This window comes from Antedon mediterranea, chromosome 6 (genome assembly GCF_964355755.1).
Source record: "Antedon mediterranea chromosome 6, ecAntMedi1.1, whole genome shotgun sequence".
Taxonomy (NCBI): Eukaryota; Metazoa; Echinodermata; class Crinoidea; order Comatulida; family Antedonidae; genus Antedon; species Antedon mediterranea.
Window position 1 is genome coordinate 31,226,331 of NC_092675.1, and position 144,179 is coordinate 31,370,509.

General features: G+C 32.7%; 7 protein-coding genes across 16 annotated transcripts in view; 4 read left to right on the plus strand and 3 right to left on the minus strand.

The window, feature by feature from the left end:
- Window positions 1-7,900: 7,900 nt before the first annotated feature.
- Window positions 7,901-18,648, plus strand: LOC140051177 (long-chain-fatty-acid--CoA ligase 1-like). Of its 2 annotated transcripts, XM_072096313.1 has the most exons (20): window positions 7,901-8,045; window positions 8,720-8,883; window positions 9,121-9,250; window positions 10,648-10,715; window positions 11,244-11,345; window positions 12,100-12,199; window positions 12,657-12,865; window positions 13,293-13,344; window positions 13,672-13,745; window positions 13,974-14,051; window positions 14,228-14,362; window positions 14,645-14,730; window positions 14,851-14,905; window positions 14,995-15,090; window positions 15,425-15,586; window positions 15,762-15,878; window positions 16,166-16,309; window positions 16,474-16,575; window positions 16,818-16,889; window positions 17,091-18,648. In XM_072096313.1, exons 1-20 carry the CDS (start codon window positions 7,997-7,999, stop codon window positions 17,256-17,258), a joined length of 2,163 nt encoding a protein of 720 aa, XP_071952414.1. In that variant the 5' UTR covers window positions 7,901-7,996; the 3' UTR covers window positions 17,259-18,648. The 2 variants fall into 2 exon arrangements, with proteins under 2 accessions (XP_071952414.1, XP_071952415.1); XM_072096314.1 differs by lacking the exons at window positions 7,901-8,045; window positions 8,720-8,883; window positions 9,121-9,250 and adding an exon at window positions 9,350-9,372.
- A 280-nt stretch (window positions 18,649-18,928) lies between these two features.
- On the plus strand, window positions 18,929-38,849 carry LOC140051276 (uncharacterized). 3 transcript variants are annotated; one of them, XM_072096432.1, is made up of 17 exons: window positions 18,929-19,014; window positions 22,843-23,086; window positions 24,865-25,092; window positions 25,484-25,597; window positions 25,983-26,062; window positions 26,750-26,852; window positions 26,961-27,018; window positions 27,358-27,452; window positions 30,288-30,437; window positions 31,097-31,250; window positions 31,544-33,280; window positions 33,613-33,723; window positions 34,133-34,301; window positions 34,515-35,154; window positions 35,358-35,421; window positions 35,706-35,758; window positions 36,697-38,849. In XM_072096432.1, the coding sequence occupies exons 2-17, from the start codon at window positions 22,928-22,930 to the stop codon at window positions 36,895-36,897; spliced, it is 4,116 nt and encodes a 1,371-aa protein (XP_071952533.1). In that variant the 5' UTR covers window positions 18,929-19,014; window positions 22,843-22,927; the 3' UTR covers window positions 36,898-38,849. The 3 variants fall into 3 exon arrangements, with proteins under 3 accessions (XP_071952533.1, XP_071952535.1, XP_071952534.1); XM_072096433.1 differs by lacking the exon at window positions 18,929-19,014 and adding an exon at window positions 22,319-22,558; XM_072096434.1 differs by lacking the exon at window positions 35,706-35,758 and having other exon boundaries at window positions 36,697-36,816.
- A 2,064-nt stretch (window positions 38,850-40,913) lies between these two features.
- LOC140051314 (protein FAM241B-like) lies at window positions 40,914-43,698 on the minus strand. The gene is made up of 3 exons (XM_072096485.1): window positions 43,631-43,698; window positions 43,105-43,205; window positions 40,914-42,588 (listed from the first exon to the last, which is right to left on the minus strand). The coding sequence occupies exons 2-3, from the start codon at window positions 43,186-43,188 to the stop codon at window positions 42,211-42,213; spliced, it is 462 nt and encodes a 153-aa protein (XP_071952586.1). The 5' UTR covers window positions 43,189-43,205; window positions 43,631-43,698; the 3' UTR covers window positions 40,914-42,210.
- Window positions 43,699-45,023: 1,325 nt separating this feature from the next.
- Window positions 45,024-85,493, plus strand: LOC140052404 (disks large homolog 5-like). 2 transcript variants are annotated; one of them, XM_072098014.1, is made up of 21 exons: window positions 45,024-45,697; window positions 59,517-59,582; window positions 72,424-73,939; window positions 74,203-74,332; window positions 75,428-75,558; window positions 75,932-76,037; window positions 76,127-76,300; window positions 76,471-78,127; window positions 78,466-78,592; window positions 78,851-79,007; window positions 79,499-79,601; window positions 79,859-80,030; window positions 80,440-80,626; window positions 80,870-80,972; window positions 81,130-81,346; window positions 81,457-81,650; window positions 81,783-81,824; window positions 81,930-82,159; window positions 82,455-82,564; window positions 82,950-83,059; window positions 83,319-85,493. In XM_072098014.1, the coding sequence occupies exons 1-21, from the start codon at window positions 45,397-45,399 to the stop codon at window positions 83,423-83,425; spliced, it is 5,940 nt and encodes a 1,979-aa protein (XP_071954115.1). In that variant the 5' UTR covers window positions 45,024-45,396; the 3' UTR covers window positions 83,426-85,493. The 2 variants fall into 2 exon arrangements, with proteins under 2 accessions (XP_071954115.1, XP_071954116.1); XM_072098015.1 differs by lacking the exons at window positions 45,024-45,697; window positions 59,517-59,582 and adding an exon at window positions 68,825-69,243.
- A 100-nt stretch (window positions 85,494-85,593) lies between these two features.
- LOC140052148 (uncharacterized) lies at window positions 85,594-91,711 on the plus strand. Its single transcript, XM_072097580.1, has 4 exons — window positions 85,594-85,760; window positions 86,165-86,398; window positions 86,625-86,850; window positions 90,213-91,711. The coding sequence occupies exons 1-4, from the start codon at window positions 85,609-85,611 to the stop codon at window positions 90,294-90,296; spliced, it is 696 nt and encodes a 231-aa protein (XP_071953681.1). The 5' UTR covers window positions 85,594-85,608; the 3' UTR covers window positions 90,297-91,711.
- Window positions 91,712-102,185: 10,474 nt separating this feature from the next.
- LOC140052622 (AP-3 complex subunit delta-1-like) lies at window positions 102,186-133,904 on the minus strand. 4 transcript variants are annotated; one of them, XM_072098278.1, is made up of 30 exons: window positions 133,599-133,904; window positions 128,764-128,859; window positions 128,103-128,264; window positions 127,613-127,720; window positions 127,218-127,325; window positions 125,521-125,586; window positions 124,392-124,595; window positions 123,441-123,514; window positions 122,418-122,467; window positions 120,909-120,937; window positions 118,459-118,507; window positions 117,876-118,021; window positions 116,316-116,464; window positions 115,984-116,110; window positions 115,556-115,738; window positions 113,796-113,957; window positions 113,126-113,364; window positions 112,637-112,863; window positions 110,391-110,548; window positions 109,938-110,017; window positions 108,742-108,901; window positions 108,172-108,354; window positions 107,876-107,983; window positions 107,317-107,463; window positions 107,144-107,191; window positions 106,789-106,926; window positions 106,245-106,385; window positions 104,876-104,961; window positions 104,156-104,363; window positions 102,186-103,958 (listed from the first exon to the last, which is right to left on the minus strand). In XM_072098278.1, exons 1-30 carry the CDS (start codon window positions 133,692-133,694, stop codon window positions 103,863-103,865), a joined length of 3,828 nt encoding a protein of 1,275 aa, XP_071954379.1. In that variant the 5' UTR covers window positions 133,695-133,904; the 3' UTR covers window positions 102,186-103,862. The 4 variants fall into 4 exon arrangements, with proteins under 4 accessions (XP_071954379.1, XP_071954378.1, XP_071954380.1 ...); XM_072098277.1 differs by having other exon boundaries at window positions 120,909-120,958; XM_072098279.1 differs by lacking the exon at window positions 127,613-127,720 and having other exon boundaries at window positions 120,909-120,958; window positions 133,599-133,903.
- A 549-nt stretch (window positions 133,905-134,453) lies between these two features.
- The window catches only part of LOC140051839 (tetratricopeptide repeat protein 39B-like), a 15,901-nt gene continuing 6,175 nt past the window's right edge, over window positions 134,454-144,179 (minus strand). For all 3 annotated transcript variants that reach the window (XM_072097161.1, XM_072097162.1, XM_072097163.1), the window contains 13 exons: window positions 143,671-143,775; window positions 142,974-143,194; window positions 140,749-140,881; window positions 140,289-140,388; window positions 139,979-140,044; window positions 139,561-139,669; window positions 138,886-139,013; window positions 138,189-138,350; window positions 137,647-137,853; window positions 137,260-137,371; window positions 136,830-136,947; window positions 136,566-136,682; window positions 134,454-136,309 (listed from right to left, as the gene is read on the minus strand). In XM_072097161.1, the coding sequence (XP_071953262.1) occupies window positions 136,003-136,309; window positions 136,566-136,682; window positions 136,830-136,947; window positions 137,260-137,371; window positions 137,647-137,853; window positions 138,189-138,350; window positions 138,886-139,013; window positions 139,561-139,669; window positions 139,979-140,044; window positions 140,289-140,388; window positions 140,749-140,881; window positions 142,974-143,194; window positions 143,671-143,775 (1,885 nt within the window). In that variant the 3' untranslated portion in view covers window positions 134,454-136,002. The remainder of the gene's footprint in view (window positions 136,310-136,565; window positions 136,683-136,829; window positions 136,948-137,259; window positions 137,372-137,646; window positions 137,854-138,188; window positions 138,351-138,885; window positions 139,014-139,560; window positions 139,670-139,978; window positions 140,045-140,288; window positions 140,389-140,748; window positions 140,882-142,973; window positions 143,195-143,670; window positions 143,776-144,179) is intronic.

Consider the following 144,179-nt stretch of genomic DNA (forward strand, 5'->3'; position numbering starts at 1 on the left):
AGAACCGAAAATGAAATAATAAAATGTTAGATAGTCGAAGAGTGACGTGAACAATTATTCATTTTACATTTTCTGAGCATGGTGGGATACTTCCATGGTCTAAGTTACATTCATATATACAACCTAGCAATGGTTTGACAGTAACCGCGTGACGTTTGTATGATAGTGTTTAGCGATAGTGATAGTGTGACAGCGGATGATGAGGCGATACAAAAATACGTACATGAGTTTCATCAGAATTAGTAGTTCTTTATAGTATTATAAGGATTACTGTGACGTAGGTGATTCGTCATTGACGGTGATTGTGAAGATGATTAACTTCAACTTTATTTATCAACAGTGGCCCAGATCAACTGGTTGGGCATTGTGCATAGCGCATACAATCATGCATTTTAACAATCTTATATTTCATATATGTATTTGATATAATAACGTAACAAACAAAAAGAGAATTGACTGCTAAAGTAAACACGATTACTATAAAACTTCAAGAGTCGGCAGTCCCATGCATGATCTTGACTAAAATAAATGTATAACCATCAACACTATTTTTACTCGGGGTACCCGAGTCTAGGACTTATTCATTTTCTCCTCTTCTTCCATCTGGACACTATTGAGTAAAAAGTGCGATTTTTAAAGTACTACTCCTCCCTTATTAGTTGTAGTATTGAGCTGGGATTTGGCATGAATATACTACAGGGACATGTCCTAAAATCTATAGAGCCGGATTTTTAAATTTCAAACCGGATGCAGCCATATGACGTCTCGAAGATGGTACCATATAGCCGTATTTGGTAGGTTATTGATGTGTATGTGACGTCACATCCCGTCTTATGACGTCATTACAGCTTCATTTGCTGTAGTTATATGCGGCTTCTTGGCGTAATGGTTATCACGTTTGCTTAACACGCAGAAGGTACCTGGTTCGAGCCCGGGCGAAACCTTTTTTTTTTCATTTTATGGTGAAAAGTACTGTAGGCCTATACGCAATATGATAATTATACACAGTATATCTTATTTTTATTATTTTTTTAAATAACTATTTTGTGTAATCGGTAATTATCACTTTTACACATGTTTCTTCTGCTTTGTGCTTATTAGGTTATATGCATGATATGCATATAACCTCTTGATTCTGTCAGAATCTTTATTTATTTATTTATTAGGTTATATGCATGATATGCATATAACCTCTTGATTCTGTCAGAATCTTTATTAGGTTATATGCATGATATGCATATAACCTCTTGATTCTGTCAGAATCTTTATTTATTTATTTATTTATTTATTTATTTATTTATTTATTTATTTATTTATTCTTTCCTTAGCACTATTTGTCCGTCAATTATCTTGGCATCGGTTTTATCTATCTAAGTCAATTTTTCAGAGTATATTCCTTATGGCCAGGAATCGATGTGGTTATGTTTTCACGGTGCGCAATCAAAAATTACGCGGTCTACGCGCGATTTAACGAAATCACGTTTGTAATCATATCTTCACAAACATGAATCACTTTTAAACAAAATTTGGTACTCATAAATTTCAGGTCATATTTCATCATATGGCAATACAATTACGTGCGTAGCGCATATAACGCATGCGTACGCGCGCTTAAAATGTTGAAAATTGTCAGAATTTATTTTCGATGAAATTAGAGTACGTTTCAGGCAATTTTAAGCGTTTAAAAAATTGCCATGAGTGCGCAGATTTTTGCACGCGCACTGCGCGTCAAACGTTAATGCGCACTGTTTGTGTCTGATTACTGTTGTATAACCTTTCTTTAATAATATCATCATATTTTATTCACTTTTCAACGCGAAACAGCGTTATACGAGCACGTCAAAAGTGACGGGCTACGCACGTGTAAGTTAACAAAATGGTGAAAATATGCTAAATTTTAAAATTAATATATATCGTTAGAATGCTCGGGAACACCTATTTTTTATTTAATTTTCTTGAAGTGTATGTATCATATGTATGATTTATTATGAAATTAGAAGAACAAAAGTTGATTAAGTCATCATTAATGGCATATTAAATTCAACAAAATTAATTTCGACAATCAAACAAATTATAACATTTTCTTAGGCCAAAATAACAAACTTAACGTTAACTTTCTTCCTTAAGAAGTTCATATATTAAAGTTAAAAGTATATAGTTTGACAGTGCATCATTTTTTTAAATTTTTAAAGATGTCATCATAGTAAAACATTATAATTCATTGCGGTATGTAATAATCTATCTGCACCAAAGTGGTTACTGCATAGTAAATACACGGAGGAATTTTTCTCCAACTTTTAGTCAGTTGTGCATGGCTCGATGGTCTGTGCTCGTGTCAATGGCATTCAAGGTACCGAGTTTCCTTGGGAAACGAAATAAGATTTTTTTTTTATTATCCGTATTGTTCAAATTTATTTCTTAGTGTATAGATTATACACATGATTTATAATGAAATCTAGATAAAAAGTTACTTTATGTCTTTTTTATTATGTAACAACAAATGCGGTTTATGACATTATACGCAGAGGGATCTTTGATCGGATTGTGATACCGGCTATGGTGTTCGCGTTAGCAAGGTCCTATCATATATTATAAATAATTAAAGATTCTGAGAAAATCAATCAATCAATATATCTTTTAAAAATCAATTATCTTTATTTAAATCAATGCATATAACCTATAATTCGTCATAGTGACGAATTAAATCTAGTTTATTTATTTATTTATTTATTTATTCTTTCCTTAGCACTATTTGTCCGTCAATTATCTTGGCATCGGTTTTATCTATCTAAGTCAATTTTTCAGAGTATATTCCTTATGGCCAGGAATCGATGTGGTTATGTTTTCACGGTGCGCAATCAAAAATTACGCGGTCTACGCGCGATTTTACGAAATCACGTTTGTAATCATATCTTCACAGACATGAATCACTTTTAAACAAAATTTGGTACTCATAAATTTCAGGTCATATTTCATCATATGGCAATACAATTACGTGCGTAGCGCATATAACGCATGCGTACGCGCGCTTAAAATGTTGAAAATTGTCAGAATTTATTTTCGATGAAATTAGAGTACGTTTCAGGCAATTTTAAGCGTTTAAAAAATTGCCATGAGTGCGCAGATTTTTGCACGCGCACTGCGCGTCAAACGTTAATGCGCACTGTTTGTGTCTGATTACTGTTGTATAACCTTTCTTTAATAATATCATCATATTTTATTCACTTTTCAACGCGAAACAGCGTTATACGAGCACGTCAAAAGTGACGGGCTACGCACGTGTAAGTTAACAAAATGGTGAAAATATGCTAAATTTTAAAATTAATATATATCGTTAGAATGCTCGGGAACACCTATTTTTTATTTAATTTTCTTGAAGTGTATGTATCATATGTATGATTTATTATGAAATTAGAAGAACAAAAGTTGATTAAGTCATCATTAATGGCATATTAAATTCAACAAAATTAATTTCGACAATCAAACAAATTATAACATTTTCTTAGGCCAAAATAACAAACTTAACGTTAACTTTCTTCCTTAAGAAGTTCATATATTAAAGTTAAAAGTATATAGTTTGACAGTGCATCATTTTTTTAAATTTTTAAAGATGTCATCATAGTAAAACATTATAATTCATTGCGGTATGTAATAATCTATCTGCACCAAAGTGGTTACTGCATAGTAAATACACGGAGGAATTTTTCTCCAAGTTTTAGTCAGTTGTGTATGGCTCGATGGTCTGTGCTCGTGTCAATGGCATTCAAGGTACCGAGTTCGAGTCTCACCTTGGGAAACGAAATAAGATTTTTTTTTTATTATCCGTATTGTTCAAATTTATTTCTTAGTGTATAGATTATACACATGATTTATAATGAAATCTAGATAAAAAGTTACTTTATGTCTTTTTTATTATGTAACAACAAATGCGGTTTATGACATTATACGCAGAGGGATCTTTGATCGGATTGTGATACCGGCTATGGTGTTCGCGTTAGCAAGGTCCTATCATATATTATAAATAATTAAAGATTCTGAGAAAATCAATCAATCAATATATCTTTTAAAAATCAATTATCTTTATTTAAATCAATGCATATAACCTATAATTCGTCATAGTGACGAATTAAATCTAGTTTATTTATTTATTCTTTCCTTAGCACTATTTGTCCGTCAATTATCTTGATATCAGTTTCATCTAACTAAGTCAATTTTTCAGAGTATATTCCTTATGGCCAGGAATCGATGTGGTTATGTTTTCACGGTGCGCAATCAAACATTACGCGGTCTACGCGCGATTTAACGAAATCACGTTTGTAATCATATCTTCACAAGCATGAATCACTTTTAAACAAAATTTGGTACTCATAAATTTCAGGTCATATTTCATCATATGGCAATACAATTACGTGCGTAGCGCATATAACGCATGCGTACGCGCGCTTAAAATGTTCAAAATTGTCAGAATTTATTTTCGATGAAATTATAGTACGTTTCAGCCAATTTTAGGCGTTTAAAAATTGCCATAAGTGCGCAGATTTTTGCACGCGCACTGCGCGTCAAACGTTATTGCGCACTGTTTTTGTCCGATTACTGTTGTATAACCTTTCTTTAACAATATCATCATATTGTATTAACTTTTCAACGCCAAACAGCGTTATACGAGTACGTCAAAAGTGACAGGCTACGCACGTGTAAGTTAACAAAATGGTGAAAATATGCTAAATTTTAAAATTAATATATATCGTTAGAATGCTCGGGAACACCGATTTTTTATTTCATTTTCTTGAAGTGTATGTATCATATGTATGATTTATTATCAAATAAAGATAACAAAAGTTGATTAAGTCATCATTAATGGCATATTAAATTTACAAAAATTAATTTCGACAATCAAACAAATTATACAATTTTCTTAGGCCGAAATAACAAACTTAACATTAACTTTCTTCCTTAAGAAGTTCATATATTAAAGTTAAAAGTATATAGTTTGACAGTGCATCATTTTTAAAAATCTTTAAAGATGTCATCATAGTAAAACATTATAATTCATTACGGTATGTAATAATCTATCTGCACCAAAGTGGTTACTGCATAGTAAATACACGGAGGAATATTTCCATATTTTTTAGTCAGTTGTGTATGGCTCGGTGGTCTTTGCTCGTGTCTATAGCATTTAAGGTACCGAGTTCGAGTCTCACCTTGGGAAACGAAACAAAATAAGATTTTTTTTTATTATCCGTATTGTTTGTTCAATTGTATTTCGTAGTGTATAGATTACACAAAATGTGGTTTATGACATTATATACGCAGAAGGATCTTTGATCGGATTATGATACCGGCTATTGTATTTGCGTTAGCAAGATCCTATCATATATTATAAATAACTAAAGATTCTGAGAAAATCAATCAATCAAAATATCTTAAATCAATCAATTATCTTTATTTAAATCAATGCATATAACCTATAATTCGTCATAGTGACGAATTAAATCTAGTTACCATATTTATTCTGTAATGTAAATGGATTAAAACACTTTGTGTAACCCAAATTTTTAGTGCAAGAGGTTTCGTAGTGTAGTGGTTGTCAAGTCTGCTTAACAACACGCAGACTGTATACGTAATATGATATAGAGTATATCTCGTTTTATTACTCGGGGTACCCGAGTCTAGGACTCTCTCATCTTTTCCTCTTCTTCTACCATCCAGACACTATTGAGCAAAAAGTGCGATTTATAAAGTACTACTCCTCCCTTATTCGTTGTAGTATTGAGCTCGGATTTAGCATGAATATACTACAGGGACATGTCCTCAAAGCTATAGAGCCGGATTTTTTAATTTCAAACCGGATGCAGCCATATCACGTCTCGAAGATGGTACCATATAGCCGTATTTGGTAGCGCGGTTATTGATGTGTATGTGACGTTACATCCGGTCTTATGAGTACGTCATTACAGCTTCTTTCTCTGTACCCCGAGTATTGCACATTCGTGCTTGTTATATCATATGTACATTATCATATGTACAGTATTAAAACAATTAAGTAGTTTATGTTTAAGCTTGGTTCCCACTAGGACGCAACGCAAGGACCTAGACGCAACGCAAACGAGTTGACCAATGACAAGCGACAGACCAATAAATCCAGCTCTATACGGTATTAAACAGTTTGGAATGCCGTGCGTTGTTATGCAAATGAGTTTGTGCAGGTGTATTATGGGGAAGATGGTATGTCAGTCATTCGCGGTCAACACGCCGAACTGTTAAATTTTGATTTTGTTAATCTTTACATTAGAAGATTGTTCAAATCATGTAAATAAAACATTTTTCGGGCGGGAACCTAGCAGCTCCTCTTAGTTTGCAAAAGTAATCTCGAAAAGAACTCTATGTTGAAAAGAAGCCCACCCAAGAGTACTAAAAAATAAAAAATAAAGGAGCACATGGGCTTCTTTTAGAGGTTTTATGGAAGTCTATTTAATGGAAAAATGAATGCCATACAACTTTGTTTCTGATTTAAAAAAAAAAGTCCATTGACATTTACATCCCTCAAAATATTTCTCTTTCAAAATAAAAGAAAAACAATATTCATTGTTTTCCATTAAAAAAAAATTCCGTAGAGATTCGAACCCATGAATCTAGAACACTGGAGAGCACTCTAACCTGAGCATTACCCGTTACGCCACAACATGGTACATGACTGAACAACTGATAATAGTCTATTTATACGTGTATTACGTAATTCATCATTACGTCATAAATATCATATTAACCTTATTAAAACCAAAATGACCAGTTAGCTCAGTCGCATGAGCGTCGTGTTGACAACACGTATGTCGTGGGTTCGATTCACACGCTGGTCGGTGGAAAAGAGTTAAAGGCATGCGGCCACTGTGTTTGGGGTTCACAGAATTATACGTCCCCCTTTCCACCACGCATCATGAGGCGACAACATCAATGCATCTGGTGATGTGCTGGAAACGACCCCAAAAGGCTGTGGCAGGGCCTTAGTGCTGAGGCAGGGAGAGCACATTTAACATCTTTTTTTTTTATTTCATTTTTTTTTCAACATGTATGCGATCTCGTAAATTTTACGTTTGGTGCCCTCATTTTTAAAAGAAATCGAATTTTTATTTCATCGCAGGTACGAAACGGTTTGGTATGCCGTGCGTTGTTATGCAATGGTTGTGCAGGTGTAGTGAGAAAGATGGTATTGTTAGTCATTTGCGGTCAACACGTCACACTGTTCAATTTTGATTTTTTTAATCAATATTACTACATTGGTAGCGAAATGTCCGATTCATGCAAGATATTCTATTGTAATAGTGTTATGAATAAACGGTTGTGGTAGGTCTACAGGGGCGGATCCAGGATTTTGTGAAAGAGGGGGTAAAAAAAAAGTTCAATGCGAACGTACGTCCAGTGGAAGCCTAAAAAAAAGCGCAAAAATTCAATGCTTATTATAGTTCAATATTTATTTACATCAATATGTTAAAAATAGGCAATTCAATCAGTCTTTATTTACAGACACGTATCGCTCCAAGTTGATCGTTGTAACAGTATGTCTTTTTTTCTCGGGCGATCGATAATTACAACTGAATGAAAAAAACAGGAAATTTCGGGTGGGGGACTAAAGTTATAACTACGTTGCGTTACGTCGTTGTGTTGCGTCTATGTGTGATAGAGAGCGAATTCACCGATACCATCTCTATGCCGATACTGTTTACAGTAAGCGGACAAAAAAAAAATATTGTTACACTGAAAAAATACAAAGAAAAAAAACACCCGCCCTCATTGGAATGTTGTTTTGTTAAATAGTTCTTCGGATGAGTGAGTTTAAGGCTTTATCTAAAGTTATATGGTTTTACAATTTATCATTGTTAACCGATTGCTAGCTTATTGTCATTCAAAATAGTATTTGATGCCTGCTACGTTGCAGAAGGGAAGGTTAAGGATGCTCGTTGTTGTCTGAATGCAATTAGCACATTAATAATATTCCACCATGTTCGGGCTTGGTGCAGTTTTTGTGGTATTTATAACTTTTGCTCAAGGTAGGCCATGATTTACATTTATTATTTAATGAAGCATTATATGACAATATTATGATATGATCGATTAAGGATAACATAAACATTGGTATGCCAAGTATCTGCTCAAGCAAATATGGGCGGATCCATACTGGTGGAGCGCCGCAGATCCTGGATTAGACCAGGGAGTTGTTCACTTCCCGTCAGACTGTAAGGGTTTGGCTCATCCCGGTAGTAGTAATCATTCCTTAAGATCTGTCTACAATGTCAAACAGCCCATAGGCCTATATTGACATAATGATGCCATATCATGGAGCTATAGCTCCATTGTCATATCATAATGATGCCATATCATGGAGCTATAGCTCCATTGTCATATCATGCTCCATTGTCATATCACTACCACATTTTTGCAGCACACGTTCTTTTTATCAAACTAGTTTGATAGTGTAGACAGAGATTTAGAAACTACATTTTTTCAGATTCTTCGAGGAGGAAGGAGGAGGAATCATGGCATTTGAAATAATTGTATTATCGCCTGCAATGTGCGCACGGAAAATACATTTTATACAGTTTTGTAGACATTGCATTAGTAAATGTTGTACAATACAGAACCTAAAATAAAACTCTAAAAATAAAATAAAATGTAGACTCTTTATTCATTCTTCGATAAGTAAATTATAATTTTATAATTCTAGCCTTGCCAATTGACAATGAAGTTGGTTTTGATGAGAACACATTCAACTATAATAAGCTGGTATTATTTGGAGCAGCAACCATTGCTATTGGTACCACGATTTATGTTGTTTTGAAACGTTTTACTTCCCCTGGCAGTCTTCGTAGGCAATCCATCGTACTTCCCGTAAGTCGGCCTAAATAACAGTGCCATAAAACTTGATTCCACATGATGTTATGTATTAGTATTTAGAACTTTGCAGCTTATGTTATTTGTAATTTTGTTGTAAAATGAATGCACCACTGATGTAAAGGTGATTCCTATGAATAAATAAATACTTCAATCTTTATTGTATATCCTAACTCCGTCGTAATCGTTAAATATTTCTAAAATAGTTTCTTTGATTTTTCACGGTAAATTTAGGGCGAAGAACGCATTCACATATCATATTTTACTAAAGTCAAAGATGATGGTACCCCAGACCTAATGCAATACATATATGAAGATACCAAGACAATGTATGCGGCAATGGTGCGTGGAAGCCGCGAAACGGGTAAGTAACGCCGAGTAGTGACGAGCAGATGCGGCAATGGTGCGTGGAAGCCGCGAAACGGGTAAGTAACGCCGAGTAGTGACGAGCAGATGCGGCAATGGTGCGTGGAAGCCGCGAAACGGGTAAGTAACGCCGAGTGACGAGCAGAATATTGTGTCCACAATTCACTCTCTGTTAAATTACCGTATTCTCCGCTACCGTCCGGAAACGAAACTACGGAATACAAATTCTGTCCAGCAGCGGGTCCATAAACTATTCCTAAAATATGTGTTAAAACTTCAACAGTCCAGACTCTTCCCAGCTCAGTTGTAATTTCTTGTAACAATTTAATAAGGCCATACACTCTAGTAAACCAACTCCTTCATGCCCTACTTTTGTATTATGTAAAAATAAATCTTCTCATGGGATATCTAATACTATTGTGACGAGTACTATTGTTGAAGTGGAGCATATTTCAAAACATCAACAATTTTATTATATTGTACCAATATAGTGTAACTGTTCGGAGCAGTCAAGGGCTAAGTTTGTAAGTTACAATAACATAGCGAACAATAAGACAAGGGCTAAGTTTGTAAGTTACAATAACATATAGCGAACAACAAGACAACAGTAAAGTCAAATATTGCACATAGAAAATAAACACTAAAACCCTCGTTTTATACAAATATAACTTAAATCATTATAAATTTGAAGAAGGAAGTTTAAGCTTGCGGATTATAATTGCAAATACTATGAATTTTAAACTTTGAAACAGTTATTTCTTTCAATGGTCTGCTACAAGTAGGTGACGATCACAAGGGATTCTGACATTGTATTGTGGAATCTTTAGTAAATTGTGTAAATTTGTTTTAAACATCACTCAAGGGCGAGCTCAAGAGTCTGTAAAGAGATTTAGATTTAAATACTCATACAATAACAATGCCTAAACTTAATACAATTTGGCGTATGGGGTTCAAAGAAGCAGAAAGGAGACGTTTTATGGTTGGTTTAGTATTGTTTTAGAAATTGAAGAACTACTTATTTCTATTATGACTAGATAGAAAGGAGCTTAGTTTCCCTTTTTACTAATTACAATAATAAATCATTTGAATTGGTTTTATTATATATGTTTAATGAACTGTCTAAGGTTAAGGTGATTGTATTCAACGTTTATAGCCTACAATGTAAAATCATTCAACTACTGAAATGTCGCTTCTATGAAGTTTTGCGTGTTCTGGTTGGACATACACTTTAACTTATTTAAGTGTTGAGATCCAATCGAAAAATAACCCCAACTTTTTCTCAATGATAGGCCTGGTAGGCCTATATAAATGTAAGGTCGATAAGGTCGTACAAAATAACATACATTAAGATTACTAAAAGCAACTTAACACTAAAAATCATTTTACATTTTGCAGAAACTGGTGAATGTCTGGGCTGGCGTCCAGGACCAGATCAACACTATCAATGGCTATCCTATCAAGAAGTAAGTTTCTACCAAGGCTATCACATTCCTATTTATGAATGATCATTTTATCTAAATATATATCTAGTATACTATAGTATAATTCATTTTTTACCGCACAATGTCTGTTTAAAGTCTGCTACTTTATTGCTGTTTTATTGTTAAATGCGCCATTCACACTAGAGACGCAACACAACGACGTAACGCAACGTAAGGGATTTGACCAATCACAAGCGATGAATTATTTGATATGTTGCTCACTTGCTGTTGCGTCTACGTCCTTGGGTTGCGTCCTAGTGCGAAGCAAGCTTTATCGTGTTCCACTGTTGAAAGTAAAGAATTTAAGATGAATTTTACTTTTTGCAAAAAGCCTCGAATTCAATAGTAATAGTAAATATCAGATTTGTAAACTTCTGAATATTTGCAGGTTGGCTGGGTTTCGTGCTTCTTTCAGATATTCTTGGTTTCAAATCTTATTATTGTACCAGAATATACATCGGTATTCTTCCAATTATAAACCCAATTATTTGTGAATACTAATGACTGTAGGTAATGGATCGTGCATGCAGTATTGGCTCAGCTTTGGTTGAAAAAGGATTTTCTCCTGGACAAAACACTTATATTGGACTTTACTCCAATAACAGACCAGAGGTAAACATTTTTTTCTAATATTATATGACAGATTCTGCACGATAATGAGTTTTAAGTTTTATGAACACAATTCAATGCCAAAGCAATAGAATGTTTCACTAAATGTTTCATGCAAATAAATAAAAGTGAAGTTAAATTAACAAAATTACAAATCATGAATTTCCAAATATAAAATGTAGCAATACAATATAGTTCTAAGTTTAATTTGATTATTCAATTACAAAGTTTGAACATGGAGGTAAAACATAATCTTAATATTTTTTACCTTCATGGTTTGAACATGGAGGTAAAAAATAATTTTAATATTTTTTAACTCCATGGTTTGAACATGGAGGTAAAAAATAATTTTAATATTTTTTACCTCCATGGTTTGAACATGGAGGTAAAAAATAATTTTAATATTTTTTACTTCCATGGTTTGAACATGGAGCTATACTTGTATAGATGCATGGTTTGAAGTAGTTCTTATTGTTTCTGTTAATCTGTTCAGTAGGAAGTTATTGTGATATTTAAACCCACGAGAACCCCCAAACGGAAGTTATCGCCTACGTTCCACTACAGTATAATAAAAAAAATTAATGACAATGTCAGACATGTTCAGTTAGAATGTTATTAATTAAATCCTAACGAAATTCTAACTAGAAGGATATCATGATGAATGTATAAACCAAAATAGCAATCTGACCAAAATGTGTTGGCTGTGATATAAAGTAATATAGGAAACTCAATAGGCAGCCTATTTGTTTTATTTTAGTGGGTGATTGCTGAGCAGGCATGCTTTAGGTTCAACATGGTAACTGTTCCACTTTACGATACTTTGGGCACCGACGCTTGTGCTCATATTATTAATGAAGGTAGGTTGTCCTAAAGCTTGGTTCCCACTTGAACAACGCAGCAATTGGGGACCAAGCGCAAAGCAAGTAAAGCTTGTTTCCCACTATGATGCAGCACAAGGACGTAAGCCACAACACAAGCAAATTAAATTGACCAATCAAAAGCAATGGATTATTCGAACTGTCGCTTGTGATTGGTCAATTGGTTTCCATAGGCGTAAGGGCGTAAACGCAACGAATTTGACCAATCACAAACGATGGATTATCCTAACTGTCGTTTTTTATTGGTGAGATCACTTGCGTTGCGCTTACACGTCCTTGCACTGCGTCTCTCTTAGAACAATCGCCGACTACCTGATAGTCTTCATCGCTACCAACAACATCGCCACCATATTCTCCATTTAAGCCCTTTCTAATAAAGTTCTTGTTTTCCATTATCTTTGCATTGAACCCTTATTTTAATTCATGTATTAATTAGCCGAGATCCCTTTGGTGTTTTTGGACACTATCGACAAAATACAAAAACTTCTTGAGAAATCGGATGAAATGTCAACGTTGAAAGTGTTTGTATTAATGGTTGGAGAAGTGAGTGAAGAAATAAAAGGAGCTTGCAGCAGTAAAGGAATAGAAGTGTTGACATTTGAGGAAATGCTCAAACTTGGTCTGGAAAACAAGAAAGAAGAACAGGTAATTTTAATTAATTAATTTTATTTTAAAATAGCTGCCATAACACAATGAAATAAGCATGTCGATGTGGCAGTCTATAAAAGTAAAACAAGGGGAAGCTAAATTTTCAATGGTAATTAATAATTAGTTAATAACAAATAATATAACCATAATATTAAAGTGCTACGCTATGTACTACTCGTAAAATAACGATTGATTTTAATTCCTCAACTTGGTGTTCTCGTTTACACAGTATCAGTGTGTATTACTTCCTGTAAATTCAAGATATGTCTTTATTTTGTATATTTAAATAGATAAAACAAAGGAAATCAGAATGTTGATGTACACATTGCAATATCATTTTGATAACATATTTAGAAATATCTCTTGTAATAGACTTACAATATACATTACTAGCTGTATGTTATTTATTTATGTTCATTTTAAGTTGCCGTCTCCTGAAGATGTCTTTACAGTGTGTTACACAAGTGGTACAACAGGTACGAACAAAATGCTACACGATGTCGCAATTAAAATGAACAAATAGAAACTTACCAAAGTTAAAAGATTTTAGTGTAAATTCAACTTGCTGAGTTTGGATAAATTATAACGTTTTTATTGAAGTATCATGCAAATCTTATATTTAAAAAGCACAGAAGGGCCGCAATTTATTTGAATATTTTGAACATAGTGATACAGAAAATATCGGAAAAGTATTTGCAATATCACTATGTATATTTTGTTGTATATTAACACAAACAAAATATACAATTCACCAATAAGGAGATAAATTAAAATTGTATTTAGTAAACAATTTGTTGTTTTAGGTTTGCCAAAAGGTGTCATTCTTACACATGCTAACATGGTTGCTGATATTGCGTCTGTGTTTAGGCACACTAAGGTAGGCCTAATACTATACCGTATTATTATTATATAAAATTTGTGATGTTATAATTAGAAAATATTTTGTATTATTTAATATAGGTCTATTTGTATTTAGTTTTTCTATAATCTAACACGAAGACTTAACGTAGGCTACATGATTGCCTGTTTCTTTTATACGGCGACAAAAAAAATAATAATATAGACAAAACTCCTATAAGTAAATACAAATGTATGTTTATTTCAGGAATGTTTTGACGTGGATTCTAACTACAGGCATATATCATACCTTCCTCTTGCCCATGTATTTGAGAGAGCAATGCAGGTAAGATCTACCAAAGCAATGCTGTAGGCCTACAATTGCTTTGGTTAACATTTACCACCATGCTAGAAATAACATGTTTGTACTGATATCGACTAATCTACAGAACAATGATTATCTTACAACAATCATTAACAAAGTATATGCATTGATGATGTTTTTCTGATATCGTTTGTTAGGGCATCGTTTTCATGCATGGAGCTAAAGTTGGATTCTTCCAGGGTGATCCGAAACTACTAACTGATGACATCCAGGCATTGAAACCAAATAGTTTCCCAGCAGTGCCCCGTGTACTTAATCGAATTTATGATCGGGTATGTAAGCTCTGTCTACACTATCAAACTTTATGTGACAATAAAATGTGATGTACTCAAATATGGTAGCGATATGCCCAAATATGGTAGCGATGTGACATCATCATGTCCATATATGGGCACACCACACATCTTTGTTACATAAAGTTTGATAGTGTAGACAGTGATTAAGAGATTTTACAGATAAGGTAATGATATCAGGCTGGCCGCATCTTGGAATCATATTAAACTTCAAAATAAATTTCAATATAATTATATTAATATGTGTATGTTTATTTGTAGGTAATAGGCCAAGTTAGTTCTTCAGGATGGCTGAAAAGAACTTTGTTCAACATGGCACTGAATTCAAAAAGGAAAGCAATGGAAAGGTAATACATGACAAAGGTGATAATAATAATATTTTTCAATTAAAATTTGAATTTGTTGAGATAAAACAAACATGTTGCTGTAACTAATACTGATATAATCATCTACAATTTCCATTCCAGAGGAGAAATTCGCTTTGACACAATATGGGATAAAATCGTCTTCAAAAAGATTCAGGTAACTATTTCCACATTTTAAACATGTTTTTGAGATTCGATTGCGGCGGCATACACTTGCTTTAACAACGATCATTTTCTCTACGGTAGACTATGCTTGGAGGTGAACTTCTAATGATGATTACAGGAGCCGCTCCACTGTCTGCTGAGACCATGCTCTTCTTCAGATCGGCAATTGGATGTTGGGTATGTCACAATAAAAAATACCAATTACACTCTTCCCTGATACTGTGTGAGTGATATGATAAAACCAACTAGAAGGTCGTGCAGGAGTGTGTAATTTGTGAATGGATAAGAAGAGAGAGGAGAGATAGATTGCAGGTGAATGACGTTAGGAAAATTCAGATATATCATTCACCTGAGATAGATAGTGGACGATAGTTTTGTATCTGAATTATACACGCAGGGTGTTTCCGAGAGTGTTTGGCAACGGGGCGGTAGTAAGCGGGTTAGAGGTCTTCACATGAAAACTGATTTTCATCACCTTACAATGAATGTTGACCGATTATTTTTTATACAGGTATTTGAGGGTTATGGTCAAACGGAGTGTTCGGCTGGATGTACCTTCACATATCCTGGAGATATGACATGTGGTCACGTTGGTACTGTCTTACCTGGATGTATGATCAAGTTAGTAGATGTGGAAGAAATGGGATATCTTTCCAGTGAAGACAAGGGAGAGGTATAATTAATATTAGATTGATCGTGTGTTGGTTGTTTAAAAAATATCGTACTGAATTTATGAGTTTTGATCCGGAAAGCGTATGTTCTGTACTTTCAGATATATGGTTGAACTAATCCATATAAATGCTCAAATTTGTATTGTAAAAACATTTGTATAACTTGTGTTTTGATAGGTTTGTGTAAAAGGACCAATTGTTAGTAAAGGTTACCTGAAGAATGAAGCGAAAACTAAAGAAACAATCGACGCAGACGGATGGCTCCATACTGGTGATATTGGAGAATGGTTATCGGTAAAGTACTTCTAAACACTACCGTATCGCTGATATGACTACGCTTTAGAAGAGAATGTGTCTTTTTTGTTGTCGATCTGATAGATCGAATGTACTAAAATGGAAACTTACAGCAATGTTTCGCAAACAATCAGTTTGCTTTGTCAAGAGACTGTTTGTTACAGTCTGGTGACGTATTAACCTTACTTTCGATCTATTGTATCAACAAAAAAAGAAAACTCTATAATAATTTAGTATCCAAATGAAATTATTTAAAGATAGTAAACTTTTTGTTGTCATCAATTTAGACTGGACAGCTGAAGATTGTTGATCGTAAGAAACACATCTTCAAGTTATCACAGGGAGAATATGTTGCACCGGAAAAGATTGAGAATGTGTATATCAAGTCGATATACGTAGCTCAGGCATTCGTCTTTGGGTATAGCCTTAAGGTACAGTTGTCTCGTAAATATGCATATCACGACAAGTATATTAGTTTATCTTCTGCTTATTAGAGGGAAACAAGAGAAGTCATACTCTTGTAGGCCTATATCATCAAACATTACAGAGTTGTATGTTCACTGTATTATACTGTACTTGTGTCTCTTTTGTTCAGTCATGTGTTGTAGGGATTGTCATTCCTGATGAAGAAGAGTTGATGAAGTACGCAAAATCTAAATCTTTAGACATAACATTCCAAGAACTATGCAAAAACAAGGTTAGTAAATTTAGTTTACATTCTCGAAACTCTGAAAAAAGCGGCTGATGATTTTAATTGTCAGTCAGTGTGTTTTCAAACATTTAAAAAACCCAAGAATTTGTTTTCAATTTTACGATATTTGTATGCCTGGTTATATTCATACAGTTGAGTAAACTTCTCAGATATCGGTAAAATCATCGTTTGTTTTCGTCGCTATCTGACTCTCAATGTTATAATAAGAAAAACAATGTATTTTACAGGAAATCTGTGAAATGATATTTCAAGATATGAACAATGTGGCGAAAAATGGAGATCTGAAGGGCTTTGAACAGGTAACACAATCATGTCCAATATCTAATCAAACTGCTTATTAGTATATACACAGATAAAAGCATATTGTATACGTTATTGTCATTGTACCAGCCGTTTCTCTGTGCGACTATTGTAAATGCAGACCTGCTTCAAATTCTATTCTAGTTTGAACATTACGTTGTATTTCTAATTAAACAAATTGTTATATTTATATTTCATAGGTGAAGAAGATTCATGTTTCAAGCGAGTTATTCAGCGTTGAAAATAACTTGTTGACGCCAACATTTAAAGCACGTCGAAAGCAAATTGAAAATGCCTACAAAACTGAAATAGATGCTATGTATGAGCAGATAGAAGCTGTTTCACCTTCACCATCATGCACTGCTTAGAAAACAGTGCTGCATTTTTATTTAAAACATTCCGAAAGTATATTATACGTACTCAATAACCATATTATTACGGTAATTACTAAATGTTACCCACCGCTTCTATCAAGTTGCAAATGCAACAACCTTGAAAACGTACCGGTAGTGTACGTAGTCATAATTTATACGTAATTTATACGTAATATGGGTTACCATATATTATATACTGTTTTATAAAGGGAATTTTATTTTTGTTTATAATTAATAATACCGATTATTTTAACTTTTATAACTATTTGCGTCAAGAAGTATTTGCAATATCCCTATTTGCTTATTAGATAACATTGACAAAACAGCCCACCATAATATAATGTATCTGTTTGAAAAGTCATTTCATATGTGTTATTTTATACAAAGACTAATAAGCTATTTTTACAATTCTTAATGTTTTTATAAATTATGAGTGTGTGAACACTAAAACGAAATTTGGGGAAATGAGGTTCTTTAACAATTGTAGGTTTAGTTTATGATTATCTATAGTTTATGATATATAATATTCCTTTTACCATATTTAAACATTTTATTAAATAATGTTTTTTATGCCAAATATCTACTGTACGCTTTATTTACTATTTATAATATATTTTTTCGCCTGCAGTCAAGTCAAAATAAACATTTATTTCTTTCATTTTAAAATTAATTCATTTTAAATTTTGACGAGATTCTGTTTTTGAGAAAAAATATTATAATAAATCATAATGTATAAAATGGTGATTAAATTATATAAAATAAAATATAAAAAAGGAAAAAACCCAAGAAGTATAAATCAATTGGACAAAATCCAATAGGAAAATTTTATTTTAGAAAGCCATATAATATAATAACAATAACACAACGTAACAATAAGCAAACACAAAACAATTTACAAATACATAAATTCAACATGTTATCTTTGTCTTTATGTGAAAACAAACATTAAAGTAGGCTACTTGGTTGTCGAATAGAGATTTTTAACAGATGTTTATCAACGGAATTCTAAAACAGGAGACGAGGAATGAAATCTCGGATAAAAATAATGCCGCACTAAGCTCTGTCTATACTATCAAACTTTATGTGACAAAAAAATGTGATGTGCCCAAATATGGTAGTGATATGCTTAAATATTGTAGTATACGGTGATATGACATCATCATGTTCATGGGCACATGGGCATCACATTTTTGTCACATAAAGGAAGAGGTCGGTGGTGTGAATCTCTCTGTAATCAATAACTCATCAACAATAATTTATTCAAGACAAGGAACTCTAGAGAACACCATGTCGGCAACCAGATATACGGTATACTAGAAAAACTTTTTAAATTTTGGTAAATGGTGACTTGGCCTATTAAAAAAATTAAATTGTCTGGGCGTTTGTTTAAATGTAATTGTTTATTTTGTCTTTGTAGTGAAATCATTATTTGTTCGTTTTCTACGGAAATAAACATTTGTATTAAAACTGCAAAATGGCATATTTAAAGTCTTATTTTTTCATGTTTTTGGAAGACAATTAAATCTGTATGTAAACCGGTTTTATCGGAAAATAGGGGATTTAAAAATGTAAAGCGCCACCATCATCATCATTATTTTTGTTTTGACATCAAAATCTCGAGCGGCGATGACACACCACCGTACCAGTACTACATTCAACACGACGTAGACTAGAGTTGAAATAGTTTATCTTGTTTCTATATGTTTGTGGTCATTGAATATAATTATATTGAAGTAACTGGTTTGTAAAGGTAGGTTAGCCTATTTATTTAATTAATGATAACATGATTATTAATAATATAACTAGGGCCTAGCCTAGGCCTATATAGGCCCTATATAGATAGCTAGGGCTAGGCCTAGGCCTAGCTAGTTAGGTTAGGCCCTCCCTGCCTGGCTTTTTAGCTAAAAAAGGCAAGTATAGGGTCTAGCCTAGCCTAGGTACTAGCTAGGCCTGAAGACGACAGTAGCTACGGAATAGCCTAGACCTTTGGGTAGCCTAGATAGGCAGGCTTTCTCTAGCTAGATACATGATACTATAGGCGAGGTCTAATAATAATACCATGAAAGTAAAATAAAGTTTATGTTACATACTAATCTATCTAAACCATACTCTTCTCTAGCTACTTTAATAAAGCATCGTTGTCTAAGCATATAGGCTAGGCCTAGTAGTTATACCATTGTATCATCAATGCCTGGTATAGATGCTTTTTTCGTGACACTCTTTTTGAAGAGATGACATACACCCGTGACCAGTGTATATAAGCAGGAGCCGTGACTGCACCGTTAAAAAACAGTGGTGACAAACGCCTACATACAGTAGGCCTATATGCTTAGTTATAGTTATACAGTACACTGGTGTTTTTTTTCGAAGGATTTTAAGTGTTTTAATGTTTTTAAAAACATTTTACAGTAATTTTTTTTCTCATACGGTTGGTTACGCTCGGATGGTTACGATTGGTCTGTAGCACGAAAATCGTCTATTTAGGCTAGTTGACTGTGAGTATCACCCACACTCACTACTACAGTACATATACCCCTGAGTTCCTTTTAAAGATTTGCTTCGTTATACCTCTTCATTAAAAAAATTGGTGAGCTATGTGATGAGTAATTTAAGGAAAGATCATAATACTGTATAATGCCAATACCATGGATGTTTGTCTGTCTACACTACAGAGAACATTAATATAGCCTTCTTTTAGACTAACTAACTTGGTGTTTTTTTTTTTGCAAAGTGAAATTTTAAAATTTAAAATTGTTATTCTTTTTTTATTTGCTCATATTACTTTATTGCATGATATCTTTAATCAGTAGGCATTGCACTGCTGGCTGCCGTGGAGGGCCTAATCCAAATTATCTCGGTTTCCAGTTTGAGGACAAATTTAAATATTGTTATACCTTCTGTTTTAATTGTTATACAGTACTGTATTAACACCATATTGATACCCCTTTAAATGACCTATTGTCAGCCTGTATTATTTTATTAAATTACTATAGAAAATGATGACACGAGATGCTTCTATTTGTTCATCGACAGTTGAAATCTAATCAAGTGTATAGAAGATGAATTACCTTCAGTATACCAATGAATTAGTGTGATCATGCACACTCACTCATTAGTAATATTGTAAAGAATATAAAAAGCTTACACTATTGTACTAGTTATTATATTATTAAAAAGGCAAATTATAAAAACACATGATTTCACTTTTTTCAGTAAAGCTACAAACAAACGACTTTGTTCAAATTGTTGGTGATTATTTTATGATTGATATATTGTGTAGTCAAACAAATTGTAAATTACACATAAATTGTAACTAATTGATTCTGGGTTTTCCCTTAATTGTATTCAAATAGTTTGCCAGTAAATAAGCCTAAGCACTGCATACAATGTATGTCAAGTTTGAGGGTACTGATTGGCTTTAGATTTACCAACATTGCCCCTCGACCCCCTGCTCTAACTCCAAAAAACAAAACATTCAAGCTAACAGGCTTGGATAGTCTCAAGCCAAAACTTCCATGATTCATTCCTCCCATTACGTTGCTTTGCAAATTGTGGTCTAGGGCCTAGGATCAAGGCATAAACAACAGGGGAAAACAGGGAAAAGATTGGTTTAATAAAGTGAGAGATTTTAGGTACTGTGGTCTGCTTGAGGTTTCATCGGACATTCAATATTTACAATCGTTGAAATGTATTGGCTCATCAATGATCAGTTAAAACCCCCAAAATGGTTGAAATAAAAAAATCAAATCAGGGCTGCATTGGGTTTTCTTTAATAAAATACCATAATAAAGTATACTACTACTTACTACTATACTCTTGTGATTATAATAAAGTATACTACTACTTACTACTATACTCTTGTGATTATAATAAAGTATACTACTACTTACTACTATACTCTTGTGATTAAAATTAGTGTTTAAATTCCATGAACAAAAGACTGTTCCAAAGAAAAGAGTTAAACTGGTTTGGTTTGTTCGCCACAATTGATTAAACAATGTATAATTGGTTTGAAATTTTAGCATTGTGGATTAACAGGACTGACTTAGGGTAATTAACCCTTAATATCCCACCATCAAACTCTTTGTTTCTTTTATCCAATGTAATTTATTCCAGTTTTGTTGTTTTAAATATTAATTATTTAATGATGAGCAGGAAAATAAATAGTGATAGTGGTTTCTTAATGTGATATTTAGCCACACCCTTTTTTCAAATTACTTTTTACTGGAAATGAAGTTTTATTATTTTCCTTATTGACACAATGAATGTTTGATGTGAAAGTTTACCTAATAAAAACTGAATGACTAGGAAATTGCACAGGTTAAAAAAATATTATGTAAACAAAACAGGAAAGATACCACGAGTCAGATATTTATACTTAATTACATCATTTAGTCATACTAGTCATAGTCATTAATAGTAACCTTTGTTGTATTTTGTTGTGGCACAATACTACCAGGTTGTATTTGAGATTTATAAATCCTGATTACAATAGTGCTGTTATTATTGAGTGCTGTAGTATGTTTTCTTTTTCTTCTGGTGGTATATTAATGATTAACTAGGTTTAATAAGTTTATAGTAATTGGGTATTGCTTTTTCTGTATGCTGTTTGTATGGAGTTGTGTACATAGGATTTTTTTATATACCAATTGTAATGATTAACTAGATAGACATAGGATAATTGTCTGGTATTATAATTTTTTTTGGTATTCTGTAAATTGTGTAGAAATTTAGTACAGTAGGTTTTTGACATTGATGTCTGTTTATTGCTGTTTCTTCATCACAAACCAGATAGTTTGTAAAAAAAACTACGATTTGATTAAATTAATATTCATGATGAGTCATCATTATTATACAGTAATATAATAGACAAGCTATTCTACAGTATACAGTACGAGCTGAAATACTAATTATAGAAATGATAGAAGGTAGTATTGTTAATTATCAATACAAAGAGCCAGCTATCTACAGACTATGTAACTGTTTACCTTTGCCTGCAGCTGGCGGTTTTAGCATTTGTTTTGTGTGTGTTGCTGCTGTTGTCGTACGATGATCATCTACTGTAATGTGATGATACAAAATGCTGCTGCTGTTGTCGTACGATGATCATCTACTGTAATGTGATGATACAAAATGCTCTTTGTAAATTTAAAATTAGAGGATACAATTACATTTGATTTTACTGGCCTATGCTGCATAACACATGCTGTCAATCATCGTTAAAACACATCATTTCCATCAATTTTAATTAATCTTGTTTGGATATTAACATTTTTTAGCAAGATTAATTTACAGTAATTAATATTGAGTAGTAGACTGTATTATTATTATAAATTGCTTATTATTAATTAATTCTGTACAGTATTTCGGTTTTTTTCACATTTCATATGCTATTTTTCATTGATATTTGGCTTTTCTCCATGTGGTACAGCATCATCATCATCTACATTCATTGATGGTGTTTCTGTTTTCCTTGCCATCATAATGCATTTATTCTATGTATCAGACTGTACATTCATTAATTGTTCCATTTCATTAATAGTTCCATTTCATTACAAATTCATTCTTTTTGTGCTAGATTTCCTGTCATCATCTGGATCATATTCAACTCGTTACCATGGCAATCAATAAGAGCGATCTGATTTCTCATCTAGGAGAAAGGTATGAAGAAGAGGTTTAGCATAGTAGGAAAGAAACGGTACAAGATGTCTTCTTCACAGACTCGTTTACAGAGACCAGGCAGCACTGCTTCCTTATCCTTTCCCAAAGGATTGCTAAATGCTCCTGGTGAAAATAACTGTTTCTTAAACAGTGCTGTACAGGTAAGTAATCATTTCAAATACTTAAGTTGTGAATTTTTATTTTTTGTCAAACCAAAATAACGACTAATTCATGTTTGGTTTGGTTTGGTCTGTAATGGTTGTATGATGCATGCTGTACAGCGCCACCAATCATCTTGTTGTTATTGACTATAAGCGCTGCGTTTCCGCTGACCATTTCCTGATTCAACTTTTTTTCAGCAAACAGTTTATTGACAAAAGTAAACGTCACTATGGTAAAGTATGTTATTCTGGTTTTATAAAAGTAAAATTCAACTTCAACTATTTTTTTGGAAGCAGAGTTTATTTAATAATTTCAAAGAATGGTATAGTTTATAAGATTATGAAGCCTAATTTTTACCACAAAAAAAAAGTTTGTTTTACTCTTTGTTATTATTTTGAATGACATTATCCATATTTGACCTTCTAAGCTGCGGTCAAATTGAAACCACGATTGTGTCGCAGTCAAAATTTCTTCCCAACTAATTACAAAATTTGGTGATGAAGACCGCAACCAATTGTAGTTTTTAAACTATATAAGATTAGTTTCTATTACGGTGTGGTTTTATGCTAGGAAGACACATTTCAATAGGAAAGAAAATGTAATGGTTTAAGTTCCTTCTCGGAACCGTCTGTTACTGTACTTTAATGATTTTAGACGAAGTACCAAACTGAAAAAAAAACAAAAACAAAACAAACAAAATCATGTTACATTGCCATTGATCTACCATTCGGTTTTAAATATCTGTATATTAGTATAAAGGCAAAACTGTTACCGTATATAGATATTTAATAAAATTGATTGCATGCAGAAGTAGAAAAATTGTTTTCTGAATAAAAAACAAAACGGGAAATGGTATAGGATTACTAATTGAGAATACAACATTCTTTAGAGAGTTATAATAACTGATTTGACAGCCTAAGGAATTTTGATGAGAATTTAAAATTGTATCATTGTCAAAATCCAACAATAGTTGGACTGTAAATTGCTGTCGTTTCCATGGTTATTTTTGTTTTGTTTATAATGTAATAATATGCTTTTCTCTCAACTTATTTATTGCACACATCTCTCAGGTTTCATTCATTCTGTTATTTATTAACACTTTATAATGTTAACATATTTTCACCGTTATTAATGAAAGCGATTGAAATGCAAGCATTACTAAATAAATGTGAAACTTAATTTATACCATAACACTACTAATACATAAAGAACATAATGTGTGGTTGATAATGAAAGTATTGAAGTTAATCTGTCGGTTTAAGCACTAAAATAAACTGTGTAAATTATCATTACTAACCCATGATTTAAATGATGTTACTATAGGTTGTTAGTAGAAGATAAAAAGTTCACTAGCAAGCAGTACAGTTACGATTTCCCTAATATAATTTTTTTTATTTCACCTTATTTATATAGGGTGACAATCAAGTGGCCCATTATGATAAGCTATGGAAGTGTGTGACAGTGGCTGTGTGTATACTAGTACCCATTAATACAATACAATGATCTGTATAATTAAGTTAATAGCCATATAAGGACAGCATTAATATGAAGCTCGTTGCCAGGGAGTTGGTAGAATTGACAACATCTTTCTCCACCCCCCCCCCCCCTCCCCTGTCCCCAAGACTAAAAAGATGCATGCTCAAACTTTTCACATTTTTGAGGGGAAAAAACCTTCTGTAAACATTCCTGGTTGCAGACTTTACTTGTTTCTATAATAAACATGTCATATTTTTGTTTCACAAATTTTAATTTATGTTTTTGAACCATATTTTTATAGGTGTTATGGCATTTGGATGTATTTCGTCATAGTTTTCGTAACTATACTGGCCATGCATGCATGGGTAACTCGTGCATATTCTGTGCACTTAAAGTAATCTTTACACAGTTTCAATATGGGGAAGAACAAGCCTTACCACCAGACGCTTTACGACATGCCCTTGCTCAGACGTTTAAGAATCAACAACGATTTCAACTTGGCTGTATGGATGATGCCGCAGAGTGTTTTGTAAGTAGAACCGTTACAATGACGTGTTATTTAAATAGATTATAACAATAAATACTGACAATTATTAAAACAAGTAATCATGAAGAATATTTGATTATGAATTTATTTCATAATTTCTTGTTCCAGATTGTCCTTCTTATAAACAAAATCATTATTTTGTTGGTTATTCAAAATTAGGAATTAATAAGACTACAACCCGTAGAAGATATAGGTAACACTGGGAGATTTGGCTTTTGCCTATGTATCATGTAATGATGAGTACTATTACTGTATCTCATCTGCTACGCCACTATTCAAAATGTTATAATGTTTGTAATTTTAGTTTTTATGTTTCGGGAGGCAATACCTCTTTAACAGTATTTACAATTTCACAATTTAATTTCTTTTGCAGGAGAACATTTTATGTAGAATCCATTTCCACGTTGCACATGACATTAAGGAAGATCTATGCAATGTTAAACACTGTGTTCCTCATCGCAAATTTGGAATGACTTTAGTCGAAAATGTAAGTACCGGATAAAATAGATTATATGTTAATAGTCTATTTTGTGCCTAGCTTACCTAGATAAACCGACAATAGCCCTTTCTTGATCATGGTGGTTTTTAGGAAGGCTCCCACCGGACATTGTTTATGGACTACACCATTTGTCTAGAGGGGTGTTCAATAAGAATTTCTACTTTTTGAGTTATATCTCGCTCTTCGAAGAGAAAGAGCTATTGTCAGTTTATCCAGGTAAGTTAGGCACGACCAACACCACTATTGGTTTGTGTATTTTAAACATTCAATCTTTCAACTCAATATTCTATGTGGTTATGTTTTAGTTAAGAATAATAATAACTTCATTCAAAATCTCAGATCAAATTATAATGTCCTACTATTTTATTTTTAGAGTAAATGTCGCTGTGGTGCAACTTCAGAACCTTTCCCTTTTACACAAATGGTGAATTATGTATCTTGTAAAGCATTGTGGTAAGTCATCAAAATAAACTGAAATAGAAACAAGCAATTTAGCAAGAAATGTGATAAGTCATCAAATAACAAACTTGCTTTCTTGCTAATGAAAGTCTAAGATAAAAAAGAAACCTTAAGCCGATTTTCCACTAGGCAAATTTTTTTAGCGCAAATCAAAAGTGTTAGCTTATACGCATGCGTAGAGAGGGATTTGGAAGATGGAAACGTGAATACGTATACGTATAAGCTGATGCTTTCAATTCGTGCGAACAAATTTGGCTTTAAACTTACAAATGATAATCAGCTTACTTTATTGACTCTTCCCCCCCCCCCACCCCCACAGATTACTTAATTGTATTTATGTATGTATGTTATTATATTGTGGAAATAAAATAAAATTGAAAATTAGTGCAGAACATGTTTCAGTATACAGTCAACTCTCCTAACACCGCACCCCTTTGGGCTGGCCAAATATGTCTGGTTTTCCGGAAGGTCTGGTACTCAGAATGTGCTTTTAATGGTAAAGGAGAATTTGGTACCTTTTGGACTTCGTGAAAAGTCTGGGAGAAAAGTATTGGGAGAGTTTCTGGTTTTCAGAGAGTCCGATATTGGGAGAGTTGACTGTAATGAATTTCTCAGATTTACACCTCTGAGCTTCCCAATTTGTTCCTTGGAAGCTAATTTTAAAATATTTGATCTTTAAAGTTCTGAATTTCGGAAAAGTAAAATAAGACGAGAACCACGAACTATCAACTTTGGAGAACTGTTGTGTTACGCAAATGCTGTCGGTGATAGACGTGACTGTCCTGTGAGTTTTTGATTATAGTAACTTCTTTAGAATTGTACGAAATAAATCTTGAACTGAAGATCATTTATAGACAAAATTAATCATTGTATATTACATTGTTATTTGTAGAGTAATTGTGGAAAGAGAATTACAATACAGCGAATAGTAACAAATAGCCCTGAAGTTGGTAAGAAATCTTTTCTATGATTAATAAATAATATACAGTGCTGCCAATTAAAGCACCCTCTCCTGACTAAGTACAGTGAGCAGTGTTCACTAGTCCTTATCTGAAAAGGCAGTGAGTGCTATTGACATGGATTACCTTCCTACTGTTTTAACTGCTCAGCTACAAACCCATATAATGACTTTATGTATTGGATTATTTAAAACTCTGTTTACACTATCAAACTTATCACATATATAAGCATATCACTACCATATATGGGCACATCACTTTTTTTTGTCACTTAAGGTTTGATAGTGTAGACAGAGCTTTAGATTATATATAATTATTTTTGTTCACCAGTAAGTGTAGGTCTGGTATGGGATACTGATAGACCAAGTGTAGATCATATAATGGACGTTATTAACTGTCTTGGAACTACAGTAATGCTTAAAGATGTAAGTAATAATTGTTATACATTTTGTTGACAATAAAGCTTTTGCAACAATTATTGTATCATATTTACTATGTTGAGTAACATTGAACAATGAGTATGCATATTTAAACCATGGGTGTCAGATATGGAGTGCAAGCAATCTTTTCCATCCCCCCCCCCCTCTTTTTTATTCTAAATAATTATAGGTTTAGTTTGTTATTTTTCAACTAAATGAAAACATTTCTTCTGGTTTCGATTCGTATAATAATAATATAAGTAGTTCTTTGATAGTAAACCAATAAAACTTACGTTGGCAAGACAGTTTCGTCTAGCTGTCAGCTTGACTTCTTCAGTTGCTATGATGCGTTATGGCGCCGATTGGTCTCCTTTCCAGCCACTAGATGATTTTGTTGTGTAGCCTAGGGGACCAGTCGTCGTCAGAAGCTGATCGTAAATGTGAGATAGTTGGTGCGCGCCTTCGTCTCTATTCATCTTTGTATTTTTATTTTGCTTTCTTATGCTGATGCTTTCTTTAATTTTACGTTTAAGCCAAACTTGTTCTTTGTGTAGTATCTCTATCTTATCCCAGTTAGGTATGTGGTTGTGTGTGGTCATATGGTCCGTGATTGCTGATTTATGTAAAATGGAGGACGAAACTTTCCGTGATGCACGCGTCTGCATGTTCTGTGTGTTTTCCTCAACATCTTTCTTGTGCTCTTTAATTCTGGTTTTGAGTGCCCTACCCGTTTCCCCAATGTACACCATCTCACAGTTGGTGCACCCCACTTTGTAGACGACACCACAGGAATCCTCTTTGCATGCTTTATCTTTCGGTCGGACGATTAAGTTTTTAATTTTGTTAGATGGTTTAAAGTATGTTCGTATGTTATATTTTTTAAATGTTCTCTTGATTTTCTCTGACAGGCCTTGAATATATGGGATGGATATCGACCCTCTTATATCTTCTGTTTCGGGTTGTTTGTCCGTTTTTTGTTTATCTAGGTTACGTTGTACCTTTCTAATCGTCCATGTAGGGTAGTTGCATTGTTTAAGTGAAGTATGTATCATCTCAGTTTCGTTCTGTTTGTCTGGATTATTTGTGATTATCGTGTTACATCTGTGTAGAAGTGTGCGGATAACGGATAACTTGTGTTGTAGAGGATGATGTGAGTTAAAGTCCAAGTATTGATTTGTGTGGGTGGCTTTCCTAAAAACTTTAGTGTTGATGTTGCCTTCCCCATCAACTAAAATTAGCGTATCCAAGAATGGGATAGAGTTGTCTGTTAAGGACATTTCTTCGCAAGTGAAATTAATGTCATCATCGATTTTGTTTAAGTGTTGTAATAATGGTTGTGTCGCATCCTTGGGAATTATTGTTATAATGTCATCTACATACCTTTTCCACATCCTCGGTTTTATGTCGGTGTGAGCTGTAGTTATTGCCTCATTTTCCAGCCATTCCATAAATAAATTCGCAACAATCGGAGAACATGGACTACCCATGGCCATACCTGAATTTTGCTGGTAGATATCCCCTCTGAAGCTGAAATATGTGGTGGTGAGGACCAATTGAAGCAATTCCATAATGTCGTTGATATGTAACCACGTTCTCTCTGATAGTTGTTTATCACAGTGTAAGCGTTCTTCAATTATTTTGAGGGACTTGTTGACTGGTGTTTTGGTAAATAATGACACTACATCATAAGAGACCAATGTTTCATTTGGCTGTAACTTAATGTCCTTTATGTCATTGACAAATTCAAGCGAATTGGTAACATGATGGATGCTGTTTCCAACTAGTGGTACGAGAATGTCGGCTAAGCTTCGTGACAAATTGTACATAATGGATCCCGTATAATCGACTATGGGACGTAACGGATTATTCATTTTATGGATTTTTGGTGTGCAGTAAATTCTTGGTGTGATGTCCGACGTGGGGTACAAGTAGTGTTTTTGTTTGACAGTGATTTTCTTTTCTTTGAGGAGTCTCGTGATTACAGTGATAAGTTTTTTCTTGTAGGATGAGGTTGGATTTTTCTTTAATAGCGTGTATGTATCAGTATCTGAAAGCATGTTTCTCACTTTCTCATCATATTCTTTAGTGTTCAGAATTACTGTGGCCCTACCTTTATCGGCCGGTAATACCATAATGGTTTTATCTTTCGCGATGTTGTTCAAAGCCTGCATCTCTTCCTTGGTTACACACAGAACATGCAGACGCGTGCATCACGGAAAGTTTCGTCCTCCATTTTACATAAATCAGCAATCACGGACCATATGACCACACACAACCACATACCTAACTGGGATAAGATAGAGATACTACACAAAGAACAAGTTTGGCTTAAACGTAAAATTAAAGAAAGCATCAGCATAAGAAAGCAAAATAAAAATACAAAGATGAATAGAGACGAAGGCGCGCACCAACTATCTCACATTTACGATCAGCTTCTGACGACGACTGGTCCCCTAGGCTACACAACAAAATCATCTAGTGGCTGGAAAGGAGACCAATCGGCGCCATAACGCATCATAGCAACTGAAGAAGTCAAGCTGACAGCTAGACGAAACTGTCTTGCCAACGTAAGTTTTATTGGTTTACTATCAAAGAACTACTTATATTATTATTTCAACTAAATGTAGTATTATTTTCTAAGATAGTAGGTAATATTTGTTACTTTCCATATATTTTCAATAATACAAATATTAAACTTGAGAAATGATGTATGTATGTATTATATTAGAGAGTTCCATCTCAAATGCTAATTTATCATGATCATCATACTTGTCTCAATTTTAACCCTCTTCTAACATCCCTGACAACACCCATGCTAACTGTATAAATTACTTTCTTTAGATATTTTATAATGTGCTGGATGATAAAACAAGATCTACTAAGTTCATCCTGGTAGGGGTCGTTACCTACTATGGAAAACATTATTCAACCTTCTTTTACAACACTCGACTTAAAATATGGGTTTATTTTGACGATGCATCTGTAAAAAAGGTGTGTCCATTTTATTATTTTTTTAGTTTACATCTAAGACTTTGTTAAAGAGAACAAGCAAAATAAGAAAATCTTATATTGCGTCGGTTTCCATCACAAATTAGATGCTCAAGGCACATTGACACAACAATGCAATGAATGAAATCATGTAGTAAAGTCTATGTCTAATGATAAAGGTCTTAAGATTTGATTTAAAGGAGTTAATGCAGATTTAACATGTTCGAGAAGTTAACAAAGTTGTATCATTATCATGATACTAGTAAATATACTCAAAGGCAGGGTCAAGTCAAGTATCATTTATTATCATTTGTTTTAGGAAAAACATAGAAATTCTGTTTGCTCTGTTGGCGGAGCACAATATCCAACGGACACAACACGAACTCAAAAACAAAAACATTACAAAAAAAAGTGTCTACATCATATTTAAGGGTTCGAGTGTATGAAGCATCCCAGTACAACACCATATGTATAGATGTGTGCAGTAACAACGAACAAACCTACAATTAATTGAATATATTGTCTATTACGTGACTAGCTTACCTGGGTAAACTTATATAGGCCTTTTCCCCTTTGAGGGGAGAACATATCGAAAAGTATAAATATTCTTAGCATTTCCCTCCAAGCTAGTGGTAATTTAACATGTTATTTAAAATGTGCAGGTTGGGCCTAATTGGAAAGATGTTGTGGAGAGATGTCGCAAGGGTCACTACCAACCACTGCTACTGATTTTTGCTGACCCAAATGGACGTGAAGTTTCTATGGATACAGCACCAACTGATACGATTTTTGTCAATGGACCTTCAGACTCTGATGGTAATTTTGTTTTTCTGGCCTAAATTTGAAAATGTGTAACAAAGAGTTGTTAATTTATAGTTATTTCTTGTTTCCATTTCAATTGTGTTAAGTTGTTTTTATTTTAGTTATTTTATTTCATTCACATCCAACAGCGGAAAGCCCGCCACTTACAGAACGGAACATACAACAATAATAAGACAAAAAAATATATAAAATAGCAAAAAACCTTAATTTTACATTTAAAGGAACTAAGAGTTTTTTCAGCTATAAAATTGACAAAATCTGATTTAATTTATTTTGTCTATTTACAGATTTTTCTGATGTAGATACTTTTGATGGGCAAGAACGTGAAGTGTACAAATCAGTGAACCCTCTGCCTGTTAATCATAACCACTATAATAGTACCAGCAGTTCTGCAAGCACACACAGTTATAAAAGCTTCACCTCGTTTGATTCTGCTAATACTGTTATCTATAAGCCATCTCCTGATGACCTTAAAATGTCAAATTATGACAGTAGACCGCCTAAACCTGCACGATCAAACTCATCGGAAATGTTTCGTCCGGTCAAACCAATACCAGAGTTCCAACCTCAAATTCAATCGGTTGATGGAAATTTTAATGGAAAGACATCTCGAACGGCAACTGCCAATCAAAATTGGGGTGTTGTTGAAATTGGGCGCGATGTTAGAAAGTTAATAACTGATGAAATGGCATATCCGTCTGAGGAATATTATCGTAATGAAGAAAGAAGGCAACTTGAGGAGTATGCTAATCAGAAGAGAGAAAAAGATTACCATAAAGCTGTTGCAGATCAAATGATATCAACTTTAAGAACTGAAACTGCTCCAACTTCCAATATGCATACACCCAAATTTCCAGATAGTAAAGATTTAATTGATTTAACACAAGAAAGGACTTACAAAAAACATAATGAAAGCCGTAGAAAAAGTGGAGAGTATGATGATCAGCAAACGTGGATAAATAGCATGAAGCCAGAATTGCTTGCCTATAAACCTCCTAACATGGCAGGGTCAAAGCCCAAAAGACAGCCGAGTTTCCAGTTTGCTGTTGGTGCTGATTATCCACATACTAAGTCAAAACAATATCCAGAGGTTGCAGGAGGACCAGATAGAAATAAGATTGCACCTCAAAGACCCCAAAGTGCAATGAATAGATCTGAGCCTGGTTTGTCACAAACAAATCACAGAGCTCAATATAATGAAGGCCACAAACAAGTAATTGGTGGAAGGCCTCAAAGTGCGAGACCTTCTCAGCACACAAACTCAAGAAATAATGGGAATTATACAGTACCATCAAACCAAGCCAGCAGTACTTCAGAGCACCGAAGATCATTGGTATCTTCAAGGAGTGTCCCAGACTTAACAGAAAAATTGGCTTTTGAGCAAATGACCCATAAAGGGTACAGAGAAGACCCAGAGGTGAGTTTGAGGGCTACTCAACAGCCTAGACAATATACAGACAGACCTGACAGGAACTACCCAATAAACAATAATGTCCAGGATAAAAGTACAAGTAGTAAAATGCCTACTTACAAGTCTCCACAAATCCTGCCGCAAAGTAGATCACCATCGATGGGGAGTTACAATGTGCAAAGTGGATTTGTTACTCTGCCACGTAAACGTCAAAGTGTTCCAATGAAAGCAGATCATGTCTCTGAAATGGTAGTGAAAGGAAACTATCCAATAAATGACAATGGTAGAAATGACTATCAACCAGCAAGTACTACGTTGACATCAGGTGTACTTGATCAATTCCATCAAATTGGATATGGTGGACAACCAAAGTCTGATGCTTTGGAAGTTGGTTCACTTGGGCGGGATTCTGGATACAGAAGTGGCGATCGTAACAGTACCAGTTCTGGTAGTATCTACTCAATTGATATGCTAGGTGACTACCAGTCTGCTAATGGATCTCCTTATAATAATAGATCCGAGACAAGTCAACATAATCCAAAGTACACTATGACAGAAATGCCAGCAAACGGTGCTGTGTATACAACTGCTAACACCAATACCACTATGAAACGTAAGTTGAGTTGAATTGCCAATACAATAATTTAGTAATTTAGTAATATTATATTATATTATATAGTATAGTAATTTAGTGATATAGTCCTGAGAGAACGATATCCCAAGATGATTTCAAAATTTTACGGATAACCAACAATGTTTTTTTTGTCAATAATTCTTCATCAATCGAAGTCACCATTTCCAAAGAGCGTTTCTCAAGTTTTTCCTCCACAATTGTTTGTCGATCATTCCCGCAAACTATGTTTTTGGGCCTGACTGGTACATTTTGTTTTTGGGCCTGACTGGTACATTTTGTTTTTGGGCCTGACTGGTACATTTTTCTTTCAGAAAACTGGCAAGACTTGGTATGTGAAGCAAATAAATTGATAAAGAAATCCACAATAGCTGAAGATAGTGATGATCTTGCTGTAGCACTGTCTATAGTTTCAAGTGCAATAAGTATGTACTTATGTAGGAACTTATTAATAAACTACAGAGAGTGGTGCTGGTGGTATTATTTATTTTCTACTGTTACACATTCAGATGTAGCTTAAACCCAAATTGATTAATTTGATTTTGAACTTTTCCGTTATGTCTACTAAATGAATAATCAATATGAGAAGATATAATTTTTTAATTCAATTCACCTTTATTTAACCACAAAGGCCCAGATCATGATTGTCCTTTCCTGGGGCCATGCAAGTATACAAATTCATCTTTAAAAATGATGTATCATATATAATAAAAATAGAAAAGAAAGATTCTAAAGTTTACGTTAAAATTATTTTCTCATGTTACTGTTTACACATTATCCACTATTAATGTTTTATTGTCATATTAAGTAATCAATGGCACATCTTGTTTTTAGTGAATATCAAGCAAGCATTAAAAATTTCATATTTGGATCCGGCAACCAAGATTCTTTTGGAGAACATGTATCATACAACTGTAGCACGTTCTAGAAGCATACACAGTCGTTTACAAGTTCTGCAAAGACAAGATTCTAACCAGTCAAGTAACACAGATGAGGATGACTTGTAAGTGTTTTTTAAGTTTATGTACAGGTAACTTCTTGCCAATGAAGGTCTAAACATAAAGATACAATAATAAAAATAATAATATATTTTAACCATGTCCTTAATGTTGATATAAAGGTGACAGTGTACCATGTATATTAGTTCTGAAAAGAACTGTTGAGTTTTTCGACGTTTCGATCAATATGCATTTTTAGTTTTAACCTTTTCTATTAGATTGCATGTTAATCACCAAGTAACCACCCAATTCCAGAATATGAGTTTGTCTCATAGTAAAACATTTCCAGTTGAGCATCAAAGATATCAAAGTGACCCACATCATTTACCAGCTAATACACAAATACGCCAAGAGCCAAGGAGGAATAGAAAAGAAGCATACCAGAGTTACACTCCGGTTACCAGTACCTATCCACAGGTTGCTACTCAACCAAAACCTGCTGATAGGTACTCAATTGAAACCCAGAAACAGAGATATACTAAGTACACATCCTTACAAGAACCAGTTCAAAGTAACTACCCACAGTACAGTCAAAGTTTAAAAGTAGAAGCAAGTAAAATGTACTCACATCAGAAATACACAGAGCCTCAGCACCTCTATAGAGCCCAGTCTTGTATAAAGATGCCTCAGTATGCTACTGCAGGGCCACCAGATAACCTTCCTACACCTAGCCTACACCGTACTCACAGCGCTGAAATGTTAGACCAACACGATCTCCGAAGACCGTCTGTTAAACATAAGATCAGCATGTTTGAAAGACAACCAATGATTGGAGGTCAAACTGAGGTTAAAGGTCACTACACAGCGCAAGATCTTTACAGACCAGAGTCAAAATCAGTAAGAGATTATTCACAAGAGGTAAAAGTTGCTATGTTAATTTGTAAAACCTATGATAATATTAATAAAATACCGTAACTTCATTATATAGTTGAGCTTGTTTGCCTTCCAATCCAAAGATCCCGAGTCCAATCGTCTCAAATTATATTCTAATATGTTCAACCACAAAGCTACTTAAAATGTTTGTTACAATTGAAATCAATTTAAGTGTTTATTTGATTTAGAATTACAAGACAGAAAATCGACAAATCCGAAGAACACAAACGTTGTCATCTAACGCCACACAAAGTAAGTTGTTTATACAACAGACTGAAGTTACAAATTTAGTATCAAGTAAACACAAATTGATAAATGAAAATATTAGCTTGTTCTTACATTTCTTATTTATAAATCTTGTTAATTTATTTCTTATTGAACGCTTACAGTGGAAGAAAGGTAATTCAGGTTTAGGTTTTGTACTACATTTCTTGTTCATTACATCAATTTCAAGACTGTTAAATATTTTAATTAGTTTTTACAAAGAGTAGATATTTACATGATGATGATACCATGCTTTTTATGAATGTTTTTAGCTGGTATGACTACTACTACGATGACAATGACCTCTGGCCTGAACCCTACACCTGTAAGTAGAAGGTCCTGCTTGGTCCTTCCTAGATGTTGTTCATCCACAAATTGTTTGGCTTCTATTTTTTTTTTTTGCATTAATCAAGTACTTGCTTCCAGCTTCATTTTTGTTGTTTCTTAGATTTTGTAATCCTAATCATTTCTACACTGTCATCTTAAGCTCTGTGTACAGTATCATAACTTTATGTGATGTGCCCATATTTGGACATGATGATGTCATATCACTATCATATTTGGGCATATCACTACCATATTTGGGCACATCACACTTTTTTTGTCAAACTAGATTTACAGAGCTCATTGGTTAGAATATATTTTTACGTACATATTGCTTTTTGTATGAAACTGTCTCTGTTTAATATCACTTGTATTTCAGAACATTTATATCTGCACTTTCTCAACACCATATAGTTTAATTAATTTTATGTAAATTATATTTAATATTTCTTTCATTTTGTTTTTCTTCTAATTAAATGGCTTTATTTTCAGCAAATAATAATCATTCAACACTATCAATAAAATCGATGTTATTCATGCTTATATTATATATTAATATTGTACTGTTCAGTAGTTATCTTTTGTTTATATCCATTTAAAATATATAAGCATCTTTCTTAAATAATCTCTTAATTTAATAATGTATTACTTACTTACCCAGTCCAGGACATACCTGAAATTATGACTAAATTCCTCTATAACTTCCTATCTGTCATTGTCACAGCCAGTTCTTCTCTCTGCATACCAGTATCCGTACATCAATGTATGTGAATGCTGGCCTTCCTTGTTTTGCAAGCCCATGATTAATTTATTAAAGTAACATAGACCACTAAAAAGACTAAATCAATTTTGTTGTTTGCTTTTTTCAATATTTTTCTTTTACCATTAAACAAATCCACTATTTATCCAATTGATTAATTTATTCTTGTTTTTTATTAGGGTGAATTACCGATAAACAATAAGTCCAATGTGCCTCGTTTGATATCAAAGAAGCCAACAGCAGTGGATAACTCTATGTCAAATGAAGAACTAATATCACAATATGCAAAACAAAACATAGATGACTTTCAACTTAGTCCTATGTCACGTTTTACATTCTCATATTGTACCATACGAAAATCAAAGAACCAGTGCACTTAATAATGAACGCTTGTAAATACAGTAGGCTTAGAAAATGTATACAGTGTAGATAAGACCTTACATTGATAACATTATTCAATGTAAAACAGTATTTCACAACATTTATATTTTTGTTTGGCTAATGGTATTCTTTTGAATAGTTTGATTTCAAGTTAGTTTTTATCGTTTGCTAAAATAGTTGCGTTTTTTTAGTTGATTTCAAAATCAGTTCGTATGCTATTCTATACTAAGTTTAAGTATAGTTCTGCATTATTATATATTTTTAAGTATGAAGTGTTATCAACTCATTGTATAGAATACATTTGTGTATATAGATAGTGAATATAAACCGATTTGTAGTATTCCTTTAAAATTATAATAACAATTCCTAGTGTAGACACCTTGATGATAGGGTTACCGTTTGCTTTAGATATATTTAATGAGAAAGCCTTGAAAACTGTAAATAGATAATTTTATTTAAAGCACAAAATGTTATATTGTTTATAAATTTTTAGATTATATGGTGCATTATTTAATATAGGGTATAGACGTGTTGCAGAGTAAATGCTCTGATAAGCATTTTGTACAATTATAGCCGCGATGAAACGTTCACCATCCCACTCATAAACATTCATTATTTGTATACAGACCTTTAACATTCAATAAGTTTAAATGCTTAAAGCGATACTATCTTAAGCTTGTCAGAGCTGGTGTGCATTTCGGTAGTGTGAACGCATCAATGAAGACAAGTTGGAAACCTTACAGTATGTGTATGTGAATAGGTAGTGTGAACGCATCAATTCTTAAAACTTTTATCCCTTGAAACAACCTTAAAATGAAGTATAGAGATCATAGTCTTGTATAATAATAATATAACATTTGAAAAGCCATTTAATCCGATATAATCTATTCATCTAACTCTCACGAAATTATTAAAAACAGGATTCAAAACATTGCAATCATATTATCCCTTATATTGTTGTCTTGGATTCAAAGCAGGTTAATTTATATCTAGCATTGTTGATTGTATTTTAATGTAAATATTGTTAAAAAATAATCCTAATTATCAGATTATGCCAATGTTTCTATAGTGTGCCACAATTTGCCTTATTAGTCCAAGATAATTTACATGTGCTTCTATTATTAACCAAAGAATTTGTAGTACTGTATCTGTACTTAGTGGTAATGGAATTTTCCCCACAAAAGCTTTCTCTAAAAGTCTGAAAAGGGTTTAGCAAATGAATATACATAAGAGTGGGTTACATCAACTGTTTTCTGTAAGCCAGTTCTTTAGCTGAATTGTATCGACTTCAACTCGCAGCTCTCTGTTTGAAACCCATCAACCTTGTTCGATATATTGCAATCTCTCAGATTTTCAGAGAAAGTCTTTGAAAAAAAATGTTACATTCCCTGGGTACTTGCTTACCAATCGCTGGCCACTCGGCTACCAATCTATGCTGGAGTAAAGTGGACATAACACTAAACCATTCAAACACGCACACCACTTTGTGATCACATATTTTATTTTCACTGTTAAGCTCTGTCTACACTATCAAATTTTCTGTGACAAAAATGTGATGTGCCCATATATGGACATGGTGATGTCATATCACTACCAAATGTGGGCATATAACTATCATATTTGGGCACATCACACTTTTTTTTGTCCAACTAGTTTGATAGTGTAGACAGAGCGTAAGAAACACTGTAGTATTTATACAATTATAAAAAGTTCTTGATTTGAATTCCATGTTGTTACATTTAATACTAGTGTTTTAACTTTAATTTAACTTTCTAGTTTAAACAATGGCAGAGTACTAATGGCATCAAATGTAGTACTAATGGCATCAAATGTAGGTTATTCACAGTTTATTATAAAAAAGATGTTGTTACACTTGTAATGCAATTGAAATAAAAACAGTTATCTTGATTTTATTTTACCTTAATCGGTAAAACCAATACCAGATAATAATATAAGTAGTTCTTTGATAGTAAACCAATAAAACTTACGTTGGCAAGACAGTTTCGTCTAGCTGTCAGCTTGACTTCTTCAGTTGCTATGATGCGTTATGGCGCCGATTGGTCTCCTTTCCAGCCACTAGATGATTTTGTTGTGTAGCCTAGGGGACCAGTCGTCGTCAGAAGCTGATCGTAAATGTGAGATAGTTGGTGCGCGCCTTCGTCTCTATTCATCTTTGTATTTTTATTTTGCTTTCTTATGCTGATGCTTTCTTTAATTTTACGTTTAAGCCAAACTTGTTCTTTGTGTAGTATCTCTATCTTATCCCAGTTAGGTATGTGGTTGTGTGTGGTCATATGGTCCGTGATTGCTGATTTATGTAAAATGGAGGACGAAACTTTCCGTGATGCACGCGTCTGCATGTTCTGTGTGTTTTCCTCAACATCTTTCTTGTGCTCTTTAATTCTGGTTTTGAGTGCCCTACCCGTTTCCCCAATGTACACCATCTCACAGTTGGTGCACCCCACTTTGTAGACGACACCACAGGAATCCTCTTTGCATGCTTTATCTTTCGGTCGGACGATTAAGTTTTTAATTTTGTTAGATGGTTTAAAGTATGTTCGTATGTTATATTTTTTAAATGTTCTCTTGATTTTCTCTGACAGGCCTTGAATATATGGGATGGATATCGACCCTCTTATATCTTCTGTTTCGGGTTGTTTGTCCGTTTTTTGTTTATCTAGGTTACGTTGTACCTTTCTAATCGTCCATGTAGGGTAGTTGCATTGTTTAAGTGAAGTATGTATCATCTCAGTTTCGTTCTGTTTGTCTGGATTATTTGTGATTATCGTGTTACATCTGTGTAGAAGTGTGCGGATAACGGATAACTTGTGTTGTAGAGGATGATGTGAGTTAAAGTCCAAGTATTGATTTGTGTGGGTGGCTTTCCTAAAAACTTTAGTGTTGATGTTGCCTTCCCCATCAACTAAAATTAGCGTATCCAAGAATGGGATAGAGTTGTCTGTTAAGGACATTTCTTCGCAAGTGAAATTAATGTCATCATCGATTTTGTTTAAGTGTTGTAATAATGGTTGTGTCGCATCCTTGGGAATTATTGTTATAATGTCATCTACATACCTTTTCCACATCCTCGGTTTTATGTCGGTGTGAGCTGTAGTTATTGCCTCATTTTCCAGCCATTCCATAAATAAATTCGCAACAATCGGAGAACATGGACTACCCATGGCCATACCTGAATTTTGCTGGTAGATATCCCCTCTGAAGCTGAAATATGTGGTGGTGAGGACCAATTGAAGCAATTCCATAATGTCGTTGATATGTAACCACGTTCTCTCTGATAGTTATTGTTATCTGAAACTATCAGAGAGAACGTGGTTACATATCAACGACATTATGGAATTGCTTCAATTGGTCCTCACCACCACATATTTCAGCTTCAGAGGGGATATCTACCAGCAAAATTCAGGTATGGCCATGGGTAGTCCATGTTCTCCGATTGTTGCGAATTTATTTATGGAATGGCTGGAAAATGAGGCAATAACTACAGCTCACACCGACATAAAACCGAGGATGTGGAAAAGGTATGTAGATGACATTATAACAATAATTCCCAAGGATGCGACACAACCATTATTACAACACTTAAACAAAATCGATGATGACATTAATTTCACTTGCGAAGAAATGTCCTTAACAGACAACTCTATCCCATTCTTGGATACGCTAATTTTAGTTGATGGGGAAGGCAACATCAACACTAAAGTTTTTAGGAAAGCCACCCACACAAATCAATACTTGGACTTTAACTCACATCATCCTCTACAACACAAGTTATCCGTTATCCGCACACTTCTACACAGATGTAACACGATAATCACAAATAATCCAGACAAACAGAACGAAACTGAGATGATACATACTTCACTTAAACAATGCAACTACCCTACATGGACGATTAGAAAGGTACAACGTAACCTAGATAAACAAAAAACGGACAAACAACCCGAAACAGAAGATATAAGAGGGTCGATATCCATCCCATATATTCAAGGCCTGTCAGAGAAAATCAAGAGAACATTTAAAAAATATAACATACGAACATACTTTAAACCATCTAACAAAATTAAAAACTTAATCGTCCGACCGAAAGATAAAGCATGCAAAGAGGATTCATGTGGTGTCGTCTACAAAGTGGGGTGCACCAACTGTGAGATGGTGTACATTGGGGAAACGGGTAGGGCACTCAAAACCAGAATTAAAGAGCACAAGAAAGATGTTGAGGAAAACACACAGAACATGCAGACGCGTGCATCACGGAAAGTTTCGTCCTCCATTTTACATAAATCAGCAATCACGGACCATATGACCACACACAACCACATACCTAACTGGGATAAGATAGAGATACTACACAAAGAACAAGTTTGGCTTAAACGTAAAATTAAAGAAAGCATCAGCATAAGAAAGCAAAATAAAAATACAAAGATGAATAGAGACGAAGGCGCGCACCAACTATCTCACATTTACGATCAGCTTCTGACGACGACTGGTCCCCTAGGCTACACAACAAAATCATCTAGTGGCTGGAAAGGAGACCAATCGGCGCCATAACGCATCATAGCAACTGAAGAAGTCAAGCTGACAGCTAGACGAAACTGTCTTGCCAACGTAAGTTTTATTGGTTTACTATCAAAGAACTACTTATATTATTATACGAATCGAAACCAGAAGAAATGTTTTCATAACAATACCAGATACCATAATTAAAATAAATAGCCTCGCCATTCAGGTGTGCCTTAATACAAATTATTTTCTTTTTGTTTTCAATAATCTTTCTCTTTCAACTTAATTATAATGTAGTCAACTCTACCAATACTCTATTTCTATGAAAACATGAAACTCCCTTTTCTTCAGAGCCAAAAGGCCCAACTCCTTTTTACCATTAAAACACATTCGAAATACCGGACTTTTCAGAAAACCAGACATATTAGTCCCGCCCATCAGGGGTACATATTAGTCCCGCCCATCAGGGGTACATATTAGTCCCGCCCATCAGGGGTACATATTAGTCCCGCCCATCAGGGGTATTATTGCCTGTAGCTCTAGTATTTTATTTTTTTAAATGGACCAGCTACAATGTGTGTCTAGAAAAGTCTATAGAATGCAATTCAAACTTGTTTTAATATAAATACAACCGTAATATGAAAACATTAGGTATTAGGTTCACAGCTCCTTGTGTTTTGTGCAGAATATAATTATTTGGTATCCAATGGCCCAACTGTGAAACCAATGGCATTCACAATATTCCAAAACTTAAGAACTTAGCAAAGTTAATATATAATTAATATATAATATCATCTAGGTCGTCGTGATATACTAGGACCTCCTAATCTTCTTCCTCCTCCACTACCACCTAAATTCCTACCACCCCCATTACCCCTTCCTCCACCCCTCCACCAGCTACTATTCCCTTCTCCTGTGCTGTATTTACACACAAAGAATAACAGTCCTGCAAATATGATACCAGCAAATCCTGCAAAAAGGCCGGCTAGTAGAATGCCAACACTGACAATTGGTTCCACGACATAGGGACCAGCATTCCACCGTGGGAAGCCATTATCCACGAGACGTTGATTAGCTGTATCAAAAATGGAAACTTGTCCCATCATGCCCTGTTGTTGCTGATTATCTCCTTCCTGTTGCTGAGTGTGGTCACTTTGTTGCACAGTTCCCTGAAATGGAATGTTTGAAGACTATAAGAGATATTTCAATAGTGACATAATGAAACAAGACGGTGTGAGGATGACTACGTAATGATGTATGACACATAAATCAAGCTTAGTTGTCAGTAAGCTTTATTTCGCATTTGACACTCTATTTTGTCTTATTGTGTAACTATCACTACAATTCCATAATTAACATTTATTGTATCAGTGCCTAAAATTTAAAATAACATCATTTTAATTGAATTAAATTAATCTGCAAGACCGTACTTAAGTGAGAGGTTAAAAACAGACGAGGCAAAGATGCTTAAAATAAAATTAGCAACATAAAATATTATGATCTGTGCTGGGGAATTGGGGTGCGGAGCCTTGTCTGCCTAATGCTGGCTATATGGCTCTGCTCTGTAATTTGTTTTAAATAAGTCTGAGTGCTAAAAATTCACAATTCACTTAAAATGAGAAAGGTGACAATTATTTTGCTTGTCAAGGATGTTACTATCAAAAAGTATCTCTTGGTCGTCGTACCATTCTTGGATTTCTTCTTTGTTGCCCTCCTTGTTGTGGACCATCATCATGTACAATCTCTCCATTTGGTAAGATTCTCCCCATTACAAATCCAGCGTCTCCTAAAAGGTTCCAAAATTAATATATATTGTTAAAAAGTTATCATTTATTTCAACCTTTTCACTTACTCCTGGTTAATATAGTATTAATACAAATTAACCTAAGGAAGGCTAATATTTATAAAGCACCTTTATGCCAATATTTTGAATTTCGTAGAATATTATTTATCATTAATTAATGAAATCAACTAAACGGCCGAAACGACTTGAAACATCAAAGCAGGGCCCACTCTACAGCAGCCACATACACATTTACACTGCCAACTGGGTGTCTGAGTGAGACTTACCCTAGAGTGTGCGCAGCCTATGATTAAACTGTCTGTATTTTGAAATTGATTAACACTAAAATTATAATGGATCGCAGGATCTCAATAAAAAAAAGAAAAACACATAACAAAAAATACATTATTACATAATATTGTACTTACAAAAACATAAGTATACACACGTAGTAGTTAGTACTAATAAGTACGTACTCAGCACAATGTTTACAAACATTACGAAACGTTGGTGGCGCTGTTGCGTATCAAATAATAGGAAAAATAAAAAATATCATCTCTGATCTTTGATAATTTATAAAAATGTAAATAATATGCTAATACAAAATTAACATAAGAGAAGATATAATTACAATTTTTAAATAACAATTATACTTGACAATCTTCATTATTACATATCATTAGAATTTACGTTTAACTAAATAGTAATACAGTAATGATAATTCTAACATAGGGTTTTAATATAGTGCCGCTATGTTAATTTTTCTAATAAGCGATTTATACAAAGAAGAACGAGTCGATAGAATATCCTAATAACGAAGAAAACTGAAGATTACAGAGGAAACATTTATCTGTTCCGTTTTCCAGTGAGTTGCTCCCAATGAGCTCGTCGAACAACTGCGTTTTAATTATTTTATCATTTTTACACAAAACAGATTTGTAATGTAATTGGTACAAATTAGTTATATTGGTACAAGTGACACAAAAAATGAATAATCAATATTAATGATGTTTTGAGTTTGTGAAAAGTTGAAATTAGTAATACTCTGTATTAGCCTTTGTTGGTCAATAGATAAATGAAACGATTTTCAGATTATACGATCTTTGTCGAAATGGTCAACCAAAACATTTATAGCGCCCTCTCGTACGTACATGTTAGAACTGTGTTGTTTCGTACTGTACTTTAAATAATTATAATACAGTACTTTAATTTCATATTTTAATTTTACTCTTAATTATTTTGTAGAATATTTTAATGTAAACCAGTCATTTAAATAAATCAATGCCTGCATATTATTTATAGAAAAAAGTACATAAATTCACCAATTGAACTTCAGTGCAAGCAAGACAATAATTGTCATTTCATCTCTATGGTCAAAATTGTTTGACATGATTTACGGTAAGACTTTACTGTATAATTTATTAAATGTCCCATTTCAGCAATAAGTTTTGTAAATGTAATACATTTATATCAATATGTAATTGAATTAGTTTTGTTTTGAGGAGTTTTGAGCATATACATATTAAGCAAGTGCCAGGTTGAACGTTGGGATTGTAACAGTGAGTAACTATGTCAAATTTTCAATCAAATTGCTAATTCTAGACTCGATTTCAGAGCAAATATTTAAAATTAAAAAATGAATATTCCAGAAAAAAAATTAAAAAGTTAGCGATTGAGGGCGGAGTTTACGCCAATTTTCACGCCTGCATGAACCTTATAAGGAGTGTGACGTAACGATGATTGATAGAATCGGTCTGTTGTCATTATTCATCGTCGATCTACCAAATTTAGGTCCAACAGTACAATACAAAATGGCGACAAAGCATTAAAGGACGGAAAACCGGACACTTTTTGAGAGTTGGCTAACGATATGAAGGGAAGTATGTAACCAAACTTCGGGTATTGATAAAATATAACTTTACCTTGATAAAAAGCACCTTTAAAATGCAAACCATTTTGTTATTAGAAATCGTTAGGCGAATAAAAACATCGTACTTTTACTCGTCGTAGGCGACCATTTTGGGATTTTGATTCTTTTTAGCTGGAGCTAACAGACTACTAGGGTCGTCGTACGTCCAAACACAATTATGGCCGGAGTGTTTCAGCTATGGACAGCTGACCTTATAGTTTCCATTAATAATTAACCATTCTCGGGTTATTATAACTCTACTGCTGTAAAACAAACGTTTACAAAATGGAGTTAAAACATAAAGAATTACTGCAGACTCACAGGACAAAGTTTATCCATTCTGTGGACCAAGTTGATAGATTATTGTACCCAGTGCTTCATCATAGGATTCTATCCCAGGCTGATATAACATTAATAAACCAGCAACCTACTGCCCATTCAAAGGTACAAACACTTTTGGATATTTTACCAACAAAAGGAAAAGAAGCATTTAAAACGTTATGTCTAGCTTTGGAAACCACGTATCCACATCTACTGACCGTGATGTTTTTAAGTACAGACTCACTTATGGGTGCTGGCCAACAAGGTAAGTTTCTTTTAACAATAAATATTTTTAACTTTTAATTTTATATAGATATGTTTTATCATTTTGTTTGTGTGACTTTACATTTTTGGTAAGTGTAGGCTTAAGTGCAAGACATTTAAGTTAACCCATATCCTCTAGTTTTTTTTGGAGAAACATAAAATAAAGTTTTCAATGGTGTTGTACATAGGAAATCACTTTGTTGGAGGATTATCCATTTGATGTTTAAAAGAGTTAAACATTTTACCATGTCAATTTTGTGGAGATCCATTATGAACAATGTGACCCATATGTGAAGAGCCATGGATGTGAGATTTGTAAGTTCTTAGTATACAGCATTGATGTCAATACCAAGGTGGAGAGCCATGGATGTGAGATTTGTAAGTTCTTAGTATACAACATCGATGTCAATACCAAGGTGGAGAGCCATGGATGTGAGATTTTAAGTTCTTAGTATACAGCATTGATGTCAATACCAAGGTGGAGAGCCATGGATGTGAGATTTTAAGTTCTTACAGTAGTATACAGCATCGATGTCAATACCAAGGTGGAGAGCCATCATGGATGTGAGATTTTAAGTTCTTAGTATACAGCATTGATGTCAATACCAAGGTGGAGAGCCATCATGGATGTGAGATTTTAAGTTCTTAGTATACAGCATTGATGTCAATACCAAGGTGGAGAGCCATCATGGATGTGAGATTTTAAGTTCTTAGTATACAGCATTGATGTCAATACCAAGGTGGAGAGCCATCATGGATGTGAGATTTTAAGTTCTTAGTATACAGCATCGATGTCAATACCAAGGTGGAGAGCCATGGATGTGAGATTTGTAAGTTCTTAGTATACAGCATCGATGTCAATACCAAGGTGGAGAGCCATGGATGTGAGATTTGTAAGTTCTTAGTATACAGCATCGATGTCAATACCAAGGTGGAGAGCCATGGATGTGAGATTTTAAGTTCTTAGTATACAGCATTGATGTCAATACCAATGTGGAGAGCCATCATGGATGTGAGATTTGTAAGTTCTTAGTATACAGCATTGATGTCAATACCAAGGTGGAGAGCCATGGATGTGAGATTTTTAAGTTCTTACTGCATAGCATTGGTACCACTACCAATGTTGAGAACCCATTGATAAGAGATTTAAGTTGTAGCAGTATGCCACATGTACTGTAAGTGTAAAGGTGGTATTAATAACTTTTTGGTGTCCATTGTTTCCTGGTATCCTTGTCTGCTTAGATCATAACCAACTGTCTAATTTATTTTTAACCTATATTGAGTACAAACAGTAGATAGAATCAATCTTTTTCTCATTTTTATTACACACTACGTTACATTACTTTTAAGATATAAGTTTTCAGTGCTTAAACATATCACACCTCTGCACCCATAACTACAGTACATTTGGTACTTTTTGGAGATTGTAATGAAAATGTCATGGTTACAGACATGACTGACATGGTCTGTAAACCTTGCTAAAAAAATTTTTTTTTCATCATTGCTAAATATTTGATTAGTCAGTTCAATTATACTGTATTAGCAAAGACAAATGGTTTTCACACATTAATTGCAGTTTATTCTATTCACAGTATGCATTCTGAATATATTAATTGTATAGAAATGTTGACTTGTTACAGCCAGTCAGCCAGTCCACAGATTAAGTCAATGTGTACATAAGGATGCTTTATCATTAATAGCAAATCACAATAGACAGACCAGGATGTTTACATTTAAACAAACGCTATGTTTGCATGTTACATTGTTATTCAAAATTTAACATCATTTTTTCTCATCGTTTGGTTTTACAATTTATGTGTGTGTCCAGACACTCTGAAATTAGATAATAATATTCAAAACTCATACAATTCTTTCCTTTTGAATCAATAAAGACATTTTTTTCTTATATTTTTTTTAAACGATAATGAATAAAGTAAAGTAAAACATAGAAATTTACATTTGCAGTTTGTGTGCATGCAGAATGTTTTCCCTTCTAACATTTAATTTGAATAATATCCCTAACCCCTGTACATTACAGTAAGTAAAACATACTCAATGACATAATATTTCAGCCTACAATGCAGTGTACAGTATGTGTACATTCATCTGTGTCTATAATTAAAGAACATCAACTTCACAGTTTTTGTCTTTAGAAATATGAAAGAATGTGCATTAACACTTTGACTGCCAAACACGAAGATCTTCGTTTTTGGAAACACAACGCTTGACTGCCAAACACGAAGATCTTCGTTTTTCGCGTTTTTTTACGAAATCCGGTAGATAGGTTAATTATTGGTATATACTATAAATATGGACACTATATTCGGTCTGGACCGTGAATATTTTTCTTTTTGAAAGTAACTAATCTGGTTACGAACGATTGTCAAAATGGTACCTGTCGAAATAACATACACCGCGCATCACAGTAGCGCGTACAGCGATGGTTTGGCGCATTGTGTATCGGTCGCGCGCTAGCTATGCCGCCGAAGCATTACAAAGGTTTATGTGGATTGGCATGTTTGTTATCTGAATAAAAAATAATGGATGAATTTTCAATATGAAGTCTTTAATTTTATTATTGTATGTATACCCTAATTGTTTTGGTGTTTCACTGTAAGTGGCCGAGTTTCACGCAACAAATTTGTTTAGAAATTGTATGAATATTATCATCAGTTTACTAGCTAGGCTAGTAGTACTAGGCTAGCTAGGCTATAGCCTAGGCCTAGTCGTAAAACGGTTCCGGACCAACTTTAGGCCTGGTGTCTTTACTATGTGGATTTTGGCGAAACATTGATGTAAGATTTATGATTTATAAAATATAATAAATTTTTCGATAGGGATAACTTGTTTTTATAGGCCTACTGGTGCCGTGTAAGTAACTTTTTCGTTGTTTGTTGATCTCACCGGGCGATATTTTCATAATTGTGATGTCTTGCACAAATCGCGAATATCGCGACTTTCTTGCGCGAAACTACGAAAAACTCAAAAAGTGCTTTACTTTCATTTTATTATTACGATTTACATATTGCGATTTGAAAATCGTTCTTGGTACCATTGTAAAGCTAAAATCTTTATGATTATTTTAGTCTAAATTACATGTAAATCAGATCACATACATAGTATCAGCTTTAATAAAAACATCGAATTGGGCTATAAACGCTGGCGGTGGCAGTTTCTAACTGGAAACACCTCTGGCAGTCAAAGTGTTAAAGTCCATTGCAAGATGATGGAATGAATTATAAATTGAAATTGAAATTTGCTTTTTAAACATCCCAGTTTTTCAGCGTTCTGTAATAGTCAGCACTACAGTATTGTATTTTATCATTTTTTTATATTGTATGTGCTGAATACATTGTACACAGTACAGTAGAATAAACGTTATGTGCTGAATACATTGTACACAGTACAGTAGAATAAACGTTATGTGCTGAATACATTGTACACAGTACAGTAGAATAAACGTTATGTGCTGAATACATTGTACACAGTACAGTAGAATAAACGTTATGTGCTGAATACATTGTACACAGTACAGTAGAATAAACGTTATGTGCTGAATACATTGTACACAGTACAGTAGAATAAACGTTATGTGCTGAATACATTGTACACAGTACAGTAGAATAAACGTTATGTGCTGAATACATTGTACACAGTACAGTAGAATAAACGTTATGTGCTGAATACATTGTACACAGTACAGTAGAATAAACGTTATGTGCTGAATACATTGTACACAGTACAGTAGAATAAACGTTATGTGCTGAATACATTGTACACAGTACAGTAGAATAAACGTTATGTGCTGAATACATTGTACACAGTACAGTAGAATAAACGTTATGTGCTGAATACATTGTACACAGTACAGTAGAATAAACGTTATGTGCTGAATACATTGTACACAGTACAGTAGAATAAACGTTATGTGCTGAATACATTGTACACAGTACAGTAGAATAAACGTTATGTGCTGAATACATTGTACATAGTACAGTAGAATAAACGTTATGTGCTGAATACATTGTACACAGTACAGTAGAATAAACGTTATGTGCTGAATACATTGTACATAGTACAGTAGAATAAACGTTATGTGCTGAATACATTGTACACAGTACAGTAGAATAAACGTTATGTGCTGAATACATTGTACACAGTACAGTAGAATAAACGTTATGTGCTGAATACATTGTACACAGTACAGTAGAATAAACGTTATGTGCTGAATACATTGTACATAGTACAGTAGAATAAACGTTATGTGCTGAATACATTGTACACAGTACAGTAGAATAAACGTTATGTGCTGAATACATTGTACACAGTACAGTAGAATAAACGTTATGTGCTGAATACATTGTACACAGTACAGTAGAATAAACGTTATGTGCTGAATACATTGTACACAGTACAGTAGAATAAACGTTATGTGCTGAATACATTGTACACAGTACAGTAGAATAAACGTTATGTGCTGAATACATTGTACACAGTACAGTAGAATAAACGTTATGTGCTGAATACATTGTACACAGTACAGTAGAATAAACGTTATGTGCTGAATACATTGTACATAGTACAGTAGAATAAACGTTATGTGCTGAATACATTGTACATAGTACAGTAGAATAAACGTTATGTGCTGAATACATTGTACATAGTACAGTAGAATAAACGTTATGTGCTGAATACATTGTACACAGTACAGTAGAATAAACGTTATGTGCTGAATACATTGTACACAGTACAGTAGAATAAACGTTATGTGCTGAATACATTGTACACAGTACAGTAGAATAAACGTTATGTGCTGAATACATTGTACACAGTACAGTAGAATAAACGTTATGTGCTGAATACATTGTACATAGTACAGTAGAATAAACGTTATGTGCTGAATACATTGTACATAGTACAGTAGAATAAACGTTATGTGCTGAATACATTGTACACAGTACAGTAGAATAAACGTTATGTGCTGAATACATTGTACACAGTACAGTAGAATAAACGTTATGTGCTGAATACATTGTACACAGTACAGTAGAATAAACGTTATGTGCTGAATACATTGTACACAGTACAGTAGAATAAACGTTATGTGCTGAATACATTGTACATAGTACAGTAGAATAAACGTTATGTGCTGAATACATTGTACATAGTACAGTAGAATAAACGTTATGTGCTGAATACATTGTACACAGTACAGTAGAATAAACGTTATGTGCTGAATACATTGTACATAGTACAGTAGAATAAACGTTATGTGCTGAATACATTGTACACAGTACAGTAGAATAAACGTTATGTGCTGAATACATTGTACATAGTACAGTAGAATAAACGTTATGTGCTGAATACATTGTACATAGTACAGTAGAATAAACGTTATGTGCTGAATACATTGTACACAGTACAGTAGAATAAACGTTTGGTAAATGAATTATTTATTCAATTCAACTTGTGGGTTTTTCCAGTTTAAGCAAACAAAGCAAAACAACTGTTAATTTCATTTATTGCATTTCAAAATACTTTCCTTTATAAATGTGTATAATCCATCCTGTAATCATAAGTATTTAAAAAAGAAATAATTGTTTTATAAACAAAACCTGTTTTTTGGTATTATTTCAACACCAGCTGTATGTTTCTTTGTATTGTGTAGTTGATGCAGGTTTGTCACCAGGACGCAGCATAATTACGTTTTCAGTTGGATGAACATTTACCACAAACAACTCAACTTAAGTATAGGTACTACCGTAAATGATACAACTTAAGTAATAGCTACTAACCGTAATTTATAACAACTTAAGTAATACAGTAGGTATTGCCGTAATTGATATACAACTGAAGTAATAGGTACTGCAGTAATTGATATACAACTGAAGTAATAGGTACTGCAGTAATTGATAATAACGTTTAATATGATAGTAACGCTATACAGGTATTATCAAATACTGATATTTTTTGTTTGAATGGTCAACAAGTCAATTTTTCAAAATTTAAAGGAAACAATACAAAATTTAAATAAATTATCAGACCATCTGAAAATTAATAAATAAACTTCATTTTAAACAAGAAAACCTGATTCAACTGGTACTGTAGTGAAATAATATTCTGAATTTACTTGTTTTACACTTCTTTTTCAAAATGTTCACTTTGTTATAAAATGGTCTAATTTTGTACAGTATTGTAATTGTTATTGAATCGGCCAAAATATCAATGATTATAGTGAAATCCATTCAAAATCAGATTTTATATATTCACAAGATACAGTACATTTTATCTCAATTTATAACATGAAAAATAGCTGCCACAAATAAGGCAATACTGAAATCAGGATTCTAGACCTGTGCATCCAGCTGCACAGAAGAACAACTGATCACATTTTTATGCTAATAATGTTCATCATCGATAGTGACCATATATGGTGGTGCCCGCGTTATATCCAATAAATTACATTCGGCAGCAAAATATTACATTTAGTAGCCACAATTTTCATTTCCGTATATAATTTTCATTATGATATTTCATGTTGAATTGTACCACATCTTAATGTGTTGACATCATTAAAGACATTTTAGAATTTGTTTCAGCCATCCATATATCCACCCACATGCATCGTGGGATAAACTGAGCCTAATGTTGTTGGCAGTACATCAAATAGACTTTGACCTTGCAACTATTGTAGTGTTAACAATGGTAAACTGCTGGATGTGTATATTGATTCATGTGTTAATACACCTTAGAAATAACCTGTATTTAAATATAAGGCCTTAAACATTGTGAGGCGGTTTCCAAAACAGTACTGTACTTCAAAATGCTGTGTTTATAGAGTAATAATGCAATATATTTTCCAGAACTGTGTTCTCTTAGATCCTTTGAAGACATAGTTTCTGTAACTAACAGAAAGCTGTACTCATCAGGGATGTAGCCATAATAAATATATAGTTGTCCGGATTTCGCAAGAAAAGGGAATAATTTGGCTTGTCAAAGGCCTCTGTGAAAAGGTGGTCAGGTTGAAACCTTACCAACCGGTACTGGTTGCTACGGCCCTGATCATACACAAGATACAGTAACAACAACACTCATAGATTAACACTTTATTCCCTCATATATCTTTCTATAAGATGACCATGCTTGAACCTATCTTAAATACAAGCACACACACATTTGCTAGACCACTCCCGTTAGTATGTTTACATGGAGGATTAACATTTGATGGGACGGTACTTCAAAATAAAATTGGAGATAGAATCCTAAATACTTAATTAATTAAAAATGTAAGGTTCTTCGTAATTACAGCCTAATAGGATTAATAATAGATTTGGCAGTTTGAGTTAAATGTGGAGTTATCGGACTAGTTCATTGTCGTAGGGGAAGTTTTTGTATCTCTCCTTCAGAAAAACTAGATTATTTCCAGTTTATCCATGTATGCGCCACTGACTATAACTTCTTGTGCAATTTTGTTTTTTTTGAAACGATGATATTTTACTGCACTATAGCTGTCCCATCAAAATAGAACCGTACATTATGTAATTGTTGCTTTTAAAGACCTGGTTTACTATACCACAATTTAAGCCAAGATTGGCATCCTCTGGAATCAATCAAAATACTTTGCTTTTATTTGTCAGAATGTTTCATTGTATATTACACAGGTTTATTCTAAACTATAATAATTTTTAAATATAATTAATTATCTAGTTTAAATGGATATCATTATCAATAGTGTGTTTTACAGCTGGTGACATGTTTGTGCTCAGTTTAGGTTTCATTTTCACAGACACATATCTTTAGTTCTGTTGACTTTCCATGATCATATTGTCAGTCTCTATGATATTATATCTATATAATAATACATCTGCGTTTTCCATTTAATAACACACACACAGGCCTACACATTAAATGATAAATCCAAAGGACCATTTTTTGTTTATTTTCTGGCTTATTGATCATTTCTCCTGTTCATTTTGCTGTTTAGCCTAACTTTGATGACTAGGTATATAATGAAATCAATTTGCAATGCAATATCCCTGAAGCACTGGCATTATTTGTTAACCTCAAAGTGTATTACACACCATTACCTTGTTAATGAAAGGTAAACGTCTACAAAATACTGGGAAAATCTCCAATTAGCAGTTGTACTGAATCCTACAAGGCGAGCAACCTGCTAGGCTATAGTCACCTATTCTTGTTTTCATTCTTGCTTTCAGATGGCAGCCCAGGCCAAGGCCATTGCTTACAGCTTCTAGCAACTTTTTTCATATAATGATAGGCTTTTGTACAATATGACCCTAAAATACTGTATACCCTATGTATGAACAATAGCAATAGCTTTTTACATTGACAGTTTGTCTCCAATTCAAGATATTCTACTGCTTTATATGTCAAAGTCTTGGTTGCCTAAACAGTTCAAAAATTGTAAAAACTCAATTCACAATTTAATGTCTACATTTGTTATATAAAAGTAGTAGTTTAAAACAAACATGGTACAGTTTTTTTTACTACATTTCAAATATTAAAATAATATATTCCTCAAATGATTTGCTGTTTCATATGTTAAATATTCATATTTTACGTAAAATACTGTACATTTGATTTTTTTAATTTTTCCATGATTTTTTTTTTAATAGAAAAATAAAAGTGTAATTTAGCGTAATATAATTCGTGCTATAATTCACTAATTTTCTTGCTAATATTATGTGATAAATTAGCCTGAGTGTCCCCGAGACTGTTAGGTTTGGTTCCATTCATATAAAACGAATTACTTCCATTAAACATACCCTATTCAGGTAGAAATTGTATGAATAAAAGACGAAGTAGCCCCTTGTTAATGAGAACTTAGGTGGGAACTTAAAGTGTAGTTCAAGTTTATCACGGGACAAAGGAATATTGTTTGAAGTAGGTATTTGTAGTGTTTAAGATTTCTTAAGCTATTGTGTTGTAGTGCTACCAGGTGCTGTATATAACACCAGTATTGCCTAATGTATGGATTAATTATCATTCACAATTGTTTTGTTTGAATGAGGTGGGTTTTAATTTTCTTTTTTTACTTGAATCTCATTTTAAGATATAAGGCATTTATCCTAAATAAGCAAATTGACTTTAAGTTGGCTTTTCATGTAATTTTTATTGTACTAATCTTCCTATAAATTACTGTACATTATTTTCTACAATTAAATATGGTATGGTTTAATTACTGTACAGTATTTTCTACAATTATGGTATGGTTTAATTACTGATACAGTATTTTCTACAATTATGGTATGGTTTAATTACTGATACAGTATTTTCTACAATTATGGTATGGTTTAATTACTGTACAGTATTTTCTACAATTATGGTATGGTTTAATTACTGTACAGTATTTTCTACAATTATGGTATGGTTTAATTGTTGTACAGTATTTTCTACAATTATGGTATGGTTTAATTACTGTACAGTATTTTCTACAATTATGGTATGGTTTAATTACTGTACAGTATTTTCTACAATTATGGTATGGTTTAATTACTGTACAGTATTTTCTACAATTATGGTATGGTTTAATTACTGATACAGTATTTTCTACAATTATGGTATGGTTTAATTACTGTACAGTATTTTCTACAATTATGGTATGGTTTAATTACTGATACAGTATTTTCTACAATTATGGTATGGTTTAATTACATTAACGCATACGTGCCAACACTCTTGTTTTGGCCGGGAGACTCCCGTATTTAGGCTCGTCTCCCGGCCAAATATTGTGCTCACGTTTTTCCACATTTTCTCCCGTAATTAAGTTATTTTTTAATATTGTTTTTTGATGTTATCTTGTCTTATATGTATTTTCTTGTTTTTCCATTTTTACTGCGTCCAACTTAATGATATATTGTACTAGGCCCAACCACTCACTTTTTCAGTTAATTCGGATTGGACCCCATTGGAAATAAGTTTACTTTTTATTTGTCGACTTAATGGGTTATCCTGGTATTCTTTTTGTATATTGTATTTTTTAACTTTTGTGTATGAATATCGAATAAAATCAATCAATCAATTACAAAGACTAAATTTTGATAAATGTAACAACAAGGTTTAAAACCAGCGTGTATTATACATGCATTGATTATAGTAGGTTTGGTTTAGTATGATTTAATTGCTGTTATTAAATTTGATTGTTTCTAAACTGATTTCCTGTATTGGTTTATCTTTATAAGAATTAGTACTCTCTATTGATGGTTAAAACTTGTATTGATATTTTTTACACTTTTTTATCAATTGTACTGTGAATTGAGATGTATAATGTAATGTGCTACAAATAAATTAATGATTCAATTAAATAGTTTAAATAAAATTTATTGTTTTTTATTCTGTCCTAATATTCCATTTATATTTTCTATTTTTATTTATTCAAGATGGGCATTTCTACCTTGTGGCACATAATTTTAAATTTTACATTTGATCAACATTCAAATTAACTAGAGTACATTTCTAAATTGTCAATTTTGAAATAAACCTTACATAATACGATAGATTTCATGTCACAAAAAGCCAGCCAATACACCAGAAACCTAATCAATTTATTAGTTGATTTTTCTGTATCCAAATTATGCCAAATTCTCTGAGGATTTGTAAAGCTGTTGAGGCCTGACTAAAATGTATCGATAATGTAAACCCTTGAGTGGACGCTAACACCTAGTTGCATATTAAGGAATATATTCAAAGCTTTACTTATTGATTGCAAACTGAAATCAGATTTAATTTACATACTTATTTCTACATATTGTGTTAAATAATTTCATAAATGATGGATTTGTGTCATTGAAGGCAAGAAGTGAAATATTGTTGTAGCATAGTGAATATTAAATCATATTTATAAATCTCTGTCTACACTATCAAACTAGTTTGACAAAAACAGTGTGATGTACCCAAATATGTTGGCAATATGCCCAAATATGGTAGTGATACATCATCATCATCATGTTTATATATGGTAGTGATACATCATCATCATCATGTCCATATATGGTAGTGATACATCATCATCATCATGTCTATATATGGTAGTGATACATCATCATCATCATGTCCATATATGGTAGTGATACATCATCATCATCATGTCCATATATGGTAGTGATACATCATCATCACCATGTCCATATATGGTAGTGATACATCATCATCACCATGTCCATATATGGTAGTGATACATCATCATCATCATGTCCATATATGGTAGTGATACATCATCATCATCATGTCCATATATGGTAGTGATACATCATCATCACCATGTCCATATATGGTAGTGATACATCATCATCATCATGTCCATATATGGTAGTGATACATCATCATCATCATGTCCAAATATGGTAGTGATACATCATCATCATCATGTCCAAATATGGTAGTGATACATCATCATCATCATGTCCATATATGGTAGTGATACATCATCATCATCATGTCCATATATGGTAGTGATACATCATCATCATCATGTCCATATATGGTAGTGATACATCATCATCACCATGTCCATATATGGTAGTGATACATCATCATCATCATGTCCATATATGGTAGTGATACATCATCATCATCATGTCCATATATGGTAGTGATACATCATCATCATCATGTCCATATATGGTAGTGATACATCATCATCATCATGTCCATATATGGTAGTGATACATCATCATCATCATGTCCATATATGGTAGTGATACATCATCATCATCATGTCTATATATGGTAGTGATACATCATCATCATCATGTCTATATATGGTAGTGATACATCATCATCATCATGTCCATATATGGTAGTGATACATCATCATCATCATGTCCATATATGGTAGTGATACATCATCATCATCATGTCCATATATGGTAGTGATACATCATCATCATCATGTCCATATATGGTAGTGATACATCATCATCATCATGTCCATATATGGTAGTGATACATCATCATCATCATGTCCATATATGGTAGTGATACATCATCATCATCATGTCCATATATGGTAGTGATACATCATCATCATCATGTCCATATATGGTAGTGATACATCATCATCATCATGTCCATATATGGTAGTGATACATCATCATCATCATGTCCAAATATGGTAGTGATACATCATCATCATCATGTCCATATATGGTAGTGATACATCATCATCATCATGTCCATATATGGTAGTGATACATCATCATCATCATGTCCATATATGGTAGTGATACATCATCATCATCATGTCCATATATGGTAGTGATACATCATCATCATCATGTCCATATATGGTAGTGATACATCATCATCATCATGTCCATATATGGTAGTGATACATCATCATCATCATGTCCATATATGGTAGTGATACATCATCATCATCATGTCCATATATGGTAGTGATACATCATCATCATCATGTCCATATATGGTAGTGATACATCATCATCATCATGTCCATATATGGTAGTGATACATCATCATCATCATGTCCATATATGGTAGTGATACATCATCATCATCATGTCCATATATGGTAGTGATACATCATCATATTTGGGCAAATCACATTTTTTTTGATAGTGTAGAAAGAGCTTTATACTTTACATGTTAAAATGATTTCACTTCTTAAGTTTTTTAGATAAGATAACGTAAATTCACTATTCAAATCTTAAATTATTGAAGGATAGATGTCTTTTTGATAGATTAATAAATATGGACGTTTTTACTTAGTCTTTCCCAACATAATATTGATATTATGATCCATACATTTAACTTAAATTGAATACGATTGCCTGCTACAAAATGACTCCTCCCAATAATTAGTCATCGAATCTATAAATATACAAGATATTCGATTTTGTTTTTTTAGAAACTATAAAGGTATACATTTTATTTTTATTCTGTGGTACAATCTGTGTAGTCATAGAGCAGCGATAAGTACTAGGTCGTAGGTCAAGGTCATATAAATAGACACCAACACCAGTGCTTAATTTATATCACCATCCTTCATAGTTCAGTGCACATGGTTCCACATCATTGCACATTTGGCTGTTCAGATAAATGAACATACCCAAACTTGGTGCATTATTAATATGGTGTATGAACCACAAAAGACTATTTTTAAATTTAAACCTCTTTTTGACTAATAGTTAGGTGATTAGAATGTACTATTATTAGTAGTATTTTTGACTGTTATGAATATTTATTCATTTATTGTGATATCTTTCTTTTTCATTTTCTAGTGTTTACCATTTGCATTATCATTTCTTTTATATCATATGATATATAAGGGTCCCCACCCGATGGTGATTTAGTTCACCTTTTGGGGTGCCCTGCCTCATGTTCTGGCTGTTATGTATTATGTTTGTGTATTTTATTGTTTTGAGACGAATGTTTATTTTTGAATTATTATAATTACAACTGAAACACATAAATTATATAAATGACTCCGGTAAAAAATAGACCACCTTGACCTATTACACCAGCTGAAAAAACATTACTACGCAAAAAGGTCGTTTGAAATCATCATGTTTTGTTGTTTGAATATAAATGTTCAAGTATAAAGAAGAAACAATATTGTAATGCACAATACCGATCTAATAGGATTTGATGACATACCGCCCTCTATCATCATTCTAAGAAGCCAATTCATTAGATGATAAATGCTGGAGGGGCTTATTAGCGTAATGTAGCTTGTCTGTCCCACAGTTGAGCGGTAAGTCAATAGGCTTATTAGCGTAATGTTACTTGTGCATCCCATAGTTCATTAGTAATAACGTTATATTGGTCATTTTTTGCAGGTTCTTCACAATCACTTCTCTCCTCTTGTACTTCAGAGTCAGATGTGGAGCCTGAAAAAAACTCAGGTGAGTTACTACACTTCAATATTATTTTAGTATAAATTAATTATGAAATTGTCTTAGTCCTGAGATAATATCTATTGGTAAATTATCAAATTTATTGTTTATAATAATGCAGATGTTAAAATATATATAAATAAATATATAAAAAGTTCATTCTTTTTACTATTTGCTTGGAAAGACTATATAATTTTAAAACATCATACTTTATTTAAACAATCATACCAGATTAAAATACTAATTTTTTATTTCATTTTAATACTTGTGCATATAATATTCTCAATGATCAGAAGTAAAAATGAATATCACATTTATCCATAATAGTACTGTTAAGAAAAGAATTTACATATTTCTAATATGTATGCAAAATAGTTGAAAGTTGTATCTTGCATTCTGATGATATTTAGTTTACCTGAAATGTTGTAATGAAATATCAAACTAAGCATACAGTAATAGTGTGGACTGAGTCCACCAGGTTATTAGAATCATTGTAAGTCAGTACTTAACTAGATATTCTTAATGTTATTGACTGATTCATTAAAAGCTCTCTTGAGATTATTATCTAGCTACCTATTGAATATTCATAAACAATTCCTTGTTTTGTAGTATTTCAATTTGGCATAACATTATTATGAATATGAACTGAATATATACAATTGTACAAGAAGCTGCTAGTTTGGTTTACGAAAAGAGTGTGAAACAAATAAATTATAATTTGATTTAATTTGATTTAATTTGATTTATTGAAAACTAGATAGAATACAGTAATTGTGTAATGCTGTTGACCGTCCTTAATTTTTTTCATTTTTTGACCTTCCTTCATTTTTTGACCGTCCTTCATTTTCTTTTAATTTGGTATATGGGTATAATTAGTATAATTGTTTAATAAATAATATATAATGGTTTAATAACTAAGTTTTAAATATGGTAGATTTAATTTAATCAACAGTAAAGTTTCTTTATTATTATTTACAAATTTACTAGTAACTTTGTCAATATCCATGTGTTTTATTCATCATTACACTCAGTCACTATTTAAGCTGAAATAGATTGCTTTCAGTCTCTTGTGTTCTTTAGTTAGTAGTTTCAATCATTAGGGTGTCATCTTTTGAGAATTGAAAATTAAAAAATATTGATAACAAAATAAGAAAGAAAATAAAATAATAATATACCACATTTCTAGCGCCCTTTTCATGAATAATCATGCTGAAATAAATAAATAAATCAGTATTCTGTTGAAAACATGCTTATGACTTAATCTATTTTTCTTTAGTAAAACTGGGCAGTGTTGTATGTTGATATTACTCATGCCTACAGGTCTTTCTGTTGACCCAATCAACCATCCTTCTTTTTCATTGTATTATTTGAACCCTTCAATCTTTGATATCAAATCAACACTGCCCTCTATAATTTATCAATAAACTTTATGTTATTAAAGTAAAATGTTGCCCTCTTTAGTTTAGTTTTCAAGGAGTGGTCTGTTTGATCAGAATGATTCATATCACATAATCTAGCATCAATCAATTTGATATTTAATATCTATTATTGATAGCTAATAATTGAAATTCAAAATCAAAGTTTGGCTAATTAATTTTCTCTGAAAACGTTAAATTAGAAATCAAAATTATCTCTTTCAATGAAACTGTTTTTAAGATTCTTAATCCAAGTCGTTTCAATGATAAATAGTATGGTTTTCATCTATAGCAACTTGTATGATTCTAGTTTCCTTTGTAATGCATTATATTGATAAACATCATGTTAAAATGCAAAATGTTGCATTGCTGTAAAAGATGGAGGTTATTCCGTGTACAGGCGTGATGGTAGTTGTAAGCTACTACAGTACTAGTAGTAGAGCAGTTAGTGCCATAAAAATAGCCAAGTTGTGCACTTTATTACCAAAGCATGAAACTTGCCACAAAGTTTCTTTGATGTATATAGATTAAAAATATCGGGGGGTGCCAAGTGTCCAACGTCCGGTATGGCGGCCATCTTGATTTCAAAATGGCCACCATAAAAACAAAAAGTCTTCATATCTTGGCAACTATAAACAGTAGAGACTTGATTCTGGTGTTAAATTGTTCACAAACCACATATTTCTATTTGCTCTAATGAAAAGTTTCGTCAAAAAATGACCGGAAATGACGTTTCTCCCAGTTTGACCTTTGACCTCTTATCTGTATATCTCAGTAACTACTGATCATTTTCAATCGATTTTGGTGTCATTTTGTTCAGAATAGAGACATTTATATTTGTAGTAATGAAACATTTTCACATAAAATGACTGGAAATACAATTTATAACCTTTGACATATATAATATGTGAACATACTGTATGTGGTTTACATTGGTATAAATGCACCTAATTTTTTTTTTAACGAAATAAATGACACTGCAAAAATGAGCAGGAATTATTATTCTGAATTTTTGACTTTTGATGTGATAGGATAGGCGTAAAGTATGACAGATCACTGAGAAACAGCAATCACTGAGCTCAACTATGCCGACTTGTTTGCTAAACTGTGATGTGTCAATCGTTAGATAAAAGTTTTGGTCCTCTCTCCATCATCTTTTTTTTTTGCAATGTATTATACCATATGGACAATTGTCTGAAATAAAAGTTGAATTGAATTGTTAGATGCCATTTGGAAATATTTTTGATGTAAAGTAGCATTCTTTCGTTGGCCTCTTTGATGTTGCATATGAGACAAGTTCGGAAAGTTTTCATTTTCATGAGTTAAGAGAATACCGTCTTTCAAACTTACTACAAACTTATCCTGCATTTGTGCAGTAGACCTACTTTCATTAGTCAGAAACTCAGATAATTCTTGTTCATTTTCGTTGCATCTAAAAAAATGTACTCCATTTTTATGGTAATGGGCCTTTGCTGTAAACCATCTGTATCCTTTTCCTCGATTTTCTCTACTCATTGATTTTTTAGCAAAATCCGAACCAAATCAATTCGTAAAAGACATCTCAATATAATTATTCAAGTAATTCTCAAATTAGTGACATGGACCTACAATATACTGTTCTGTACAAGACCTTTTTAGGCATCCACTTGTGAACTTTCACTTTGAAGGTCTTGGTCTCCTAATCATACAAGAAACAATGTCTGATTTAATCAATCAAAGTAGTGGGTCCAGACAAAGAAGGGGATGTAAGACCATCCACAGACAAAGAAGGGGGTATAAGACCATCACAGACAAAGAAGGGGGTATAAGACCATCCACAGACAAAGAAGGGGGTATAAGACTATCCACAGACAAAGAAGGGGTGTAAGACCATCCACAGACAAAGAAGGGGGTGTAAGACCATCCACAGACAAAGAAGGGGGTATAAGACCATCCATACACAAAGAAAGGGGTGTAAGGCCATCTACAGACAAAGAAGGGGGTGTAGGACCATCCACAGACAAAGAAGGGGGTGTAAGACCATCTACAGACAAAGAAGAAAGGGGTGTAGGACCGTCCACAGACAAAGAAAGGGGTGTAAGGCCATCCACAGAGAAAGAAGGGGTGTAAGACCATCCACAGACAAAGAAGGGGTGTAAGACCATCCACACAGAAAGAAAGGGGTGTAAGACCATCCACACACAAAAAAAGGGGTGTAATACCATCAACAGACAAAGAAAGGGGTGTAATACCGTCCACAGACAAAGAAGGGGGTGTAGGACCGTCCACAGACAAAGAAGGGGGTGTAAGACCACCCACTGACAAAGAAAGGGTATAGGACCACTTACAGACAAAGAAGGGGGTATAAGACCATCCACAGACAAAGAAGGTGATGTAGGACCATCCACAGACAAAGAAGGGGGTGTCGGACAATCCACAGACAAAGAAGGGGATGTAAGACCACCCACAGACAAAGAAGGGGGTGTAAGACCATCCACACACAAAAAAGGGATTATAAGACCATCTACAGACAAAGAAGGGGGTATAAGACCATCCACAGACAAAGAAGGGGGTATAAGACCATCTACAGAGAAAGAAGGAGGTGTAAGACCATCCACAGACAAAGAAGGGGTGTAAGACCATCTACAAACAAAGAAAGGGGTGTAATACCATCAACAGACAAAGAAAGGGGTTTAATACCATCAACAGACAAAAAAGGGGGTATAAGACCGTCCACAGACAAAGAAAGGGGTTCACGACCATCCACAGACAAAGAAGGGGGTATAAGACCATCCATAGACAACGAAGGGGGTGTAGGACTATCCACAGACAAAGAAGGGGGTGTAGGACCATCCACATACAAAGAAGGGAGTGTAGGACCATCCACAGACAAAGAAGGGGTGTAAGACCATCTACATACAAAGAAAGGGGTGTAAGATCATCCACAGACAAAGAAGCGGGTATAAGACCATCCACAGACAAAGAAGGGGGGTATAAGACCATCCACAGACAAAGAAGCGGGTATAAGACCATCCACAGACAAAGAAGCGGGTATAAGACTATCCACAGACAAGGAAGGGGGGTATAAGACCATCCACAGACAAAGAATGGGGTATAAGACCATCTACAGACAAAGAAGGAGGGGTAGGACCATATTACCGAGGAAGCATAGGCCTACAAAAAGAAGATGCAATCAAAATAGGCCTACCAGCCACTTGGAAAACAATAAATTGTAGAATAACTGAGGCTTGATTGTTGAAATATAAAGGGTTCTTTGTAAGGTCATTAATAATATATTGATATAAACACGATCATCATACTATTCATTTGACATTCAAATACAGTCTATCTCGAAAAGAAGCTCATACTATCACCTTTTCGAGGTTTGACGGTATTCCATAACATGTATGTTATTTCCTCTGTCAAACTATTAAAACTTTTAGCGAATCAGAAGGTGCCAACATCGTTGAACTAATAATGGTACCACCAAGCACAATATTTACCAATTCTATGTACAATATACAATTTAAGTACATTAATCATTTAATATAATTACGCCTATCAGGTCAAAGTTCAAAATTAGGTGCATTTAAGACCACCAAAAACCACATACAGTATATTCACATAATTAAAAATCAATAATTAAATGTCAAAAGTCATAAATTGTATTTCTGGTCATTTTATGTAAAAATGTTTCATTACTACAAATATAAATGTATTTATTCTGAACAAAATGACACCAAAATCGATTGAAAATGACCAGTAGTTACAGAGATATACAAATACGAGGTCAAAGGTCAAACTGAAAGAAACGTCATTTCCGGTCATTTTTGGACGAAAATTTTCATTAGAGTAAATAGAAATATATAGTTTGTGAACAATTTGAGACCAGAATTAAGTCTCTAATGGGTATAGTTGCCAAGATATGAACATTTTTTGTTTTTATGGTGGCCATTTTGAAATCAAGATGGCCGCCATACCGGACGTTGGACACTTGGCACCCCCCGATATTTTGAATTTATATACATTATAGAAACTTTGTGCCAAGTTTCATGCTTTGGTAATAAAATGCACAGCTCATGTCATTAACTGCTCTACTATAGGTAATGTCAAGTTTGGATAAAGTCCAAATGAGAGATTATTATATTAATCAGAATTACTCATTAGAAGGTGTGGTTCAGGGTCTAGGAACTATAGTGTTCAAACTCTTGTCAAGGATGTTGAACTGCAAATTAATTAAATTTCAAATTAAAGAATTTCTGCTTTTAACTAATAAGTACAGAAATTTAAATATCAGAACATAAGACCATTAATTTATTGTATTTATGTTTATTATATTTAAAGTTATTGGAATTGGTTTTAGAAAGTATTTATTGTAAAATATAAATTATTCATGACATTCGTATTCATTAAAATACCATACTAATGGTGTTCATGTTCCCTTGACTGGTTTTTACCAGCAAGATTTACCAACATTAAATACAGTAGCTACTGTACAACCGGTATTAAAAATTATGTACAGGAAATGTAAACGATGTAAATAAATAAAACATAAAGAAACATTTGTATAGTACTGTAGTACTGTAGGCTAGGCCTAGCTATTAATTGAATAAAATACAATAGCAATCAGATTAGTATAGATTGATAAAGTAAAATATATATTTAGTTGACAGTGATGCTATATCAAATTCAATATCAGTGTATAGTTCCACCCTTCCACCAAGTTTTTAACATTTTGTATCTACAGTAAGCTCCCTGGGACTATACCTGGTCATGTACAGTAATTTAAAGTACTAGTAGTAGGGCAAGTAGGTAATGTGTTGAAACATTATCTTGCTAGGACTAATAGCCTTTAACATAGACTGTGAGGTGGTAACCAAACCATCATCATTGACTCATCTTTGCCCTATAGCATTAATTATTATTATTGATTTTTACTATCTAAGCACCTGCGTTAATCATCTCCCATTGGATGTTGCTGCATTAGCAAGTTTAGCATTACAGATAAGCTGGGGGATAAGAGACTTACAGAATGATTAAAAGAGTTTTCCCAGAAGAAAACAAAATTAGAAGTTTTCCATAACGAGTAAATTTAATGAGAATGGATAAATTAATGCCGTCAACATTTTTTCTTATGGCGACTGAATTATTGAGGAGTTTGTGATTTGATGAATTATGAAAAGCCAAGTAATACATTTAATTATTGAAGCATTTTATAACTGCTTAAGAATTATGAGACTTACTTCGATTAATGGCATTTGAACATTTGTTTGTGGAAAATTTAATTGAAGTTTTCTGTAGTATTTGGTAATGCTGGCAAAAATGTTCACTGATACAGTAGTCTATCATTGAGACTAATTGTAAAATATTTAATAAAATCTCATTTTTATCGATTAGTAGTATTTTCATACTACCCACCTTTCTTTTCTTCAAAATATATAAATGCTGTGCAGTGTAAACTTTTTGTAAATAATGGCATCATCAAGCAAAGATACAAGCAGAAAAATTGTCTGCTTTACTTTTATCATCATAATGGCATCATCAAGCAAAGATACAAGCAGAAAAATTGTCTGCTTTACTTTTATCATCATAATGGCATCATCAAGCAAAGATACAAGCAGAAAAATTGTCTGCTTTACTTTTATCATCATAATGGCATCATCAAGCAAAGATACAAGCATTGTCTGCTTTACTTTTATCATCATAATGGCATCATCAAGCAAAGATACAAGCATTGTCTGCTTTACTTTTATCATCATAATGGCATCATCAAGCAAAGATACAAGCATTGTCTGCTTTACTTTTATCATCATAATGGCATCATCAAGCAAAGATACAAGCATTGTCTGCTTTACTTTTATCTGTAATTTGAAAAAAATAAACATTTCAATATTAACTCCTAAGTTCATAAAACATTCTCTCAAAATTCTGCAGTGATTTCCTTCTGCTTGCTATTAATTTGGTCAATAATATTCAATTTCATTTAAATTAATTCAATTTGTTTTTGTTGTTTCTAATAATTAAATAATGTAATGGATGCTACTGATCCGTTTTATAATTGTTCAATAGACGGATGATTTTAATTCATTTATTAAGCATTGTGAACTTATTCCATGTCTCTGTCAGTTTCCATAGAATGTCTAGCCTGGGTCAATAGGTCCAAAAGTGTGACATTAAGTACAGAGACTCAATTTATTCTATGTTTCGATCAGTTTCTATAGAAGGTCTAGCCTTATTCCAATAGGTAAAAAAAGTAGGTTGTGATTTTGTGGAAGTTTCCATAAAATGGCTTTTTCAAAAGGAATAATACAAAATAAATGATGGCATTTTATTGTGAATTGTTTTTACATTGACTAATGATTGAAATGAATTGCATTTTCAGAATTGATCATTATCAATCATCATTCCATATATCTTATTCTACATTTCCATTTACAGTTGTTATAGTGTAATAAATAATATCAATGGTTTCCTTATAACCATTAGGTGCAGCTCGTATTTCTTGTATTATTTCTCTGTTATTCTTGTTCACATTAACGATAATGACTTTATTCCATGCAAAGAACCATTTAAGATTGATTGAAATTGGAAGGAGGACATAGCAAAAAATGAATAATAAAGTTACTGAAATATAATAATTAATCGTTAAACAACGTAAAGATAATACATTCTTCAAAAATTAACAATAAAACATCTTTGATTTTCACACAGATATTTTTTATTTTTGATGATTATTTTCATTCGAATTTGAAATTTCACACTATGCAAGATAAAATTGGATTTATGTTTGCCAGGAGTAGCTAAAGAATTAAATTGGGAGGGAAGGGTGTGGGAACTGTAGGTAGGTTACTGTACATGGTTTTATTTAATTACTAGATTGTTAACTAGGCGTCAATGAAGTTCAGGTGATAAAGAAGGATTGTAAAAATAATAATTAGAAATTTAAAAAAACAACATAAATCAGAATACATTTTTAAATAAAATAACTTTATTTTTAATGGAAAAAATTTGTGATTATTTGTTTACGTGACTAGCTTAAACCTAGATAAACTGACATTGACCTTTTCCCCTTTGAGGGGAGAACATATCGAAAAGTAAAAATAATCTTAATATTCCCCTCCAAGTCAGTGGTATCGTCCATGCCGTCAGGTGGAAAGCAACCCCTATACATACCTCACCATTCCATGAGACGGCAAAACGTTTACATGTATTGCCGTATTTGTATTACGTTGATGCATTCTATGTGTGTACAAACACAGACATAGTTGCTTATTGGATAGTCATTCATTATATGGAATGCTTTTAGAATTTATTTTTTATTATCAACATCCTGGAACTTAAACTGTGAAGTTATTAAAGATTTTATGAATATTTAATTTATGTTAAGAGCTTAATAATCTGTGACATTTATTGTGACAATCCATCTTGCTAACTGCTAGACTACTTTCAACAGAATCTTGTTGCTGTGATATTGTTTAATTTATTGAATACTCGCATCTGCACTAATTGATCAGTGTTTGAATAGCTACAACTTGACTAATATTAAATATTGATTTCCCCCCCCCCCCCCCTATTTCCAATGGTACAAACCACTATGGATTCGCTGAGGTATATTGTAAGAACCCCCTTATTGGAAAATGGTATGAACCATTGGTGTATATTAAAGGTTGTCTTCAAGACAAATTACAAATTTTATGTATGAAAGTTCACATTTTGATACTGTCGTCAATATATTATTGCGATTGTTGAAGACAATCCGACATATTTCCATCGGGAAATTTGACAATGATGTCAACGATGATGATGATGCCACTCAAGGAGAAGGAGGAAGGCGTTTCATATCCTTACATTTCTGTTTTGGCAATTAATTTTCTAAAACATTTATTAGGTTTTTGTAATTTAAGGGTAGCAATTGGTAGCCAATAATCACATGAATGTTTAGCAGGCAGATTATGTGTCGTAAATAAAACCAATAACATTTAACTACTTTTCTGTTTGATTCTATATTTCGTAATTACTATTTATTGCAAACTTTTTATTATCTTATTCTTGGCTCAGCTTAAGGATATAGAATTTAACCATTTGATATTGATCTTGATATTGGATGGATTGAGTATTAAAAGCCTTTAGCAAAAAGCAGGAAGTGGGTTAGCTCCAGGAAGGTTTAGGTCATAAGGCTAGTAGCTCAGTTTACCTGGCAGCAGACTTAGAACACCTTTACAAAATGGCACACCTTACTACTTCTTGGAGAAATGCATATGAACGCGATTATGATGGCAAGTTGTTATCTTTTTATAACATTTTTGTTCTGTTAATTTAATATTTTAGGTGATTCCATTAGTAAATTTTGATATAGCATCACTTTACCTCAAGTATTTATATACTTTATTAGGATACTAGGAGTAGACACATTACTACTCAAAAAATGAAATCACTTTCAATTACATCTAATGCTAGAAATGTTTAGAAAGAGTTTAACAATCATACTAGTTAAATTTGTATAATTATTTGGGAAATTACATAAAGAAAAGAATCGAATGAGTAATGAATGAAAATGTTGAGTTGTATACAACTGATGGTTGTTCCTTTTGTTGGATATAAATAATAGTGATTGCTAATCAAAATTTATGTATTCAAAATTTATCATGTTTTTAGCGTTAGTACCAGCAAGTAAATTATGTTTTAAAAATAAAAAAGGACAGTAGTGAATGTTGCATTATTAACCTAGGTAATTATTTTGTCATGGCTTTTGTTCGTCCGTCTCCACATCATGCAATTTTCACTCGTCATAAAGTGATGAAGTCGTGCAACACCAACTGATAATGACCTCCCAGATGAATAAATATGAATTTTAAATATGTAAATGAGGTAGTTGATTCAGGCATTGGTTATCTAAAAGTTCTTTGTCTGATACATATCAATACAGACAAAAAGTAAATCTGCATTTCAAATTCAGACGTTGAATATTGCACACATGTATACTTGTGTGTGAAAGGAAGTTTAGAATTCATAATTGATTTTATTTGCAATTTGAATACTTTGTAATAAATATGCAGGTCATGTCTTTACTTTTGAAGCAAAGCAATTATTGAAAAACAATTAAATATGTGGAATTAACAATGCATGTGTATCATAGCCAGAATAAGTGATTTCACAATGTGAAAATTAATTTGTTTTGCACGAATGTTGGAATCGATTGTTTTGAAGAAATACAGCGTCAAGGATTTATCAATTAGTTTAGTGATTGGTGGAATAATTTTGTGAAATGTTTCGTACAAGACATGGTATAGCAGTACCTCCACTGCATCAAGGTATAGCACTTCCATTCCATCAAGGTATCTTATATTTCATTATTAACTCTAAAACAAATAGTAATCAATCGCAATGTTTGTCTTTATATTAGCCTGTATGTTTGCCTTTAAGTACAGAACCGTTATGCCGCTCAAAGTGCCTTTTAGCCATCTTAGATTTGTAGTCCATTTAATTAAAAACCATAAATTCAAGAGTTTGTGTTATTGACTTAAGTATGGTATAGTTTGAGTTACAGAAAATGTTAGTCCCAAGTTAATTAATACATTGATTATGAAAATAATTGGCTTGCTGTTCTCTGTATATCATTTATTCTATCATTTAGATTTTGTTTTAAAATTAAAGATTGGCTTTTATGTAATTGAGGTTTCTTAAATTAAACATTTCTCGATATGCTTACAGTGTAACTTTAAATTGTTATTTTCTATTGTTACTATTATATTTTATTGATTATAAACTTACAGGACTATGTGATGAATACTCACAGCAGGACTATGTGATAAATACTGTACAAAAATGAATACTTATTTGTAAAATCATACAATAACATTAAATATAATAATATAGTATTGTATTTTAAATACATGAAAGTATATTTCTTAACACTATAATACTGATCTGTGTGAGATGATGAATAGGGAGATGGAATCAAAAGCGTCTTCTAACTTGTGTAGAAACCGACTAAACATTGGGACAGAAGCTACGGAGACATCTAGAAGGGAGTCTACTAGAATGATGTCACAAGCTAAGATGTCCACTGCACAGCTCAAACTGTTTTTTTATAACTACAAGCCATTTTACTTCATAGAATACTACAAAGATTCATTAAATGATTCCAAATTTAAGAGTATGTTACTTGTCCATCCTCCTGTCCTCATTTTATTTTTCCTGCTTATGACTATTGTAATTGTAATCATAAACTATAATTTTTGAATACATTAACATTTTATTTATCAGTATTATTCACTTTTATTGACATAATCATTTTATCATATAAATGTTTGTTGCATACATTAAATTGTTTTTCTATTGACACAATAGTTGACCTTTGACATATTGATTGAATGTGATTTATTGTTAAACTTATCTAACAGATGATTCTCCTTCAGTTCTTGAATAATTAATTGTATAAATTAACCTCCGTTGCATTAATTGTTTGGTTGTCTGTAAGTGTAAGGGTTTTATAGTGATAGGAATAGTGTACATGCAAGGTATTGTATAAAGGTAAGGGTTTCATAGTGATAGGAATAGTGTACATACAAGGTATTGTATAAAGGTAAGGGTTTTATAGTGATAGGAATAGTGTACATACAAGGTATTGTATAAAGGTAAGGGTTTTATAGTGATAGGAATAGTGTACATACAAGGTATTGTATAAAGGTAGGACTGCTACTATATTGTACCAAACTATCATAGAGGTGCAGTTATGTACATGCTACTTCCGCTTAATAGATCTAGTAGACTACATTTGATTTGACTTAGTTATTGTAGGAATATATGAATGCTATATACAGTATGAATGCTATATACAGTATGAATGCTATATACAGTATGAATGCTATATACAGTATGAATGCTATATAAAATACAATACTAATTTGTCTGTGGTTTATTCTACAGTTGTGTATTCTAGGAAGAATATTTTAGTTTATTTAATTTATTTTATTTTATTTCATCCATGGAGTAAAGTATACTCCATGTTTCATCACAACCAACAGCAATATGTACATCGAAGAATTAGTGCCACCATGGTAAATTATTCAATAACTATATTTTGAGTCCAATTGTAGGCCTGTTTAATATTGCGAAATGGTAATAATTGATAGTAATGTACAAAAAGGTAGTACGTTGTATGTTATTGGAAGAGGTAACTTTTAGTTCTACTGTATGCTACCAAATTGATTGAAGTTCCTGTTTACATGCTGCAGTAGTTTGTTTGTCAGTTTGTCTATAGTTCATTAAACAGAAATCTAAACCCATTATACTTCCGCGATATACTATTGTGTATTTTGTTCCGTCCACTACATTTAATCTTGAATAATACTGACCTGGGTTCAGCTAGGGAATAGTGTGTGCAAAAGAAAGCTGCAAACAAAGGAAAAGGTTTACATTAATAATAATTTTTTTGATATTTCAATGAATTGCAGGTCCACGACATGGTACAACAAGATACCCAACGCGACATGGTGAAGGAAAGTCAGCTACAAATCAAATGCACTACGGATCAAGGGAAGGGGCTACTCAATATCATCACCCGGGACGTCTAGGCAACATGCCAAACGGACTTGAAGGAATGGTGCCCAATGGGAGCAAAGCACCAAGTTACGTACCCAGATTGTCGTCTGATTTGGAGGATTTGAAATCAAGCTATGATCAAGCGCTGCGAGAAGTAGACTATTACAGGAAACAACATAACAATGTTATGAAACACAATGAGACTATTAAGGAAGAGGTACAAGCTTTAAAACTTGATAAAAGTGATTTACAAGGCAAATTAAATCAATCAATTAAAGAATTTCAAAACTTAAAACTTCATAATGATGAGAATTACAAAGAACTTATGGAGTTACGTCGTCAAAATCGAGAGGTAATCTTATCTGGGTCGTCGGAGGTCTTAAACAAAATGTATGACACTGCGTTAGATAGATGGGAGGCGTTAAAAAAAGATTATGAAGCTTTAAGAAAATCACATTTAGACCTTATTTCAGATTTTAGTTATCATAAAAGTATATTAGAACAAAAGAACGAAGATTGTACACAGCTACAAAAAAGAAATGAATCACTTTTATCAGAAAGGGATTACATTGAAAAAGAGTTAATACATGTTAAGCAACAAGTCGCAACTGCACGCAGAGATTTTGATTTAGAAGTCCGTCAAAAACTTGAGAAAGATCTGTTGAGTCGAACTCGGGAACGAGATCATTACAGTAAACGTTTCCAAGACGCGCGTAAAGATCTCTTAAAGATGACGCAAGAACGTGATGCAGCCGTGTCTGAACATAAACTAGTAATGAAAGAGCGTGACACTGTCCACCGAGAGATCAATTCACTGCATGAGCAGGTTGAACAAGACAATAAAAAATTAAAAGAAAAAGAAATTGAAGTGAAACAACTAAAACAATCAAATGAGACATTAGGTCGACAATTACAAGTTATAAAAGATCAAAAATCTAAGTTTGAAACAAACTGTTTACAGATGAATAACATACTTGCATCTATTGAAAAAGATCGAGCAAAAGTTCAAGAAGAATGTGACAAATTCAGTCAAGAACGCGACATTGCGCAACATGAAAGAATCCAAGCTATCACAGATTACGAAGCCATGCAACAACGGTGCTACAATGCCGTTCAACAGAAACAAAATATGTTTTCCGAGTTCCACATGGCTAACCAAGAACTTGACGCTCTACGTAAACGAATTGAGATGTTAGAGGGCGAAGGAAATGACTTACAAAAGGACGTAACAAACAAAAGTAAACAACGTGATTTTGCGTTTAGCGAGTGGGAAAAGACGGTCAAAGAACGAGATAGTATTAAAGCAATGTGCGATAAACTACGTAAAGAACGAGATCTTGCAGTGGCTGATTATGCTGAAGCCTTAAGGTCATCAGATGGTATAAAGAGGCAGCTTAGCAACGCAACAAAAGAGTTAAAAGAAGCAAAGTAAGTATTATCAGAAATCATAGTTCATAGACTATACCATTTGTGGAGAGGGGTGTTCAATGAAATGTTTTACTTTTCGAGATATATCACGCTCTTTGAGGAGAAAGGGCTATTGTCGTTTTATCCAGGTAAGCTAGCACTCATAGACTACAAACACCACTGTTGGTTTGGTGTATTTGTATTCTAATAATTAGTTCCAGAAGAAGTACTCACCTGGTTCCATATTGAATGTTTGTATAAAATGTTTGATATTTTGATTGTAGAGCTAAGATGGTTGGAGGTGACCGGAGAATGAAGCAGTCTGTGACGCATCATAGTCGTGACTCCGCCATTGATGCAGACTTTCAAGAGTGGGAGACTGAAACTATTGAATTTGAGTTTGAAACAGAGAAGGTATATCATTTTCCAATATCAACAAACCTAATATATTTTCTAAAACTTTACTGGAACTGTGGCTTCCAACTTGTCCAATCCCAGACACCCTTTAGACTGACTTTAATTAATATGCAAAAATGTAAGTTTTAAGGCAATTTTTACTGATTCTGATTTAGAAAGAGTTGACTGTGTAACACCATTAAATAAAGTACAGAACCATTTGTGTGTTATTAGTATGCATAACTGCTATCGTCTAGAGAGTGAACGCTAATGTCTTCGTTATAATGCACTAAATGAGTTTTTATACTGCCATTATCACTGGAATCAGATACTTAATAGTGATCCATACTATTAAACAAAATGACTTTAGGCATCTTCTTGATTTACTAAAATTATGATTTGCACTTTATATGATTTCCAACTAATCCTCCCAATAATGTGTACATTGTATTATTACATCAGTAGTACATATCATTTGAATGAATTTTCCACTACAACGATACAATACAAGAATCTCAACAATTTATATTTTAGTAGTAGTCATACTAAACTTGATTTGGTTAAATTAACAGAGTCTCCAGCTAAATTAACACCAAAAAAAAAAAGCTGGCTACAATTCCCTCAAGTTAACAAGCCCAACTGTTAATTTTACCGAAACATGCCAAAGTCTTGTTAAAACTAACCATACTATTAAAAGTCCAATGCCACATTTTGGTCTTGGTAAAAATTGATCTTTTTGAAAAGGGGGACCACACATTATGGAGACTGTGATCGATCATTTGACACACTAGTTATGCCCCATACCCAGTCATGCACTATGCTTACAAGCGTGTCGAGCGTTTTAATGCAATAACATATTCTAAACAATCCTTGTTTCAATCCATTTTGTGTCTATACAGTTGACAATCTAGTACAGTACTTATATTATATCTATTGGTAAAACTAACTCTAGGGTACCATTTTACTGTAGGTTAGTTGAGTTGTCACTGCCTAGTATAAAGAGTAACATTTGCCCATTCATACCACTATGATGGGGTCTAAACATTACCACTCACAAAAGTGACTTATGTTTAATCCTGTATTTAAACATTTTTATAATGCTGTACTATTTAGGAATGTGATGCAAGTGTGCTAGGTTTTGAATTTGGTGATCATAAAATGAATTCCCATCATGTACCAGACGAGTGTTCGTCTATCTTTGTATCCAAGGTTGACAAGGGAAGCCGTGCTGATGGCAGACTTAGGTAAGAGTACAACCAACCATGTGCCAATGTCTGTAATATCAATCAGATATTGATAGAGTACAGTAATTGGATCGCAATAATACTATAATAATACCATAAAATGACGACTCATCAATGGTTACTAATTGGAAAGAGAAGCAAATACTTATAATAATTTAATCTGTAGGCAAACATTTATCAGTTGGATTATACTGAATACTGAAATGCTTTATTTGTCCATTATCATAATAAAATAACAATAAAAGTTCTTATTATATAAATATTGGCAAATATTAGTACGATAAAAAACAGTTAAATATAAACAAAAATTAGCATCATTTGATAGTATTGTTCAGCTAAAGTTATTTATATTTTAATGTTTTTTTTTATACAGAGTGAATGATTACATAATGAAAGTGAACAATATCAACTTGATTAATGTACATGATCGTAAAACTGCCATAGAAGCCCTAAAGAAGTGTCGTGGTATAGTCAACATTGTACGTACAATTAACAATGTTTAAAGTAATCTTTCTACAATTCACATTCAGAGGTATTAAAAAAATGAATTTTGTTTGTTTTCATCAAGGTTGTAAAGCGACGTAGATGTTCTTCCAGCAAAATGGTGCACTCTGTCAAATTATATCTTGCTGGTGAAGATCATGGGCTCAGTCTGGAATCTGGAGTCTACATCAGAAAGATCAGCCCAGGATCCATTGCAGCTAAAGAGGGCACTCTTTCTGTAGGTGACAGGATTATATCGGTGGGTTTTGTATTCATATTAATTGTAGTTACTACTAAATTACTACCATATTACAGTAAACCTAAACTAATATACTTTATTAAACAGAAGAATTAACAAATGAATAATTAAATAAATAATAATAATTAACATAAAAACAATTTTTTTAAATAAGTAATATTTATTTGTAGATTAATGGGATACAGCTAGAGAACAGTACTACTAGAGATGTTGAGAAGATGCTTCAGATGTCAGGTGACCCAATCCTGATAGGGATCCTAAGATCAAGCAGTACAAGTTCTTTTTCCACGAGTACGAGTCCAACGTTGGATTCCAACAAGAGCCAAGAATCCACGTCATCAAGTCTTGCACCATTCCTTGATGTTGACCACAGAGATTCTTCTAAATCTGAATGTAGTACGCTAGAAAGAACAAAAAAGGATATTTATCGTGCTATGCCAATCCAGATAACTTCTCCATCGGAAGAGAGTTTTACAATTCACAATCTACAAGAAAAGAAAAGCAGGAATTCATCTACATCATCTGATGATCCGTGGAAGTTAAAAACTGAACATCAAGAACATAGACATCAAGATCGTAGACATGATAAACGAAGTATAAACGACACCATCAAACATCATGAATCGCACCAAAAAGACAACTCATACCCTCATCAACGTCAGAACTCGCAAGATAAACATTTGATTGGGTACAGAAGTCAAACACCAGATAATTTACAAGAATCTGCTAAACATTCCCGCATTAGATACAGTCCAAATGATAAACCACGAATTCCAACACAAAAACCTAATTCTCGCAATAAAGATAAATTGGACCCTTATTGGGCACAAACAAATGGCACTACCATGACAACAGAGGCTGGTGACCGTAGGTTATCTGGGACAATTGAATCACCAAGAACTCAACGGGCAACAAATGGAACGTGGCCAAAGTCACGTCAACCTCCAGAAGTATTTACCAATAGTAAAACTAAAAAATCAAAGAATCGAGAAACCATTATTCCAATTGTAAACCAAGAATTGTTTCTAGATCCAAAGGACACGTTAAAACCAAATGGTCTTCAAAGAAAACCGAACAAATTACCATCTGAAAACCCGGTGCCACCACCACTCCAATCTAACCAACATAAAGTTTATCCAACAAATCGGAGGCAAGTTCATAGTGTTCATTTGGCGTCCTTTTCATTACCTAATACAAGTGAAGAATTTGTTAACCATGAGAGTGCTATATTATCCCCAGACACGTCATCTTCGATTCGTTCTGCCAAATCTAACCAAAGTGCAATTGCTCAAAATGCCAATGTCCAAAGACAAGTATCGGAATCTCAGTACTATAAAGTAAATCAACATACCACCTCTAGTTTACCATGGGTAAGCCCGACATCTGAGAAAAATATACAGTCGCGGATAAGTCCCACGTCACCCTCAGACTTTACGTTCCATCTTACTAACCAGCCAACTAGCGTTCCCGCCACGTCGCAGATTGTACGACATCAGTATTTTGTGCCGAGTTACATGGCAGAAAGCTCACCAGTAAATCGTGGCCCTGGACATACCCGTGACAGAGTAAATTCACGATCACCATTGTCAGAGATGCAAGGCGGAAGATCGATGACTTTGCCGTCAGAAAACTACCAAAGTAGCAATAATAATAATCATCGTATTCTTGAAAATATGACACCAGAATTGCAAAAGTATCTGACACAGCCAAATGTTGGAACTTTATCTCTTCCCACATCATTTCCAAGGCCAGAACGTATTCATTTAACATCAGGAAAGCAACGCATGAGTCCTGGACCTACGCAGTCCAACAATTCTTTAGAACGAAGTGAGTTTAGTAATTTTTAAAGCTAGTTGGGTTTGCAGTACACTATTTGTTTCCAAAAGGTATGGTTGGGATGTTTCCCTTGTTGTGCTACAATCTTCTTTCTAGAATGCAGTATAACAACCAAAACATCAAGAAATTCTCAGCCATCCTTTTTGGAAAGACATAGCACTGCAAACTTAACTTCCATTTGCCTTTAAACAATGTTGTATTTCAATGCTATATAATTGTTTTAAACACAGCACCCTATCTCATTCATAAAACATTCTGTAAATGTTGATTTTTGTAACATTTTATCATATTTTTTTTAATCTATATAATATTTGTCTTTCTTTTTATAGGTTCTGTTCAATCATACAGTTCAGGGGATGGAGCTATGTCGCCCTCTATACCGGAACACATGTCTGGTCGAAGTTCAGTTACATCAATGACTGAGAGTATCTACTCGCTACCACGACCTTTTCCTCGGTAACAATGATCTTATAATCGTTATCTAGTATGGCTGTATCACTTAAATTACATTGAACACTTTAGCTCTTTTCTGTGTCATTTTTCTTTTTTTATTTGAATAGTTCAAACTTTTGTTACCTAAGTTTCTGCAATCATTTCTCATAGATAATACAGTATTAGATTGTTGTATAGCGTCATTTTATAGACGGATGCTTGCGCTTTACAAATTGCCATTATTATTATTATTATATTAATGATGGTACTTTATATTTTTAGGGAACAAGAGATTCGTACTATTTCAATTGAGAAGAGCTCTGAGCAACTTGGTATCTCAATATGTATGGGAGTTGATGGTGGCATAATGGTTACAGATGTTCAGCCTGGTAGTCTAGCATACAGAGCTGGACTTGTGACAGGTGATCAGATTCTAGAAGTAAGTTCATAATGAATATTATAAACTTTTACAATTTATAAATAGGTTAACAATATGTACATCATTACAACTGATCATTTTTTCAATAAATTTTATTTATACTATATATACTAGGCCAATTTATACAGACAAGCGGAAGAACCTGCATAGCTTGTCCCACGTAGAATCTGTATCTATCATGAGTGGAAATCGCCAATCCGCTCCGCATTTTGTATATGTTCATAATGAATAACATAGATTCTAAGCCCCCGTCCGCACCACGTTGTGTGTAAATGTTCATAAGGAATAACATAGATTCTAATTTTCATTACCGTTACTGCTTGTCTGTGTAATTTGGCCTTTATATATTGCAAAGTAATTAAAAATTAAATAATATACAAATTCTTTCAGGGTTCAGTTTTAGGATGTATTGTAGATCAATCTCTTTTATTTGAATAAAACTTTTACATTACAGTTAATATAACATTTGGTTTATTATTATTTGTCTACAGTATAATGGAATAAACCTTAGAGTGTCAACATATGATCTGGCAGCTAAGATTATCTGGCAAGGAGGAGACAGTGTTCAGATATTAGCACAGTACAATCCTGAAAGTAAGCTTTTTGACTATCAATGTACCATACTAATAGCATACTCAACAAACCAGTGTTTTATTTATAATTTGTTTGTTTATCAAAAGACAAAAAATGACAATGCTGTGGGTATCAGGATCTCAATAGAGATACAAAATAAATCAAAATAATCAGAAACAAATTGCAGAGCTTTCTGATAACATCAATCCTTCCTTAGTGCATTTGAGAGTCATTTTATAGTAAAATATAGTAATAGTTATTGTGCAATTTATTGACAGAAATCCATTCAGTTGAGAGACGCTCAGTATGTGCAAGTAATCAGACCACACCTACTGCTACGCCTATCAGTACCACTACCAACTCACCAGCAAGCAGTAGACCGCCCTCAGCAATGGCTTCTGATAACGGCACAGTCACACCTCCAACACCAAGGGCTAGCATGAGTTTTGGGTAATATTTTTGGACCGAGTATTAACAACATCATAATAGAATTAGCATGTATTGTAAACCGACAGGGGAGGCACCCTCCCCCCCCTCCCCCTTATTTCACAATCCTGGATCCGCCACTGACTGACATGTAAACAGCCACATTCTGACGCCCATCTTCAGTGGGTATCAGCATTCTATAATAACTCATAACATTTATCCTAACATCATCAGGTATTTGTTTTTACCACATTTTAAAATCTGTATAGAAATGTTCTTTTTATACTGAATTACAATGTACAAGTTTTTCTCGTTGACTACTCTCATTTGCTTAGCTAGAGTTATTCATTTGCATGATATAATATTATCATTTAGGGCAATCTTATCATTTTTATGTTGTTTCATAATCAAACTTTTAATTTATTCATGATAGTGCTCCAATAATGGATGATGCCCCTATGCCCTGTGAACCACGGTTTGTTTTCCTTCGCAAGTTAAATTCATCGTTGGGGATAAGTACCAGTGGTGGAAACACAAGTGGAATATTTGTATCAGAGCTCCAAGCAGAGAGCATAGCTAATGGACCTGATGGTTTACGGGTTGGAGATCAAATCTTAGAGGTAATTTTTATTTGTAATATATGTATTATCACATCCAAAAAACAGAACAAAAAATTTGTTATTCAAATGTGCTATAAAAGGTTTTGCAAAACAAATAAATTGTGAATTTAATGTATAGTTGGGTAGTATGTTTAAATTTGATTGGTTAAAAACTACCTACCTCATACAAGACCTGTAAATGGTGAGATAATGTGCTTCTGTGTTTTTTTAATACTATATAAACTTTTTGTTTGTTTCTCTCAGTACAATGGCGTAGACTTGCGTTCAGCTACAGCTGAGCAGGCTGCCTTGGAATTCCAGAAACCTACAGACACAATAACAATACTTGCCCAATACAATGTTGCCAGTAAGTGTTTCCAATAATAATTTATTTTTCTAATAAAGCATACTGTACTTTAAAGCATACTTCTTTTTACTTTTTATACTATGTTGAAAATATCTTACTGTTAAGATTGTACTTTCTTGACCTAACTCAAACCTAATGAATATAATTTTGTTTACAGAATTTAACAAGATCCAAGAGCACCCATGTGACTCATTCTTCATTGAGGCTCAATGTCGTTATGAGGCAGATAATGACAATTTCTTGTCATTTAAGAAAGGAACAATCTTGTTTGTAGATGATACTATGGCAAATGGTGAAATTGGTCTTTGGCATGCGTGGACTGTTGAGGAAAATGGCAAAAAGGAAAAACATGGCCATATCTTGGGAAAGGCTATGTAAGTAAATTATCCACTCTGGGTTAAAAGTCATTTTTTATCTTATTGGCGTTGATGTTTGAACTGGTATTTCGATTAAATAAAATAAATAAAAATAATTAATCTTAAAGGTTTGAACAAGATCTTGCTAGAAAGCGGAGTTATTCCGAGGACGATGACCTTCGACATACGACATCACGTCGTTCAGGTGGTAAACGCTCCAGCTTTTTTAGACGCAAGAAACACCAGCGGCATAGTTCAAAGGATAGTAAGGAATTGAACGCTCTTGAGACGCAATCAATGTCAGACGTACCTATCATGGATGGTAAGAAGCCTATTGATATTATAATTACCTATCATGGATGGTACGAAGCCTATTGGTATTATAATTACATTTTTCATCGTTTAATAATTTATTTACTACTTTTTTCGTTTTGTGCTTTTATTGTTTTTGCAGATATATTCATTCCAACATATCAAAGAGTTGAAAGACTAGACTGTAAGTACATACTTAAGAATACTTTCTTTATTACTATTAAATCTCACAAGACATTACAGAGCAAAAATAACAATGCTAAAATGTTTTTGCACATTTTTTTTATAGATAATCAAAAACGGCCAGTGTTGATACTAGGTCCTTTAAATGACCGAGTAAATGAGAAGCTAGAGTTAGAATCACCTGACAAGTTCACCAGATGTCACCCAGAGGTCATGAAGATGTCACTGATATCAATTGAGAAGGCAATCTCAGACAGCGTCTTTATTGATTATCATAGAAATGGAGAGGAATTTGAATGTGTACACACATCAACCATCAAAGAAATCAGCAAACAGGTAACATAGATAGTACTATATTATTTCAACTAAAGTGATTGAGTTTGCTGTTGGAGTCTCCCAGGTCTAGCATGTGTTATTATTTTGAATTAAATTGAATGCTAGCAGCCTAACTATTCTTCATTTAGACTATGCTATTTATACAGTTATAAATAACTGCAAATAGTTTAATTCTTTAATATTATATATTTTTTTAATATTTAATTTAGCTTTGTGATTATGATATTAAAAAAAAGATAAACCTTAAATGATAATTCTTTCTCTAAGGTAACTAATTTCATTTTGTTTGTTTCAGGGGTGTCACTGCTTAGTGGATATCTGTCCTTCAGCTGTGGAACGACTTCACAGACTTCATCTATATCCAATTGTTATATTCATCAAATTTAAATCAGCTAAACAAATCAAGTAAGCCAAAATAATTTATTCTCATTTATCGGTGTGTAACGCTAATAGTGAATTAGTTGTAGTAAAACCCATTCTTAAAGTGCAATAATACCAATTGACATGAGCTAAATTAGTGGTAATTACTGTACTGTGGCCTTCATTCAAATCCTATTCATTCATGTTGAAGAACACATTATTTTTAATAAGAGTAAAGGACTGTTTCCCTGAACGCTTATTAACGGGAAGCTTGATTGGATCAGTCTCAAGAAAACTCATAAATGATGGGTCCAATCTAATGAAAGCTCATAACTGATTAGTCCAATCTCATGAAAGCCTATAACTGATTAGCCTTATCTCATTAAAGCTCATAACTGATTGACTCACATAAACTCTGTTTCTTCATTAGGGAGCAAAGAGACCCAAGATTTTTACCTGAACGTGTGCATTACAAACAAGCCAAGGAACTCTTTGATAATGCGCAACGACAAGAACATAATTTCAAACATTTCTTCTCTGGTAAGTTTAAACATATTTGGGTAAAACCAGAAGGGGGAAAGGAACCAGATGGAACTAGATTAAATCGTAAAAGAAACAGGTTAAGACCAGATGGGACAAGATTGGGTGTAGTACAATATTGATAGAGCAAAACCATATGGGATAAAGGAAGATTTTTTCATTTTGTTCTCAATTTAGGCATATTGGATTAGATAGTGTTGATTTAAATGCTGATTTATATTAGTGTATGTAAATAATAACTTTTTATTTTGTCTTTCAGATGTAATACAAGGAGGCAACCTAGCAAGTATTTGTAATATGGTGAAGAAAATAATTGATAGGGAACAAAATAAGACCATTTGGGTTCCTTCAAGCACCCCACTGTAAATAATCAACTGATCATCGATAATTGATTTGAAATTTATATAAATATTTAAGAAAATTCAAAGTTATTTAAATCATGCTATAAGAAAATGAAGATTGTAGAGTTAAGAGATGATGGTTAAGAACGTGCTTAAATGGATTGTCTAGTTTACTCTAGAAACAATAGGCTAAAGACATTTCTAGGGATTTGTGCAAATACATTTAGATAGAATTTAACTTTCAATCTTTTTTTGGAAATAGAAATTGGAAAAAAAGAATTTTTAAAAGATTTATAACGAAAATTTTAATTTACATCATGTAAACGCCCTCTGTTTTGAAGTTTATCTATATTTGCAGATTACAACTGAATGTTATGGTTGAAAGTCTGATTTTCTTTTGTTTTATCACCCGTCTTTTTTATCAAACAGTTTTCATTAATGATTTGCTTACTACATTGGTACTAATTATTTGAGAGCTTATTTATTTATAAGCTGCAGTCTATCTCTATGCTATAATATTGCTATTAAATTAAGTACAGTGCTATAATTTGATGACATTGTGGAAATTACTTTCATAAGAGGATGAAATAGATTTGTAAACAATCCTTGCATAGCTGCTGGCAGCATTATCTTCCTGCTGATGTTACTGGTTTCACTTCATATCGCCTTCTGATGTGTTCATATAACATTCATCTAATGCACATGTATGGCTACTGTAGCATATCCAGACAGTGCCCTAAACACAATTAAGTGATAAACATAATGTCCTATCTTTTGCATTGTAACTTAGGGTCGAGGGGGTCCGAGTTGACTGATGCTATATATTACTGTGTTTTTCAAAGAGATTAGATATCAGACCTCAGTGCTGTGTAGCTAGTGATTGTTCATTAATTTCCACAGGTTTGAAAACCCTTGTTATTAAAGTGAATAGTGTTGGTAATTGGTAGATGTTGTTAAGGGCTTTCAAGTTGTGCTCTACACTACATTGAGTGCTTTTAAAAATGAAAATCATGTTAGGAATTCTTAGGAATTAGATTTTCAGTTGTTAAATGAAACTTTTAAGAATTGGTTTGTTTGCCCACCTATGTCTGTAAGATGTATAAATTATGTACACTAAAATATAGTGTAAACAATTTCACAATTTCCATAAGTTTGTTTTTGTACACAGATTTTGCTTTGCATTGTTGTTCAATAACATCTGTATCTAGGCCTGGTTTTTAAACAAATATTGTTTGTGTTGTTTACTTTTCACTTATTTGTATGTGTGCATATCGCGACTTATGATGAAATACGAATGAATAATGAAATTAAATGGATTAAAATTCACAATATAAATATTATTTTGAACATGCAAAAAATCCAGCGAGACTCATCCATCGACATTATCGTAATGAGTTACTCACGTTTGTAGTATTCTATATTTAGTTCATCTGATTATTTAAAATGTGTGAATACTGCCCTCTACATTTCTTCCACTGTCATTTCAAGTTCAAGAGGTGATTTTCCTTGGATGACACATCGTGACATTCGTCCTGTTTTGTTTTGAGACTCGAGACTGTCACACGTGTTTTTGTGGTAGTCGTGGAAATTCCGTCGAGATATATTGGTAGTCTAAAAAATAACCTTGGATTGAATCCACGTTTTTTAATGTATATAGTATTATGCAATAACATTTCAGATTGAATCCACGTTTTTTAATGTATATAGTATTATGCAATAACATTTCAGATTTCAGAACGGCATGCCGCGCCGCCACACAGTATAGTACAAAGTCTGAAAAAAAACAGCATTTAATTATATATTAGTATATAATTATATATTATTTATTGGCACTAATATTTCATTTTGCTCTATAAAGCAAAACCTATTATCTAAATAACAGCAGCAATTAGACTGTTAGCCTTCTTGGAAAACGGTATAAAGCAAATCATATCCTAAGTATTGATATGCTGGTCGAACAACATAACTTTGTCTAATTTTAAAATATCATAATTTGTCATTACTTCTGTTTTAAATCAATATTTAAAATGCGAGTACTGTACGGTACTCCTTTTTAGGGCCCGTCCGGGCTTGAATTAAATAAAAAGTCTCTCAACAACCAACCAATCAAAACGCTTTATTTGACACTCATGAATAATTCATCGAACACGTTGGCCTAAGCCACGACGATGTCACAATGAAACCACGAGACAACGTTTTGCTGACGCAATGCAATATTTACAGTGGAAAATTGCTGATGAGTTCAAAACAGTGTTGGAATCGGTTGAAAGTAGACGTGTTATTACAGAGCTTGGAATTGTAACTATGACTTTAGAAGATATCGACAAAAATCAACAAATGCATTCTACGGAAAAGCAAAAGTAAGTTGATAGTACATTATAGAAAGTAATTGGTACATTTTAGAGGTATTTGTCAGCTTTTTACCTGTTCTTAACTTTGCACACCGCCGGTTGTGCAATCAATCGCCGTGAGTGTACGCCTTGGCAGACTTACTGTGTAGTAGTGTGTACTTAGTAGGAACTAGCAGGAACTAGCTGCAACTTGTGGTCACAGATGGGTGTTTTCCAGTTGACTTAGCAATATATGTTGCTAAAATTGTGGCTTTAAATAGTTGGTAGACTTAAGTCATGCTTAAGTCAACAGCTGGTGCAAATTCTTAGATTTGAATTGTACAGATTATATTTAGTTTTCACAGTATTAACCTGGCTGGTATGAGACAAAGCAGTTTTTTTTAAAAACCAAATAAAAACTTTTTCTTCTTCAGCATTAATAAAATGGATATATCTGAAGCATTGACGGACGTTATAGTGCAAGCAGTAGCAGATGACCGGGTCACAATGGATATATCTGAAGCATTGACGGACGTTATCGTGAAAGCAGTAGCCGTTGACAGGGGCACAATGGATTTATCCGAAGCATTGACGGACGTTATCGTGAAAGCAGTAGCCGATGACAGACTCACATTTGGAGTTTATGATTCTGCCATGAAAATTGACAAGTAAGTACAGATTAACTTTTTTGCACTGTACAGTATTTTAAATTTTTTAAAACAACTCATTTTGTTGTTAAATTAAAGGTGTTTTTTGTTAAATAAGCAATAATGTAGATCATGTAATAATTACAGATTTGAACTAAATAAAATACATTTATATTAAAATTGACTTTTGTTTATAGGCCTAATGTTGCAGTGATTAATAATCTTATTATTTATATTTTGTTTATAGAGAGTGTGATGATGTGCTTGTGTGTATACAAGTGGAAAACCCAGAATTGGATGTTGCACTTCAAATACATCTTACATTATTGGAAGCTTATTGTCATGAATGTGACATTAAATTGGTCAAAGTGACCAATCAAGGACATTTAGCAAAGTTACTTGACAGTGTGCGTGCTAAAAACAAGAATGGTACGGATCTAGATCATGAAGATATTGTGTGCATGGTAGTACAGGTACGTTTCTTCACTTAGCAATTATTATACCATATCAGTATTCAATTTAGTACAGATGACATTGCCAGTAAGACCCATGGTTGGCCTTTAAAACTTCCCAGTAACTGTTAAAATGGTCAATCAATTTTTCACAGCAGTTGGGTTCGAACTTAGGGCGAGATAAGTACTGATCTAGTTAAATTTTACGAGAGCGGTAATTCGATTAAATTCATTAAATTGCGTTCGACGGCTCATGTTAGGGCGAGATAACTTAAGCATCACGTGCTCGCGACCCCGCCGACACAAACAGGAAGTACAGTTGAACAGGTTAGGGCACTTTATTGTGGGCTATTCCTTGTGTGTATACGCACCCATTCTACCACCTTCTTCTTCTTTTTCGAGTACTGCTTAACGATCCGTCGACACCATGCTTCCTCAGTTATTATTATTATCGGGGTTTTTACCTATATTTTTACAAATGATTAATGACGACACTGAACTAGATGAAGGTACTGCTTTGCTGCTGTTTGCGTTAGTTGAGTTCGTTTGTAGCTGCATGGAATCCCAGCGAATGATGCGACAACAACGACGGCTCAGATACCTACGATATGCCGAGGAACAGCGCGAACTTGGGGAGATCATGTTTTTTTTACATACAAACCTATATGTAACATTTTTTGTCTTCGCTTTTACTTTTTCGGACATGATGAATGCGGTACAGATGTATTAAAATAAGTTTTAAAATAGTAATATGACAGATCGTCGCTCTCGGTTAACATGTGATTCAGAAATACAGTACAGGACAGAATTATTGCAAAAATCCCAACGCATTCAACACGTTGTCGTTGCGTTGTGTTTGCGTTGCGTTGAACGGCTTTCAACGTTTAGTTGTTTATTCAACGAAAGTCATTATCAGCATGTCAAGTAAACAATTAGTTATTTCAACGCTAGCTGCTGCAGCGCTAGACTGGCCGATTGCACGCCTGAACGATCAGTAACAACAACAGGCAAAATACCTATCGGCAGTCACTACCAGATATTTTAATATAAATAAAAAATATATATGAAGCTTAGATATATTTTTAAGTATTGAACGGACAGTTACCAAGTAAAACACAGTGATATTTCCCAGTGTTTAGTGAAGGAAAACATCGAATAATAAGGTCGATGCCAAGTCTAACAGTTAACACTGTACTGTAGGCCTTCCGGGGGAAAACACGATCTCACGTCGTAAAATCAAACAACGTGGAAATTACTGACATCAACACACGAGGCCGCCACCCTGGTTTCCTCAAGAAAAACACCACGTGTGTTATGACGTATTTAACGATCGTTAATGACGACGAAGTAATTAATTTTATTTAGGCCTACATTTTTTAGCTGTTCGAGATTCAAGAGATAAAGTTAAAATATTGTTTCTCTATTTTGGTTTTTATTTTATAATTGTCCCATTGTTTGTTGTAATGTAATTTGAAAAATTTGACGTGTCCGACACCCATGAACCAATTTAAATCTTTATAAATCGGACAACATTACATTTTTAAGTACAAAAAGCGTTTTGAATACGTTAACAATAGAGCGTGTTGAATGTGTTGAACCCGTTGACCGTTCATTGACGACGTTAAACAATTGAATCCCATAGCGTTGAACGCGTTGAAAACGTTGCGCGTTTTGAAAAGCATCACACTGTAAACTGATTTAAATGTTGGCTGTTCGCTCGCATATTCTCGCAACTCCCATCCCATTCATACAGTTTCAGGAGGAGGCCAATATAATTATATTAAGAAACAAAACAATAGTATGTTACAGAGAAAACGCCTAAACCTCGCCTGTAATAATATATTGTCTTGCATCAGAATAAAGTGGTTCTTTATTCTGAATTGTTTGGTTATTCAAATATTTGTGGGTTACACCTTGGCGTGAATAATATGGTATGGCACAGGTTTTGATTTTAAAGAAAACGCCTAAAATTGCCTATTGTCATCAAATTGGTCATTCCTATTTCTTGGTTTTATTATATTTAACGCTTTTCTCTGCATGGGTTACGTTAGGCATCACAATAATTAATTTATAATATAATACATGATAATGATATATTTATGGATAATAATAAAACTAAACGATTTTTTCCCTTTTAATTACGCGTTATTTCATAATGAATGAACTCTTCACCTTTCGATCAGTTCGTCCCTCACGTCACGAAAAGCATGCGTGAAAAAGACGACGACCATGCTGGATCGTTATGTTGGTGGTGTATTGTTGCCTTCCATGGCGGCGGGTGTAGGCTACGTTGTTTTTATAAATAATCGAGAAAAATGTAGTACAGTACTGCGAAGTTTTTAGTTTGGAAATAATTAATTACGATGTGACCTAGCCTCCAAGATTCACCGCCGCCTTAACTTTGGTATTTAATACTCCAGTTAATATAGGCACACAGTAATTAAGGACATGACCACTACTTTTAACTGCGATGGCAGACGCGGCTCATATACACACGGGGCCTACTCGTTAGTAGTAGGCCTAGCCTAGTGTAATATATTAAGCTAGGTTTCCGCGGAAAAATACACATTATGTTTGTTTTCTTAAATATTTGTAATACTGTATTTTATACTATTACTACTACTACTAATACACACTGGCAATCTGTAAATACCATACGAATCCGATTGTTTGTTATTTCAACGCAAACTCAACGCAACACATTGTGTTGGTTGAATAAACAGTTCAACGAACTCAACACTTTCAACGCCAACGGACAACGCAGTTTCAACGCGTTGTCAACACTTTAACAATGCGTTGAATGCGTTCAAAATCTGCAATAATTCTGTCCGGTACTGTAAAGCTAATTTATTGATGTTTATATGTCAAAGTTGAAATTTGCTTTAATCTGATTGGTGTATTGGTGAATTCTGAATGCCTCATGCTGTGTTAATTAACTTAATCGTTTTCTAGCTTTACCAGTGGATTTACTATTCCGTCGAGGAGATGGCCTTGACTGACCGTAGTCAAGGAAATTCCTTCATCTCGCCCTAATAATTCGTTCACATCGAAGTTATGGCGACATCATCTCGTTAATCTAGTAAATTTATCTCGCCCTAAGTTCGATATGAACGGGCCTAGCAGGTTTCATATACATTTATACTATTAAATGATTTAAGTGGTTAATATCAGCCTGGTGTTGTCAATTGTAAATAACCTTTGACATCTGTGATATCACATTTATACTTGATTGGTTTGTTGATGTATTCATCTAGCAAATTGTAATGGATCAAAAATACATGTATTTTTTAAATGACAGTTAAAATTAAACAATTTCAGCAAGAACTGTAAAATTAACAAATTATATGAACAGTGTTTTTATTTATATATTATTAATTTTTCAGGAGCCACATGATTCAGATGAAGACAGATTTACAGAAATATATCATACACAGAAGTACAATTGGCACCCTCATGTTTCCTTATAATGGATGACAAGGACATTTGCTGCTGGACATTAGGACATCTGCTGCTGGACAGTAGATTCTCCATAAACTGTGTTGCAATGGAAAACTGGATTTTCTAATCTGATCTCAACAAACTGTACACAAGTCAAATTGAAGTGTAAGGAATGTAGTCATGTGACCAATCCCACCTAACCTAGCACAGCCTGTTACAAACAATACCATAGTTATTCACTGAAGTGGAACAAAAGGTTGAAGAGGAAATGGAAACATTTTCAGCATTTAATACCTGTGGAATTTTCCTATTGTATGTGAAGTAATTTCCATCATTTTTAATCAAAAGGTATGCTTGGAAATTTTAGAATTTAATTAATCATCTTAAAATGGCAAGAGTAAAATTCTGTGATGTAACTAAATACGTAAGCATGACAATTTATGTACAGAAACTAAAATTCAACAAAACTAGTAGTAAAACTAAGACTTTAATTAATTAATTTAATACCAAAATATAAGGTTTGTTATGACAACTATAATGTGGTCACTCTGTCAAAGTTGGCTCCTTGTGTGACGCACATTGTATGTAATTAGTGCACCTTGTAGGATGTTATTGTTTAAATTGTGATGTCAGATGTCACTCTTCCAACAAGGATTTGTTAGCATCATACTTAGTAGTTACTGTATACTGTATATAATACATTTTTATTGTAAATAATTCTTTTTCAACGTTATTGTCCACTAAATTGTACATGTTGTAAATAAATTATATATATAGTATTTAACAGATTTATTAAAGCAATATAAATATTTTAAAAAGCAATGAAACTGTTTTGGGAAAAAATTGTAGTAAATTGTATCAATTTCTAAAATAGCCAAGTGAATGGTTTTTGTTTGTTTTTCTTTTTTTTATAGAAAGGTTAATATATTGGTGAGTTCTATTTCTATTGAGATAGGATATTGATAGATGGGTTACACAATCTTGTTGTTCTGCAATGTATACATTAATGTTCTTTCATGTTTACAAACACAAACATTGTAAATATTGTGAAAAAAACATACATATGAATGAATAGTTACAAATTAAGGAAAAAGAAACTGTAAAAATACTGTGTTAAATGAATTACTATTTAGATATTGATTTGTGTACATTGTTTATAAATGATGTTGTAAGACCTAGATTTCAAGTTTTACACCTTGTAGAAATTGCATATATTTCTGCATTGCCTTTATACTGTAGAAATAGAATTAAAATGAATGTATGTATGTTTTTGGGACAAACCACATTTTGCGTCATGTTTCTAGTATCATTAGAGATGTCTCATCATACTGTATTTAACTCATTTTTTACAGATATAAAGCAACATTTTTCTGTCAGATAAATGTTATTATGTAACTCCTATGGGAGTAGAATTTTAAAATGTTTGTAAGCTTTTGATGAATAATAAAAGCAAAATAAAAGTTTAATTTTGTCTTTGTTATTTGTGTTGGCAATGAGGGTAAAGAATTTAAATTATTATTGTGGTTGGAGTGGAATGTATATTGTATAATAGACTAGAATCACATATTATCAGACAGATTGGAATGTTTCCTTGTTGTAAAGACTGCCACAATTATATTCCAAGTAAAAGGTGACCTTTGCAGCAAGAAAGGTGACTCATTCACAAGTAGTCTGTTATTAGCATTCAACACTAGCAAAGCAACATCATAACAACAATACACATTAATATTATGGCAACATTTTGAGTATTGTGATTTGCGTTACCTAATGTGTCCCAAAAAACCTTATGTCGATGTATGTCGCGAGGGTAATAAGTAGGATGGGATTAACACAGAAATGTCTTCTTTGAAAGAAGGGGGTGGGGGTGGGGAAGGATCCACAATTATTTAAACCGGGTGTATATCCTTGAAATGGCGCTATAAGTCCCGAACCTATAAAATACCAAATATGGCCACAAGGATCAATGATGTAATAATAATAATTGATAAAAGATTTATAATTTGAAACTTCATTATTAAACGGAAGAGGATTTCGGTTGCTTAATATTAATAGATTCTAATTGAATCAAATTAGTAAACCAAAGGTAATGTAGACCCTATAGAGAAAACGAAAATGCCTAAATGAATAGACCAACCGGATACAGAGGTACATTTACTGCGGAAGTAAACACTATAGACTTGTTTGCTTTTCAAACAATAGTATAAAGGCGATATCTATCACCCGGCTTAAATATTAATATCACCGCCGGAAACGATAACAAAACTACCATAAATTATATACAATATGGGTTGGGATAATGAAAGTGGTTTTTTAACTCTCTTATTCAGAAAAAAAAACGGCCGAAATTTGCCCATTTTTGAAAAAATCTATGTTCAAAATTCAGTTATTATGCCAAAAATATATGCATATAATTATGTTGCATATATTGCGTTATCACCATCTTATACTATAGTACAGGGACATTTTTGAAAAATGGCCAATTTTCGACCCTTTTATTTTTTGACATAAATGGTTACTATTGCATAATAAACATGCGCAGAGGCGAATAATGGGTTCTGCGCATGTGAATTGTGCTATAGTAACCAGTTTTATCGAAAAATAAAAAGGTCGAAAATTTGCTATTTTTTGAAAAATCCCTGTACTATAGTACAGAGAAATTTTCGAAAAATTGCCGATTTTCGACCCTTTTATTTTTTGACATAAATGGTTACTATTGCATAATAATATGCGCAGAGACGAATAATGTCAATTGTGCTATATTAACCATATTTGACACAATGCCTAAATGGTTGCGCTCCAAAATATCTCTCAGAATTGTTGACAGTCAAGAAGGGAAAGCGAGAACTAAGATCTAGTCATCAGGTGCTACTGGACATTCCAAGGAGCAAACATAGTTGGGGAGATTGGACTTTCAGTGTTGCTGGACCTAGGCTCTGGAACCACCTACCCTTGAACATTAAACACACATCATATTGAGTCACTTTAAGTCACTACTCAAAACTCACCTTTTCTGATTTTTTACAGCGCCATGAGCAATGAATGTTGGAATGGCGCTATAGAAATCGAACGATTGATTGATTGATTGATAGCACAATTTACATGCGCAGAACCCATTATTCGACTCTGCGCATGTTTATTATGCTATAGTAACCATTTATGTCAAAACTGGTTACTTTTGACATAAATGGTTACTATAGCATAATAAACATGCGCAGAGTTGACTAATGGTTCTGCGCATGTTAATTGTGCTATAGTAACCAGTTTTATCGAAAAATAAAAAGGTCGAAAAATGGCAATTTTTTGGAAAATTTTTTTTTGAAAAATGGCCGATTTTCGACCCTTTTATTTTTTGACATAAACTATTGCATAATAAACATGCGCAGAGACGAATAATGGGTTCTGCGAATGTCAATTGTGCTATAGTAACCAGTTTTGACATAAATGGTTACTATAGCATGATAGATGCGCAGATTTGGCTATTTCTTTCTCTGTACATGGACTTTTTCGAAAATGGTAATTCCATCCTTTCCTTAGCAACAAACAGTCCACTGTGGAAGTTCGTTTGTGGAAGCCGCGTGAGGTCACGTGTGGACGTACGAAGACTGTAGGCCTACAGGAAATGTGTGGACATAAAATAAATTCAGATCAAGACATTCATCCTGCTCATCTGAACCGCGAAAGATCATTGTTTTCAGAATGATTTTTGTTGTCAGAATCCAAGCAAGGGTGACGATGTATCCATTGTTGAATATTAAATGAATCTGCTGACTCACAGGCAAATGGGCGAAATTAATATCGATGAATCACCTTCTAAACTATCCAATCAGATATTGTTGTCGCGCGCCACCGATATGTTGGTGGACATATTACCATAATATTTAATCCTTGTAATTATGTGATGAGTAAAAATGTATGTTTAAATCATGCATATGCTTTGATATTTAACAACTATTAACTAATATATGGACTTTTTTCAATTTCTCTTATTCCACCAATCTGTATGAGGGTTCACATGAGCTGTGAAAATGTGATAAACAAAGCATTGTCAGGAATATGTGTCCTCCACCCCCCCCCCCCCCCTCTCCCTCCCCATCGTCCATCGATGGGTCTCTGTAGCATGAGCTTAGTCTGGGCTCCAGACGGAGTTTTGTCTTAATATTAGTAAAAATATAAATATTTTTGCACATATGGCGTTTCATACGTGTATTACTTGAGTTTGTATTTTCAGAGAAAAATCGCGGTCGAAATAAAAACAAATAAATATAAAAAAAGACAATAAATACAGACTGGGGCAAGTCTAGCATGAGCTGTGAAAATGTGATAAACAAAGCATTGTCAGGGATATGTGTCCTCCTCCCTCCCCCCTCCCCACCGTCTCTTCTCTGTAGTCTCGGGTCAATAGTAAAAGAATGTATTCGTGACAAGTAAGTTGGCACTCAGTGCAGATACCACGCAAATGTCTGGATTTTTAAAGTTGAATGCCATTTTGCAGTCGCATGAGGTCAATGACAAACCGGTGTTGACCCCGAACAGATCAATAACACTACTGGAACCAGACAAAGGAAGAAGATACATTGTCGGATATGATAGGTCGTCTATTGACAGTTATGGGGCCCTAAAAATGTCATCTCTTAATCTTGTTCAACTTGTAAATTTTCCTACCAGATATGCAAATAATGGATCACATTCTATGTTAGACCTTGTGTTCTGTAATAATAATGACATTATTCATAATGTCACAGGTGAACCTGGAATTAGTACAAGTGATCATATAGGTATCTTCTTTGACTTAGCTGGACGGTTGGTCTGTCCTAAACAAGTTCCTAGATATTTTTATCAATATAAAAAGGTTAATCATGATGATTTTTTCCAAACTCTTAATTCAGTCCCGTGGGATATCTGCTTTACACAGCTTAACTTAGATTCCACTTGGGCTTGTTTTAAAGACCTTTTTCTAGCCGCAATTGATGATTGCATACCCAAAGCTAAAAGCAAACCTCGCAGAAAATCAATCTGGATAACAACTGAAATTATTAAAATGTCTCGTAAAAAGAGACGCCTTTATCGAGATGCAAAGAAACATCCGAATAACATGTATAAGTGGGAAAAATACAGAAAATTTAGTAACGCATTGCGTGAAACTACGAGAAAGTCTCATTATGATTACCTCCATAATCTTAGTTTAGGCTGTAAATCTAATCCTAAACGATTTTGGTCATATGTTAAGAAAAAACGAAAATGTGCAACAGAAAGAAAGTATACTTTAAACGGCAATATCATAGATTCAGATTTAAATGCTACTAAAGCATTTTCGAAATATTTTCATTCTAATTTTACTGAAGATAATGATGATTTCAATGTAACAAACGAAACATCTTATTGTAATCACAGTGAAATTGTCTTACCTTTAACTAGTATTGTCATCAATAGGGATCAAATTTTCCGTGCCCTGTTATCTTTAGATACTAATAAATCCCCTGGGCCCGACGGGATTACCCCTATGATGTTGAGTATGGCTGCACCTGTTATATCCCCAATTTTGCTTAAAATTTTTCAAATGTCCCTTGACCAAGGCATTGTGGTGAAGGAATGGAAATTGGCCAATGTTGTACCAATTTTTAAATCTGGTAGTAGAAATGATATAAGTAATTATAGACCAATATCACTTTGTTCAGTTGTTGGCAAAGTTCTAGAACGTATTGTGGCTGATCATTTTTTATTTCATCTTCAATGTAATGCGTTTGTTAGTCCTGTACAGCACGGGTTCTATCCTGGAAGATCTTGTATTACACAAGCTTCATCCATATACCACGAATGGTCCAAAATATTAGATGGTACGAACCCACCAGTCGTCGATGCTATATTCCTTGATTGGGAAAAAGCATTTGACCGTGTGAGTCACCCTAAACTATTACGTAAGCTCCACAATTTTGGTCTATGTGGTCCAATTTTGAAATGGATGGGCTCATTTCTTACTGATCGTTGCCAACAGATTGTCCTTAATGGACTGATATCTGACCGTACACAAGTTGTTTCAGGTGTACCTCAAGGGTCGGTACTTGGCCCATTACTTTTCAACTCGTTCGTTTTTGACCTCCCTATGTCGATCACCTCTCAAATTAGACAATATGCCGACGATACGGTGGTGTTCAGGCCAATTAGATGTGAATATGATGCGATATTACTTCAAAAAGATCTAGATAACATCGATGAATGGTGTCAAAATAACATGATGAGACTTAATGCTAAAAAATGCAAAGTTCTCCATATTACTCGCAAACGTAATCCCATTCATGCTCGTTATCATATTCACACTAATGACCTTCAAGCAGTTACCTCCTACAAATATCTTGGTATTCACTTTGAAAGCAATCTCTCTTGGTCAACGCATGTGTCCGCAATTACCACAAAATCTCTCCAAATTGTCGGATTCATAAAGCGTTTTGTGATATTTAACGACCCTGTAATTTTGATGAGGCTTTTTAACGGTTTATGTAGGCCCATACTTGAGTATGCTGCCCCTGTTTGGGTGCCTCATCAAAAACAACATATTACTAGCATAAATAAACCTCTTCGAAGGATCACAAAATTGTGTGCTAAGGGCGATTACGAGCAACGGCTTGAACATTTAAATTTGCCTTCTATGGACCAGAGAGTGTGTTTTCTCAGTATACTTTTTATTATGAAATGTATGTATGGTCGAATTGATCTTAATATTCACGATTTTGTTGATTTTAATCCAAGGTATTCCGAATCAGTTATTTTTAAACACAAATATGCCAGAACCAATTCTTTTAAATATTCATTGTACACTAATTTTCCCCGTGTATGGCAAGAGATTCCTAATTATATTAGAGAACATTCTTTATTTAGTTTTAACACATTTGTGACAGCTCTCCGGTCTTATGTCAGGCAACTTTAAACTTTTTATTTTTTTTTTTATCTTTAAACAATCATTTTTATCTGTACATAATATTTATATATATATATTTTTTAGATTCAATTTTAATGATTGTTCAACTTGATGCCTCGCAATTTTAAATTTTTATATCTTTGTCTTTTTATGGTTTACTTATATGTTCAAGTGCAGTATATGGAGAGCCATCTCGATAGTGCTTTGCACTCATGGCAATCCTCAGGGTGCTGCACCGCTGTCTTGTTGTCATGTATTTTTGTGCCTGAAAATTGAATAAAATAAAAAAAAAAAAAATAAAAAAATAAAAAAAGACTCTTTTTTTGCGACGCATTGCGATCACTGCGACAAGCGACATAATGAAACAAATCTACTTTTACAATGTTTTTTAAGGATACAGAGACCTGTAATTAAATTAATTACTCCATCATTAAACATTTCCGAGTGAAAATGATATACAATTTAGGCCTACAGTAATTTCAGCAATTGAATCCCCTCTCCCTTCTTTTTCTAGATATCATCTCGGTTCTATGTCATATCGGTTCTATACGCAGGGGGAATGGAAGCAGGAAATACAAATTTCTACTAAATTTGAAATATTTTGTATTATAGTGACCTTGGTCGCGTTGTTTTCTGATCAACTGTACTGAGGTAAATTTGAGAAATGCAATTAGGCCTACACAGTCTTGTTTTACACAAGCTTCGTCAACCATGGACCTATAATTACAATTAGGTAAATGTATAGGTCACCATGTGTCAACTACAAACATCAAAACAACAAGAAAAATAAGAGGAAGACGATTAAAAAAAAGAAATTGTATAAATGCCGAATTCCTACTGCCTACTTACTATTTAAAATTCTTTTGAGATGGATGAATATTTTATCGACAATTATAGTACATTTATTATGTATGTTTGTGACCTTGTTATGTTTATCGGAATGACAAACGACCTTGCTTAGCACGCGAACACTGTCAGGTCGAGGACCGCTTGATTGTCAACGTCGGTTTTGTGCTGTGATTTATGATACTCATCGAGGGGGTCCTAATGCAATTTTCAAATGGTATGTAGGCCTACACATTCAGGGAAATCCCCTTTCCATATACTACAGTAGAATTGCACGCTCCGCGCGCACACCCATACTTTACACACGTACGTGCGATATAAAATACATACAAAAGTAATTCATAGATTAGAATTAAAAGAACTAAAAAGTATATAGATAAAATACTAATTGATACGTAAATTATTTATATTTATACAGCAATTTTACTCAAAAAAAGGAAGGGCGGAGAGAACATAATATATAGGCCTATAAAAACATAAACATTTACTGTTTTAAACTGCTATTATGTCGTGTTAATTTGACGTGTTAACCGATCCACTCATTTCCGCGACAAATGATAAACATTGAATTGCAAATTGCAGATATTATAATCGACATCATTTCGTAGAATTTATATTCTCTGGAGGCAACACAACTCTCAACCGAAGGACGAGTTACAATCACGTTCAACATAATGCGCATGCGCTGTTATCAATATGGTCTTTAAGCGACTACAGTAAAGAGGTTGCATATTTTTTCGTACAGAAAATCAACGCATAATATAATCAAGTGTGTAGGCAAATGTATATTAAAACTGTTATTGATTGGGCCTATAACAGAGGGTTTTTTCTACCGCGATGACACTTCATTTTGATGTTTGCATCTGGCGGTATTCTTTTTATCGATAGCAATACCATATTTCCGAATTCATCGATCAAGTTCACATTTATTCAGTACCGTAGTGATATGGTTAGGTAGGCTATACTCTTTATTCTTTATTTCAAGCCAACGGTGTAAAACACCAATAACAGGTTGAAAATAAAATAACTAAACTATAAATATAAGCCAATATAAGTATATACAAAATGTAAATAAGATTATTTAAATAATTTCATTAATAATACATTTAAATTGAGAGAAATTACAGTTAAAGATATCTAAAGAATTATTTTTTAAAAGACATGAATTGTACAAAGACGAGAGTCTACAGAAAATACCATTTTTACAAACATTGACACGAGAAAATTTAACATGAAGAAAGGGTTTAATACGAAGATTACGAACAGGAACATTAAAATAAAACAACGAAACAAGATTAAAATCAAACTACTTAGAAGTAAGACATTTAAACAGGAAATGCAAATCCTGTCTTGCTCTCCTAGATGTCGGGGAAACAATAGGAGGCAGGTTGGCTGCTGGGCCGACAAAGCGCAAGAACTTGTTATGAGTCCGATCTATTCTAGAGGCTTGAGAAGCAGAGAGTGAGTTGTAAATAATTGAACAGAAATTGAAAGATGGTTGGATGAGGGAAAGATAAAGCGCACGTTTGGTGTATGGAGAGAAATGTTTGCAATTGCGCCACATCAGCCCAAGCAGCCTATTGGCCTTTCTGACAACATGATCAACGTGTGAAATAAATGTCAGTTAATTACGGTCGATGAAAATGCCGAGGTCCCGATAAGAATTTACACTTTCAAGGACTTCTTCTTGAACAGAGTAAGCGAAAATAATAGGTTTTTCTTAAGAGAGCAAGACATGACTTTGCATTTCTCGGACTTCAGGGACATTTTCCAGTCGGAAACCCACGTACCGAGTCTTTCCAGATCTGCCTGAAGTGCAACGGAGAGTGGTGGTAATAATTTTGTAAATCTTGAGGTCGTCAGCGAACATAAGACAGTTGGAATTTTGAAAGAGATTTGGTATTTCATTTACAAATATATTGAACAGCAGGGGGGGCAAGAATGGAACCTTGAGGCACGCCTGAGATGACTGGGAGAGCATTGGATGTGGCACCATCAATTACTACTCTCTGCAACCTACCGCCGAGATAACCTTTAAACCATGAGAATAAAGTACCATTAATGCCAAACTGATGAAGTTTTAATAATAATAGGTTGTGGGACAATTTATCAAAAGCTTTACTAAAGTCGGTGTAGATTATGTCACATTGCTTTTTAGTTTCGATGGCTTCATACACAGAGTAGACAGAAGAGTAGCGAGGTTTGTTTCACAAGATCTACCAGGCATGAAGCCATGTTGATCTTGGGAAATAATGGGCGATACATGACATAATAGTTGAGTGTTGACAAGCCTTTCAAGAATGTTGGAGATAGTTGGGAGGAGGGAGATGGGTCCATAGTTTTGGACTTTAGATTTTGAACCATTTTTATGTATTGGGACAACGTTTGCAGTCTTCCACTGGTCAGGGAAAGTGCCAGATGAAATTGAATGTTTAAAAATATTGGTAATGGGTAAAGATAAGGTAGAAGAGCAAAGTTTAAGAGTATGATCACTGATAGGATCATTGCCAACTGCCTTATCCACACTGACTGACCTCAAGAAGTATTCGACATTATCTTGATAACTAATGACGTTATTGTACAATGGAGAGCTGACGTCACGATCTCCGTCAAAAATGTACTGTGTATTGTATTATTCCAACGTTTTCAATTTTATAAAAACGTGTGAACTTTGATTTTATTTCAGACATAATACAATTTTTCGTTTATTATACTAGTATAATAATCGTAATTGGCGTTGTAAGTTGTATCAAAGGGCATTAGGATTATTTCTGTATGTAAAAATTGGTCAAATTGTTGATGTGTTACACCCACTTCCTGTGGTTAGGGAAAAAAGACCTTTTCAAATCATTTTGTAGTTTTTTATCATTTACAACAAAATTATTTTAACCGCAAACATGCTTGCCTTATTCAATAAACAAAAGTAGGCCTACCGAGGAAATAAAATAGGTTTAACATTTTTTTACAATTTAATTTAGTTTCGGTTTTTATTTTCGAAATCGTAACTTCCATTTACGGTCACAAATGCAAGATCCGGGAGATAAGATTTAACATTAGTTTAAGTAAAATGCAGGGATTTATAAATTTAAGATTATAATGTGGCAACAACAAAAAACGACACTATGTACTTAAAAATCCTATTCACTACGTCATATAATATTAATATCATTAACCTAACCTTTCCATGTTTTTATAACGATATGCCTACATACATTTCATGGATACATTATGATTTCAATTCAACCCCGTGACTAGTAATGCCCGATGTATTTTCATCAAGAGATGGTATTTCAATGATGACGCAACACCATGATACAATTTCACCTCATAAAACCAGGGACGAAAAATACACGCAGCATCTAAATACACGTGTCATAACCTGGAAATGTTTCCATAAAATAAATGTATGGGTTAGGACTATATCAAATTTATGGAGGTATAGTGGCGTAAACGATGAAAATAAAGAGGTCACTCATCGGCCACAGCAGTGACATATTATTAATATTAAGGAATAGTAATGACCACTACAACCAATAGTAGGCTAATTGACAGTAGGCCCAGTAGTGGCGTAAACGAGGAACATAAAGAGGTCACTCATCGGCCACAGCAGTGACATAAATTATTATTAATATTAATGAATAGTATAGACCGCTACAACCAATAGTAGGCTAATTGACAGTAGGCCAGTAGTGGGCGTAAACAATGAAAATAAAGAGACAATGCATCTATTTTAGTAAGTAGCAATTCCCAGTTCGACAACTGATAAGATGATGATGTAATCTTGAATCGTTGATAAGATGATGATGTCATCTTGAATCGATGCTTTATTAAATGAACGTATCAACATACGTTATAAATGATGCAATACTAATTAATAACAATAATATTATTAGGCCTATGGTGTTTATTTTGTTGGTAAACAAACTTGATTTTGATTTGTACACGTAACATTGTAGTTTCGTTGTTTACTATTCATTTTCTTTTCGTTTATTTTGGTCACAAGTTGCACTTTGCCAAAAACTGAATAATACTGCTATGTTATTTAAAAAGCAAGAAGCAACACTGGATGCTGAGGCAAACGACACACCATGGAGGAAATATATAAATATTTCTATAAATTTCCTCTATGAACAAACTAAACACTACAAAACAAGAATGATGGATTTACCTATCAATCATTTATTATCAACACTGAAGACGACAACTTATTCTTCTTAGTTCATTAGTTTATGAATAATTGTACATGATTATCAGCCTTGTAGTAACACAAATATCAACATTCTTACTTTGGTCACGTTTTACTCACAAGTCCACTATTATTAAACAACAAAATTTAACATATTCACTAGTATGACAATTATTATTAGATTAGGAGTACTGTATTTACTGGGTCACAAATTCAGCTTACTGGGAATATCACAAAATAGTTCCACATGCCTTGTATTGTAGATGAATATTGCATTTGTATTTTTTTGTTGACAGAATAATAGTAAAAGAAACAATTCCAAATATTTTACATATTGGATCCTACCAGCGTACTAGCAACACAATGGTTATAAAATGCACCAAGGTTAAGCATAGCTAAGTAGGTCACCTGTTGTAGAACAATACAATATCATATATTATTATTTACTTACCGACAGGGGCCAAGGAGTCAACTAATTCATATAGGTCAGTATTTTACAATATTATCATATTGGATATTTCTTATTATCATATTGGATATTTCATCATCTCAGTGAGTCACAAATGAATCCTATATGAGGTGACTGAACATTAATGTTTAACATTTCTACCTCATTGACTGTTTGATATTGTTTGTTATTGTTTTGGAGCGAGCTTTGAAGGTTTTACCCAGCAAGTATTTAAAAAGTTGGAAGAATACAAACTATTTGACACAATATTAAATATTTATAGAATATTTCAAAAGAAAAATAAAATAACAGAAGAGTGCATATTTCAACCTTTGACATGAGTAAAACATTTTACGGTGAAACTAAACATTTATTAACAAATTATTTTCCATGACAGTCTATTATACCTAAACATAGAAGTATATATCTCTTGTTATTACTTTATATATATTGTATATCTATCTACAAAATGCAACATGTCTGTTGTATTTTATACTACAGAGTAAAGATGTAGGATTTAAGCAACAACACATTAGTTTACCTATCTTGATCATCAAATCAAGAATTTCAAAATAACATTCAATAAATAAAGATGGAATGGATTATTCAATTTTAAACAAAGTATTTGGAGTTGTAATTTGTGATTATTGAAGAGGTTCAAATTCTTAACTTGTCTTCCATCTCCTTTTTTTTATTTAGCGGATCTTCTTGTATAATCATAATAATGGTTTGGATTATAATAAATAATTCATAACTATTAATTGCTGTACTGACACTGTTCTGTTCAACTTGTTGGCTTAAGCCTCTAATAATCTCCAATGACTGAGGTGATATTCAAGTTGTTTATTCAGTAGTTCATATTACCATACATACAAATGTAATTAGTGTGAAGATGCATTTCAATCAATCAAAGATCATTAACAATTATGATACTAAACCTAGATTGTAGGTAAGCTGTCTTAAGTACAAGGTTGATACATAACCTTTTCTTAAAACCCATTTTACAGTACAAAATGTGTCTTTTACAATGCAAGTTAAAACCTTTATGTACACACAAAATGTCTGTCTGGATATCAAAGGGAATCTATGGTTATAACAGACTTGCTGAAGATCCAGTAGTATACCACAGACCAAAATATTCCTATCTCTATTGTACTGTAGTATATACTCTGCATTTATTTGAAAGATCTCGCTTCATCTGTTTATACCTCTGATAGAACTGTCTTAATATCATCCATAAAACTTGATAGCAACGTAGCATCTGAACCTTTACCTTCTATCGATATTCCATTATTTGCCTAATGACACAATAAAACAACCATGTTAATGTTATATATCTTACTGTTCTCAACCAAGGTTTAAATAAAAAGAAAACAAATTTTCTAAAGTATTCTCTAATTTAGTTACTACATCTTTCCATTACACCTATAATATTTATTATACTAAAAAAATGCCTACACATTTCTTAACATTAAAAAAAAAAGCAAAATCTTACCAATAACTTGACTAGTAAACAAATATGATGATTTTGGATGGAACATGAGTAAAGTGAAGCAGTGTCGCCAACTCTTTCTACTAATCGACAATGAGTAAAGAAACATATTCTATGAAGTGCGTGATGGAACTCCACTGCTACTGTCACTAACTTTAAGGAAATCTTGGCTTGTAAATCTCCACTTGATAGTAAATTTGCAAATTCAGCTCTGTAACAATACCAATAATGTTTTATATTTTTTAAAATTTCATATGCATCCAACAGAGAGCACAAACTCGCCAATTACAGGATGGATAAAATGTTTTTTATAATTTATCATGCTTATTAACCAAGTCTCATTTGAGGCTTCGGAAGTGGAGTTGCAAGAGTCGTGAGTTACAACCCTGGCACTAGGTCAGGAATGAACTTCGGACCATGAGATTGGAAGGCAAGTATGTTAACCACCAAGCTACAGCTCCATTACAATGTAGTTTTGCTTAAAATTAAGCCAATTTCATACCACTTGGGTGATAAGCAGAGTTCGAGATGTTTGTTTTCATTACAATTAGTAGTAGATTGTCCAGTAATCATTATTATCTTCCCCTCTACAATTCCCTCGTAAAATTAAATTTACAGACACATATATTAATCTGCAAGTTACATCAGTTTTGTTTTTTTATAAACTGATTGATTACTCTAAACATGAGCCATAAAACAGATGACACATGATTGTATACTTACCCTGTACAAGGAACTGCTGCTGTATAAGCGGTTACTGGTAAATGGACTTTAAAATCAATCTTTTCACTTGTTGCACCAGATTCATCCTACAATAAATCACAATTATTAACTGTTTTATTCATTTCTTTACATGCATCCACATACTATTAATCAAACGTAACTGTGCAACATCAATTTGTCTTAATCAAATGTTAAGGGTGTGTGTCTGCATTATATTTGATCCAAAAATAACCTATTTATACAAACATAACAATACAACAAATAAGTAGATTGCACCAAGAAGTGAGTGGCAAAAGAGGCCAACAGCTTCTGTAGCCAAAGTAGATTGCATCAAGAAGTGAGTGGCAAAAGAGGCCAACAGCTTCTGTAGCCAAAGTAGATTGCACCAAGAAGTGAGTGGCGAAAGAGGCCAACAGCTTCTGTAGCCAAAGTAGATTGCACCAAGAAGTGAGTGGCAAAAGAGGCCAACAGCTTCTGTAGCCAAAGTAGATTGCACCAAGAAGTGAGTGGCAAAAGAGGCCAACAGCTTCTGTAGCCAAAGTAGATTGCACCAAGAAGTGAGTGGCAAAAGAGGCCAACAGCTTCTGTAGCCAAAGTAGATTGCACCAAGAAGTGAGTGGCAAAAGAGGCCAACAGCTTCTGTAGCCAAAGTAGATTGCACCAAGAAGTGAGTGGCGAAAGAGGCCAACAGCTTCTGTAGCCAAAGTAGATTGCACCAAGAAGTGAGTGGCAAAAGAGGCCAACAGCTTCTGTAGCCAAAGTAGATTGCACCAAGAAGTGAGTGGCAAAAGAGGCCAACACCTTCTGTAGCCAAAGTAGATTGCACCAAGAAGTGAGTGGCAAAAGAGGCCAACAGCTTCTGTAGCCAAAGTAGATTGCACCAAGAAGTGAGTGGCAAAAGAGGCCAACAGCTTCTGTAGCCAAAGTAGATTGCACCAAGAAGTGAGTGGCAAAAGAGGCCAACAGCTTCTGTAGCCAAAGTAGATTGCACCAAGAAGTGAGTGGCAAAAGAGGCCAACAGCTTCTGTAGCCAAAGTAGATTGCACCAAGAAGTGAGTGGCGAAAGAGGCCAACAGCTTCTGTAGCCAAAGTAGATTGCACCAAGAAGTGAGTGGCAAAAGAGGCCAACAGCTTCTGTAGCCAAAGTAGATTGCACCAAGAAGTGAGTGGCAAAAGAGGCCAACAGCTTCTGTAGCCAAAGTAGATTGCACCAAGAAGTGAGTGGCAAAAGAGGCCAACAGCTTCTGTAGCCAAAGTAGATTGCACCAAGAAGTGAGTGGCAAAAGGGCCAACAGCTTCTGTAGCCAATTAAGCATGCCACTCCAACAAAAGAGCTAAAATGTAAAACAATTATAAAATAAAAACCTACCTTAATCATATAAGTTAATGTCCCTCTGAGTTTTTGTGGCATGGTAACATTTTGAACAGTGAAAGCAAACTGGCCTTCATTAGTGGCACCTGCAGGAAGTTGAAATGGAACGCTGATACCATCATGTTGAGAAGCACCGCTCTGTCAAAATTAAACATTTATAAACAATATGAACAAGGGAATGTAACAAACACAAAATAGATAGATATGTTAATTAACATTTATAATTGGCAAATATCATTTATTTTTATTTAATTTTAATATTATATAGACCTTGATCCAAATACTGGATTAATTACTGCATTAATTAATGCATATTAATGATACATATTAATGCTTTTGTCAAATTTCCATTCAATAGTGATTTAGTTTACTTTAGGGCACCCTGGTCTTATTTGTTCAATTGTATACTTGCTGTTTGTGAGACCAATAATGGAAATGAAATTGAAGATAATAAAAATAAAACTTATGCGGTCAAAGATAATGTACATTGTTTTCTGATAATTACGGCAATAACAATGATCACGGTGATGATAATATTTACCTCTCTGACAAGCCGCGTGTTGAGTGAATCCAATACATTAAAATCTAAAGACTTGAGTTGTGAATTAGTTAAGTTACTGAATATGACAGACAAGACAACCTGTTGACTTTGATGCATATCTATCCTTGTTTCATATGTCTGAAATTAACAATTTATAAATTGTCACTGATTTCTTAAATATAATATCAAATATAAACATATATGTCTGAAAATAACAATTTATAAATTGTCACTGATGTCTTAAATATACTATCAAACACCAATGGCATTCTTATATTGTATACAAGCTTCTTAAAAGTCTTCTATCCAATAATGTTTTTAAAAACGAAAAACAAGCAGATATAGTACTACTTACAAGTTTAATTGATTTGTTTTCAGCCAAAGGTTTGTAACTTGATAGTTGCTGAAGGAAAAAATTGACATTTTGTGATTTAACTTTAAAACCTAGTTGAACCAGTTAAACATATCATTATGTAATATTTCATTTAAAAATAACATACTGGTAAAATAACAAGAAATGATACATACTGGTAATGGAACTTCCTCTACAACAGAATCACCATTCTCTTTTGGTATAGGCTCAGTTTCTTCTTCTGTTTTATGTGATTTCTTCTTTTTATCTTTTTTCTTTTCTTTTTTATCTTTCTTTGATTTTTTCTCTTTCTTTTTCAGTTTCTAAAATATAAATGAGTACTGACATTACATGTTGCATTGTAACAACACTATTTTTTATTCACCGAATTGGAATCAATGGTTTACCCGATATTAGTTAATGCATTGTATACAGTACAAACAACCATATCAAGGATAATAATACAATAATGGAACTGGTTTAAAAAGTGATGGCCAGCATCAAACTTGATAATTAAAGTTCCATAAAACGGCAGCAGCAACAACATACGAATTGTTGGCTAGCCAGATAAATCGTGACACGCAAGTTTTACCACTGGTTTATAATTTAAAATTTTTGATATCAAACATTTTAAGTTAGTGTAAGAAACTTTAAATTGACCAGCCATGGAATGGGCTTTTGGGATAGTTTTGACCTTGTTTAACACTGGTAGTTAGTTCCTAAAGGTTGTTTTACCTCTACACTTGGCTGCTCCTCTACGCTTGGCTGCTTCTCTTCATTTACCTCCGCTACTTCTTCAGATTTTCCTTCTTCTTTTGTTAGCCAGAAACTTAAATCATCATACTTTAAAAAAAAAAGTTTGTGAAAGTCTATGTTAAGTTTACATTATTCAGGAAAAAATTAACAAAATAGCAATTTTAATCTTTCACAAATCAAAGTGTATAATTAAATGCATAGACATGTAATGGAAGACAAATATTATATATTATTAGAATATTTTTAAACTAAATCTAATTCATGTAACATTATACCTTGCTTTTTTCTGGTTCTTGCTCAGGTGGAGTTGGTTTAGTAGGTGTACTAGATGGAATTTCTTCAACTCCGTTGCCATTGGTTACTGGTTCCCCATCACCTCCTAATAAATTGTGCTCTTTTTCCTCCATTTCAGCAGCATCTACCCTTTGTTCTTCAGATTCTGATTTTGACCTCTTCTTCTACAAATAATTTTACAAATTTTTGGTAATAATTTGGTTATGCTCCTGTTTTATTGATACTGATTGACCTTTATACGCTAAGATTTATTTTAATATAATATTTATTTATACTGGGTGACCTCTTCAGTCAAAGAGGGCCCAGTTATGATCAGTGGCTGTGATGTACTTGTATACCAGGTAACTCCCTACTCATCTGAAAAGATGTACTAGGTTCTTTGAAGTGCACATGAGCTGGATGTGTACACTGGACCTATGGTTTATAGTCCTTATTTGAGAAGACTTGTTCTACCACCAGAACCATGGAGTTGTGAGCATCAAACCCTTGCCAATGTTATGGCTACATAATTATGGTTCCACTGATTAATAAATAAATTAACATAAATTTACCTTTTTCTCTTTCTTTACTTTCTTCTGTCCTTTTTTATCTTTCTTTGATTTCTTCTTTTCCGTCTTTGCATCCGTTGTGTCCTGTTCATCTTTCATTTTTTTCTTACCGTCCACAACTCTATGTCCACGTACCGGTATTTTCTCATGATCGTCAAGAGGCCTTCACAGAAATACATAAATAATTTAATATCAATGATCAACCAATCAGTGGATCTGTTATAGGCAATATGGGCCAACTCATGTATACGCATAGTGCATGTGTTATGCGCGATTTGAACGATTTGCGCAATTTGAAATTGCGCAAAAAAAATCCTTGCGCAATTTGAATTGAAACATGTGTTTCAAATTGCGCAAGCAACGTATTAAATTGCGCAAGTAATCTGCAAATTGCGCAAGGTTTTTCGACAGATTGTGAAATCATGCACACCCATATTTTTATAGTAATTTCTGAGAATGATTCAAAATTAAAGATAAATATCGCATTTCCTTATTTTAGTAGTGCAAATATTGTTATAAGTTAGCATACCGTCGAAGAACCGACGAAGGAAAACGAAGCGTGTTCCACCAGGCGGGCGCGGCGCGGGCGGCCGGCTATACTACTCTAGCCTAGCTAGGGTCTGGACTACTGATACTGACTAGGTTGTCTGGTAGAATTTTGTTGCGCAATTTGAAAATTTACAGTTCGTTTTCAAATTGCGCAAAGGTGTCATATTGCGCAAGAACTATCTTGAGCAATTTACAAATTGTGCAGCGCAATTTAAAATTGCGAAAAGATTTTCTTGCGCAATTTGAAATTGCGCAAGTTGATTGCGCAATTTAAAATTGCACAAAAAAATCCTTGCGCAATTTTAAATTGCGCAAGAATTCTTTGCGCAATTTCAAATTGCGCAAGGATTTTTTTGCCCAATTTCAAATTGCACAAATCGTTCAAATCGCGCATAACACATACATATGTGTTGTGATAAATTTCAATTTATAGCTTTTTCATTTGTAGTAGTCTATTCATAATAACTTACGCATCCAGGTCAATATTAAGTGCTCTATGTGGGTCATTTACATTGTGTGCATCCTATATGATATCAAGTAGTCTATTCATAATAACTTACGCATCCAGGTCAATATTAAGTGCTCTATGTGGGTCATTTACATTGTGTGCATCCTATATGATATCAAGTAGTCTATTCATAATAACTTACGCATCCAGGTCAATATTAAGTGCTCTATGTGGGTCATTTACATCATGTGCATCCTCATCATCTTCTGATATTGTAGCACCCTTAAAAAAAAACACATTAAAAATGATATGGCATTCATCCTATTCATGTTATCTCACCACACACATTGACTGATAAACAGACTAAGGATTATGTTATACTTAAGTAAACATGTTAACTTAACATTGGAGTGGCATGCCTAATCGGCGACAGAAGCTGTTGGCCTCTTTTGCCACTCCTTGGCGCAATCTAGCTATTTATTGTCTTGGTTGTATAGATGTGTTTGTCAAAATTAATAAAAAAAAACAAAAAAAAACATCATTATAATCATTAAAATGTGACTAAGTTTTGCCTCTATTTTATTAGTTATTAAGCCTATTCTTTACACTGAATATAAATTCATTGTTATTATGAAATGCTGGATAAAATACAAACCTCTGGCATTTCCTCTTCAACAATATCTACTGTATGTACAATAGGAATATCATCACTTGACACTGACACTGTACGCTTCTTGCGACCTTTCTTTCCTCTTTTTTTAGATTTCTTTCCTCCGTCCTGTCTTTGCATGTACTTGTCAGTAATGTTCATACCTGATACATAATAATAAACATCATCAAATTAATTTTACATTTCTAATACTAATCTGAGCTAACCAGAAACTATGACAAATGTCACCAATTGCAGAGAAATTATACTTCGACAAACTACATACTACTTTTAAAAATTATAAAATACAAAAGTACATCTTTAGATTTCCTTCAATAATATCATCATAATTGTATAAACAAATGTCTTACTTAAAAACAGAATGAGAATACATTAAACAAGGAAATTGGTTATAAAACAAAATGACAGCTTAATTGTCAATTGTTGCTATCAAGACCGCATCAACTTATAATTCAATTCATGTAAAATAACATTACTCTTAAACAAACTATTTCAAGTAACAGAACATATGAATGATGATGATGATATAAAAAACATGAGCATGAACATATCCGCAAAAAAAGCAAAAAACAACTTAATTATTTGTATATAAAATATTTCTAAAAAATTAGTAGATTTAATACTTGACAGCTGAGCTTATTACAAACAGACATTGAGTAGCAGTGCCTTTTGTGCATCCTATACACTTGTGCTTTCTCTTACTCAGTGTGTGTACAATACCACTGTACACCAGCCTTACAAACAACATGATGCATATCATGCTAAAGATAGTGTGGCAAACCAACTTGTTCAATTCTAATTTAAAAACTAAATAAAAATGATTTGCGAATATTTAAAATTTAAGATGTGAAATATTAGAATTTGCTTAGAAAATGTTTAAAGACAATTACTTTACTTTAAAAACAAAAAACTAAAAAAAAAAATAAACAAAGAAATAAATGAATTTTAATAGTTTTAACAAAATGTTAACATGAATGTGTTTAACAAAAGAAAAATAAAAATGTGTATATAATGTATTAATACCTGGTATATCATAATATGGGGAGCGACCCCTTCTCCCTAACGAAAGCGTGCAGAAAACAAACGGTGTTAATTAGATCAAACATGTGTACGATAATAATATTATGTTAGGTTATTTAATAATCTATTCTGGTTATTTTAAGAACATACTGGGCTATCTAACCAGTGAGCAATTACATAATGAACCCTTAAAAAAACCTGCCAGAAAGAATTGTATTATTACTTGTGTAATTAGCAACAACAATAACCATAAATGTATGGTAATGATAAAATGAAAATAAATGAAATACATAAGCATGCATGGCAAAATAAAACCCACTTAATATAGAAACAAAAATGATTTATAAAAAAAACAAAAATACAAACAAGACATTAAAAATGAAATACACCTTCTTTAATGTTTTAAAATTAAAAATGTTTATACCAAATAAATAAAATGCATTTTAAATAAAAGTTGTGTATTTTATTTGGATTGACTTATAAACAAATGGCAAAAAGTGATGGGTTTGGAAATAAAAGAGAAAAAAAAAATAATAATAATAATTCCCTTCACACAATTTGCCAGAAAAGTAAACACAAAAACTTTAAATAACGTTATAAATTACTGTCAGAATGATAATCAAACTGATTCAGATCAACAAAGATCACAGCTTTTTTAGTAATGTTATATAAATGTAAAAAAGCCCTCAACCATCTGATACCTGTGACTAATAAGCTTTGACTGGGGCCTGCTTCTTCTATTGTATCCAGCCCACCATCTGATGACACGGGTCATATGAAGTAATAGTAGAAAAACTTACATAATTAACAAGTATAACACATCTCACTAATTCTATTTTGCTTAATACATACGATACAGCCACCTTTCCCAATACCATACACACTTGGACTGATCTATAATGTTTTGTTTTCTGGAAAGTCTGGTATTTTGAAAGCGTTTTTATGGTAAAATAAGAATGTGGGACCTTTTGGAGCTCAAGAAAAGTTTTGTTTTACAAGAGTTTCTGGTTTTCAAGAGTCTGGGTATTGGAAGTTGTCTGTATATGTCTAATGTATGTCTAATGTATGTTTAATGTATGTTTAATGTATGTTTAATGTATGTCTAATGTATGTTTAATGTATACAAAACTGTACATTCTATAGTAATGTATGCATTCATTTTGTACACAACATAATCCTAAACATTACAAAATATACAGAAAATGACAAACCTTTGTGTTCACCAGGAATATGTAGCGGTACACTGAGATCAATCTTAGCAACTGGGATACCATCAACACTCTCAGCAGCTAGTTCTTTCAATTTCTTGCGTCTTTTTTTAGGTGAATCAAATTTAAGATAATGAGGATTACTAGCTTGTTCTTGTCGTCTAGCTGATCTTCTTTTCTCAAGTTCTTCCTCTGATAGCTCCTCATAGTACTGTGTCTGGTGATTGACTCTGAGAAAACAAAAACATTACTATATTTACATGAGTATATTTATCCATATTTACAACATTATATAACAACAAATATATAAATAATTTAAATGAACATATGACAGTGGAACGAAATTTTATTCTGCATTTTCTTTTCTATTTGGATGAATAAATAAACAACACTGAAACTAAAAAACAACTGAAATCAACAGTAAATTATGACCAACATTTTGACAAAATAATCTTTCTTTTCATCTTACAAAAGTTGTTTGTAATAAGTTACCTATTGGCATCATGAATAAACATGGTGTCGATGGTGACCTCATCATCAGAACTTTCAGAGGGTGGTTCGTTAATCCATTTATCAAGGTCTAATCCCTCTGGCACCGGCACTTTCTTCTGAGCTTTTGGAGCGACTGGGTTCAACTCATCAACAAACAAAGCAGCTAATTCATCTCCTACTGACACTTCTTTCTCTTGAATTTTTTTAACATATTTCAGAAGTTGTAAAATGGTACATGCCTTTAGGGAGCAAAGAACACAAATTAGCACAGTAATTTATGTTGGGATAGAAATATTAAGAGCAAAACATTTTTATTTTTGTAACAGATTATTTCAACTTTATTCTCAACATTTTTACAATAAATACAATATTACATTTCATTATGAGCAACTTTTGGAAGGAGCTGCAAACTGTGAAATCACGAAGTCCAGCCTCTACACGGAATTACACAAACCAACAGTGGTCTATGAGTGAGATACATACCTGTATAGACTCTACATATGTAGGTAGGGATCTCACGAAATAGACAATAAAATTATGGTAGACAACTTCCATCAATATATCATAAAATCATTTAGAAACCTAGCTCATCTTTTTAAATACACAGTACATTTGTTATTGCATTTATTGTATTATTATGTTGATAGAATAACATTTAAATTAAACATACTCTTTCTTGAACCTCTAGATCAGCACTCTCTGAGAAGACTGGCAGTTTATCTAGCAGTAGTTGGGTGGCCTCAACTCCTTTCTCATGCTCCTCCTCGTCATCCTCCTCACATTTTTTAACTATTGCACTGTATAACTTTAAAACATTTTGCACGTATACACTCTAAAATAAAATATAAAAAACATGTTAGAAAATTATGAAAAAATCAACTACTTAAATAATAATTGTAATGTTATTCCCTGTCTATTATAATTATTGTAATGTTACCTGTATATTATAATTATTGTAATGTTACCTGTACATATTGTAATGTTACCTGTATATTATAATTATTGTAATGTTACCTGTACATATTGTAATGTTACCTGTATATTATAATTATTGTAATGTTACCTGTCTATTATAATTATTGTAATGTTACCTGTACATATTGTAATGTTATTCCCCGTATATTATAATTATTGTAATGTTATTCCCTGTATATTATAATTATTGTAATGTTACCTGTACATATTGTAATGTTACCTGTATATTATAATTATTGTAATGTTACCTGTACATATTGTAATGTTATTACCTGTCTATTATAATTATTGTAATGTTACCTGTACATATTGTAATGTTATTCTCTGTCTATTATAATTATTGTAATGTTACCTGTATATTATAATTATTGTAATGTTACCTGTACATATTGTAATGTTACCTGTATATTATAATTATTGTAATGTTACCTGTATATTATAATTATTGTAATGTTACCTGTACATTATAATTATTGTAATGTTACCTGTATATTATAATTATTGTAATGTTACCTGTATATTATAATTATTGTAATGTTACCTGTACATATTGTAAAGTTTCCTGTATATTATAATTATTGTAATGTTATTCCCTGTATATTATAATTATTGTAATGTTACCTGTACATATTGTAATGTTACCTGTCTATTATAATTACTGTAATGTTACCTGTATATTATAATTATTGTAATGTTACCTGTATATTATAATTATTGTAATGTTACCTGTATATTATAATTATTGTAATGTTACTTGTATATTATAATTATTGTAATGTTACCTGTACATATTGTAATGTTATTCCCTGTATATTATAATTATTGTAATGTTACCTGTATATTATAATTATTGTAATGTTACCTGTATATTATAATTATTGTAATGTTACCTGTACATTATAATTATTGTAATGTTACCTGTATATTATAATTATTGTAATGTTACCTGTACATATTGTAATGTTATTCCCTGTATATTATAATTATTGTAATGTTACCTGTCTATTACAATTATTGTAATGTTACCTGTACATATTGTAATGTTATTCCCCGTATATTATAATTATTGTAATGTTATTCCCTGTATATTATAATTATTGTAATGTTACCTGTACATATTGTAATGTTACCTGTATATTATAATTATTGTAATGTTACCTGTACATATTGTAATGTTATTACCTGTATATTATAATTATTGTAATGTTACCTGTACATATTGTAATGTTATTCCCTGTCTATTATAATTATTGTAATGTTACCTGTACATATTGTAATGTTATTCCCTGTCTATTATAATTATTGTAATGTTACCTGTATATTATAATTATTGTAATGTTACCTGTACATATTGTAATGTTATTACCTGCTGAGCCTGTATACTATATTGTAATGTTATTACCTGTATATATTATATTGTAATGTTATAAACTGTCTACCATATTGTTATTTTACCTGTATATGTCCTGGAAGGTTGCTAACTCTCTGTTTAAGCATATATTGCAACGTTGCGTAAGGATCCAGAAGATGAACAGGGAATTCTCCTATAATCCAAGCTGCTGCATATAACACTTCACAGCGACTGTTTGTCTGCATAGATGCACCTGATAGTAGATGAAAGTTCTCTAACAGAGAGGCCTACAAACAAGGTAAAGTTTTTTAAACATTTACTTACTTCAACAAAAGTATACATATTTAATACAACTAATTTGAAGACTTCAAGGTCTATATTAGCACTTTTCATTTCATTTCATTTCTTTATTCAAATTCAAAACAAAATAACATTAAAAAACATTAAAGGAATGAATTCAGGGTAGCACAAAAAGTAACCAAAGGTCAAACTTATTATATTTCAACTTTTTAGTATGAATGAAAATATGTACCATTTGAGAGACCGCAAATGGTCGGATAGCTTTGACTCTGATGGCAACGTCCAACATCTGGGAAGCAATCAATCGTCCATGTTTGGTTCCTTCAATTCGAGTTAATTCCACAAGGATTGAAACATACCTATTGAAAAATAAAATACAAAAACTGTTTCATTACGTAATTGCATTTTAGATATTTATAGCATACTATACTAAACGTATTTTATTGTAATTTTGCCAATAAATCTTATTAAATACCATGCCTTTGTACACACAGCATTTGGTCTAAAATTGTACAATAAATCACTGCATTACCAATGAAATTATATAATAAAATGTAAAAGTACCATTCAAAGTTAGTAATATATTGGTAGTTATTTTGACTACATATTTGGATGATCTTAGCAAGCAGTTCATCTCTGTATTGTGATCCTTCTGCTTTATCTACATGTATCATTAACTTCTTTACTATCTCCATCAAATTCTTCTTTGAAACCTAAACAAAATCATAAAATGAATAAGTTAAGAGGAGAGTGAGAAGATACTTAAGTACAACGTTCAGTAACCTAGGGACTACGGCCACAAGGCGGCTTTAAAAAAAAATTATGTAGTTTAAACATTAATTTGGCCTTTATTTTAAAGCCATACATGTTCTAGTAATCGTAGCATAATCTCATGTATATTATAAAGGGGAAACCCCAGGCTGCCCTAAATTTTTACTTGACATTGGCTGGTGGATCAGCGCAATTTTTACTTGACATTGGCTGGTGGATCAGCGCAATTTTTTCTTGACATTGGCTGGTGGATCAGCGCAATTTTTACTTGACATTGGCTGGTGGATCAGCGCAATTTTTACTTGACATTGGCTGGTGGATCAGCGCAATTTTTACTTGACATTGGCTGGTGGATCAGCGCAATTTTTACTTGACATTGGCTGGTGGATCAGCGCAATTTTTACTTGACATTGGCTGGTGGATCAGCGCAATTTTTACTTGACATTGGCTGGTGGATCAGCGCAATTTTTACTTGACATTGGCTGGTGGATCAGCGCAATTTTTACTTGACATTGGCTGGTGGATCAGCGCAATTTTTACTTGACATTGGCTGGTGGATCAGCGCAATTTTTACTTGACATTGGCTGGTGGATCAGCGCAATTTTTACTTGACATTGGCTGGTGGATCAGCGCAATTTTTACTTGACATTGGCTGGTGGATCAGCGCAATTTTTACTTGACATTGGCTGGTGGATCAGCGCAATTTTTACTTGACATTGGCTGGTGGATCAGCGCAATTTTTACTTGACATTGGCTGGTGGATCAGCGCAATTTTTACTTGACATTGGCTGGTGGATCAGCGCAATTTTTACTTGACATTGGCTGGTGGATCAGCGCAATTTTTACTTGACATTGGCTGGTGGATCAGCGCAATTTTTACTTGACATTGGCTGGTGGATCAGCGCAATTTTTACTTGACATTGGCTGATGGATCAGCGCAATTTTTACTTGACATTGGCTGGTGGATCAGCGCAATTTTTACTTGACATTGGCTGGTGGATCAGCGCAATTTTTACTTGACATTGGCTGATGGATCAGCGCAATTTTTACTTGACATTGGCTGGTGGATCAGCGCAATTTCTATCCTTCAAACGCAATTTCAGTTGACCTAGAGGTCTTCTCAGGGAATTGTAAATGTAATTGTGAACAATCCAATAAATTATTAAGATGATCATTTTAATAATTTACATACAACCTGATGTTGCTATCTTATAGGGGAGTAATGGATAATGATATTGAGTAGTAAAACCACTTTATAATATATAAACAATGCTAGTTAATGCAAAGCCTATAATTAAGTACATGTTATGCGTGTTATACAGCCACTGTGTTAGTATACAATGTGACAATTACCATGCCATAAAGTAAGTCCAAGGCTCTGAGTCTAATGGAATCATCTTTGTCATCCAAACATTCCAAGATTAGATCCTTGTGAGACTGTACAGATTTAGGGTGAGTCTTCAATATCTTCCCCATTGCTAATAGTCCAAGGTATTTCACTGAAAAGAATAATAATGTATGTATGTTAGTTCTACACCGTCATGGCTACTGACCTCTGTAATAATTAAATATTAAACTGTATGACAATTAATTATTATCTAATATCTATTATAGTGTTATTTAACACATTTATTATATTTTACATTTATGTTGTTATGTAAAATATTCAATATCATTCATGACAACCAAGTCAAAGTTGAAAAAACATTTTATTAAAAGATTTTATTTACAAAGAAAATATAAACAAATTTTCAATATTTATTCCATGTCATGTTAGTGGTTAAGAATTATGTAATTTTAAGCTTGGTTCCCACAAAGACGCAACGCAATGGAGTTGACCAATGACAAGTGCAGTTCGACAAACAATCGCTTGTGATACGTCGCTGTGTTGTGTCTCTAGAGGGAACCAAGCTTTACATTTTAGTTGACAACTTACAATTTTGATCAGAATCTTCAATAAGAATTCTAAGTTTCTGCACACATAACTGGAACAAGAAACAAAATATTACAAGTGTAAAATTATGTTTTGTTACAAAATAAAGCCACTTACCTTCCAGGAAATACAATAAAATAAATAAAAATGTTTTATTTCATTATGTTTTGACTTTTGTATTTCATATACTTAACACATGTTATTATATTCACCAAAACACCATTTTATTAATATGTGTACTGTTATGTAAATGTATAACTGATATATGAGGGTCATTTATTTATCAATAAAGCATTCTAGATGAAATTTCCAAGTAAGAGAAATTGAATTGATTCGTAAGTCAGTGCTTAATTAATTTCCACCAAATAGTCTTCATCATAGTGAATGGATTAATATTATCTAATTACTTGTAAGATTATATCAGAATTGCCATGGTGACCATGCATATGACATCATCAGATCAATGACATCACAGTCATTATAATCTATTTTGAGAAGCAAGTATTCAACATCTTTTTAAAACTGTAGAATTTTAATATTTTGTGTATGCTGTTTATTTTAATGTATAAATGTTATAAAAATTACTATAAAAATATTATTAGAATGTTAATGAACATGAATTGTAGAACTAAAATGCAGGTTATTATCAGAGTATTAGTAAAACTTTGTAACTTGATTAAATGTTATTGTTGAAAAGTTTGCATAGCGAAAATACTCTAACTAGAATAATAGTAAGGTTTCCAGGACACCATTTGATTCCTAAAAAGTAAAGACAAGTTTTGACCTTTAACACAAAGGCTTACTTTATCTTTAGGATTTACATTTTGTACCAAAAACCTTACTATTCTTAATGAAGAAATGATCTTAAAAAATATTAATTAGCATTTTGTAAACATACATAAAATCAATGTTATTGAATTTTTAGTTTCTATGGAAACTGTATTATGTACTGATTATGTTTTATCTCTAAGATTGAATTTCAACGACCGGGTACACAAATCAATTAAAGCTCTTTGTGTACTGGACTCTTTACTATGGATTGTACGACTCAATATCTATGACAGCTAATTTAACAGTTTTAGCATTGATGATGTTTTCTTGTATTTTAACAAAATGTGTTTGTTCAGATATTATCTTTACCTAGTATTGTCTATCTTTACTCTAGGATAAGCAAAGATATGTAGACAAGTATTAGATGTAAAATGTCATATAAATGAAATATAGGTTTAATCAAGAGACAAATTTGACATTTTCCAATCAGTTGCATAAAAGTAAATGTTTAGCACTGTAACATTAGATAAAATAAGCCATAGACATTGTGTCTGTAATGTCTGTAAGGCTAATGCAATATGATAATGGTTGATGTTGTCGGCCAATTGGATAAATTATAGCCTATATAAAAATGTTCATATGTAAAAACATGCAAAACCCAAACCCAATCACCAGCTTATAATAAAAATTGAATTGAAGTTCTTTTCTATTTAAACCCTATCCACATGCATCAGGACTTGGTATAGTTGATTAAATTTACATTAGTTTCCATAATTACAGTTTTTATAATTGACGTTTTATTTTCAATAATATATTTAAAATATTAGAACATATAATTAAATGTAATAATTTATGTTAAAACACAAGGTTAAAATGTTCTGTGTAGAATCAAATGTTTAATGTGCCCAGTGCTACAATTGATATATCTCCCCATTATGTTAATAATACAAACATTGAAATAATTAATACATAAATAGGAATTTCAAATGAGTTCAACTTATTGTAAGAATAAACTTAGATGTGTTTTTAGAACCATGAAATTAAGTATTAAAGGTAAAAAGATAAAAAATAGAATGAAAATAATGATTGTAAAACTGTGTTTGCTCAACGTTTTGAAGGGTTTCTAGATGCGAGAGTAGTAGATAGATGCTCAACGTTTTGAAGGGTTTCTAGATGCGAGAGTAGTAGATAGAAAGTGATAGCTTTAGTAACCCTCATGCTGCTGTATCTATGTTGCTTAATTTTCATGAGTCCTTGCTTAACATGCAATCTACTCACATGCTTACTTCCATCACCTTATACAGTGGTAGAACCAGCAACATGCACACCGTATCATCCCTCTATTTAGTGGTAGCACCAGCAGCAACGGGGGGTCAGGTGTAACATGCACACCATTCTACTATAAATGGTGGCTGCATTCAGGGCAACATGGGTTTCTTAATATCCTGGGACCGAGTAAATGAGTTGACCTTTTCCCTACATACTACAACAACCCACTCCCCTCCCCTATGCCTGGTGCCACCACTGAGCCTATCTACCAAAAAATGCAAGTTAGAATGTTGGATTGTGAATAATGTTGGTGATAAGTGGGTGGTGATATACTTAGCTATCAGGGTACAGCCTTGAAAAAACAAACAGAATGACGCCCTCTTGGGACGACTTCACACAATGATCGTATGTACCTGAATTGAGGCGGAGTGGTCAGGTATCCCTGAAGATAACGAAATTAAAACTGTAAGTTAAAAAAAGAAGAAAAAGAAAGCGCATTTAGGACAAATATTCCGCAACCAGGGATGCTATCATACAGGAATCATCTACACCGTTTAATGAAGCTTGTGGTTGAAAACTGTTTATTCAATTTATTATAATTTGTCTCTACAATATTAGTAGTAAAGTTACTGCTGGTACTTTAAAATAGTAACACAATTGTGTATATCTTGTATAATAATTGAACCATAGCTTGTTAAGGTGTGAGGATCCCTGATTGCGTGGTTCAGATTGCAACATGGGTTTAGGAAGGTGCACATGTTCACTACCATACATTATAAGCACAACATCAACAAATACTTTAAATAATCATGAAAACAATATTCAATTTAAAAAATATAATAATAATATTAATAATAATAATAAGCTGTGAATATGTTGCAACCTGTCACCACATTATTTCAATTTCTCAAAATGACAAATAAAAAAACTTCGCAAAATTGCATGCACACAGTATAAACAATATGCTAATGACAAATCCCTATATCATCTACTCCTATAGGAACTTTTCTAGAGTTAATTACTATCTCGCTGGTAAGTGTGTATGTCTTGAGATAATAAACCAAGAATTAGGTCCTAAATGTCTATAATAGTCTATACATAATTTGAAAAACAAATAAAATAGATTGCGTGATTGTTCAATTTTCATCTGAATGCGTAAACATGACACTGAGGACAAAGTAGTTTCTTTTGATCTATTCTAAATCTAAGTCACATAATAAATTTATCTTTAACATTTTAAACTAGAAAGAAATCATTATTTAAATTATCTAAGAATGTTATTTAGCGTATAAGTTATCCTGTTATCATAGTGTAAATTATATTAACAAAATGTTGGCCATCTTGGGTTGTTATTTATAACACTTTTGGTACAATTTTGTGTCATACATGTCTAGTATGTAAACGTCTAAAACTAGCTGATATTAAATCATTCTATAGCCTGTGAAAACTATATACATTTATGAGAATAGCAAAAAAATGTACTAAGACAAAAATATTACTACAAAACATGTACAACAACATTAATAAAAAGCCAAAAAGGAGAGCAGTTACATTGACTAACCATTGCCTTACTGTTGACCAATGCAATTGGAAAAAAGACTGTAAAACTATATTTATTTTTTACAAATTGAAAAACTGTACGCAATCAAACAACCAACAATACACCGACCACACCACCTACATATTACGTTTTCCTTTTTAATTTTGTATAAATTATGATTAATTTACAAACTTACATAATTGTTGATAAAGTAAAGATTTGAAATTATAAAATATGCACATAAATTATTGTGAAATATCCGAATAAATTTAAAGACAAACAAAAGGTTAACAAATGAATTAAACTAGTATGTGGCCACCAATGTTATTGTTGATTGTATTGATATACTTAGCACTGTTTAATGAATTAGGTGAGTGCTTACCTGCTATCACAGTGTTGATACATTCATATAGTAACGACATCGCTGATGTGCTACAAAAAATATATCAAACAGAAAAATAGGTAATATTAATACAGCATGCCACAGTAGGCGGAGTTAAAAGCTTTTTGAAATTGTGAATTATTTGCTATATATTTTTCTTTCTTATATTATTTGTATATAAATTGTTATGAATGACCGTTTACTACTAACTGCTTTATGAACTGTACAATTGTCAGCCATTGACTGCTATTTGCAATTTTGTATTAAATAAATATACATTGAAAACTGAATATATATTATTATTATATATAACAATATTAACAAATTATTACACCATCAAGGAAATTTAAGGAAATACGTTTTCAAATGGTTTCTTTTTATAAAATAATATATATATTTAAATACTGTATAACAAGTCTAATAATAATATCAATGGGCATTGATTATTATTATTATTATAACTGTGTATACTATACACAATGTAGAAATAGAGGTATTTGCATAATGTTCAAAGCAATATCTAATACCAGCAAGTCATGTACTACAATCAAATGTGATTAAAAAAGTCATTCTAGGCCTTTTTTATGAGACATAATTAATATTTTGTGGAAGTTCCAATATTGTTTATTTGTTTATTTTGTTGCTTACCTTCTTGATGTTAATTTGATTAAATTTTAATGTATTAATAAAGAATTGAATTGTACAGATGGTGACATCATGATATTATAAAATATGTTCTTATATCTAATTAGTAATAAAATAAAGAAATTTATTTAAGCTTTTTATATAAAAAATTACAGAGCACATATTGTCTGCAAAGGTCAATGTTAATTGGATTCCTCCTCTAACATTGCTGCTTCTCACAAATTAATAATTTATAAAATCAATATTTAAAAGTATTCCATTAAAGTAAACTGATTGGATTTTTAATTCATTCAGGAATAAATAAATTATCATTTCAACAATTGTTTCAGTTTGTTGCTAAAATAATTATGATTTACTCTAATAGAAAATAAAGCTTACCTGTGAATAAGATTTGTGAGAGGCTCAATTAATTTCTTACCCAATCGGGGCTCTAGTGGAGTCAATGCACCAAACTTTATAAAAGAATCAAATGTATTAAGATGTGTTTATAAAATGCATGCAATGTTATAATGCAAGGTCTCAATATATTAAACATTAATGTGAGCCTAAGGTCAACCATTATAATTTGTAATCCATAATTACTATAATGCTTTCTAAATATTTGAATTACATTTATAAATTGAAAATCATTCAACATTTATTATGTCATTGTTTAGTTATTTTAATTTATTTGCCATATTTATTGATGATGATATTACCTATTCAATGATTTAGGTAAATAACAATATAATATGTACATTCAAATTTAACATTTGTTGGGATTTTAATATAAAATACATAGGCGCTTTAAAACTGAAAGATTGCATAAAATCTCTGTTAAAGGATCACAATAAAAGGATGTATTAGCATTGTATGTGACAGTACTCTAGTCTATGCTTGCTTTCAATTTGTAAAGACCATCCCTGAACAAGATGGTCCCTATGTATCAATACATATACCGTAATCAGATTTCTGATATGAAGTGAAATAGTCAAACATACGACAGTATACCAAAAACCCATTATAATGTTTTTATATGATCTGATTTCAAAATAATCACTAAAATTGTCTAAAGTTCAAGATTTGTTAGGTATTCAACAAATAGATTTGTATCACTACATCTCTTCATAAAGATGATGGTGTTATTAGAATAAAAACAAAAGAGTACAAGACTGTTATTCCATTATAAAGCCTGTTTTCCAGTCGACGTTGAATTGCATTGATTCAAACATTTTACAGGAAAAGGGGGAAAAAATTTACAATCTAAGTTATTAACAATACGATTGTTAAAACTGACAATCAAATGGTTTAAAAATTACGTTCTACAAATAACAACAAAATATAAGTTACCAATTTGATAATCTTAATGAGCATCCAGTTGTTAGTTGAACTTGTCATAAGTTTAAAGAAAAGAGGAGCAAGTGAAAGATAGTTCTTAGGGTTCTTCCGAGCAAGTTCACAAATGACGTTAACTGCAGCCGATTGTACACCAGGGTCTGGATCCTCAAGCTTCTCCTTTAAACGAGGAAATGCCGGACGTAATGCCTCCGGAAACTAACAAAAACCAAGAAAAATGTCAATATTATTGCTTGAATTACAATCAAATTTGGTAAAAATGATGCGCTAGTCGAGGAATAACTACGGTAGTTACTATAGTGGCGGGTACAGAAATTATGCCTACTGTACTGTACATTCAGTAGATATTGTATGATGCCTATAGGTTTTAAAAACATTCAATGGTCTTTTATCATCTTTATTCATTTTTTACACATTTCTTATTGACATTAAAATAATTCTCACTCTATCTAAACTAAACAAATTATCAAATTCTGTAAATTTAGTAGATAGCTTAATATTAGGTCTATACATTTTTATCTTATCTTATCTTATCTTATCTTAGATAGCTTAATATTAGGTCTATACATTTTTATCTTATCTTATCTTATCCTAGATAGCTTAATATTAGGTCTATACATTTTTATCTTATCTTATCTTATCCTAGATAGCTTAATATTAGGTCTATACATTTTTATCTTATCTTATCTTAGATAGCTTAATATTAGGTCTATACATTTTTATCTTATCTTATCTTATCCTAGATAGCTTAATATTAGGTCTATACATTTTTATCTTATCTTATCCTAGATAGCTTAATATTAGGTCTATACATTTTTATCTTATCTTATCTTATCCAAGATAGCTTAATATTAGGTCTATACATTTTTATCTTATCTTATCTTATCTTATCCTAGATAGCTTAATATTAGGTCTATACATTTTTATCTTATCTTATCTTATCTTATCCTAGATAGCTTAATATTAGGTCTATACATTTTTATCTTATCTTATCTTATCCTAGATAGCTTAATATTAGGTCTATACATTTTTATCTTATCTTATCTTATCTTATCTTAGATAGCTTAATATTAGGTCTATACGTTTTTAAGATTCAATTCAATGGATAATAATGTTTTATTACCTTCAAAAATATTTTGTACATTAGTAATACAGCTTTCTTTCTCACATATGGTCTTGTTGATGCCATCTGTAGAAAATCAGAATTCATTTTAATATTATAATTGTTATCATTAATAATTCCAAAATAGAATTATTGATCAATATATTTCTAATTAATAATTTCTTTTTGTAACACAATTTAAAGATAACGAAATTAAATGTAATGATGCATTGCTACAAAATTATTATTCTTTAGCTCAGTTGAGAATCTTGTTTGTAGCTATTGTTTGCTGATAGTGAAATAAAATTACAAATTAAATGAATACGTAGGTATGCATTAGTTGATATGATGATTGGCAAAATGACTTATGAAAGTGAACAAGTGCAAAATACAATCAAATAACAAGACACTTTGTAAACCACAATGTGAAATACCTAACAACAATTATTGAATATACAATGCATATTCATTATACAATCACGCATATTCATTATACAATCACGCATATTCATTATACAATCATGCATATTCATTATACAATCATGCACAATTCACATCAAAATTTACCTACAGTACGTCATTAGTAGGGAATGAAGGACACTCATCAACATCAATAATAAAGTTAGTCAATTTTAAAAAACAACATTTGAAAGTAATACAAAAATAATAACTAAAATGATGGCATTGAAATAGACACTTGGCACTTAACTGTTAATGTTATTATTAATGTGATTCCATCTTACACTAGCCTAACAAGTATTCTGATTTATTACAGCTTGCAGGTTCTGTCTAGCACTTTAGCATAAATTGTTTTGGGCTAAGTGTTTTGTTTACGTTAAGTGTTGTCCAATCTCTTGGCATAACAACATAAACAAACATTAAATTTCTTAAATCTACACTGTATCGTTACTTAGAGGAAACTAAGAAAAGAACATAATTTATCTATTGTTAACTGAGTATCAAAGACTTATACAGTAATAAGATTTTGTTTATATAGAGCTTGTGTATATTTTGTCTTGTGAATAGAATTACTCATTGAGAATGAGATATTATCATCACTTTTGATTTACCTAGAAAACTTATTAAATAAGATTGATTTGAGATAAAATTTAAAATTAAAATGATTTATATAATAGCAACCTAGTGTGCACTAAACCATAATGAACTGTACACCAAATGTAAGTTTTCCCTTGATCATGCAGCTTGATCTTGATCATGCAGCTTGATCTTGATCATGCAGCTTGATCAAGATCATGCAGCTTGATCTTGATCATGCAGCTTGATCTTGATCATGCAGCTTGATCTTGATCATGCAGCTTGCCACAACATAATAAAAGACAAACCATCAAGATACTGCAGCAGACGTAAGAAGGAGAAATGCCAATTGATGGAAAAGCTAAGGGTAATCTGCATGATGATCATGCACCTTGTATACTTTATTTGATTGCATCCATGCACAATGTAATGATCACAGTCATAATATTGAATATGAGAATATTGAAGTCTATATTACTAAATTAATATGGTAGCAAATATAATCCCATTTAAACAATATAATAATGCTAATAATCTCAGAAGTTAAAAATAATAAAGATGATGTTGCTAACAAACAAGATTCTTCATCTGAGAGACGCAATATTGTGGCTAAGTAAGAGGGAAGACTGGGTCTGTACCATGACCAAATAATAGACCGCTCCCATGTAGTAGTACCTACTCACCAGTGTCATGAGGTCATTGGCCAGATCTCGGGCCAGGTCAGGGGAGATAAAACATGCAAGACCAGTCATGGCAACCCCAGCGTCGTATTGCTGAAAACTGTTAACATCCTATGAGAAAGACTAAATGTATTACTAAAGCATGCAAAAACAATGACATCAATGACGACGACACCAAAGAATGTGCACATTACAAGTAGACTTACAGATCAAATAGATACTTTTTAATTCTTTTATTTAATGCTTTAATTAATAATTGGTTTGAAAAAAGTCAAATATCTTAGATGAATGTTTTCTTTTCACTGATCTGTTTTCTATTTGTAATCTACACTCACCAAAGGAATGGACAACTATCCAGGGTAAACATTTCATGCTGCCCTCAACGTTGTGTAACTTACCAAAGCCATGATATCATTGGCTAGATCTCGAGCAAGGTCAGAGGTCAAGAAGCATGACAGCCCATTGAGGGCGATTGCAGTATCGTACATTTGTTGACTGCTTAATTCCTGGAAAATAGCTTACTTAATTGTGCGTATCCCTTCATATCTCATGATAGTTAGTATAAAGGCTAACTTTCTCTCAATCCACAATTATACTTTATACACAATGATTTAAAGATTACAAGATTTTTTTTCATTAAAAATTATTTAAAGAATATTACCAAAAGCTTAGGACAAACATATTCAAGGACAAATTTCTATATTTTGTTTCAGTTAATACAAATTAACACATTTGCAATTGATATGTTCTGTAAAACAAACTCATAGAATGAAATCTCATTCAAACATTTTTATCAATGATTCTTAACTTGAAAATGTAGACAATTCTAAATCTTTCTTTTGTACTTTTCAGTAAAACAATCAACATTACTGGAGATTTTGGTCCTACCTTGCGTATCATATTTGTTGTTAGCATGAGGACATCAGTGCCTTCATGAAAACTTTGAGAGGCTGCTAAGTAACCTATACGTTTAAATGTGAACTTAGGAGAGCTCATTACTTCTATAATGTTGAATGCAGCCCATGACACATCATATCCTAGAAGTTGTAACTGCAATCATAAAAATACATTGTTTTAGCATATTTCAATACATTTAAAGAAGTAATCATAACAATACATTGTTTTAGCATATTTCAATACATTTATGAAGTAATCATAACAATACATTGTTTTAGCATATTTCAATACATTTAAGAAGTAATCATAATACATTGTTTTAGCATATTTCAATACATTTAAGAAGTAATCATAAAAATACATTGTTTTAGCATATTTCAATACATTTAAGTTATGTACTCTACAGTAGGCTCTTGGTAACATGAAATATGAATTAATGCATTTAAATACATACAAATTGGTAAACATTACTATAGTCAGGGATAACCCCAAAGTAGATTCTTGCACACACTCCTGTTATCCATTAAGGGAGGCTATTCCTTTGGTACTGTGCCCATCAGTCTCTACTATAGATGTCAATACCTATCCCATTTTGCCATAAGACATGAAAAACATAAAGTACTCTTTATGTATAATTTAAGTATTGACTTACATATGTTAGCTTAGCCACTGCATTTGACTTAATTGCAATACTGTCTTGTCTCAACTCTAGTTTGATCTCATCAATACAACTTGCAATGAATTTTGCCTAAAAATACAAAAATGGAGTATGATGAAATACATTGCTATACTGTAGTAATAGCGATGCATAATTAAATTATAGCTGTTTTCTAACTAATGTATTTTAAAAAAATATTTAGGGAATAATTTCACCAGAGTAGCATATACTGTAGTAGCAAAAAGCTTCTGATACAAACCACCTTTTACTGCTACATATTCCAGGGCTGAAAATTAACGGTCGCCCGGTCGCCAATGGCGACCTTTATTTGGTAAGGGCGAGTATTAATTTTGTGATGGTCGACCCGTCTGGCGACTTCCAGAAACTGCATCCACCTACCTTTTATAACCAATCTAGGCCTAGGCTAATAATATATAAGCTAAGTTATAAAGCTACAAGCCTAATGGCAGTCCCTCGTTTTTAAGGATCGCGAGCGCGATCGCACTCAACAACCTTCGAAAAGGAGAGCAATTAATCGCGCTCCATCTCACAGTGCGAGGTACCAACAAAGGGGATTCCCCTGCCTGCGCGCATTCAAGGGCGAGTTTACTTCATCGCCTCATAGTGCAACCAGTAAGGTGTCATAGAAACACCTCCTTTACAGGAAGAACATGTCCCAACCAATAATTTTTCCCTTTATGCTTACTACATGTTTTTATGGAACGAGTTAATAAAATATACTTAATTTTAAAAGGAAACATTAATATAGGAGGCCTAAATATAATGTTTATTATTTAAAAAGCTTAGCTGCTGGTTGCTTTAATTATGTCATTTTGAAGATGGATTATTTACGGTGGCCTATAAGTGTCACGGCAACTTTCAAAAAATATCACGGCAACTTTTGAAAAAAGCCACGGCAATTTGAAAAAAGCCACGGCAATTTGAAAAAAGCCACGGCAATTTGAAAAAAGCCACGGCAATTTGAAAAAAGCCACGGCAATTTGAAAAAAGCCACGGCAAATTAAAAATAAAACCTCACGGCAAATTAAAAATAAAACATCGCGGCAATTTAACAAAAATACCACGGCAACTTAAAAATGAAACACCACGGCAAATTAGTATTGAAACACCACGGCAAATTAGTAATGAAACACCACGGCAAATTACAGAATGCCACGGCGGAAGTGAGTTACCACGGCGGAAGTGAAACCTTTGGAATCTTCGATTTTTTTCTGAGGTAAGTAATTATTTGTGCATTGAAGTAAATATTTTTAACTGCAGCATTTACGTGTTTATTGCACCACGCCTAGCTATGCCTACTACTAGCCCTAGGCCTTAAGCCTACAGTAGTAGCTAGGTCTACTGTAAAAAAAACTTTTTATATAAAAAACAGATTACTGTAAATATATTAAAACATTGTAGAATGTTATAGGGCCTAGGCCTACCTTGTAATAAGGCCTATGGTCTAGCCCGGCCTAGAAAGTTCAAGAAGAGTGCAATAAACACGTAAACTGCTGCAGTTAAATAAATTAATATAATATTTACATCAATGCACAAATAATTACTTACCTCAGAAAAAATCGAATATTCCAAAGGTTTCACTTCCGCCGTGGTAACTCACTTCCGCCGTGGCATTCTGTAATTTGCCGTGGTGTTTCATTATTAATTTGCCGTGGTGTTTCAATACTAATTTGGATTGGTGTTTCATTTTTAAGTTGCCCTGGTATTTTTGTTAAATTGCCGCGATGTTTTATTTTTAATTTGCCGTGATATTTTATTTTTAATTTGCCGTGGCTTTTTTCAAATTGCCGTGGCTTTTTTCAAATTGCCGTGACTTTTTTCAAATTGCCGTGGCTTTTTTTGAAAAAATTGCCGTGATATTTTTTGAAAGTTGCCGTGACACTTATAGGCCACCGTAATTATTTCTTCTAAAGTTCTAACCAATTTTGGTCACTCAAATCCTCCTCAAAACACGGGCTGACGTGTGACGTCAGCATCTTCTAGAAGCTCTCTCAGCCCTCCCCTATTGTGCGTGCGCCCATGTGTGACACATGTAAACACGATCAAATATCTTTCTTAATTATTTTAAAATGACACTTTGTAACTTATTATCAATATTTTAATGGCTGTTGCATGTTAGAATTGTATAATTTATGAATCGCAGGTAAATACTTTTCAGGTTTTCTGTCTGATTTCTAGGCCAACAAGCTAGGCTAGAAAAGCTAGGCTAAAAGGCATAGTTGGCCAGGACAGGATTCTCCAGGCTCCTGAAACCCAATCTACCCAGGCCATAACAAAAAAAATTGGCTTGAGTTTTTTTACTGTAGAATAATACGATCCCCACGGAAAATATTGTGTGTGAAGGTGGGTGTGGGGGATTTTAGGGGAGAGGTACAGTATACATTTGTTGTGCCCGGCAGGGGGGAGGGGGGTTATCCCCACCCCTGTCGGGCAAAAAAAAATTGTACAAAAAATTAATAAGGGCCAGCCATTTTTAATAAGGGCGACCATCCTTCAACTTCAACTGGCCCTGCTGGCCACTATGGTTTAAAGGTTAATTTTCAGCCCTGATATTCATAAAAATTATAAAGCAAAAAAATACAAGTTAGTATAAAATATACAGGTAATACATAGCTATATTTCAAGACTAAAAATTCTGTATTATTAACAATATTGTTTAAACAAAATTTTAAAATAAAATTTTTCTGTGTATCCACATTCATTCCTGTAATAAGTTAGTATAGTGATCCTAACAGTAACACATAAAAGCTTAATTGTTGTATTCTCCAATATGAATTTATCGTTGGCAGATAACACAGTAGTAATACCGCTACAATGCTATTCTACAGTATTTTGGTATTATTCATATAAAAAAAATTGTATCTATCAAAAATACATGCAAGTTGCTGAATGTATTTTTGTTTTTAATATTCTGTGTGATAGTGATAAATACAAAATAGTATCATCATCCTATTAACCTTTTAAAACTACTTAAGCAAAATTTGTCATAGAAAATCTTAATTGTAAATTATGTAAACAACATTTTAATTTATAATTAATAATGAAACTGTTTTGTTCAATTGCAAGTTATTAAGATATTCGTAAATTGTTCAAGATTCAGGTAGGCAATCAGAGCAAATGAAGAATTGTGAACGATGATACAATTAATCAATAAAGGCAAGTTCTGTAACGAACAGTGATGATGTAATGACGTACATAAGCCACGTTAATGCATCTATAATCAGAATTTTCTTTGCACATAATTGCAGTTACGGTATGTTATCATTTTTCACAACTACAAAATATTTAATGTCAATAATTCTTAATAACAATGTATTATTGCTTATAATAAAATAATATGACAGGGTGTGGCACTGCAACAATCTGTTTTAGTAACATTGAGTTGTAGAATGACAGAAAAATTCAACAATTAACAAAAGTGGAATAAAACAATTTAGAACTGAACCAGTTATACAAATTAATATTTTGTTTAAAATAGTTCATTTAGTTAAAACCAAAGTTATAAGATGTGTTCTGTGTATCCTTTCCAAAAGAAACAAATCAAAAACCAAATTATATTGATAGTTAATACATTTTTTTGATAAATATTGGTACAATTCTGCATCACCAATATAAGTTCCAAATGTTGAAATAAAAACAATATATTTGCAAATTGTAGGATTAATCATTAATTTATAAAGTACAGTTAATGTACATTATATCATAATATCTCTTTGGGAAATCTGGAGGTGCCAATTGTTTTATTCATGCATTTCTATATAAATGCTGGTATATTCTGAGAGAGGCAGATGGTACTGATAAAATTCGCTTTTTTATTAGTGATCCGCTGTACTGTGAGATATCACTTTTGTTTTTCTTTAGATTTTTATTTATTACTAGTGACACGCAACATTCTTTATTCTCTTTATTCTTTATTCACAACCAACAGCAGAGAGCAAAGCACCAATGACAGGTAGATAATAAAACATAAATTAATATAATTTCATTCGAACCACATTTAAATTTAGAAAGACTAAAGTTAAAAATATTAGAATTTTTTGATAAAAGACAGGAATTATACGACGCACCTGCAGAAGATGTTATTGAAGTTTCTAATTTATTAAATTAGGCCTATTCAACAAATATTTTTTATATTATATTAGAAATAGAAACGTATTCTGTATTGTTTTGTATTATTTATTGCATTGATTCTAGAATTTGTAATAAGAAATTAAAAACAATTGTTACAATAAGCAATATCTACTCTAATACTAGTAAATCTGACATGCAATCCTCTCTCTGTTGTAAAACGGCCGAGAGTGCGAAGCTACTACAATTATTAAGGCATACTAGCTTACCTTTTAGGCGGGACTGGTCTCTTGCCCCCCTGGTGGCCCAGATGAAGTGTGATACACAGAAGAGCAGGGAAAAATTTCATTTGAAAATTTTGTTTAGCAAAATTGCTAATCAAACTGATTTTTTAGTCAAGAAAGATAGTTTTGTATTGTATTTTTTGCTACACAATTGTAGAAATGTGTAGCAAAAAGGTTGTTTTGTATAGCTTTTTGCTATGCTACACTGGCGAAATTATTCCCTGAAGAGTACGAACAGTCCACTCCGATGTGTTTTTGATTGACCTTGTCCTTGCCCTCTGTTTGCCTCTTTTATTTTACAAAGCTTAGTCCTAACTACGCACATTTTCATTACATGCCTGCTCTAGGCGCAGGGCTAGGCGTACTAAAATATTGATCATAATAATATACAACTTAACAAATATATGATTTTAAAGTTAACCATAAACTTAGATATACAGCTAGGCTATGCCCTACCTCATTCTCTTTATTATTTCGTATGCCTCGGACCAAGTCCTGCAAGTTCTTATCAAAAACTCTCTCGAGGCTACCCTTCACTTTCTTCAATGCCATTTTAAGAACAGGATTTTAACTACAAAATCAGTCAACAAACGTTAAATAAGTTTCCCGTTATAAACAATGAATCCAAAAAATGTCCGCTGCGTAATGTTTAAACCTGGATATTAAACCATTACTAATGGCAAAATAAACTTCTAGGCTAGGCTGGGCTAGGCTCAGCCAGACACTCTTTCCTAGATTTTTTACAGTCAAATAATGGCTGTCGATCATGTGATCAATAGAAGACACGTAGCTCTTGCGCCTGACCTTTCGCTAAACTCTATTTCGCTCGAGTTTTGCGGGGAGATTGCTCTGTCGTCGTGGAGGGCAGCAACCTCAATTTTTAATATAAAACCAAAGATATTATATTATTTTCTTGTTAAAGTTCATCTCCATTACATGCATGTAAATAACAGCCTCAGTAAATAAAGTTAAAATAAATCTTGTATGCATTGATTCATACTATATATTGCTTCATTTGTGATATGTATAATAATAAACAAGAAGTATTTCAAAAAACACTGCTCATCTCATGATAAACTACATCTATACACGCATCTCAATATTTATCAGAAAATGTTTTCAGACTCTTTTTCCGGATGTGCTTCGGGGTGTGCGAATGCCCAGTCCGAGTTTCGAAAAAAACCATTTTGTCATCCGTAGTAAACTATAAGCTACCGCATGGTACAGTTTCTTAATGCTTCCGTTCTCTTGAATATAAATGAGCAGCGCCACTCTTTGGTCACAAAGTAAACAACACAAACTGATTCCACCACTGCAGTTTATTATCAAATATACAGACATAAAGTCAAGGCTAAAACTCTTGATTTATTGCCACATCAAAATTAATCTTAGCAGAATAAATACTAGACAAAGTACCCTACTTACAACAGTCAACATTTACCTACATTTATATAGTAATTTGTGGTCCTGTGTCTTGGTGGTCTTATATCGTTTAACCTTAAGGATTGGGGTTCAAATTCAGTGAAAATCCATTCCTTTAAAATCAATCTACATCTTGAATGTATTATATGCTTGGGTTTCTTTACAAATGAGGTTATTTTCTAAATATTAATGTCCTACAAAAATGTATTGTAATATTATCTATTTATAAATAAATATGTAGTATATAAAACTATCACTATGATTAGAAACAAAACATTCATTATTGCACTAGCAATTGTAATAACTACACAGCAGATACACCACCTGTATATGCATTTCACATTTATAATTATGCAAATAAATAACAGAGATAATTTACATAGAATTCTATGACATGGCACAACAAAGATAAAACTAAACTATTGGCGGTTCAACATTATTGTCATTTGTAAAAAAAAGTTTGTCAGCATATTAGCTAATACTTATTAACAAATAAGCAACTACAAACTTGACTTATACAGTAAATAAAGTTTTCAACTAAATATTAATAGTAAGGAGTAAGCTACTTAAACATGGATCGGAATAAAGCATAGCATGAGATATGTATCCAAATGGCAAGGACAGATTATAGGTGTGTCATAATAATTAAATAATAAGTTATGAACTAAGTAATGTAATGTAACACTTAATCATGGGGAGGGGGGATGGATTGGAATAAGGTATATGATACATAAAACAAAGGATAGACATAGCTAGTGTGTTATAAGGGATGGATTGGAATAAAGTATGGCATATGACACATAAACCAAAGGATATACATAGCTAGTGTGTTATAAGGGATGGATTGGAATAAAGTATGGCATATGACACATAAACCAAAGGATATACATAGTGTAGTGCATGATAGTAAGAATATTCTTCATGTGCACACTTTTCTACTAATACTTAATGTAGAAATTGAGAATTAAATATTCTTGTTGACAATTGAATTTAATACAAAAATAATGTGTCTCTATTATGGTGGTTTACTTGTATTCAACTATATTTTCATTCGTATTCAATCATTTATTTAAGTCTAACATGATTTTCAATATATTTCAATCAGCAAGTTATTTAATTATGGGAATAAATTAAATGTTTACAAGAAAAAAGAATTAAAACATTATACATATATATATATATCATATCCCCTTTCACTATATGTATCATATCTTCATTACCGTATTTCAATTCTTTCATATTTTGTACAGATATATTGTTTTATATAAAAAGTAAAATCCAGGATCTATTGGCTGTAAAGCAACTTCTTGTACAAAGAGGTACAAAATATTCGTCTCATAATAATGTACCTCTTTGTAACATCAACTTATTTACTTCACTCTCTCTAGTTTTATATACAACTCTATGGTAAACACCACAATAAATATTTTAATACATCTTATACAGCAGGTAGACTATTTAACCTTTGATCTCCATTTGACAACCTATGACCTTTAGCACTACTATTAGAAATAATATCATTTCTTGAATCCAGACTCACACTATCTGACAGATTTAAACTGCACTTTTCTGCTTCAGCTCTCAATTCAGAAGCATTAGATGCGGCTCCTTGGAGACTAGCAGTGTCGATTTCATCATCATCCAGATCGCCATTGAGGTCGCCCATCTTTTTCTTGATTGCATTCATTGCTGAATGCATTCGGAAATGTAAGCGATTCTCTAAAGGATACTTCCTGTAGTTGTGCCTAAATAAGGAAAAATATTATACAATATCTTTTACAATATCACATTAGGTTTTAAAAAATAAAGTAGTAGGGTCGAGTGTCTAAGTGGCACATTGCTTTACTCTCAGATTATTAAAGGTTTTAGATTTAGTAATGAATAGATTGGGGGACTTCTGTTATACATGACTTTTCGACAGAGCTTATTAGTTGTTGTAAACTGAACAATTTTATGTGCTTAGTTTTAGATTGGAACAAATCGCAAGTTGGCAGAACTTACCTTGCTTTTTTCAAATATTGCTTGGCTTCCTGGTCACGACCATAATCCATGTAAAGCAACGCCAGTTCGACAAGTGAGTATGGTGCAAGGTAATTCTCATGTCTAAATCGCTCCTCACTGAAAACAAAAGCAAGCAAATTATATCGAAAATGCTCACTGAAACTAAATATTGCATCTCTATATAAATACTGGTTCTTGGAACAATATTATTAGTATACAGAAACCAAACGGAGAAAAAAACAAGGTTGAAATTGAAATACTTACTGATAGTTGACTTCTTGGAAACAAAGTTCAGCCTGTGAAGGTCTTTTTAAGTAACGCAGACACATTCCTTTGAGAAGCATTGCCAAGCCGTATGAATCATAGTAATTCGGGTTACTATCTGTTGAAATACAATAAACATCATTTAATCATGAACAAAGGCATTAAATTAAATGTGAGGCATCAGATGTATCTAATATCATTTGGTAATATTAAGGTGTAATTATGCAATGAATGTTATTGCTATTCTACAACATGTCCGTTGTGTGTACAGTAATTTTGCCTCTGTTATAAAAGAGAAACAATAATTTTAAAGTACACATAGAAATATGGTAGTATATAAATTATGAAAAAAAAAATAGTTATAAGATATGGAATTAATTGTTTCAAAAAGTGGAATTCCAGCTCTATCAAAAATGGAAATTGCTCTTACCTTTGGTCTGAACAATCTTTCTTAATTTAGTTTCCAAAAGATTCATAACTGGTTCCAAAAGGTCTTTGTTTGTTCCCAATATGGTGAACCCATTCCACACATAGATCAATTCCTAGTACAATATAAACACATTTGCAATTTAGAAAATAACATCTAGCATACTGACAAAATACTGTTTGAAAATAATGACAAAATACTTTTAAATGTTCATATTTGATTACTTGTACATGTACTTCGCAGAATTAGGCTAAGATGTTTTTACAGGCCAAGACACATATTTAAGGTTATATTTATAGATTTAACATTTATGACTTGAGTTTCAGTCTTGGGATTTTAAGTATAAATTTATGTTATTTAAGTTTATTATAATATTTTCTAAATACTAACCAAGCCGGCTAAGGAGTTATGCGTCCCATATGAGCTAAACTTTTTAGCTTTGTGAACTGCAAACTTTTCATAAGGTACAGACTTGCCAGCAATGCGTTGTTTATACTTCTCAACTTTACCATACATCTCCATAATCTGCTCGTGTTTTACTTGTGATTGTTCAGGACACATGGTAAGGAATGAGGCTTGTTGATAATAGTATGTGCTCTAAATAAATTAGCATACAAAAACAATTAAAAAAAATATTAAAAATTATCATTATAAAAGCAATCTAAAAGATCCAGCAACTTGAATGATTACATTTCTTGGGTATGAAGTAAATGTGCAGAATAATTCTATTCTATACAAGTTTTTATATGGCGCCCTCTACAAAGAACAGAGCGCCTAACAATACTAGTAATTAAAACGAAAAGTTTTAAGTTGACGTTTAAATAGAGGTGCCGAAATTAATTAATTAGGTAAATGTATTAAACTGGAGTAGTATCCACATTTGGTTATTTTCAAAGACCAGTATGGCGTTACTTTTACAATTTGTATCTTACCTTAGACCATCTACTTTCCTGACAAAGTTTCTCAGCATATTTACTGGCATTTAACCAATCCAATTTGAATGCATGACACCACATCAGCTCCCAGAAACAAAGATGATGGAACTGTTTCCATTCTTGCTGGGCTTCAATACATTGTTCAAATTTCTCAATAGCCTGAAATGTTGTATTACCAATTACTAAGATTATGGCACTAGTTGTTTTAGAAAATGTCTTATTTTCTATGTAAGAATGTAAAGTAAAGCACCGTTATTCATGTTATACTGTCAATGAAAAATGTGTATGTTGTTGGTTTGTACTGCTTAAACTTATACAGTAGGCTCAATGTATTCTTAGAGAATGTTTTAATATTAGTATTATTATGTTGTATTCTTTCTTCTCCTTTATGGGTGGACTGAGGTCACAGTAAGTTCATTGAACTTTAAGTAGTGACCCCTGTTTCAGTGTAATAATAACATGTTACGGAGTAGACTAAAATATATTTTTAAAAATACATATCATTGCTTGTTTGTAATTGTATTCTTTTTATTTTCCAAGTCCAATATTTAGTGTGTGCTCTGTAGCAGCAAAAAAAATAGTTTCTTGTGGTAAGCTCTTACAAAACTCTGGACACACCTAGAACATTATTATTTGTGGTCAGTTAACAAATAGAAAGAAACAAGGAACTGAATAAATCAAAATATTATCTAACCACATCTATATTTCCAGATATTTCTTCAACTCTTCCAGCATAAAACAGAAACAAGGCTCCATTGGGGTAGAGGTCTAAGCAAGGTGCAAGAACACGTCTGGCATACTCACGATCACCATCCGCAGTTCCTAATAAAAAAATATACATTTATGATTTGTACAGTGTTTCAATCATTTATTGATTAAACTGCAATCCTCAATATATTCAGCATGGCTATGTAAAAGGTTTTTTTAAATAACACTAAGTACAGAATTTTACCATTTTAAATTCTGAAAAGTATCTAAATTTTTTAATTGTAACTAATCATCATTCATTGAAAAATACACAATGTCTAAGGTATTGATTTTATTTCAAAACATCAACCATGCAATTATTATTTTTGGAATTGTAAAAACATGTAGAAAATCATTAAAATAAATATCTCTCAGTTACCATGTTAAGCATGTGAAAACTGCTTATAATATTTGTATTTTTACAGATTTGATTTATTCTGCAGCAAAATTGACCTTGGTAATGCAATAGACAGGAGTACTAATGTTCAACAGCTGAAGTATCAACTACACTTACACCAAGAATTAATATCTGATTCACTTTCATAGATATATGAAAAATATGATACATTTCACTAGTAACTTGAGTTAAACAATAAAAACAATGAATATGGTTTTAGCATACCAAATACATGTGTGATGATTGAGTGGAAGCAGATAAGCACAGAAGAGCATAGAGGAGCTCGTAAACTCTGAAGAACTCGTCCTTTTTCTAATTCTGCAAGTCCAAATTCCTACCAAAAAAAATAAAGGTTTTTCTGTGGTTTGTTTATGTGTTAAGCGAGAGAGAGGAAATGATGATTCAAATACTGCATTAATCTTCATGAATTTATGGTAAAAATGATTTATTTTGAGCTTAACAAAAGATGAATGCCTTTTGTCTGTACACAGTTCTTCTTTTGTAAGTACTGTATAATTCTAAGCATTTGCGTTATGGCTTAAAATAGTGGAAAGCGTCGAGAGGCATACGCATATAACAATAATTAAAATATTTTACATAGAAATGTTAAATTGTATAAATGTAGTTTCAAAATTTTACCAACCCTGTTTCCTGAAAATCCAACAAATTCCAGTAATCGTAGAATTTTCTTTGGAAGCATAGATATCATCTGTACAAAATGCAAATAATATTACTTAATAGTTTTATTAATACATATTTATTAACACACTTCTTTTAGTGGTATTCACACATGTAATGGTAGAAAGTTTACCAATAAGAGATCAGTCTCCTGGTGTACTAAGAGCAGAAGACGGCAAATGTGTTATGAGTGGTAAACCACATAAAATCACATAACTTCTTATTTGACGTTTCATAAATCCAAATTAAATAAAAGTCATAAAAGTGGATCTTACCAGATTAAAAGTACCTATACCCAGTTTGACACCACTTTCATAATGTGTTCTGGACCGTTCATCACGCCAATTACGACTTTCCAAAAAGTTAACACATTCCCTTATAGTAACAAATTCAAATATCATTAATTTTCCAATAAATCTACTTATCAACTTTATGTTATCTAGTCTTAATGAAGGTCGTAGCGGGAGCAATCTACTTATCAACTTTATGTTATCTAGTCTTAATCAAGGTCGTAGGGGGAGCTTAAAAACAGCCGAGGCAAAGATGGTTTAAATATAATTATAAATACATGACGATCTGTTCTGGGGAATTGGGGTTGGTGGTGAAAATTTGTGGTGAAAATTGAAATTTTCAGACAAGGCAAGCACCTCATCTGCCTCCTGCTGGCTATGGCCCTGTTAATGTACACGAATAAAGCCAATGAGTATCAGTGTCTTGATGTTTAACTGTGCTTACTTGTAGGAACTATAGCAACTTCTAATCTTCATTCCACCTTTAATAAAACTGACCAAATTCTCATCCTGAATAAATGACATCATAGCTCTCTGTAACAATGATTCAGCATAGCACAGTTCACCATGTACCTCCTCTAAAATAACAATAAATAACATAATATTTTCATCTCGGCTACTATGACGAGAGTATAATGAATTTATTTATTTCTGTCTATATTGTGAAGACACCTTCAGTATTGTAGTACTGATATCACTGGTGGATCATATAAACAAAATCAGACGTACACAATAAGTAAAATATTAAAAGAAAAGTAAAAATAAAATGGATAATTACTGTACAGACATTATTAGTTATCCGCTTAGTAGCGGATAACTCCTTGTAATCGTCCTGTTTCATCCAATTTTTTTTTTTTTCCTGTATTATACTTCTTTCTTTCTGTCATTTTTGTGCGTCGCGTTTCTCTAAAACGTGTAAACAGAACATATCGTAACTTTGTCAACATATCGACATTTACATGAACTTGTGCACCTCCTATTTTTGAATGACGTCAGAGTTGCGCAACGTGACTTACGCGCGATTTTATGAATTTCAATGATTGATCATAGACTAAAAACCAAACATAATTTTGTTTTGACACTTTGTGAAAATTTAAGTCATATCAAGCGCAAACTTTCTATGGATTAAAAATAGCATGTTTAACAAGAAGTTACGCGCGTACGCGCGTTTAAAATTTTAGAAAGCGAAAAATCAACTTCTGATCAACTTTCTATGCGTTTCATGTCATTTTGAGCATGTCAAAAATTCCCACGCGCGCGAAAATTTTTACGCACGCGGTGCACACGTAGCGTTAAAAACATATTTTTTTCGCGTGATTTATGTTTTTTCAGCCTTTTCTAGTAATGTTACCAAATTTTAAACAATTTCGACTTAAAATTACGTCATACGAGCACGTCGAATTAGATAATTTGCACGCGTTTTTGGTGAAAAAGTTCAAAAATTCGTCAAAATTATGCCTATTTTTAAACATTCATAGATTCTAAACTACATGGGGAACTTTTTTTTAATTACATATTCTGGAAGTTGATGAGTTGTAGATATCGGATCATACATTAATATGGCTAACCGGACATTGTGACGTCATCGTATGGCCACGCGAATATAAAATATAGGATTTTTGTCTCTTTCGTCATAGCTCATCACATTTAATAGAGCGCATCTCCACTTATTCGTTGTCCATTTTCACCCCGATTTTAATATATTCTAGGTCAATCAACTAACTTTTGCATGAATTAAAATTTTTTTAATTTTTTTAACGTCATCATGCCTAAAAATTTAAATTACTTTGGTCATTAATTTCATCTTTACAGTAAATTTTAATCTGTTATAGCTCGTAAGAATAAAATGTGATAATCACGATTAAAACGTTTTCAGGAAGCTATTGTATTGTAGATACAAAATCATGTGAAAATTGTGCCAATCGAATGTTGTGACGTCATCATATGGCCAGTTATATAAAAAAAGTCGTATTTTCATCTTTTGCGTTATATTTCATTACATTTAAAAGAGCGCGCATCAATATTTCACGTATTCAAATTTCTTCTACACGTTAATATGTTGTTGCTGAGATAATTTCATTCTGAAATTTCTACTTTTGCATTTCATTTTGAAACCGTCAAGATGTTAAAAATTACAACAAAATACGGGTCCCGTAATTTCACCTATTTTACACTGTTTGTGATATGTATACAGATTGTACTGTGTATACTATGTATATGACACAAAATAACAGAATTCAGAAATAACATATCATATTCTTCAGTTCTGGTCATAATGCCTTAATATTTTTCTGTGTGCAATATTCTAACGTATGACGTGCATGTGGCGTTTGTCGAGCGGATAACTAACTCGTCAAAGTGACGAGTTTCATGTCTAGTTAATTATATACATTGGCCATAGTACAACATTAGTGAAAATTCAATGATGTTATGATATATGCCTAATTCTAATAAATATATTTTATTTATCATTTTTGTGTTAGTTATATTTAGAATTTTTTTGTATTTGATGTATGAGATCCAAATAAAGTTAATCAATCAATCAATGAGGAAGAGAATCAAATCACTCAATCTTTCAAACCTGTAGAATAATCTTACTGTTTGTGTTTGATAACAAATGACAGACAACTGAAAAATATTAATGATAGTAAATGACAAGGGGTTACTGACCATCAGTGTATGTGTTAAAGTTTGGTCGCTGAACCATTCTAACCATTGAGGACATGACTGACTTGACAACATTCTGACGTTTACGACATCTATGACAGACTTCTACAGCATTCTTAATCCATGTTACAGCATCTTGTATATCTTGTGGGTCAAAGGTCATAATGGCTTGTAAAAAACAAATGGTTCCATAACCAAGAGCATGGTACATACTGTCTTGTGCCCTGAAATTAATAATTAAAAACTGATGATGAAAATTCTTTAAGTTATGTATTCAATTAATTAAGCTATGACCTGTAGCATCTCACTAGGACTCGTAAGCACACACTGATGCAGTTTATCCATTAAGTGCTTATGTAAATCAGTCTGTTCATAATACATTCACTATATTACAAAACAAACTGCTTGCTTCAAATTCTTTACAAAATTATTACATTATCATCTGCTAGAATATAAAACACATTGACTGCCTGTAGTTTTTCCATATTGATTGATTGATCACTTCAGAATAAATATTCCATATATACAACAAACAATACAAAACGGAAAATCACATAAAATAGGATTTGTTCCCATTTAGTGAAGACATTTGAAGATTATAACAGATAGTTTGTAGTACAAGATCATTTTCACTATTCAGAACCATAGAACATATATATAAAATATTAAATTAGAAATATTTGTTAAAATGAGTACTAACCATGGTCTCATCCTCATTTTAGCATCGTTAAAATGGTTGTTAAAAAATAAGTTGAGAGCAATTGTACATTCTTCAATCGCAGTCTCCAAGTCCATCTCGGTTGCCCTGCAAAGTACAAAAACTATTTTTACACTAATTTTAAATAAGCAAATAATCCAATTTCCTTTTTTTTTGGTTTTAAATAAATAATATATGAATAAGGAATAAGTAGATACATGGAGTTAAGTTTAGAAAAATACATATTATTTTAATTTTATGTATTGACTATAATGAAAATCTTTTTGAAATCTAATCTTATACTAATACCAAGTTACATGACTTTAATCCAAACAAATGAATGAAGGTATTAAATAACACAAGTGTGCTATTTTTTTTCTTTCTTCATATACCAAGTGTAAACATGACTTTAGTATGTATGATTAAATTAAATAAACAATAGCCATAAATGGATTGCCTTGAACTCTTGCATGAATTGTATTTTAAATAATCACAATCAATATCAAATTGTC

What these genes read in the sequence shown, in the direction of transcription:
- LOC140052404 (XM_072098014.1), top strand. Translation starts at nt 45,397, where the DNA reads ATGGAGTTAAAACATAAAGAATTACTGCAGACTCACAGGACAAAGTTT. An exon ending in TATGGGTGCTGGCCAACAAG is followed by an intron (nt 45,698 to 59,516) that starts GTAAGTTTCTTT and finishes CATTTTTTGCAG; the next exon opens with GTTCTTCACAATCACTTCTC. An exon ending in TCAAAGAAATCAGCAAACAG is followed by an intron (nt 82,160 to 82,454) that starts GTAACATAGATA and finishes TGTTTGTTTCAG; the next exon opens with GGGTGTCACTGCTTAGTGGA.
- LOC140051177 (XM_072096313.1), top strand. Translation starts at nt 7,997, where the DNA reads ATGTTCGGGCTTGGTGCAGTTTTTGTGGTATTTATAACTTTTGCTCAA. An exon ending in TTACACAAGTGGTACAACAG is followed by an intron (nt 13,345 to 13,671) that starts GTACGAACAAAA and finishes TTGTTGTTTTAG; the next exon opens with GTTTGCCAAAAGGTGTCATT. An exon ending in ATATTGGAGAATGGTTATCG is followed by an intron (nt 15,879 to 16,165) that starts GTAAAGTACTTC and finishes TCATCAATTTAG; the next exon opens with ACTGGACAGCTGAAGATTGT.
- LOC140051276 (XM_072096432.1), top strand. Translation starts at nt 22,928, where the DNA reads ATGAAGAAGAGGTTTAGCATAGTAGGAAAGAAACGGTACAAGATGTCT. An exon ending in TCTTAAACAGTGCTGTACAG is followed by an intron (nt 23,087 to 24,864) that starts GTAAGTAATCAT and finishes ATATTTTTATAG; the next exon opens with GTGTTATGGCATTTGGATGT. An exon ending in ATGATGCCGCAGAGTGTTTT is followed by an intron (nt 25,093 to 25,483) that starts GTAAGTAGAACC and finishes TTTCTTTTGCAG; the next exon opens with GAGAACATTTTATGTAGAAT.
- LOC140052622 (XM_072098277.1), bottom strand. Translation starts at nt 133,694, where the DNA reads ATGGCATTGAAGAAAGTGAAGGGTAGCCTCGAGAGAGTTTTTGATAAG. An exon ending in TCATTAAGATTATCAAATTG is followed by an intron (nt 123,515 to 124,391) that starts GTAACTTATATT and finishes TCTTTTATAAAG; the next exon opens with TTTGGTGCATTGACTCCACT. An exon ending in ACACGCGGCTTGTCAGAGAG is followed by an intron (nt 106,386 to 106,788) that starts GTAAATATTATC and finishes TAATTTTGACAG; the next exon opens with AGCGGTGCTTCTCAACATGA.
- LOC140052148 (XM_072097580.1), top strand. Translation starts at nt 85,609, where the DNA reads ATGCAATATTTACAGTGGAAAATTGCTGATGAGTTCAAAACAGTGTTG. An exon ending in CATTCTACGGAAAAGCAAAA is followed by an intron (nt 85,761 to 86,164) that starts GTAAGTTGATAG and finishes TTTCTTCTTCAG; the next exon opens with CATTAATAAAATGGATATAT. An exon ending in TCTGCCATGAAAATTGACAA is followed by an intron (nt 86,399 to 86,624) that starts GTAAGTACAGAT and finishes TTTTGTTTATAG; the next exon opens with AGAGTGTGATGATGTGCTTG.
- LOC140051314 (XM_072096485.1), bottom strand. Translation starts at nt 43,188, where the DNA reads ATGGGGAGAATCTTACCAAATGGAGAGATTGTACATGATGATGGTCCA. An exon ending in AAAGAAGAAATCCAAGAATG is followed by an intron (nt 42,589 to 43,104) that starts GTACGACGACCA and finishes ATTCCATTTCAG; the next exon opens with GGAACTGTGCAACAAAGTGA.